The 144,179-nt window shown below is 41.8% G+C and overlaps 2 protein-coding genes and 1 pseudogene across 3 annotated transcripts in view; 2 read left to right on the forward strand and 1 right to left on the reverse strand.

Annotated features, from left to right (window-relative positions):
* The first annotated feature begins 11,908 nt into the window (after positions 1 to 11,908).
* On the forward strand, positions 11,909 to 79,280 carry sh3bp5lb (SH3-binding domain protein 5-like, b). The gene is made up of 7 exons (XM_078176143.1): positions 11,909 to 12,555; positions 12,868 to 12,933; positions 13,080 to 13,208; positions 58,848 to 59,009; positions 66,092 to 66,265; positions 67,677 to 69,625; positions 78,903 to 79,280. The coding sequence occupies exons 1-6, from the start codon at positions 12,304 to 12,306 to the stop codon at positions 68,283 to 68,285; spliced, it is 1,392 nt and encodes a 463-aa protein (XP_078032269.1). The 5' UTR covers positions 11,909 to 12,303; the 3' UTR covers positions 68,286 to 69,625; positions 78,903 to 79,280.
* Positions 79,281 to 98,778: 19,498 nt separating this feature from the next.
* The window catches only part of LOC117263494 (uncharacterized), a 68,395-nt gene continuing 22,994 nt past the window's right edge, over positions 98,779 to 144,179 (forward strand). The window contains exon 1 of one of the 2 annotated variants that reach the window (XM_078176144.1): positions 98,779 to 99,230. In XM_078176144.1, the coding sequence (XP_078032270.1) occupies positions 98,966 to 99,230 (265 nt within the window). In that variant the 5' untranslated portion in view covers positions 98,779 to 98,965. The remainder of the gene's footprint in view (positions 99,231 to 144,179) is intronic. The other variant, XM_033636897.2, reaches the window with a different exon arrangement.
* On the reverse strand, positions 112,411 to 114,491 carry LOC144467480 (uncharacterized; annotated as a pseudogene).

The raw sequence follows: 144,179 nt of genomic DNA on the forward strand, positions 1-144,179 counted from the left end.
TTTTTTTTCTGCAAACAAAGTGGCAAATATTATCTTGGAGGACATCATTGCACTTGGTTGAATATTTTTCTATGATGTATGATATATAAATATTGCATGTTTCTTTCAGATAAAACACATTTTTGACTTGTAAATGAGTCAGTGGAATTTCTTGCAATAATGAAAAAATACTGGCAATCATGTCCGCCTGGCACAAACCACATGTTTTGGACAGCTGTGAAGTGACAGAATGTCCCAGCATCATGGTTTTTATATTGCCAGATTCCAGAGAGTCTCTCCTCTTCATATATGGCAGAATATGTCTTCTTCCAACTTGCTGTGGTGAGATACATGTAAAAATGTAAGAATTTAGTCACATAGATTTGTTTTTTTCATTGATATAAAAAATTAATATAAAATACAGGCACATAGAAGGACATGGAATGGTGGCAAATCTGGATAGCCCAGATTGTCCTGAAAAAACAAAACAAGGTATAGCATGTGTATGTAGCCTTTATAATGACTGTGATATGAGCTTAAAAATAAAGGCAGTAAAAATACCCCCAAAAAGGCCTAGGGCCCATTGTGTGTGTGTGTGTGTGTGTGTTTGTGTGTGTGTGTGTGTGTACTGACAGACTCATCATGGATATAAGATTGTTTTTTTTGTTTTTTTTAAAAAAAGAGCCAGGTTCAGGTAAGAGTGTAAGATCAAATGGTCTATCTATCTAGAATGATGTTTTAAGTTGGATCAATGTATCAGTTTATATCTCTTATTAGATATAAAACGCATTGTTTGGTTATTTGCCTTTTTTGCCCCAGAAAGTGTTGTGCTTTTCTTTCACAAATGTGGGAATGAAATTGCGTTAAAATGTACAAAACAGTGAAATTGATCTTGCCTGGCCGGGCAGCTCTCTGGGTGCTCAGCACCCCTAAACCTTTGATCCTAGAATCACCCCTGCCCTCAGCCTAGAGCTCCAAAAGATCAGCTCCTGGCTGATCGACAACAGACTATCCCTTCACTTAGGAAAGACTGAAGCCATCTTATTTGGAGGGAGGACTTCTGAGCTCAACGTGATGATGGGAGACACAGAGATCGCAGCAAAGAGGGAAGTCACATACCTGGGCTGCATATTGGAAAGTACGTTATCTGGAGTGAGCATGGCACAAAATGTAGTCACTAAAATAAACCAGAGAATTAAATTCCTGGCCAGAGTCTCCACATTTTTAAACAGGTCAGCATTACAAATTTTAGCAGGGGCCCTAGTACAGTGCCACTTTGACTATGCGTGTTCCTCCTGGTACACTGGCACAACTTCGGATCTGAAAAATAGGTTACAGACAGCACAGAATAAATTAGTCAGACTAATTTTGCAGTTGCAGCCCAGAACTCACCTACTACAGTCTCATTTTAATTGCCTCGGTTGGCTCAGAGTGGAGGAAAGGGTAACACAAATTAAGTTAGGTATGGTCCACAAAATAGTAAGTAATGTGGTACCAAAGTGTCTTTTAAATTATTTTAAATTTTGGTCAGAGCAGTACATGGGCACTCCACTAGAGGGAGCTCAACAGACATAGTACCAGCTAAATGTAAAAGAGCCACACGTCGAAACTCATTCTTATATTCAGCAGCAGTGTTGTGGAACAGGTTACTGCTGCTCTCAAATCCATCAGCTCTTACAACTCCTTCAAATCCTCCGTAAAGAACTGGATCAGGAGAAGTAGAGAATGGGTGTAATAGTCCTCAGTTATTTTAGGATATTAAAGTGGGCATTTAACTTATTTTAAATGGGTCAGTTGTTCTTAAATTAGTTCTAAACTTAATTTTTAGACTATTGTATCCTTTGGGGGGGTTAATTGCGCTGTATTTTGTTTCTTAATTTATTTTAACTGTATTTCTTAACATGGGTTGCTTACGTTGTTTATTGTGTCGAACATGTATTGTATGTATGTCCTCGTGTTCTCCTGCCCCTGCGTGGAAGGCACACCCACACTTATTCCACAGTGTCCACAGGTGCAGCGTTGAAATGCACCCTTACCTTTACTCACTCACACGCATCCAAACATTTCACCCATCAGTACACTCAACACTCAATCACCCTAAGGACCACAATGGGAATAAGCTTCCAGCTTTATTGTGTTTTTTATCCTTTAATGGTAATGATAATGGTGGGCCTGTGTATGTACTGATATGTGGTCATTATCAATAAAGAATCAATCAATCAATCAATCAATGCTGAAAGGTACATACAGATTTTGGAGCAACATATGCTACCATCCAGACAATATATTTTTCAGGGACATCCCTGCTTATTCCAGCAAGACAATAGCCATGTTTCCATCAGCCTGTTTAAATGCGCATCTAGAAATATCGCATCGGAAAATTATGATGGAAATGCCAAAATTCAAATTAAAATCCCCTGATTCGCACAAACTAAAATATGCTCGCTTTAGCCGGGTTTTGTTTGATTGAAAATGTTGATTCGCAAAAAGGCGGGATGGGAACACTTATGTTCGAATTAAGTCTGACGTAGCGCACCTCTCTCCATGGTGATATCCACACTCCGGGTCGGGAAGGCAGTAATGCATTTACAAGCTGGTTGCCCACCGTCAGAAAACATAGAAGAAGAAGAATGCAAGACTTGTTTTGTTTCCGGTTCTGCAGAAAACTTGCGCGAGTTCGTAGTTTTCACCAAAGTTCGTACATTTAATGGAAACACACAGGATTCGTATTTCTTTTAATGCGCATTTCCCAATGATTCGAATCACTTTTGGATGGAAACATAGCTAATGAGACACATTCTGCACATTATACAGTGTGGCTTCATAGAAAAAGAGTTCAGGCACTACACTGACCTGTCTGCCGTCCAGACCTGTCTCCCATTGAATATTTTGTGCATTATAAAGCACTAAATGCAGTAATGGAGACCACGGACTGTTAAGCAACTGAAGTTGTATGTCAGATGTAGCCAGTGCACTGTTCCTTAGTGCAACACACACCGCCGCCATACACCGCGCGTCAAAACGCCCGCCTCCATTATGTTCTATGAACAAACCCACACTGGCGCCGGCCGACGCGCCGTGCCACTCTGCTTCAGCCCACTGCTCTATTTCCAGCGCGACCGGCGCTGCGAGAAAAGCCTTTTACGTACGTCTCGGCCGCCGTAGTGTCAACTCGGGTTGCTTGAAATTTTTAATAAGACGATTTTGATAAGAAACTCAGCCGTGAAATCGAAGTTGTTGTTGCCTCAAAGTTTTTCCTCTTCTTCTTGCGTTACTAGCAGTTGGCAACTAGTGTAGGTACAGCCACCTAGCGGGCTGGGGTGGGAAATACACTTTAGTGTCGACGGTGCCGCTGCGCGCCACTGCCAATGTGTGTTGGGGGGCGGCACTTGACGGCCACAGCGCCGCGCCGGCGACAGTGTGTGTTGCACTGCACCCCTCCCAGTGCAGAGCTCTGGCTTCTCTGGTGTTCCACTGATTGCTGGGCGGCGCCACGCACCTTTTATTTACTGGTCGGGCCACACCTGCCGTCTAGCCCTTCTCTTCCGGTTCCACTCGTCCCCCGTGGTGGCTGTGGCGTGGCGTAGCAGAGCCTGGGCAGGTGTGGTGGAGCCATTGTGGCCGTGAAGGCATCGGAGCGCTGTCTGGCGTGTTTTGCCATCGTGGCGCACATCTCCTCTTGCAGCATAACAGGTATGTGCACCGCTGTTCTTTCTCCCAGTTAGCGTGCCATATGCGCATTGGTGACACGGTCCTTTTCTTTACTGCAGTGTGGCAGACTACTATTGCCGTGGGGCCAAGTTGCCCGGCTGGAAGCCCTCCTGGGTGTGGTTGTGCCTCTGGCGTTGTCTGCTCTCTCTTTTCCTTCTCACCCGTTGCTCCACTCCCGGCTAATTGCTAATATTCTGTGCCACAGTTTGGATCAGGCAGAAGCCATGGAAGTAACTCCGCTGCCTGGCCTACTGTGACACTGCGCTGGTGAGGTCCATTTAAACATTAGACTCGTTCGAGATGAACTGCGCCTCGCCTGAAAAGTAGACGAGAGCAGGCGGCTGCAGCGGGGGGCGGTGACAAAAAGCTGCGGTGAAGTCGGACAGTTTCCCGACAGTTTCCAGCAGCCTTCAGTCTGTGCAGGAAGTCACAGACACACTAACATCCTGTCTGGAATGATGTCAATTCATTAAAAAAGTGATCAGACCCATATATCAGTTTGTTTTCACCATCAGTCACACAACATGTTTTCTGTTCACAGAATAAACCTTCAGATCAGACAAATACAATCTTAATCTCTAAAATTCAACAAAAATGAGTAGTTCATCTAAAACGTCATATTGTTGAGTCGACATCTGAACCAATCAGCTGTTAGATCAGGTGAGAGCCAGGCGGTGCAGTCGGTGGAGAGCAACTGCAGCGCCTGGCTGTAAAAACTGCGGCCGCCTCGCTCTCGCGGCTTTATCGCCGTCCACTTTTGTAATACGTCAGAGCAAGTCGGGATGAAGTTGGACACAAAACTAACCGGCATGCATTGTGCGCCGGTTGCCGGTGATCGAATCTGCGCAGGACTGGCTCATCTTGAACGAACCTATTAATTCATCGCCACGGCTCCTTGGACGACGCTGCTGTTTTGGCTTTATTGGTTTGGCTTTATTGTTTTGGCATTGTTGTTTTTTTTGGTTCTGCTATTTTATTGTTATTTAACATTTATTCTTTTGTTGTTTTGGTTTTTCTTGGTTAAAGGGATAGTTCAACATTTTGGCAAATTCGCCTATTTCCGTAATCCTTATAGTCATATGAGTAGGTACATTACCTTTAATTGTCAGTACGTGCTGTTCTGAGATCGGTGGGGCAGAGCTGCCCGCTGAAATGGGGGTGAACGGTACAGGTCCCTCTCTCCCTCACAGCTAATCAAATACACCATCAAATGACTCCAAAACGCTCTGTATCAGTTGAATAGAAGTTAAAAAGGGATTTGCACATCATTGCATTCTGTTTTTATTTACATTTTACACAGCGACCCAACTTTTTTGGAACTGGGGTTGTAGACTGGATGGGCAAACTCACTTGACCACACCAGCAGCCTTGCAAGGGTAAAGAGCTGGTCCACTGTTCCACGGCCAGGACAGAATCCGCATAGCTCCTCCTGAATCCAAGATTTGACAGTCGGTTGGAGCCTCCTTTCCAGCACCCTGGAGTAAACTTTACTTGGGAGGCTGAGCAGTGTGATACCCCAAAAGCTGGAGCACAGTCTTGAGACCAGGTCTGGCTCCAGAGGGGGGCCCCAGTGTCCCCATACCAGGCCAATGTACTCTTTCCCTGAATGTGCTGTGTCATCAAGGTCTGTTTGAACTGCTCTTAGTCTGGCCCCTCCCCTGGGACCACTTTGCTTTGGGAGACCCTACCAGGGGCTCTTAGCCCTGGACAACACAGCTCCCAGGATCCCGGGAACATGCAAACCCCTCCAATACGTTACGGTGGCAATTTTTGGAGGGGCTTTTTTTTTGTAGTTGTTGAACGTATTTTAGAGACTATTCATTACTTGTGAAGGGAAGAAGTAGTGGTGCCAAAAGGGGGAGGACCAAGGTACATCTTAACCATTTGTTTTCTGGGAATAACTGACACAATCAGAAACCAGAAACAAGTCGTATTTTCGGTTTTGCAAAAAAACAAAGAAACAGTTTGTGAGGTTTCTACCGTTTGTTTTTTTTTTTTTTAGGTTTCTACCATTTTTTTACCCCGTTAAAGGGTTTTTTGAGGGAGTTTTTCCTTATCCGCTGTGAGGGTCCTAAGGACAGAGGGATGTCGTATGCTGTAAAGCCCTGTGAGGCAAATTGTGATTTGTGATATTGGGCTTTATAAATAAAATTGATTGGTTGATTGATTTGTTTTTTCGTTTTTGGCAAAAAAATAAAAAAAAAGAAATTCAGCTCAATTTCTTGTTTTTTGATCCTATTGCAAAAAACATATTTACCAATCCATATTTCGTTTCATTGGTGGACGTCTCAGCGCTCCCTTGCTTCTGATTGGCTAACATGCTCTGTCACTTACATTTGGGCTGTGCCCTTCAAAATAAGGTTACCTCTTGGCCTTTACGCCAGCAGGATGTCTCTGCAGACCCGGAGGCTGCAGATTCGACCCACACAGACAGGCAATGAAGTAATGCAACAGCATTTTATTGTATTGCCTGTTAATATGCAGCTGATAGACCATGAAAATTAAAGCTCTATAGTAAGTTTTCTTCAGGATGTACCGTGAACAGTGAAGTCTGCTCTCAGTAAAACTATCAACATGACAGCAAGCATGCCAAAAGTAGTTATTAAAAATGACCAGCAGGTGTCGCACTGCATCAAAGTTGTCATCAAAAATACAAATATACATATATATATATAACATAATATGAATGAATAGGCCTATGTTGACAGCCAGGTGGGAAAAAAACAGATGTACATCTATGGAAAGGCAATTACTATAGGCTACTATCAATTACAGTTAAGCTGTCACTGGACTTTCCCCTCAGTTGTGGTCATATGGAGACACTTGATAATAATTGTGTAGACAGTTTAGAGATTCACACTACCTGCTATGGTGGAATAAAAAGAACCATCTAGTTTTCAGGTCTACTCTAGCAGACTGACGAGATCAGCGGGGTAGCTATTGCAGACAAACTCTGAGTAGCCTATGTTAACCCTAAATGAAACTCTGGGTTTTCAGCTCCAGAAAGAGAGGTAACTGAAGCCCGGTGTCAGTTACTATGGCAACTGAGTCTGTGAACCTAACCTGGTCGGGAGCAGATTTTCTTCGACAAACCCTGAGTTTTTCTCTGTCTCCTCCCTCTCACTGTTTCATTTCCTCATTCATTCAGTCCGTATCGAAGTGCATTAATTAGCGGAGCTTTTACTGTCTGCCACAATCTAAACCCTGGCTGGATATTAGTTTGTTACTCTGGACTATCTAAAGTTAGGCTACTGATTTTATGTGCATCATTTCTTTGAACATCGTATTTTGTCTTCACTTTCAAATATTACACAGAAGTAATTCACTATCAGCTCAGAATAAAAAATCTGTCATTTTTATTGCAAGTTTTTTTTTTTAATAAGTCTGTGCCTCTGTGCACATGGATAAGACAGCTGTCAGTCTGTCAGAGCAGCACCTGCACTTAAATGTTTATTGCAAATAATGTGTAATCTCAGTTAAAATGATGAAAATCTGTGTGAAGCTTTAGACACGTAGGATCAATAAATAATGATCTCTATCGATGTGATTGGTCACACTGATGGAACATAATTCATATAGGCTAGTCTAATATTGGAGATTATTAATATTTGTGAGTGAGCAGGATCGTGGTGCAGCTGCAGAATGTAGCTTGAAAGTGAGTTTCTTAAATAGTCTGAACGTGTTTTAACAGCGTTGGACAGTTTATCAGATTCCAAGAAACACTGTGTTGTATATAACATGCAGCGTTTTGTACATGTAGCATTGTGCTGTACTGTATACAGCATGTATCATAGACTACATACTATCCCCTATTCATTTGTGTCATACTTTCCCTTTTATTAATACTTTTCTCACATCATGTGTATATTTTTACTCAAATTGTTTTGATTTTATTCTTCTCTTATTAGGGTCCGGGCAGCTAAGCTACACTATTGTAATCCTAGTTCTTCTTCTTCTTCTTCTTCTTCTTCTTCCGAGGAAATCATACTTCCCATGGGTGAAAACTCACCAAACTTTGCACAAAGGTCCAGTCTCATGCCAGATATCCTCAGCTGTAAACTCAAGCCAATAGTCCTGATGGTGGCGCTACAGCAAGTGTTTAAATTTCAAAACTTTGAAAATTCATAACAAATCAACCATACGTGCTACAACTTCACAACTTTCATCAAACTGTAGCACCAATACTGAAGAAACTTTTGTACACTTAAACCTATTAAAAATTATTAAGTTCATCACTGTTTTTTTCAAAATCTGTAAAACTTCTTAAACCTATCTCCTCCCACAATTTTTGCTCAATTGACACCAAACTTGCTACAGAGTATCTTCAGACTATCCTACAAAAACTATGTTTCTCAGATTTTTGTAAACGGTACTGTAAACATATACATGCAAATTCTTGCTAAATAAATCTTCAATGTTCAAGAAAAAAAATGACAAAATTCTAGAGGCATGGTAGATGATGTGTGGCAAATTTCAGAATTTTATCTCAAACTGAGATAAACTAAACTGAACTGAACTGAATTTTTGACAGCATTTTGAATTTTTCTCTAATGTGAACAATTGGAGTCAATGTAAAAATGGCAATTTTAAACATCAGTTTTTCACTTATGGAGCAAATCAATCATTGTTACAAACAAATTACCAACATCTCCATGCTGTCTAGATGCAATATGTGTATTTTCAGATTTTTGTCTTAATAACTGAATTTTTTGCAGTGGTTTCAAATCTGCCTTTCCATGCACGGATGGCTGCTTTCCTACACAACAGTGAATGGCTTACTCAATTTGTGAAGCCACTGTTGAGCTGCTACTTACCAATTAGCTCAGAGCAGTAGATGACCAACTTAGGTTCCAGAGGTTGCGGATTCGAGCCTCAACTAGTGCAGAATCCACATTGTAATGTAAACATCTTCTTGTGCTCCAGCTTATTGCTTAAAATTGCCTGAGTGTGACTCATCACTGTGCAGCATCTTCAAGTCTTTTTTCTGCTAGAAAATCTGCCTTCTCATACTTGAAAATGAACCAAACTTTGCACAAAGATCCAGTGTCAATACTTCAGTGTGAAACCATCTGAAGCTTCTCACTTTGCACATAGCTCAACTAGTTTAACATCAGTTTTTCACTTATGAAGCAAATCAATCATTGTTAAAATAAATTCCATGCATGGATGGCTGCTAAACCTGCACATCTGGCTTAGTCAATTTGTGAAGCTACACATGAACTGTCACTGACTAATTAGCTCAGTGAGATAGAAATTGATTCATAGTCTCAGAGGTTGTGAGTTCAAGCCTCAGCTGATGCACAAAAGGCAGATTGTGTTGCAAAATTCCTAAATGTCTTCCAATTCTTCTGCTTGTTGCTCAGAATTGCCTAAAAATGCCTGGACCTGACCCACCCGACTATCTGTATCTTTGCCTGTGTTCAAATACATGTTCAAATGTACAACTGACACAAATATGCCAAGTAAACTTATGTTTTTAATGCAAAACATCGAGAAGTGAAACAAAACAGTTTCACAATTATGCAGGGGCTGCATCCGTACAGCAACACTGAATATCGGCCATTGAAGCCATAGAAATAGGCTACATATTATTACATAGCCTACGAATATGACAACTTTATGAATGACAACAACAACACAGCTTGCCACATTAAAACATCATAAAAACATAAAAGTGCATGAAAGTGTTACATCTGCTACCATAACCTTTGAACTAGCTTAGAGGAAAATCCAGGCCTGACCCTGCTTAGCTTAAAACATAAAAACAGTAAGGAAACTCCAGTCTTCTTCTATTCTCAGCTGCCTGCTCCGCTCCGCTCCTCTGCTGACGTCCGATCCTGGATTTCCCCCACCCTGCCTCGACCAAGCTTCGTCCTCTCTCCGGTCCTCCTTATAACTTGTACCTGCTACTTATCATCTCACTGCCCATGTGGTCCAACAATAGCATCACCGCCTTTTAAACAAAGGAACCGGGGTCGAATCCAGCGTCAGCCGTTCAAGTGTTTCTCACTTGATTGTGAATAAACTGTTTGAACTGAGCTCTGCTGTTGTCTTAATTTTTGAGCCAACCTGTCATTCTTAATTTAACAGACACACATCAGGTAGGGTATGGGTGAATAGCAGCTACAGACAAAACTGGGCTAAGTGGTAAGATTAAGATGTCCTTTATTGAACCCAGGCATTGACACACAGTGCAAATATAAAAATAATAGAAGAATAAAATCAAAACAATTTGAGTAAAAATATACACATGATGTGAGAAAAGTATTAATGAAAGGGAAAGTATGTACAAATGAATAGGGGATAGTATGTAGCCTATGATACGTGCTATATACAGTACACCACAATGCTACATGTACAAAACGCTGCATGTTATATACAACACAGTGTTTCTTGGAATCTGATAAACTGTCCAATGCTGTTAAAACACGTTCAGACTATTAAAGAAACTCACTTTCAAGCTACATTCTGCAGCTGCACCACGATCCTGCTCACTCACAAATATTAATAATCTCCAATATTAGACTATATGAATTATGTTCCACCAGTGCGACCAATCACATTGATAAAGATCATTATTTATTGATCCTACGTGTCTAAAGCTTCACACAGATTTTCATCATTTTAACTGTGATTACACATTATTTGCAATAAACATTTAAGTGCAGTTGCTGCTCCGACAGACTGACAGCTGTCTGATCCATGTGCACAGAGGCACAGACTTATTAAAAAAAAAAACCTTGTAATAAAAATGACAGATTTTTTATTCTGAGCTGATAGTGAATTACTTCTGTGTAATATTTGAAAGTGAAGACAAAATACGATGTTCAAAGAAATGATGCACATAAAATCAGTAGCCTAACTTTAGATAGTCCAAAGTAACAAACTAATATCCAGCCAGGGTTTAGATTGTGGCAGACAGTAAAAGCTCTGCTAGTTAGTGCACTTCGATATGGACTGAATGAATGAGGAAATGAAACAGTGAGAGGGAGGAGACAGAGAAAAACTCAGGGTTTGTCGAAGAAAATCTGCTCCCGACCAGGTTAGGTTCACAGACTCAGTTGCCATAGTAACTGACACCGGGCTTCAGTTACCTGTCTTTCTGGAGCTGAAAACCCAGAGTTTCATTTAGGGTTAACATAGGCTACTCTGAGTTTGTCTGCAATAGCTACCCCACTGATCTAGTCAGTCTGCTAGAGTAGACCTGAAAACTAGATGGTTCTTTTTACTTCACCATAGCAGGTAGTGTGAATCTCTAAACTGTCTGCACAATTATTATCAAGTGTCTCCATGTGACCACAACTGAGGGGAAAGTCCAGTGACAGCTTAACTGTAATTGATAGTAGCCTATGCCTTTCCATAGATATGCATCTGTTTTTTCCTGTCTGGCTGTCAACATAGGCCTATTCATTCATATTATATTATATATATATTTGTATCTTTGATGACAACTTTGATGCAGTGCGACACCTGCTGGTCATTTTTAATAACTACTTTTGGCGTGCTTGCTGTCATGTTGATGGTTTTACTGAGAGCAGACTTCACTGTTCACGGTACATCCTGAAGAAAACTTACTATAGAGCTTTAATTTTCATGGTTTATCAGCTGCATATTAACAGGCAATACAATAAAACGCTGTTGCATTACTTCATTGCCTGTCTGTGTGGGTCGAATCTGCAGCCTCCGGGTCTGCAGAGACATCCCGCTGGCGTAAAGGCCAAGAGGTAACCTTATTTTGAAGGGCACAGCCCAAATGTAAGTGACAGAGCACGTTAGCCAATCAGAAGCAAGGGAGCGCTGAGAGCCCGTCTACCAATGACACGAAATATGGAGTGGTAAATATGTTTTTTTGCAACAGGATCAGAAAACAAGAAACTGAGCTGAATTTCATTTTTTTCATTTTTTTTAGCCAAAAATGAAAAAAAAAACAAAAAAACAACTTTCTGGTTTCTGATTGTGTCAGTTATTCCCAGAAAACAAACGGTTAAAAGGTACCTTGGTTGGGGAGGCATGCCAAATAATTTTTCAGGTACTGGGTTTTTTAATTAATTGAAGGTCATGCATTTCCGCAAGTCACTCAGGGAGGCACAAGGAAAAGTATTTGTAGCTTTGGGGAGGGTCAAAATGAAAATAAATAAATAAATTTAAAAAAATAAAAAATAAGTCACACCCCAACCGCCCCCTTCTCTGACAAGTAAAGAACACTCCCTTATATTTACAAATTACACGGATTCTGATCTGTTCACACAAAAAATATTGAGACAACTCTATCTCTATACATATGCTGTTTAGGAAGTACGTTACAAAAACACCAGGACATAACAACACAAAACAAAATATCACAAAATCTGTAAGAGAATAACCACAGAACAAGAGGTAGGAATAGAATTACGGGGTGTCAGTGTGTCATGTGCAGCCTAGAAGACTGAAGCAGCCACGCTGCGTAGTGGCTATCATTAGCCAGACAATGGTGTTTGGATTGCAGGCACAGCGTGACATTCTAACACTTAAGTATTAAGACTTTTCCGGTAGCAATTCTCCAGTGTCGTAAACTGTTACACAGTGTTGTGCCTGGAGGTTGACAAAAACGGCAGCCGCAGCGACAGGCCGCAAATGGAGCCGGGGACGTCGCGTGAAATTCCGAGCGCCGCGGGGTTCCCTAAACCGACCGGTGTACGGGAGGAGACTCCGGGGGAAGAGGCGAAAGGCGGAGAACGGAGCATCGGGATTCTGAAAGGAGGAGCGAAAGAAGACACCGCGGTGGTGGTGGAAGCGCAATGCGAGGATGAACAAGAGAAGTACATCAAAACCGGAGAGGGAGAAGATGCCACCAGCAAACACGAGGAGGAATTGGACCCACGAATTCAGGAATGTTGCAAAATGATCTGTATTACCGACCTAGCCAAACAGATGTAGTAACTTACATGTTTTCCTCCTCACAAATCTGCCGTTTTTATATTAGTACATTTAGGCTACAAAGTGAAGCGTAATAAACATAAAAATATCCACGACACTTGTCTGCTCCTATTACATGCTGGTACCTAGGATGGGTAGCCTCAAGGCTGCATCTGCATATGTCCCCCCACTGAACACTTAAGCATTGCTTATTCCCAGCATCTTTTCAGCCTTTCTGTTCATATTCTGCATTGAATAGATATTATTTCTCTCCTGTGTTTCCAGGAGGAGCTGGAACAGCTCAACCAGGCCAGCGATGAGATCAACAAGCTGGAGCTGCAGCTGGATGTGAGAAAGTTGCTTGTGTACCAGTCAGGATGCTTGGACACTGTTACTTGTACTGCAGACATCACAGCGACAGCTTTTACCCAGTGTCATGACAGGGCTCACTGAACGTGATTTGCCATGTGTTTTCATCTGCATGCTCCCTTCAGGATGCCAGGTCCAGCTACAGGAGGATCCTCACTGATTCTGCCAGGAAGCTCAATGCTCAGGGCTCTCAGCTTGGTGCCTGCATCGAGAAAGCAAGGCCCTACTATGAAGCTCGCAGGCTCGCCAAAGAGGTGCGTTTTTCAGGTGCACACGACTCTGCAGTGTATGCACATGTAGTAATATGAGAGATACACTCAGTGAACACATCTTTAGTTCTGCAATAAACGCTACCTTCATGAAGTTTGTAAGGTTTATTTTTGTGTACAAACTCTGATAGAAAATTGTTTTAGTTTGTGCTGCTGTTGAATTGTGTAGTGTTATATTGTGAGATGTTCCTAAAATTTAGCCTTGTCAAACTGTATTAGAAACACTTCTCCCTGACCTGCATGGAGCAGCTCAGAGGCTGAGGTAGACTGTATAGCATAGGGGCACTAGATTGGCTTCAAGTTTTGAATTTTGTTAGAGGATTTTATTTTTCAAACTGAGTGTATTGGATGATACTATTGGGGAATGTCCACAGCAGTGTTCATATTAGGGCTGCAGCTATCAATTCTCTTAGTAAGTGAGTATTGTATCGATTATTCTGCCAATTATTTGAGTAATCGGATAAGAAAGACTGCGTTTTGTCATTAAATTACTTAAGCTTTATTTAAGGGCAATAGTAATATATAAAACAGAAACTAAGAAAACTCTTTAATTGCAAAACATATGTCTGCAGTGTTGTGACTATCTGTCTATATTAATAAAATGAGGTACATAGTTATCCAGGAGCATTGGTCATGCCGTCTGGTTTATTTTACCTTTCGCTCTGCACACACATACAGTCAAGCTTCTTCCTTCTCTAGCTCTATCCGGTTCCTGTCTAGGTGCATTTTAAAATAAAGATCCTGTCTGTAGCAGTAGTATTAAACATTACATGCATTATGCACTTTAACTGCTGTGACAGATCAAAGGATGCATCTGCTGTCTGTAAACTCAGCTGCTTGCTCAGTTGAACATGGTGGAACCCCCTGCACAAAACTAGCCAAAGTACGACTCTGTGACTCTCTGAAAAAGAGTATAATTAATTTTTTTTATTGGTATTTATTACTACGCCTTCGTAAATATCATACTTTAAGTTCCTATGACTGGCTAGTTTAGACTGATTCACTGTGGTCAAGGGGTGCCTTACACCTGCTGACCTCAAGGCAAATAATTTGCCTTGAGGCTTTTTAGTAATCAGATTATTCGAGTAACCGGAGGAATCGTTTCAGCCCTAGTCTATATAATGCAAAAATATTTGTTGAGTGCATTTTTGTAACGATGAAAATAAGTCTAAATTTAAATAAAAAGTAAACTTTGAAAATGAGAACTTTAAAGAAACATTTAGGCAAAAACTAAATGACACTGTGAAAGATTGATGAATGGACAAATGAACTAATTATTGTTTGATGCAAAGCCTTATTTAACCACCTGCATGCATCTGCGGAATCACACACTGCAGCCTAGCTTCTGAATACAGAGTCCTCTACCATCTAAAAATATCTCTAGGGTAACATATTAAGTGCTATGGTGTGACTGTAACGTTAATATTACTTTTAGTTTGCTGTCTTTCATGTCACTATCAGGAGTGAGTAAGTTACATATTAATGTTAACAGTCAACAATCTTCCTCTAGATGTTAGCAGATCTACCATTACATTATCCACAGTTTTAGTCCTCGTTTGCTAAACTCAGATAATGAACAAGTGAGTGAATCCAGCTTCTGAATGATTCATTGCTGTGCAGTGGAGAGGACAGGTAGCTGTGGTAATGCTAGGTAACGAGGAGCGACACTGAGAGAGGTTCAAACAGCCAGAGTTTGTGATGACTGGAGCAGAGTCAGTTTGTTGTATTACTGTAGAGTAGAGTCACATGAGTACTGTGTGGGAACAAATGCCTTTTTAACTTTCCACTGGTAGAAAAGAACACATCTCTAATAATGTTAACTGTACACAAGATAGCAACAGTTGGAGCCTCAAAATGCTTTGATGAGAGAAATAAAATATAAAAATAAAAATACAAAAAATATAGAAATACAAAGGAGTGTACAATGCCACTGACGAAAATTAGACTAAAATGGCCGCTGTTTTTGTTGAGTTAAACTAGAATTACACTAACTAGAACGAACCTAATTTAAACACTTTGAATAACTGGTAATACATTTTCTGTGTGTGGTGTGGAGGTAGCTAAAACTACATTTCACTGTGCAGTCCTGTATTGTAACAACAATACTATTACTACTGATAATAATAATAATAATAATAATAATGATAATAATAATAATAATAATAATAATAATAATAATAATAATTATAAAATCATTGAATCTATGAATGAGTAGCAGGTGGTGCTAATTATGCTACTGAAGAAGAAAAGGGTCACAACAACGTTATGTAATTAAAAGAGCGCCAGCCAGGAGAGAATAAGAAACACGATGGAAATACAGCATTCATGTTTGTTTCATATATTTTTTATTTTAGGAAGATCACAGTCTCCTCATTGCTGCACACAGATCTCAGTTGTACTCAAAGACAGTGTTATAACTGTATTATTATTGTAAGTGTTAAAATACCTCAGTAAAAGATATAGAGTATTTTTAATACTTTAATACGGCCTTAATATACACTTGGTAATTGGGCCATATGTGAACTGAAATGAAGATGTGAGCCTGGATTATTATAAAAGTTAGGCGTGGCTGTGTTTATATATCAGTAATGTTTGTTTGTGTATTGCATTGTCAATACCTGTGTGTTTATATCTGTACTCCCTGTACACATGTGCATGATGTGTTGTATTCCCAGCAGTATGTTACTCCAAACACATGTCACGAAGTTCTTTTGGGGAACCCACAAAAAGCGTAGCCACTGTAATCCTCCACTGAATATCACACACATCAATTCAACAGCAGTGCTTTGAGTATGGATCCTGAAGCTTAAAGCAGAAATATGACATCCTCAACTCAACTCAACTCAAATTTATGTATAAAGTACATTTAAACAATTCTATGGAGGTATTTTTGTGTCTTTTTGTTGCAATCATATAAACCTGTGTTGAGAGCATATTTCTTAAACTGCAATCAAAAATCAAGTTTGTAAGTAAAAACGTATGATCATTTCGCTTATAAATCAGTCCTCTTTGCTTGTGAGTTAAAGACTTTTGCTTGCAGATCAGTCCTCTTTTCTTGCAAGTTCAAATGCACTTAATGGGCGGGGCCTAAGCTGATGGATGAGAGAAGAGTTTCTGTTGGTGGATTTGACATGGGTCCATACAGAGTGGGCTACACCCACGATTCCCTCTTTCCCACTGGAAACGCTTGACACTCGGCATTACTGCTACAACCGTCGAATAGTTCTGCCCTGGCTAAACAAAAGCAATATACATGCACCAGTCCAAATAAAACATTCTTGCTATTATTAGACCTAGTCCACACGGACCCGTGTACTTCTGAAACCGTGTATTATGCTATGGATTTGGCTGTTTGGCCACACGCAACTGCACTTTTGGGCCCCCGAAACCACGTTTCTTTCCAGGGTGAAGTTTTTGGAAGACTCTGGTGCCAGCGGTTGCGTGTAGATAGGATAACCGCAGTATTTTATTACCTGTCTCCATTGTTTGACGTCAGAGCGACGGTAAATAGCTCTTTTCTAAAAGTTTACTAACTACTAAAATCCCACATCCTGTGTTAAATACAATGTATTTTAGCTATATTTACAATGAAGCTTGATTCTGCACTCTGCACTTAGCCCATATGTGAATGTTTACCGTTGCTATGGCAACAAGTGACAGCTGATGTTAGCGTTAGTTAGCTTAGCTTAATCATCCGACAAACAATAACCCATAAAATTATAATTCAACATATTTAAACAAAGTCAACAACAGCTACCAACAGGTACAGTCCTTAAAACCTTAGCTAATGTGTTGTCACTGGTTAGATTGTCAAAATTAAAGTAATAACAGTTTAAATCGCTGAGGAACTATGCTACCATTAGTGACGGTTGCATCCACTCGTATGCAATCACCAATTACCTTACATTGACGGGCCTGCCAATAGAGTTTCTGGATCTGGTCGGGTCGGACCTCCGTTGGCAGGCCCGTCGCTGCTTTCGTGGTCGTGTAGTTGGTCGTTCAGGCGCCTCTGCTGTTGAATTAGGTCACGCTATTTTTGTGGATTGGGTTATTTTTTATTTTCCGCACTTCCCTATTCCAGTATTGACTCTGACTTCTGATTGGTTAAAATGGCCTGTCCTTGATTATTATAAAAGTTAGGCGTGGCTGTGTTTATATATCAGCAATGGTCATGTGTGTTTATGTATTGCATTGTCAATACCTGTGTGTTTATATCTGTACTCCCTGTACACATGTGCATGATGTGTTGTATTCCCAGCAGTATGTTACTCCAAACATGTCACCAAGTTCTTTTGGGGAACCCACAAAAAGTGTAGCCACCGTAATCCTCCACTGAGTATAACACACGTCAATTCAACAGAAGTGCTTTGAGTATGGATCCTGAAGCTTAAAGCAGAAATATGACATCCTCAACTCAACTTAACTCAAATCAACTCAACTCAAATTTATGTATAAAGCACATTTAAAAACAACTCTATGGAGGTATTTTTGTGTCTTTTAGTTGACTATTCTGGTATTGACTCTGACTTCTGATTGGTTAAAATGGCCTTTCCGTTAGAAGTTACATTGCCACCTACTGCTTTGGCATGTGTATTACATCACTTGGTAGCGGGTTTTGCGGTTTCGTGTTTCATATTTTTTTATCACAGCACTCGTGTGGACAAAATTTTATGGAAACCGGAGCCCGAAAAACGTTGGTTTCAGAATTCGATTTTCGCCACAGCTCCCGCACTGAATTCCTCGTGAATTACAGAACTCCCATGTTGCTTTGCAAGTGTGCTAGGCTGATGAGTAGAATTTAATTAACAGGCTAAATGATGTCTCGTACAGTATGTGGCGGTATGCACCTTTAAATTGTTTGCAATCCACCAATAAACCGATAGAAGAAGAAAAAAAATGCTTAGCAATCTGTCATTCCGATTGAGACTGGCCAATAGAGACCTGTCTTACAGCTTTCAGTTTAGGCCCCGCCCACCAGGTTCAGCTTTTTACTCGGAAAAATTTTTGACTTGCAAACAGAAAAAAAATGACTCACAAACAAAACTTTAGGATTTGCAAACAAAACTTTAGGATTTGCATTTTTTAAGCAATCATTTTTTACTTGCAATAAAACATTTTTTGATTGCAATATTGATACTTTTGCTCTCAAATCTTTTTTTTGATTGCACTGTTTGATTGAATAATAAAGAAACAAATGTAGCTCCATACAACTCATGTTGACCAAAGTGCTGTACAAAAGGAATAGAATGCTAAAAAAAATGCATACATAGGGGTCCTGTCTGCAGGCCCCCCTAAGTTGATCTTTGATGATTATGATTCGTAAAACAACTGCTGTATTTGTTGTTGTTTAAGTGGTTTACTCACACGACATACATCGTGTGAAAGCTACGCCTCCATAGGCAATGAGGGCTTGAGCTAAAGAGATATGCATAACTGACATTTCAGGGATTTAAAGCCACTTAATTGGCCCACAAAGGCTGCAAAGGCATATTGATGTTGTAGTCAATGACACTCCAAAGAGCCACAGTAAAACGGAACTTCTTACAGGCCCCACAGATTGTTATAAATGTGCAGAAATGATAATCAAATGTATCCTGTATTGTCTTTCTTAAAGATTATTGCCTTTATTGTAGTACAGCTTGAGTGTGACCAGTGTTACCTTCCAATTGAGAGCATGCATGTACATGCAGTAAAGATGGAACTGGTATAGGTTTCAGTTTACTTAGGGTAAAAAAGTGCAGTCCTTCAGTCCAGAGACTCTTCAATGAAAACAGTTTTAGCAGATGAATTTTTAGAGCACCTTTGCCAGTTATAATAATTTTTAATGGATACATTATGATAGACGTTGCCCTCATCCACTGTTGAATATCCAGTATGCATTGTTGGATACTTTATCTGTGAAAGAAATGAGTTTCATTATTAGTGAGAAATGCGTGTTTCATGATACACATAATACACAAAAAACTTATGTATTTGTTAGTTGCAAATGTCTTACTACCAATGGACAAATACCCAACTTGAATAGATGTTAGTTCCACATATAAAGACAGAGTCAGTCAGCATGTCTGTGTCCAGTGATCAGAAAAGGGACACACCCTTTACATGCAAAAAAAAACAGCAATCAGTCAAGTTGCCAAAATCAAATACATATGATATGACACCTAACCATTGTATTCCATCTGAAACATATATGATTTTATATTGTCTGATCAGACACTGATGAGCTACTGCATGTTTGGAAGAAGACTCTCCACGATTCGACACAGCATGTAATTATGGACCGGAGGACTTGAAGGGACACAGTAACACTGAGATTTTTTTTTTTTCATGGAAGGCCTTTAATAGATATAATAACAGTCTCAAACTAAAATTATCTGACTTTTAAAAGAAGAAATAACAATCTTTCTCTCACAAATTAAAAGAGTTGAATTGATTGGCAATAAAATGCATCTCAACTCAGTAAACTTGGGGTTTGCTGATAAGTACAAACAAATGAATACCAAACAGTAAGATCTAATTACTACATAGGTGTTATTCTTGTAATTACATACCACTGAATATCTAGCATTGAAATATTTTATTGTTTTACAAACCATCTGTCTAAATTTATGTGATTTAAATCTTTCCCCTTGTAATTTCAAAGACTTGATTTTTGTATGCATGGGAGTAGGCAGGGGAGTAGCACCCAATTCTGGGCCCTATGCATATGCAGTCTCTGTGGGCCCTCCTCCATTCTGTCTTGATTCATGTCTCTCTCATGCACCTTCTGAGATTTTTTTTTTTTTATAGACGAATTCTGCGAGCGATTTGTGTATGCCGCCATTTTGCGGCAGCGCCATTGCTGCGGTGACATGTGTCAGTCATCAATTAATTATGCTGTCATTGTGGATTTACTCTCTACGGGAACTGCCCATTGGTCCGACAGCCCATTGGCTCGACATCCCATTGTTCCGACCATATTAAACTCATTGTTCCGAAATCATCATGATGCCCTGTGGTTAAGGCAGGGGCGATTCTAGGATCAACGGTTTAGGGGTGCTGAGCACCCAGAGAGCTGCCCGGCCAGGCAAGATCAATTTCACTGTTTTGTACATTTTTACGCAATTTCATTCCCACATTTGTGAAAGAAAAGCACAACACTTTTTGGGGCAAAAAAGGCAAATAACCAAACAATGCATTTTATATCTATTAAGAGATATAAACTGATACATTGATCAAACTTAAAACATCATTCTAGATAGATAGACCATTTGATCTTACACTCTTACCTGAACCTGGCTCTTTTTTAAATCAATCTTATATCCATGATGAGTCTGTCAGTACACACACACACACACAAACACAATGGGCCCTAGGCCTTTTTGGGGGTATTTTTACTGCCTTTACTTTTAAGCTCATATCACACTCATTATAAAGGCTACATACACATGCTATACCTTGTTTTGTTTTTTCAGGACAATCTGGGCTATCCAGATTTGCCACCATTCCATGTCCTTCTATGTGCCTGTATTTTATATTAATTTTTATATCAATGAAAAAAACAAATCTGTGTGACTAAATTCTTACATTTTTACATGTATCTCACCATAGCAAGTTGGAAGAAGACATATTCTGCCATATATGAAGAGGGGAGACTCTCTGGAATCTGGCAATATAAAAACCATGATGCTGGGAAATTCTGTCACTTCACAGCTGTCCAAAACATGTGGTTTGTGCCAGGCGGACATGATTGCCAGTATTTTTTCATTATTGCAAGAAATTCCACTGACTCATTCATAAGTCAAAAATGTGTTTTATCTAAAAGAAACATGCAATATTTATGTATAAGATCATAGAAAAATAGTCAACCAAGTGCAATGATGTCCTCCAAGATAATATTTGCCACTTTGTTTGCAGTAAAAAAAAATTTGGGCATGGTGACTACGGCCCTGTCAGCATGCATAATTAGGCTGCAGTTGTCCTTGTTTATAGTCCATCAGTATAGTTCATCAGTGTGCTCCTCTCCCTGGAATGCAAGTCAACTCTAGTCGAGTCCATAAGTTCAAACACACAGCTTCATGGAGTAATCTTGACCACGTTACACTGTCAGTCAGTAAAGTAAGTATAACTGTCCAATAGGGGTGTAACGGTACACAAAAATCACGGTTCGGTATGTACCTCGGTACACAAGTCATGGTTCGTTTTTTTTTTTTCGGTACAGTAATGAAAAAAATAGACAACTATTAAATATCTTGTACTTTATTGGTAACCTTATTAAAATGTACCACCACAGCAGTTTACTCTTTTTTACACAATTTTTGAATGAAACAAATATATATAAAATCCTGCTTTTTCACATTGTTTGAATGAAAATAGAAATATATAAAATTTAAAATCTTGCTTTTTATTTTACACATTTTTGAATGAAAAATAAAAATATAAAAGTGAAAAATAAAATCCTGTTTTTTTTAAACACATTTTTTGAATGAAAAATATAAATATAAATTTCTGCTTCAACAATTTTATTCAAATAAAATAGTATAGTATAGTATAGTATAGTGCAGCTGGTCAGCTTTAAAGCCTGCTCAGATTCAGTTTATGGCCTTGGTTATTTCTTTAGCATGATCAGAATGGTCAGAGAAACGCTCTTTCTTTTTAAACGACAACGATATTGTAGTTTGCACCAAATTGCTCTTTCTAGTCATACCGGTAACTTTCAAACTCGGGTGGTGTCGCTTTAGATGCGTTAGCATGTTAGACGTGTTTCCAAGTACATACCTGACTGCTGTTCTGCAGTGTCGGCACACTGCTTTTGTCTTGTCCATCTTCGTATTTTAGAGGGATGCACTGAAATGAAAATTTGTGGCCGAAGCCAAATAAAATTAAACGCTTGGCCGAATACCGAGTACCGAATGCCGTTGTTTAGTTTAATTTAGTTCATTAGTTTTTGCCGATGAACTCCCTCCAGATTAGTGTTGTCACGGTACCAAAATTGGGACCCACGGTACGATACCAGTGAAAGTATCACAGTTCTGAGTAGTATCACCAGTTCACCTCCTGGGCACTGCCGAGGTGCCCCTGAGCAAGGCACCGAACCCCCCAACCGCTCGGAGTGCCTGTCATGGGCAGCCCACTCTGACATCTCTCCACTTAGTGCATGTATAGGTCCAGTTTGTGCATGTGTGTGTTCGGACCATAGACTGTATAAAAATAATGGACGTAGTCACCGTGATGTCACCCATCCGTTCTGAAGAGTGGATTTGAAGCTCAAAATACTCCACTCTGGACGTCGCCATCTTGGCAGTGCCTGACTCCGCCCAACTCCCGGACAATCAAAAATGGGCAAAGAGGCAGGCCAAAGGAAGCCTGGTTGCCTAAACACGGCCACCTCGCTCGACACTGCTAAGTTAGCTAAGGCTAAGAAGCTAGGCTAAGAAGCTACGAAGCTAACAAGCTACGCTACTCTGGCAAGCCCTGTGGTGTCGGCTGCTCCCGCTTGGTGCCAGCTCCTTCATGAAACTTGAGGTAAGTTGAGTTTACCTGAAACTAACGTTATACAACAAACCTTGAAACAGTGATTCAGCTGTTATTCAGATTACACAATCTTAAAAAACCCTTCAACATTTCTAAATATAGAACGCTAACGTTAATTATGGTAACGTAACATTGATAAAAGTCGAAGGGGACTGAAATGTATCTGTAATGTTAACGTTACTGTTATCAACAGCGCATTGCGAGATTATCATCTAGAACATGATAAAGAAATGTAGAAATTGTGAAAGAAAGGCAGTGTTATACTTGTTACAAGATGTTAATTTCTTTCAGTACATCACCGGTGTTGAGGTCATGGCCACTTGTTAACGTTACGTCTCCACCATGCCTGCTACACACAGCAGAAACTCTAAGTAAGTTACCAGTTTTGGCTACTTGACTTTAGACAGCTAATATTACATTGTCTTCCAAGGACAAAAAGAAAGCATTTAAAAGACTGTCATCTACAGTACAGGCCAAAAGTTTGGACACACCTTCTCATTCAATGCGTTTTCTATATTTTCATGACTATTTACATTGTAGATTCTCACTGAAGGCATCAAAACTATGAATGAACACGTGGAGTTATGTACTTAACAAAAAAAGGTAAAATAACTGAAAACATGTTTTATATTCTAGTTTCTTCAAAATAGCCACCCTTTGCTCTGATTACTGCTTTGCACACTCTTGGCATTCTCTCGATGAGCTTCAAGAGGTAGTCACCTGAAATGGTTTTCCAACAGTCTTGAAGGAGTTCCCAGAGGTGTTTAGCACTTGTTGGCCCCTTTGCCTTCACTCTGTGGTCCAGCTCACCCCAAACCATCTGGATTGGGTTCAGGTCCGGTGACTGTGGAGGCCAGATCATCTGCCGCAGCACTCCATCACTCTCCTTCTTGGTCAAATAGCCCTTACACAGCCTGGAGGTGTGTTTGGGGTCATTGTCCTGTTGAAAAATAAATGATCGTCCAACTAAATGCAAACCGGATGGGATGGCATGTCGCTGCAGGATGCTGTGGTAGCCATGCTGGTTCAGTGTGCCTTCAATTTTGAATAAATCCCCAACAGTGTCACCAGCAAAACACCCCCACACCATCACACCTCCTCCTCCATGCTTCACAGTGGGAAGCAGGCATGTGGAATCCATCCGTTCACCTTTTCTGCGTCTCACAAAGACACGGCGGTTGGAACCAAAGATCTCAAATTTGGACTCATCAGACCAAAGCACAGATTTCCACTGGTCTAATGTCCATTCCTTGTGTTTCTTGGCCCAAACAAATCTCTTCTGCTTGTTGCCTCTCCTTAGCAGTGGTTTCCTAGCAGCTATTTGACCATGAAGGCCTGATTGGCGCAGTCTCCTCTTAACAGTTGTTCTAGAGATGGGTCTGCTGCTAGAACTCTGTGTGGCATTCATCTGGTCTCTGATCTGAGCTGCTGTTAACTTGCGATTTCTGAGGCTGGTGACTCGGATGAACTTATCCTCAGAAGCAGAGATGACTCTTGGTCTTCCTTTCCTGGGTCGGTCCTCATGTGTGCCAGTTTGGTTGTAGCGCTTGATGGTTTTTGCGACTCCACTTGGGGACACATTTAAAGTTTTTGCAATTTTCCGGACTGACTGACCTTCATTTCTTAAAGTAATGATGGCCACTCGTTTTTCTTTAGTTAGCTGATTGGTTCTTGCCATAATATGAATTTTAAGAGTTGTCCAATAGGGCTGTCGGCTGTGTATTAACCTGACTTCTGCACAACACAACTGATGGTCCCAACCCCATTGATAAAGCAAGAAATTCCACTAATTAACCCTGATAAGGCACACCTGTGAAGTGGAAACCATTTCAGGTGACTACCTCTTGAAGCTCATCGAGAGAATGCCAAGAGTGCAAAGCAGTAATCAGAGCAAAGGGTGGCTATTTTGAAGAAACTAGAATATAAAACACGTTTTCAGTTATTTCACCTTTTTTTGTTAAGTACATAACTCCACATGTGTTCATTCATAGTTTTGATGCCTTCAGTGAGAATCTACAATGTAATAGTCATGAAAATAAAGAAAACGCATTGAATGAGAAGGTGTGTCCAAACTTTTGGCCTGTACTGTACATTTTGAGGTGTTGCTCCCTGTTTTCTTTTATCCTACAGATGTGACATAATAGTATTGTCAACAAAAAGAAGTGATTCACCCTTTATAGTTAACTTTCTGTTTTTAATTACCTAAAGCATTTATTACACTCATTTTACTTTCATATGCACAGTGTGGATCATTGGTGACAGCCATGTCCAGCGTGGTGTCCAGAGAGCTGCAGAGACCTTGGGAAGCACCCTCAGCATGCCGGGCATCCGTGTCTGCTGGTTTGGCTTGGGTGGACTGCAGTGGAGAGGCCTTTTCTCCTTCTTTTCCCACTCCCTGCGAGGAAGAGCAGCACCAGATGTCCTCTTCATCCACTGTGGTGGCAATGACATGGGGAAGGTCAGCAGTGTCAAGCTGGTCAGCATGATGAAGGAGGACCTGCACCAGCTTCACCTCCAGCATCCTGGCATTAAGATAATATTTTCTTCATTGGCCCAAAGGTGCAGGTGGGAGGCTGGTGGCAATCCAGCAAAGATTGATAAGGCCAGGAAATGTGTTTACAGTGTTATGGCTACATTTGTTCATAGTTTAAATGGTGCCATAATTGAGCACCCTCACATCAGACACATTAATCTCACACCTAGGAGAATTTATTTGTTTTTAAGTAAATTAGTTAATTGTCTTAAAAACCACCTCCAAACGCAGTGAACTGCTTACTGTTGGCAATGTCACTGCTTTTGAATTTGGCCTTTAGGACACATTTTGTTAGGCCTGAACATAGCCCAGGCTGTCATGGCTAATGTTGAGTTTTTGATATTCATCTATAACTTGTTTAAAGTTTCAATAAATTCTATTTACATTTGCACTCATTTTGTCTTTGTTACTGACTGAATGTTGTATTTCACAATCAAATCTGACTGTCAATTGAAAGGGCAAACAAATCATACACTACAGATAAAACATAAAGCATTAATGTTTAACATTGTCACTGACAAAAAATTAAGCAGTCCATTTCTGTGTGGGCCTGATTATTTTAATTTTGTACTTGAAGATAACTAAGCACCTTACACCCAGCAGCAGAGCCTGAGAAGATTTTGGAGAATAACCTTTGTTTGCTGCTCTGTTAGAAGTCTAGTTTTAACACAGAAGAATGAGACTGGATAAAAGGGCTCAAAGTGAAAAACAAAGAATTAACTGGACACAATAGTTTTGAAGCCCCCAAGGAGGTATCACTTGTTGCTATGTTGCCAACTCTGAGAGGGTCTTCCTCAGGCAAAGGTATTGTGACGTTTTTATAGTGAGGCAAACAGAAAGATAATCAGCCAATTATGTTACCTTTTTTTAGCCTCACTATATAAGCCTCAATACCAACGTCACAAATAAATAATACCTATTACCTATACCTAAAACTATTCAGTGTGCAGATATTTCCTTGTTTTTCAGAAAAGGAGAAAAGTTTCTCAGTGAAATTTCTTCATTTGTCTTAAAGAAATGTTCAAACAAAACCAGCACATAACATCAGCTTTTCATTTTTTTTTACATTCTGCTAAGATAAATGCAAACTTGGGTAAATGTTAAGACATAAGTGGATACATTAAGATGCCATTAATAACTATTATATTTTGTTAATGGTTTAAATCATCACTATATTTCCAGTCATCACAGGAAACTGATGAATGACAGCTTTCAAAAAATTAGCTTTTACTCTAAAGTAAATTTTGTCTGATCCATTTTATATAGCGAAAGTTAGAACCATTACACAAACTGTTAAAAATTAAGTCAAAGCTTGCATTCATGAAAACATCCATATTAAAAGGTTACAAAAAGTACACATGAAATAAATGAAAAGATTTATAACAGTAATTATAAAACCTATGAATTAGGACCCAGTGTCATAATTTGCAAAATCTTAATTTCTTGTGAAACAACCTCTTTACTGTGGAGTAAACATCACATTGGCCTAGGCGTTGTAACTTTCCTCAAGTGTTCTACAGTCAGGTCCATAATTATTTGGACAATGATACAGTTGTCGTCATTTTGGCTCTGTACACCACCACAATGGGTTTTAAATGAAACAATGAATACCTGCTTAAAGTGCAGACTCTCAGCTTTTATTTAAGGCTTTTTTCAAAAATGTAGTATGAACCGTGTAGGAATTACAACCATTTCTTCACACAGTCCCCCAACTTTAAGGGCTCATAAATATTTGGACAAACTAACATAATCATCAATTAAACAGTCAGTTTTAATACTTGGCTGCAAATCCTTTACAGTCAATGACTGCCTGAAGTGTTGGACACATAGGCATCATCAGATGCTGGGTTTCTTCCCTGGTGATGCTCTGCCAGCCCTTTACTGCAGCCGTCTGCACTTCCTGCTTGTGTTTTGGGTGTTTTGCCCTCAGTTTTGGCTTCGGCAAGAGAAACGCATGCTCAATTGGATTCAGGTCAGATGATATGACTTGGCCATTGCAGAACATTCCACTTCTTTGCCTTAAAAATGTCTTTGGTTGCTTTTGCAATATGCTTCAGGTCAGTGTCCATCTGCACTGTGAAGCATCGTCCAATGAGTTTTGAAGCATTTGGGTGAATCTGAGCAGATAATGGTGCCCCAAACACTTCAGCTTTCATCCTGCTGCTCTTGTAAGCAAGACAAGACTTCACTAGAATAAATACAGAGGGTTTATCACAAGATGCAAACCATTGGTTAGCCTTAAAAATGGAAGGCCAGATTAGAGTTTGTCAAAAACCATCTAAAAAGCCTGTACAGTTGTGGAACAGCATACTATGGACAGATAAAATAAAGATCAACTACCAGAATGATGGGAAGACAAGAGAAGGAAGAAGGGAAGGAACTGCTCATCATCCAAAGCACACCACCTCATCAGTGAAGCATGGTGGAGGTACTGTTATGTCATGGCCATGTATGGCTGCCAGTGGAACTGGTTCTCTTGTATTTATTGATGATGTGACTGCTGAGAAGAGTAGCAGAATGAAAGCTGAAGTTTTTGGGGCTACATTATCTGCTCATTTTTGAAAAAAAGCCTTAAATGAAAACTGAGTTTAAGCAGGTATTCATTGTTTCATTTAAAACCCATTGTGGTGGTGTACAGAGCCAAAATGGTGACAACTGTATCATTGTCGAAATAATTATGGACCTGACTGTACATGAGAGAAAGATGACACAGATAAAAACACAGATAGAAACTCACATAGAAACACACACAGATCATTCTCCATACCCACACACAGTATGATAAAACCCCCACTTTGTCAATGTCACACCTAAACTTGGTTTCCTGGAATGTACATGGCATCCGCTCACAGGCGAAAAAAATTAAAGTGATGGACTTTGTCACAAGATTGAAAACAGATATTTTTCTCCTACAAGAAACCCACTTGCTAAAGTCAGAAGAAAAATCTCTTAAAGATCCAAATTTTAATCACATTTTTTCATCCTGCTATAACAACAGACAAAGAGGTTTCTCTATCATGGTCCACAAGAGATTACCATTTACTTTAAACAGCACGGTAACAGACCCAGAAGGCCGCTACATCATTGTTCAGGCAACAATCTTTAACAAATTATATACAATCGTTAATCTGTATGCCCCTAATAATGATGATCCAGCCTTCTTTCACACAATCTTCTCTTTACTGTCTAACCTATCAGACAGCTCGACAACTATAATTGGAGGAGACTTTAACACAGTCCTAAATGCTTCATTAGACTGATCTAGCAACTCAGTACACACAAAGCAATCACAATCGGCTAAGGTAATACAGGAATACATGGATGATTTTGGGCTTGGCGATGGCTGGAGACTCAAATACCCATCGAAGAGGGAATATACTTTCTTCTCTCCTGTGCATCGCTCATTTTCAAGAATTGACTTTTTTTCTCTTAAATAACTCCATCTCACAAAAAATTACCACAAAAATACACCCGATCATTATCAGCGACCATGCACCAATATCACTCAATCTGCAAATAGAAACCATCCATAAACGGCCCCCAACATGGCGCTTTAATATCTCTTTACTCAAAGACCCAGACTTTGACAAAATGGTGAGACGGGAGTGGGCAAACTTTCTTGAAGACAATGACTCTCCAACTTTATCTCCATCTTTAATATGGGAAACTGGGAAGGCAGTAATCAGAGGAAAAATTATATCATACTCCTCCTACAAGAAGAAAAAGGAATTGCAAGCAGAAAAAAACATTGAGGAAAAAATTAAACAACTAACACAGGAATATGCAAACAATCCAAGTGATCAAGTATGGACCCAATTACAGTGTACAAAATTGCAACTGGACAATATTCTATCAAAGAAAACTGAATTTATCATACAACAACTAAGATATAATAATTTTGAACACAGTAACAAATCAGGAAAATTTTTGGCTAATCAGCCCCAACGCAATAAAGAAAAATCTCTGATACCAACAATCCAGGGGCCGTCCGGAAATTATACACAATCTCCTCAGGAGATCAATCAGATTTTCTATTCTTTCTACCATAACTTACATTCAACAGTAAACAATCCAAACCCAGAAGATATTCAGGCTTTTCTCGATAACCTAAATTGACCTCAGTTATCCACGGAACACAGAAATATGTTAGACGCCCCCCTGACTATTAATGACCTGCAGAGCGCATTAGACAAAATGCCAACAGGTAAGGCTCCAGGTCCAGACGGCTTTCCTGCCGAATTTATAAAACATTTCTGGACAATATTAGCACCACTTTTCATCAGGACAGTGACAGAGATCAAAAAGAACGGAGGTATAAGACCTCACATGAATACAGCAGCAATGAAATTATTACTAAAGCCAGACAAAGACCCCACACTTCCTTCTAGCTACCGTCCTCTATCACTAATTAACAGTGATATCAAAATTATCTCAAAGGCACTTGCTTCTAGACTGGAGAAAATAATCGCATCAATAATTCATAATGATCAAACGGGCTTCATTAATGGCAGACACTCAAGCAATAATGTCAGAAGAGTTCTTAATCTGATAAGTAAAGCACAACGCGTTAATACAAAAGCAATTATTTTGTCACTTGATGCAGAAAAAGCCTTCGACAAGGTCAACTGGTCCTTCCTATTTGCCACCCTGAGTGGATTTGGCTTTGGAGAGTCATTTATCCAGTGGGTATCAGCCTTATACAATTCCCCTAAGGCCACAGTCACCACCAACGGGATCACATCTAAAAGCTTCATTTTGCAGAGAGGAACCAGACAAGGGTGCCCACTCTCGCCTCTACTGTTTGCAATATTCATCGAACCATTGGCTATGGCAGTCTGTCAGAACAGCAAGATCATAGGTATCCATTCCGCCAATTCAGAGCATAAAATTAATCTATATGCTGACGACATTTTACTTTATCTACAAGAACCGAAATCGTCTTTACATGAAGTATTTAATCTCATAACAAATTTTTCTAAACTTTCGGACTACTCCATCAACTGGTCCAAATCGACAATAATGCCAATTACGGAGAACTCTTGGAATCCTGCAGACCAAAAATTTTCTCTCCCTGTGGGCAACATAAGATATCTTGGCATAAATATTTCATCTAAACTATCAGACCTGGTCCACCTGAATTTTAGCCCGCTGCTAGATAAGATCTGTGGTGACCTGAAGCGCTGGAATAATCTTCCCATCTCCCTCCTGGGATGAATAGCCACAGTTAAGATGAAAATTCTACCCCAAATTAACTATTTTTTTTCCATGATTCCATTCACACCCACATCAAAATGGTTCCTGTCATTAGATTCTGCAATTATAAAATTCTACTCAAAGAACAAAACAGCAAAAATTAGCCTAAGCACCCTTCAGAAAAACAAATTGGAAGGGGGATTGGACGCTCCTAACTTTAAACATTACTATTTAGCTAACCAGCTACAGTACCTATTAAAATGGTTATATCCTAACGAAGACTACAACTCCTGGCTCGAACTAGAACAGGCGGACTGCAACAATATAAAACTCTCTGACCTCCCGTTTATCACCACTACACTCAGACGTCATAACTGTTTTAAGAACCCAATGATTGCTTCCACCTTATCAGCCTGGTGGAAAACACTAGAAATCACAAACTCTCCGATAGAACCTTGCTTGCTCTCTCCAATTTGGCACAACCCGGATTTTGAAATTAACAAAAGACCTCTCCATTTTAGCACATGGGAGATGAAGGGAGTAACTCATCTCCATCACCTTTTCCAAGACAATATACTTATGACATACACAAACTTATTTCAAACTTTTGAAATAAGAAATGGCAATTTTCTACAATATTTACAATTGATAAAAACAATCAAGAGGAGAATTCCAGCGCCTCAGGACACTTTGCAGCCACCAGAATTTGCCAAACATATTACAAAGCTTTCTCCGAGTAATAAGAAGAACCTTTCTAAGATTTATAAATTACTGTCAAAGACCAGTTCTATACATTTACCAACTTTAAAATGGGAAAAAGAACTGGGTGTATCACCGGACCCTGACTTCTGGACTCAGATACGCAAAAATACATTTAAGATGACAAGACACACTAATATACAACTTATCCAATTTAAAGTACTCCACAGAACACATATCACCCAACAAAAGATGAATAGAATAGGCTTTAGTCAATCTGACACATGCACTCAGTGTACTCAGAACACTGCAGACACCTACTTTCATGCACTCTGGTTATGTTCACCCGTCCAGCACTTCTGGTCTACAGTCACCCAAAAACTCTCCTCCATTTTGGACTGCAGGATCCCATTATCTCCCAACCTGTGCTTAATTGGTGACCTGATGACAATTGACCTCCCAAACAGCCACTGCAACTCTCTTCTTGTAGCTCTCGCCATCGCCAAGAAAACAATCCTAGTCAACTGGAAAGATAAACAGACCCTCAACATCAACCATTGGCTGAATCTCCTTGTAGAACATATTTCGCTGGAGAAAATATCTGCTGGCCACAGAAACCAATTAACATACTTTACAGAAAAATGGTCACCATTTATTCACTCACTAAACGTGTCTGTATAGTGCCACTCAGCCTGTGAGCATATGCTACCTGTACATATAAATATTACAACTCAAGAAACTGTCTGTTGTGACTGTTGTGTAATATGTAATGTGTTTCTGTAAATGATGTAATTCCTAATCCCTCTATCTCTCTCACCACAATATACCAAAGCGGTTCATCAGAACTCAAGGTCTTAAGCATGTGTTAGGTGCACCTTCTTCCCCTTGAATCCGGGCCTGCTCCCTGGCTCTGTGGGGGATTGCGGGGCCGGGCGGTTTCCCCTGGGGGCGGGTGCGTCTGGACTGCTTGCCCTGTGTGCCTGGGGGGGGGCGGGGTCTCCTCGTGCTCCCTGGGCCTGGGGCGGCGTGGCCGGTCCCCCCTGGGGGGCTGTTTCCGCCCCTGGTGGTGCGGGGTGGGTGGGCTCCTCCTCCCCCCCCCCCCCCCCTTCGCTCCGCTCCTGCCCTTCCCCCTCCCTCCTCCCTCCCCCCTCTCCCCGTCCCTCCCTGCTCCTCTCTCCTGGCCTCGGGTGGGCCCGGGGGGGGTGTTCTGGTGCTGCACAGTGTGGGCCTGCCCGTTGGTGTGCGGCCGCCGGTAGGGGGCGGGTCGGATGGGCTGGGGGTCCGGCTTTGGGACTGTGGCAGTCTGGGGGGTACTGGCGGGGTTGCGGGTTGGTCTGTGCTCCTGCGCGTCGGGGTTCGGGGGGGCTGGGTGGGGCCCGTCGTCCGTGCACCCTGATGGCGCGCCTTGTCCTTCTGCTGGGGGCCGATTTGCTGCGGGCGGTGTGGCCCAGGTCGAGACCACTGCGGGGGCCCGACGCTGCAGTTGCCAGGGGGGCGGGGTTAGGTGGGGGCCCGTTGGGTTTCCTTGGGGCCCGCCTGGCCCGCTGTCCATGGGTGCTGGGGGCCTCGTGGCGCCGGGGTCTGGTTGGCGCCACCTCCTAGCCCCTCCCATCCATCCCTCCAGCCCTCGGGCCGGGCCTACACTGGCCTGGCCTCCTAAACCACATTTAGTTCACTCACCACACATTGCACAGTTTTAATGCACCACATACACTCACTCTTCGAGGTGCAGACCACGGATGGATTGGGGGGCTTCATAATGGGGCAGGCTATGGGACAGTGGTGTCCGGTAGCCCTCCATGCTGCCCCCCATCCCATCCTTATCTGTTCTCCAATTTTAAAGCACCACATACACCTACATCTTGGGGGACAGACGGGAACAGGTTCCAGGTGCCTTATGGCTGCACGGGCTGCAGGACAGCAGTGTGCTGTAGCCATCAGCCTTGCCCCCACCTGTCTCCTATGTCCCTCAATTTTAATGCACCACATCACACTTGTGGGCACTCATATTCACATTCACGGTGTAGGGTTAATGTTTCTCCGTCAGGGATCGGAGAATCATAGTAAGAGGGGGGGTGGTGGGTTTACACACACTGTAGATACGCATGGCGTGGCTAGTGGGGCCCGGCCCTCCTGGGCTGAGGGTTGGAGCCAGGGAGCCCATTTACATCATGGTGGTTTGGCTGGGTTCCCGGTGTCTGGGGGGTCCCATGGCCCTGTGGAGGGTGGGCCGGGTGGCGCCCTGGGGGCTCTGTGGGTTCCTGCCGGGGTTCTGCCTCCTGACCGGCTGTGGTTTATGGGCCCTCTGCTATGGGGTCCCGATGGGGGATTGACTGCTCGTGGCGGTCCGCACTCTCCTGTGTGTTGGTGGGGGCCCGTCCTGGGGGGTTCGGGCGGGTGGCCCTTCGCGGTCCCCTGGTTCCCGATGCGCCGGGGACTTATGCCTTGCAGTATCACTGCCTCCTTGCCTCCCTCGTCCGCCCGGGCCTGGGTGGGCTCTCATTACTGTCTGGTCCGGCGTCTGCTGGTGGCCGGCGCCTGGTGCGGGCCCGTCCGGTGCGGTGCTGGTTCTCTCCCCGGGGGCGGTGCCGGGCCCCCGCGCCTGGCTCCTTGGGTCGGGGGCGGTCCCTGGGTGCGTCCGTGGGTGGGGGATGGGGGTGGGGCGGGTGGTGGTTGGGGGGGGGGTGGGGGCGGTCCGCGTCGGGCGGTGGGTGGGGGGGCCCTCCTGCCCCGCCTGTCTGGGGTGTGTCTCTGGCTCTCTGGGGGTGCCGGCCTGCGTGGTGTCCTGCAGCCTCTGCGGCTCCCTGGTCTTGGGGTCTGGGCGCTCCTGCGGTCTTGGGGTGCCATACCGCCCCCCTTCCCCCGCAGGGCTGGCCCTGGACCCTGGTGATGGTTTTCATAAACACATTGGGAGGGTTCAAATACACACATGCATGTTCGATACTTCAGCTCCGTGACGCATCGCAAAGAACCGATGGGATCACTCCAAAGGGGCCCACTTGCTTCTCAAACCTACCACACCGCGCTGGCAACTCTTCTCTGCAATTGGGCTTTCCCCCTCCACCAAGACTCTCACATTTTTGGTGTTCAGTATAGACTTCTCTTTTGTTTTTGTTTTTCAGTACAGTATAGTAGACATGTATATGTTTATTTTTGATAATCTGCATGGAGCACAACCACCTCAAGGCCACAATACAACAGCTACACTGCCTGTTTCTCCCGTTTTTTTTTTCGTTTGTTTGTTTATTTGTTTGTTTTTCCTCCTCTCTGACTCATATTAGGAAGTTTTTCCAATAAAGGCTGATAGGCTAGTCTCCAGGGAGGGTGGGTGACGGTCACAACCACGCATTATGGGTATAAAATACTTGACTGCAAGATTAACAGTGCATAAATCTTCACAAGAAGCTTACACCCTTTAGTGGCGCTAAGCTATGAAGACCAATGCAGACAAGTATAAAAAAAAAAAAAAAAAACACAGGTAGAAAACATTGACTACAGCCTGTCTTGGTTAAAAGCCCACTCACCACCAAAATGATCTTATTGCTGAGTAAGTGGCTGTCATTCATAAAATGAATTGTAGATATTTAAGCAATATCACACGAGAGGGAGTGATGTTGTACTGTGATATCATCACGGCTGTGATTCGGTCGTAGGCACGACATCACAAGCTCGAGTGTGATATTGCTTTTATACAACAGTTAAACAGTTAAATAAGCAAGGCTGATTAAGATATGTTGAAAAATGAGGACAAAATAGATAATTTAAGCATTTTATTTGTCTTCCGCCAACAAAAATAGTTCCCTCAAGACTCCGCTGTCACCGTTGCTATGTAACGCAGACATGGTGCGCCAGGCACTTACTCTTTATACACATTTATCTGCACGTTTCCATTAATTGTGCAGCCGGTGAAATAAGTCTCTGGTGACTGCATGGTGGACTGTCGCTTCACAGGCACAGCCGACTCTGCCTTCTGATCTGACAGTATGTTGCTTTTCTCCAAGTCATTGAGCTCTGCTGATGAAACACTGACAAACCTGGATGTGTGCTCAGATGGATTCAGCTTCTCCTCTCCCTCATCTTCCTCTGATGACCATTCATAGTTCAATTCGAAACTTATTTTAGGAAATAAATCCATATTTTTGGCTGTTTGACAGTGGATGAATTAATTAGCCTACAACACAACTACTGACCTAACTGACACTAACTATCAGTTTTGATTTGATTGTTGATTGCAGTCAGCTGTGAGGCGGAGTGATACATACACAGTGAAATAACCGTGATGTTGTACTCCAATATCATCACGGTTTTACTGTCTCTCGACCAATCAGATTTCAGGGCCGGAACTAACTGTTGTATAATTGACTTTATATTTGAATGTGATTTTAAATTTAACAGTGTACTACCAAGACAACTGGGGTATGAATGTACAGTATGCAGTTCATCCACATTAAAATAACTGTTGCTATCAAAAGGAAACTGAACTGTTATCAAAGCTCACTGCCACTGTGGAATCATGCTATGTTTGGCTGTCTCATTATGAGAATATTTTATTCCATTGGTTCTTCACAGACTGTGTGTGGGAAAAAGGTAGTAATTCTCACTTTGATAAAGGGTCTTTGCATAAAAGGCACTAAAATGTTAGTCGGTAAATACATGCCATGTTCCTTGAGTGATAAAATCTTCATTTGGCCTTTTGCATCAGGGGAACACTAAACTGCACTGGTGTGTCAGCAATTTCACCTTATCAGTAATAGTACAGAGCAAGCTGTGCCCTAATCGAGTACTTAGTAATGTATGACAATTAGTAATTTATGTAATGCATTTAAATGTATTATGGACAATAATTCATCATTTTAAACTAATAAGTTTCTTGACTCTTTGTGAGGTACTGTATAAAAAAAGGTGTCTTTATCCTGGAGTCAGTGCTGAAGTGATGACTCTCAGTGTTCACTGCACAGATGGGAAGTCTTGTTTGGAGTCCAGTTCTGTCTTCTCGTGTTGAGTGTCCACTGGTCCAGTCTGTATGGGTCACCTAGAGGAAAACTTTACGCAGACAAATAGATATTAAAAGTAATATATGTGTTAGGTTACCTACTTCACAGACACCTTTACATGCAAACAATACAACTTAAATTACTTCAATGTTCAACAGATCATAATCAGTTTATTTTAGCAAAACAAAAAGGTGGTGGCCATCACAGTCCTCATATTTTGTCTGTGCAGTATCTTTTGTTGTGTAACTACAGGCCTATATCATGCACTAATCTTCTTAATATTTTATATGTGAGAGTCAAATGTCACATTAGTTTTTTTTAATTACGTTACACACCTTATTGTAATTTCACACAGTTCGCCACTTTTTAATTTACATAACGTTACACAAGTATAGCCTTAATGTTACGTTAACGTTACACTGCTCATATGACAACGTTAACATTGCAACACGTTAGCTGACTAACATGGTGGAACTTTATTTTCAAACCTCACACAGCCTTTTGTTCAAAATATTCTCTCCCTAAATGCCTAAATCCTAACACTTCTCTGTCAGGCTCTGACTTCAAAGCATCCCCGGACTGGCATCTTGCTCGAAGGCTAACCGTTAGCTGGCTGGTTAGCTAGTTAACGAGCTAAGCTTGTGTTGTATCGTATTGTCTGTGGCTCTGTAACTTGATGTGGATGTTGCTGCTGTGATACAGGTCGCACTTGAAAATGAGACCTCCGGTATCAACGTGATTTTACATGTATTAAATAAAGGCTCAATAATATAATAATAAGCTGACAAGCTAGGTGGTGACCGCAGACACCGATACACGCTGCTGACAAGCTAGGTGGTGACTGTAGTGACCGCAGACACCGATACCCGCTAATTAGTGCTAACATATAAACATAAATAAAATAATACTAGAATTTCCAAATTTCACTTACCGAAAAACCTGGAGCACAGACTTCTTGGACGGTCTGTTGGTATAATTAATCTAACAGCAAGCCATATTACTCCAATATTTGCCTGAAAAATATCCAAAAGGCATAAACACGGCTGAGAGGACAGGTTCAATACCTTGAACACGGGCATGAATTGGCTGAGTTGACGCCGAGCAGACGGCCGAGTCTGAACTCAGCTCCGCCGAGCTCCGCACAGCAGAGCCAGCGGCTAGTTAGCCACCCGTGATGGTGCAACCTGTCAATCAAAGTGACCACGCCCTTAATTATGCGCAATTTCAAAACTTAATAACATTTAAACGGAAGAGTTTAACACAGTTGTCATGAAAGGGGAAATTAACTATAGGGACCAAAACCATTTTTTTTTTACCAGGCTGTAAACATTTTATTTCTGCTCTAAAGTTGGGCATTTTAACATGGGGGTCTATGGGAATTGACTCACTTCCGGAGCCAGCCTCAAGTGGACAGTCAGTGAACTGCAGTTTTTGGCACTTCCGCATTGGTCTCACTCCTCTCCCCCGGAGGTTGGGGCTTGGTTCGGACCCGTGTGTAATTGACAAACAGAGTGAAAAACTGAATGGGGGGGCGGCAGTAGCTCAGTCCATAGGGACTTGGGTTGGGAACCGGAGGGTCGCCTGTTCAAGTCCCTGCTGTCCGGACCAAAATATGGAGCGTGGACTGGTAGCTGGAGAGGTGCCAGTTCACCTCCTGGGCACTGCCGAGGTGCCCCTGAGCAAGGCATCGAACCCCCCAACCGCTCGGAGCGCCTGTCATGGGCAGCCCACTCTGACATCTCTCCACTTAGTGCATGTATAGGTCCAGTTTGTGCATGTGTGTGTTCGGGCCTGTGTGTAATTGACAAACAGTGAGTGAAAAATTGAATTTCCCCTTGGGGATTAATAAAGTATATAAAATTAAAATTAAATTAAAAAAAATCACGATACCACAGCGAAAATTAGGCAGATGTGCCTTTTGTCATTTATAAAAAGATGAATCACTTTTCTATAATACATCAATGATATTTCAATGGAATAAATTACTTATTGACTTATTCATACTTCAAAAACAGCATCAATAAGTGATTAACACAGCGGGGATAGAAATAAAATAAATAAATAAAAATCAACCAAAAATCAACCAGCCACCCTCCTCCCCTGACAAGTAAAGAACAGTCCCTTAAGTGCGGTGAGGTTTGTGGACCGTTACCTGCTACAAAGAGAGAAATGTGAACGGCTCGTTTCTCCTCTGTCGTTTCTCCTCTGACACGTCACATACCTCTGTGCCGCCACGGCTCGGCTGTTCAGGTACTTTTGGGCAGTTGTGACATCAAGAAGAGGAAATTATTGGACCTGGAGCTTCTCCGTCACTGGTAAGGCGTTATCTTGCACCGCGGAGCACATGGTCACCGTATTTGACAGGAATACATTCCTGTCTGTGTCTGTGACCCCCATTCAACCCACATCCGGCAGGATTCGCCTTTCATTTCTGCTGGTGGTTGAAATCTGTACTCGCGCAGCATGCTCCTGATTGATTGCTTTTGCTCGCACGAAACTATTTTTAGTCACAAATGCAAGTAAAATGCTCGCACCGTAGAGCTCTGTGGAAAACAAATCACGCTGTTTGATTGCGTCATCAAAACACGCCGCTATTATTCGGCCTTGCTTTTCACTTATTCCACCGAATACTGAATGTGTGTTTTTTTGCAATATTCGGTCGAATATATTCGGTTACCGAATATTCGGTGCATCCCTAGTATTTTACCCTGACCAAAGTGTTCCCAAATGGAGGACTTAAGGTTTGCGGGTGGGTCTTCAAGTTCATCAGGCTCACTTGCCATGTTGTCCAAATACGAGAATGCGCTGCACAAAGTATAGGCGGAGATTTACGGTCGGACTCGGTCCGTCACTCAATTATGCCAGTCAGGGAACTAGATATTTTAAATGGTTCAGCTCGCAAAAACTGAATAAAAATAAAACAAAATAAAATAAAATAATATCCTGTGCCCAGTAATTCGGTACAGGGTCATGCCGAACCGAAAGTCGCATACCAAAAGGTTCGACACAAATACACGTACCGTTACAGCCCTACTGTCCAAGCAAAACTCTCCTTGGAGAGTGACCCCTAGGGGTCAGACTTCCGCTTCCTGTAGAAGACAGACTTTGGTAATGGGCCTTTCCAAGGAGCTGGTCTTGGTCTTGATCAGCAACCGTCGCACGAATCCTCTTCTGTCTGGGAACATTTGGATGACTTTTCCCATAACCCATAAGTTCCTCGGTGCTGCCTCATCCACAATAAGTACGATGTCCCCTACCACAAAGTTGCGCTTGATGCCGGTCCACTTCTGACGTTCCTGCAACTGTGGTAAATATTCCTTGGTCCATCGCTTCCAGAATAAATTGGACATATACTGGACTTGCTTCCAGCGTCGATGAGCATAGATGCCATTTCTTTGAAATTCCCCTGGTGGCAGGGAAGGGAAGGTTTTCAACAGCAAGAGATGATTAGGTGTTAAAGCTTCAAGATCATTAGGGTCGGTTGAGACCTTGGTGATTGGACGACCATTAATAATGGCTTCTATCTCACAGAGGACAGTGTGCAGTCCCTCCTCATCGACATTTTGCACTTTAAGGATGGAATTCAAGACCTTCCGCACAGATCTGATCAACCTTTCCCAGGCGCCGCCATAGTGCGAACCAGCTGGAGGGTTGAAAACCCACTTTATTTCCTTCTGAAGAAGAACGTCATTTATCTGAGCTTGATTCCAACCTCTGATGGCCTCTCTCAGCTCACGTTCTCCTCCAATAAAGTGCCATGAATCGTTGTGGTGCATTGATAAAGGAAACTGTATCCAAAGAGGGAGCCACTTCGATATGGATAGCTCTTATTGCCAGACACGTGAATATGACTCCATGTCTTTTTACTACGCTCCTTCGGCTCAGGTCCAAAGTAATCCACACCGACTCTGGTGAATGGAGCTTCGTCTGGACAGACCCTGTCAATAGGAAGATCTGCCATCAGCTGGCACCCTGGAGCAGCTTGCAGCCTACGGCGGACAACACACTTTGACAAAATTCTCCTTATGGCTGTGCCGACCCCTGGAATCCAGTACTTTTGACACAATTTGGACAACATGTAGTTGCGTCCTTCATGACCAACTTGTTGATGTATGTGCCTTAGGAGAATGTCGGGAGGGTGAGGAGACCGGATGGCAGCGTGAGACCGCGAGACCACTGTGAGATTTTGAGATTCAACATGGCGGCACCTAGCTGCTAGATTAGATATCAACAAACTAGCCAAACAAATATAATTACCTAACGGGTGACAACTCCAGCCTGCACCATCAGCCAGAGTGGAGGACCTAGAAGAGTTTATCGATCACTACTACTACGAGTGCGTCATGGAGGGTCCTGCCGACAACCCCAATAAGAGGAAGAAGACCGACTCAGCCACCGATACACAAGACTTATTATCCTCCGAATTTAGCGTCTTGGAATCCATCAACAAGAAGCTAGAAGTGCTCGGTATGCTTCACCAGGAGATAAAAGACCTGAAGGTAAGCTTGGAGTTCACTTACCAGCAGATTAGTGACCTGCAGCAAAACAACGCTGAAATCTCCTCAAAAAGGAAAATAAACTCCTGAAGGAAACTGTCCTCGACGTGCAGTCCAGAAGTATGAGAGACAGTTCAACCATTTCTGGCATCCCGGAGAGCACACCAGACAACCCAGAAGTCCAGGTTAAAAAGTTTATGGTGACGGCCCTCAAGATCCCGACGGAGCCTGTCAACAACATCACCTTTCACCGCGTCCACAGGCTCGGACCCCGAAGAGGCCAGCGTCCTCGTCCTGTCATCGCCAAATTCGAACATTATCAGCAGAAAATGCTCGTTAAGAGTAAAGGACGAGAGCTAAAAGGCACTTCGTTCTGTATGAACGATCAGTTCCCCAGGGAAATCAACGAGAGGCGGAAAGTGTTATATCCCATTTTAAAAGAGCACAGGCAGAAGGAAAATAGGACCTCTCTTGTGGTTGACAAATTATACATAGATGGGCAGCTGTTCCGCCACTCTACCATCACCCCATGGCTCTTCTAAGTGAGATAAGTGCCCCTAAAACCACAAAACAAAGTAGAACCATAGCTTAATTGTATTATAAAAGGAATTAAAAAAAAAAAAAAAAAAAAAAAAGACCAAAAGATGTGTGTATACATGTATATATATAATGGGGCTGCACTATTCTTGAAATAAATAAATAAATATATGTATGTATATTTCATTCAAAATGGTACTCTGACACATTTCTCCTGCAACAGATAATTAAGCATTCCTGCGATTGCAATGCAATTAATCATGCGGCCCTGGTATATATGTATGTATGTATGTATGTATGTATGTATATATGCAGATGTACAGTACAGGCCAAAAGTTTGGACACACCTTCTCATTCAATGCGTTTTCTGTATTTTCATGACTATTTACATTGTAGATTCTCACTGAAGGCATCAAAACTATGAATGAACACATGTGGAGTTATGTACTTAACAAAAAAAGGTGAAATAACTGAAAACATGTTTTATATTCTAGTTTCTTCAAAATAGCCACCCTTTGCTCTGATTACTGCTTTGCACACTCTTGGCATTCTCTCGATGAGCTTCAAGAGGTAGTCACCTGAAATGGTTTCCACTTCACAGGTGTGCCTTATCAGGGTTAATTAGTGGAATTTCTTGCTTTATCAATGGGGTTGGGACCATCAGTTGTGTTGTGCAGAAGTCAGGTTAATACACAGCCGACAGCCCTATTGGACAACTGTTAAAATTCATATTATGGCAAGAACCAATCAGCTAACTAAAGAAAAACGAGTGGCCATCATTACTTTAAGAAATGAAGGTCAGTCAGTCCGGAAAATTGCAAAAACTTTAAATGTGTCCCCAAGTGGAGTCGCAAAAACCATCAAGCGCTACAATGAAACTGGCACACATGAGGACCGACCCAGGAAAGGAAGACCAAGAGTCACCTCTGCTTCTGAGGATAAGTTCATCTGAGTCACCAGCCTCAGAAATTGCAAGTTAACAGCAGCTCAGATCAGAGACCAGATGAATGCCACACAGAGTTCTAGCAGCAGACCCATCTTTAGAACAACTGTTAAGAGGAGACTGCGCCAATCAGGCCTTCATGGTCAAATAGCTGCTAGGAAACCACTGCTAAGGAGAGGCAACAAGCAGAAGAGATTTGTTTGGGCCAAGAAACACAAGGAATGGACATTAGACCAGTGGAAATCTGTGCTTTGGTCTGATGAGTCCAAATTTGAGATCTTTGGTTCCAACCGCCGTGTCTTTGTGAGACGCAGAAAAGGTGAACGGATGGATTCCACATGCCTGCTTCCCACTGTGAAGCATGGAGGAGGAGGTGTGATGGTGTGGGGGTGTTTTGCTGGTGACACTGTTGGGGATTTATTCAAAATTGAAGGCACACTGAACCAGCATGGCTACCACAGCATCCTGCAGCGACATGCCATCCCATCCGGTTTGCGTTTAGTTGGACGATCATTTATTTTTCAACAGGACAATGACTCCAAACACACCTCCAGGCTGTGTAAGGGCTATTTGACCAAGAAGGAGAGTGATGGAGTGCTGCGGCAGATGACCTGGCCTCCACAGTCACCGGACCTGAACCCAATCGAGATGGTTTGGGGTGAGCTGGACCGCAGAGTGAAGGCAAAGGGGCCAACAAGTGCTAAACACCTCTGGGAACTCCTTCAAGACTGTTGGAAAACCATTTCAGGTGACTACCTCTTGAAGCTCATCGAGAGAATGCCAAGAGTGTGCAAAGCAGTAATCAGAGCAAAGGGTGGCTATTTTGAAGAAACTAGAATATAAAACATGTTTTCAGTTATTTCACCTTTTTTTGTTAAGTACATAACTCCACATGTGTTCATTCATAGTTTTGATGCCTTCAGTGAGAATCTACAATGTAAATAGTCATGAAAATAAAGAAAACGCATTGAATGAGAAGGTGTGTCCAAACTTTTGGCCTGTACTGTATATGTATGTACATGTGGATATATGGATATATATGTATACATAATGAACACAACACTGACTTATTGAAAAGGAAAAAAAGGAAAAAAAAAAAAAAATCTCACAGGGTGTGAATGTACACTTCACATACTCCATCCAGCATTCTCCCTTTCCTTCTCTATTTTTTTCCCTCCTTCATGTGATGGACTTTGTCACAAAATTGAAAACAGATATTTTCTCCTACAAGAAACCCACTTGCTAAAGTCAGAAGAAAAATCTCTTAAAGATCCAAATTTTAATCACATTTTACATCCTGCTATAACAACAGACAAAGAGGTGTCTCTATCATGGTCCACAAGAGACTACCATTTACTTTAAACAGCACAGTAACAGACCCAGAAGGCCACTACGTCATTATTCAGGCAACAATCTTTAACAAATTATATACAATCGTTAATCTGTATGCCCCTAATAATGATGATCCAGCCTTCTTTCACACAATCTTCTCTCTACTATCTAACCTATCAGACAGCTCAACAACTATAATTGGAGGAGACTTTAACACAGTCTTAAATGCTTCATTAGACCAATCTAGTAACTCAGTACACACAAAGCAATCACAATCGGCTAAGGTAATACAGGAATATACGGATGATTTTGGGCTTGGCGATGGCTGGAGACTCACATACCCATCGAAGAGGGAATATACTTTCTTCTCTCCTGTGCATCGCTCATTTTCAAGAATTGACTTTTTTCTCTTAAATAACTCCATCTCACAAAAAATTACCACAAAAATACACCCGATCATTATCAGCGACCATGCACCAATATCACTCAATCTGCAAATAGAAACCATCCATAAACGGCCCCCAACATGTCGCTTTAATATCTCTTTACTCAAAGACCCAGACTTTGACAAAATGGTGAGACGGGAGTGGGCAAACTTTCTTGAAGACAATGACTCTCCAACTTTATCTCCATCTTTAATATGGGAAACTGGGAAGGCAGTAATCAGAGGAAAAATTATATCATACTCCTCCTACAAGAAGAAAAAGGAATTGCAAGCAGAAAAAAACATTGAGGAAAAAATTAAACAACTAACACAGGAATATGCAAACAATCCAAGTGATCAAGTATGGACCCAATTACAGTGTACAAAATCGCAACTGGACAATATTCTATCAAAGAAAACTGAATTTATCATACAGCAACTAAGATATAATAATTTTGAACACAGTAACAAATCAGGAAATTTTTTGGCTAATCAGCTCCAATGCAATAAAGAAAAATCTCTGATACCAACAATCCAGGGGCTGTCCGGAAATTACACACGATCTCCTCAGGAGATCAATCAGATTTTCTATTCTTTCTACCATAACTTATATTCAACAGTAAACAATCCAAACCCAGAAGATATTCAGGCTTTTCTCGATAACCTAAATTGACCTCGGAACACAGAAATATGTTAGACGCCCCTCTGACTATTAATGACCTGCAGAGCGCATTAGACAAAATGCCAACAGGTAAGGCTCCAGGTCCAGATGGCTTTCCTGCCGAATTTATAAAACATTTCTGGACAATATTAGCACCACTTTTCATCAGGACAGTGACAGAGATCAAAAAGAACGGAGGTATAAGACCTCACATGAATACAGCAGCAATCAAATTATTACTAAAGCCAGACAAAGACCCCACACTTCCTTCTAGCTACCGTCCTCTATCACTAATCAACAGTGATATCAAAATTATCTCAAAGGCACTTGCTTCTAGACTGGAGAATATAATCGCATCAATAATTCATAATAATAATTCATTAATGGCAGACACTCAAGTAATAATGTCAGAAGAGTTCTTAATCTGATAAGTAAAGTACAGCGCGTTAATACAAAAGCAATTATTCTGTCACTTGATGCAGAAAAAGCCTTCGACAAGGTCAACTGGTCCTTCCTATTTGCCACCCTGAGTGGATTTGGCTTTGGAGAGTCATTTATCCAGTGGGTATCAGCCTTATATAATTCCCCTAAGGCCACAGTCACCACCAACGGGATCACATCTAAAAGCTTCATTTTGCAGAGAGGAACCAGACAAGGGTGCCCACTCTCGCCTCTACTGTTTGCACTATTCATCGAACCATTGGCTATGGCAGTCTGTCAGAACAGCAAGATCATAGGTATCCATTCCGCCAATTCAGAGCATAAAATTAATCTATATGCCGACGACATTTTACTTTATCTACAAGAACCGAAATCGTCTTTACATGAAGTATTTAATCTCATAACAAATTTTTCTAAACTTTCGGACTACTCCATCAACTGGTCCAAATCGACAATACTGCCAATAACGGAGAACTCTTGGAATCCTGCAGACCAAAAATTTTCTCTCCCTGTGGGCAACATAAGATATCTTGGCATAAATATTTCACCCAAACTATCAGACCTGGTCCACCTGAATTTTAGCCCGCTGCTAGATAAGATCTGTGGTGACCTGAAGCGCTGGAATAATCTTCCCATCTCCCTCCTGGGACGAATAGCCACAGTTAAGATGAAAATTTTACCCCAAATTAACTATTTTTTTTCCATGATTCCATTCACACCTACATCGAAATGGTAGCACATGGGAGATGAAGGGAGTAACTCATCTCCATCACCTTTTCCAAGACAATATACTTATGACATACACAAACTTATTTCAAACTTTTGAAATAAGAAATGGCAATTTTCTACAATATTTACAATTGATAAAAACAATCAAGAGGAGAATTCCAGCGCCTCAGGACACTTTGCAGCCACCAGAATTTGCCAAACATATTACAAAGCTTTCTCCAAGTAATAAGAAGAACCTTTCTAAGATTTAGAAATTACTGTCAAAGACCAGTTCTATACATTTACCAAATTTAAAATGGGAAAAAGAGCTGAGTGTATCACCGGACCCTGACTTCTGGACTCAGATATGCAAAAATACATTTAAGATGACAAGACACACTAATATACAACTTATCCAATTTAAAGTACTCCACAGAACACACATCACCCAACAAAAGATGAATAGAATGGGCTTTAGTCAATCTGACACATGCACTCAGTGTACTCAGAACACTGCAGACACCTACTTTCATGCACTCTGGTTATGTTCACCCGTCCAGCACTTCTGGTCAACAGTCACTCAAAAACTCTCCTCCATTTTGGACTGCAGGATCCCATTATCTCCCAACCTGTGCTTAATTGGTAACCTGATGACAATTGACCTCCCAAACAGCCACTGCAACTCTCTTCTTGTAGCTCTTGCCATCGCCAAGAAAACAATCCTAGTCAATTGGAAAGATAAACAGACCCTCAACATCAACCATTGGCTGAATCTCCTTGTAGAACATATTTCGCTGGAGAAAATATCTGCTGGCCACAGAAACCAATTAACATACTTTACAGAAAAATGGTCACCTTTTATTCACTCACTAAACGTGTCTGTATAGTGCCACTCAGCCTGTGAGCATATGCTACCTGTACATATAAATATTACAACTCAAGAAAGACTGTTGTGTAATATGTAATGTGTTTCTGTTAATGATGTAACTTCTAATCCCTCTATCTCTCTCACCACAATATACCACAGCGGTTCATCAGAACTCAAGGTCTTAAGCATGTGTTAGATGCACCTTCTTCCACTTGAATCCGGGCCTGCTCCCTGGCTCTGTGGGGGATCGCGGGGCCGGGCGGTTTCCCCTGGGGGCAGGTGTGTCTGGACTGCTCGCCCTGTGTGCCTGGGGGGGCGGGGTCTCCTCGTGCTCCCTGGGCCTGGGGAGGCGTGGCTGGTCCCCCCTGGGGGGCTGTTTCCGCCCCTGGTGGTGCGGGGTGGGTGGGCTACCCCCCCCGCGCCGCTCCCGCCCTTCCCCCTCCTTCCTCCCTCCCCCCTCTCCCCGTCCCTCCCTGCTCCTCTCTCCCGGCCTCGGGTGGGCCCGGGGTCCTCCCCCGGGTTGGGGGGCCTGGTGTGGGGGCTGGGTGCTGCCCGCGGGGGGTGTTCTGGTGCTGCGCAGTGTGGGCCTGCCCGTTGGTGTGCGGCCGGCGGTAGGGGGCGGGTCGGATGGGCTCGGGGTCCGGTTTTGGGTCTGGGGGTACTGGTGGGGTTGCGGGTTGGTCTGTGCTCCTGCACGTCGGGGTTCGGGGGGGGCTGGGTGGGGCCCGTCGTCCGTGCAACCTGGTGGTGCGCCTCGTCCTTCTGCTGGGGGTCGATTTGCTGCGGGCGGTGTGGCCCAGGTCGGGACCATTGCGGGGGCCTGACGCTGCAGTTGCTTGGGGGGCGGGGTTGGGTGGGGGCCCGTTGGGTTTCCTTGGGGCCCGCCTGGCCCGCTGTCCATGGGCGCTGGGGGCCTCGCAGTGCCGGGGTCTGGTTGGCGCCACCTTCTAGCCCCTCCCATCCATCCCTCCAGCCCTCGGGCCGGGCCTACACTGGCCTGGCCTCCTAAACCACATTTAGTTCATTTAGGTCCGCGTCGGGCGGTGGGTGGGTGGGGCCTCCTGCCCCGCCTGTCTGGGGTGTTTCTCTGGCTCTCTGGGGGTGCCGGCCATTGCCGCCCCGGGTCCTTGGGCCTGCGTGGTGTCCTGCGGCCTCTGCGGCTCCCTGGTCTTGGGGTCTGGGCGCTCCTGTGGTCTTGGGGTGCCATACCGCCCCCCCCTTCCCCCGCAGGGCTGGCCCTGGACCCTGGTGATGGTTTTCATAAACACATTGGGAGGGTTCATATACACGCATGCATGTTCGATACTTCAGCTCCGTGACGCATCGCAAAGAACCGATGGGATCACTCCAAAGGGGCCCACTTGCTTCTCAAACCTACCACACCGCGCTGGCAACTCTTCTCTACAATCGGGCTTTCCCCCCCACCAAGACTCTCACATTTTTGGTGTTCAGTATAGACTTCTCTTTTGTTTTTGTTTTTCAGTACAGTATAGTAGACATGTATATGTTTATTTTTGATAATCTGCATGGAGCACAACCACCTCAAGGCCACAATACATCAGCTACACTGCCTGTTTCTCCCCTGTTTTTTTTTTGTTTGTTTGTTTTTCCTCCTTCTTCTCCGCATGCACTGTCACTATATAACTCAGGACTTAAGCACCTGCCCCCTCCCCCTTGCTTGTTTCCTTACTTTCCCCTTGACACACTTTGGTGTATCACAGCCCTCTCTGGCTCATATTAGGAAGTTTTTCCAATAAAGGCTGTTAGGCTAGTCTCCAGGGAGGGTGGGTGACGGTCACAACCACGCATTATGGGTATAAAATACTTGACTGCAAGATTAACAGTGTATCAATCTTCACAAGAAGCTTACACCCTTTTGTGGCGCTAAGCTATGAAGACCAATGCAGACAAGTAGAAGAAAAACAAAGAAAAAAAAAAAGGAGAATGTCTGAGATGTGGAGTTCTTTGGCCAGTATAGCAGGGTGTTTCGCATCTTCAGGTAGAGCCGCCGTACTTAATCTTCCACCAACCCTCAGGATACCATCCTCCAGCACAGGAGAGAGCTTGAAGATGTGACTATTCCTTTTCACATTTCTGCCACTCTGTAGACTGGAGAGTTCATCAGGAAACCTCTTCCTCTGGCAAAATCTGATGATTTCTTTTTCAGCATCCAGCAACTCATCTACTGTGAGCAGACCTCTCAATGCCAGATCTTTGACCACTCCATTTTCAGATTCAGATTCAGATTCAGAATACTTTATTAATCCCCGGGGGGAAATTGTTTTTGTTCCAATGCTCCGTGCAAAGTAGAAATAGAAATACAGCATGAATGGAAACAAGAGATAAAGATGAAGATATAAATAAAATACTAAAATAGACAATGAAATAAATAAAGTAAAATATTAAAGTAGACATTAAAATAAAATAAAATATTAAAGTAGACATTAAAATAAAATAAAATGAGATAAAATATTAAAGTAGACAATAAAATAAAAATAAATAATAAAATAGTAAAGTAGACAATCTGAAATATATACAATATATAATGAAATGGTTGTAGCGTTATAAATGAAATGAGAATGAGTAGTTATATTGTTTGTTTTGTTTTATAAATAGCCAAATGAGTCCGATCATCAGAGGGAGGAGTTGTACAGTTTAATGGCCACAGGTAAGAATGACTTCCTATGGCGCTCAGTGGTGCATTTAGGAGTGATCAGTCTCTGGCTGAAGGTGCTCCTCTGTTCGACCAGAGCATTGTGGAGAGGGTGAGAGCCATGCTGAAGTATCGCCCACACCTTCGACAGCATCCTCCTGTCCGACACTGCTGTCAAAGAGTCCAGCTCCACCCCCACAACGTCACTGGCAGCCCCAGCACACCACAGCAAACAGAATAGCTTTTCCTGCTCTGAGGAAGGTCTTTGTTGTCTCCTTGAGTCAGACTGGGTGGACGCTGTGTCAGACCATTTACTTCTCTGGCTGAGACACCGCAGCAAGTTCTTTAGCCTGATAATCCAAGCCACAGTCCTTCTCAAACGGGTCCAAGAGGAAAAATGACGGATTAGCTGAGTGGTTGCGTCCACATCCTCTTAAGTCTGCACTGCATTCACTGCAACACTGACCTTGACTTCTGGATCGCTTGGCAGAAGTTCGCCCAAACAATCTGGACTTCCAGGCCAGTCCTGTTCAGGATGCGAAAGATATGCAGGTCCTGACAACCAGGTCTCACTCCTCAGAAACACGTCAGCCTTCAGTCCTCTGGAGGCCACATCTGCAGGATTGCTTAGGGTGTTTACATACCTCCATTGAGATGGCTGTGATACTTTGTGTATTTCTGAGACCCTGTTTGCAACAAAGGTACGGAACCTTGAAGACTCGTTCTTGATGTATTTTAGTACAGAGGTGCTGTCTGTCCAAAATATTGATTCTTTTAATGACGTGCAACTCCTTTCTCCAGAAGGTGTCCAAGCGGCTTGCCATGGTAGCAGCTGTAAGCTCCATGCGAGGTATTGAGACTGACTTCAAAGGAGACACCCTGGATTTTCCCATGACAAAGCTGCTATGCACCTGTGAGTGTGCATTCTGCAGGAGTAGGTAGGTCACTGCATTATAACCATTTTCACTTGTGTCTGTAAAGTAGTGTAATTGCGCTGCAGTGACTTCTCCAAAATCTGGGGGCTTTAAGCACAGAGCAACCTGGAAGTGCTCTAACTGATGGAGCTCCTTTAACCAGTTTGTCCATTCCTGTGCAGCTGATGGTTGAATGGGGTCATCCCAGCCGAGTTGCTGCCTGCACAGCTCCTGCAAGATGGTCTTCGCAGAGAGGACGATGGGACTCAGGATTCCTAGGGGGTCGTAAATCGAACTGATGACAGAGAGTATCCCCCTCCTTGTCAAAGGCCTGTCCTGCACCACGATCTTAAACTTGAAGGCATCAGACTGAATGCACCATTGCACCCTAAGCACTCTCTCCATAGGTAGTAGGTTGTGGTCCAAATCCAAATCCTTTATGCCCTTTGCTCTTTGGTCTTCTGGAATTGCCGCCATCACTGCACACCTGTTGCTCATCCATTTTGTCAGCTTAAAGCCTTCTTTGGAACATATGGAGACCAGGTCATGATAAAGCACCACCGCCTCTTCCTCACTGGCTGTCGATACCAGACAATTGTCCACATAGAAGCAGTGCAGAAGCTTCTCAGTGGTCTCTCAACAGAACTGTTCTTCATTGTCCTCAGCACATTTCCTCAGTGCAAAGTTAGCACAACTTGGTGAGGAAGTCGCACCAAAAAGATGTACCAACATTCTGAAGTCCACCAAGTCTTGGGTGACATCACCATTGGGCCACCAGAGAAACCTCAGTAGGTCAGCATCTTCCCTTGGTACCCTTACTTGGTGAAACATAGACTCTGTGTCTGCCATGATCACCACCGGTTCCTTTCTGAATCTGGCCAGGACGCCAATCAGTGAGCTAGTGAGATCTGGTCCTTGTAGCAGTTGAGTATTGAGAGATGTTGACTGGAAAGTGGCTGCACAGTCAAAAACCACATGGATTTTTCCTTTCTGAGGGTGGTAAACACCATGTTGCAGGATATACCACAGTCTCCCATCACTACGTGCCAGCTCACCTGAAGGTACTTGCTCTGCTTATCCCTTGGTGACTATGTCAGATTTTATTCATAAAATCTGTGTACTGTTGTTGAAATAATGAGTCTCTTTTGAACCTCCTGTTTAGGTTTAGGACACGCTGCTCTGCAACCTTCTGTTTGGCATGTTCACACAACTTTTCCTCAGAGGCAATGCAACCTGGTAATGGCCATCTACAAGCCTGGCTGAATCCTGGACCAGCTTCATGAACCTTTGGTCTTCTCTCGACTGACCAGGTTGTTCATCATAACTGCTTTCTGGGAAATCTGTTATGAACTGCTGCTGCCAAAGCTCCTCCAAGTTCAGGACTGAGATTCTGTTAACGGTCACAACATCCATTCCATCACCACTGTCTCTTCCCAGTGGTCCATTAACAGTCCAGCCCAGAATAGTCTTAATGGCATAGGGTCCATCATCCACACTACGGATGACTTGTAGTGGTTCCAGCACCTTTGGTATGTTTGTTCCAATCAGCAACTCGACTTCGGAGTCAATCTCAGGTGAGTGAACATCTCCCAAGTGAGGCCACCTCTGAAGATCCCTTTGACATGGAATATTGCCCTTATGCACTGGCATGCACTCCTGGGTGTATGTATTGGGCAAATCACAGTATGTCTCCCCATCTAAGCCAGCCACCTCCAGTCCTGTGACCACATAGCTATTGACAACCTTCTCTTGACCCATTGTCCGTAAAAGGATTCGTGTCCTTTTTCCTGAGAGGTTGAGCTCGTTCATGAGGTTGACTGTGCAGAAAACAGTCGTGCTACCCTGATCCAGGAAAGCATAAGTAACCACTGTGTGATTACTTTTCTTAGATTTAATCTGTACTGGAACTATAGGAAGCTTGCAATCATGACCACCAGCCCCAGTAAACCCACTGAATACCAGAGCACAGCCCACTGCAGCGCCTGGTTCTCCTTCTGTCACTGGCTCCTTTTCCTTTGAGTGGATGTGAAGCATTGTGGGGTGTTTGAAACTGCACACTTTGCATGAGAGACGCTTTCGACAATCCTTGCTGACATGTCATGTACACAAACAGCCAAAGCACACTCCCTTTTCCCTTAAAAAGGTGATCTTTTCAGTGTGAGCCCTTTTCTCCAGTTGAGGGCAAAACTCCAAAGTGTGTCCACCCTCACAAAACAGACAGACTTTCTTGACTGATGAGATCGTGTTTGGTCTCCTTCCTTTTGTTGTAGTGTTATTGTTCTCTGCAGTATAGTCACAGTTGTAGCAAAACCACTTCCTTTTGGCGTAGATCTGGGTTTTAAGCTGGTTCGATTCATGCCTCTGCTTAATACTGGTGTTGCATCTTGAATGTCCCCGAACACTGGGTCTGTTAGAATCCTTGCTTGCCTTTCAATGAAATGAACAATATCATTGAATGTAGCCCTTTGGTTATGCCTCCCTTGTATTTCCCAAGCAATTGTCCTCCATCGATCCCTTAGCTTGTAAGGCAGCTTTTTTTTTTTTTACTATTGTCAGCATATTAGCAGGCATATCCATTTCAAACATGTACTGCACTTCGTTCATTGCATTTGAACAGCCTCTGAGAAATAAGCTGTAGTCCTGGAGCGCCTTAACATTAACAATGCCTTATCCATATAAGCAGCTGCAATCCTTTGTTCATCTCCAAAATATTCCTGTAGTAGGACTTTAGTCTGAGCATAGCCCCTCTCTGGGTCCATATGCTGGCCGCTTCTTACAAGATCCCTTGGGTGACCTCTAGTGAATTGCTCGAGGAAGTACAGGCAATCACTATAACTGTCAGACTTGCTTTCAACACCATTTTCAAATGCTGTCATGAATGTATGATACTGCAATGGGTCACCATCAAAGACGTGAATATGTCTTTTGGGCAAGGATGACCGTTGCTGCTGTTGTATCAGTAGTGTTATTTCATTTTGCCTTTTCATGATGTTAAGAACATTGCTTTGCTCCCCATTGCCTGATGAACCTTAAGTGTTGAGAATGGTTCCATGTTGCGTCTGATCATTATGAGCACTGGACTGAGGATTGGGCTCAGATAGGTGGCACTTTAAAGTAGGAAGCTGAAAGTGAACAGTGTGGGTCAGCCTATCTGCTTTAGGCCTTGTCACCTGATTGCTGACCATGATTTTCGATTGCTGTTTAAGTGTTTCCAGCCTCTGAGGAATGAAAGGAGCGGCGTTGATATTGAACTTTGCTGTTTCTCCATGTTCATTTTTAAGGTATGAATTCATTGCATTGGACCGGTCTGTTACAGTGCTTTTAGAACCAGATGTGCTAGCAGCCCTTAGCACACTCACTTTAGCCAAGCGTGCATCAATTTCTTCATCCAGCTTGAGCCTTTCTTTACGTTTCCGTATTTGCTGCTCTTCCTCCTCCAGTGCATGTTTGTCCTGTACAAGTTTTTGTCGTGCCATCAATGCAGCTAAATCAGCTTCTGCCTTAATGCGAGCAGAGGAGGTGCTTGATACAGAGGACATTTTTCCACTTCCAGAGCTTTTTCCACTTGCAGCACTTTGTGCAGATTGTCTGCTTTGCACATTTGATATGCTATCCCTTGGTTTCATATCATCCTGTGAGCCTTCATGAAGTGTGATGGGGCCTGTGTCCTGTGCTGCTGCCTGTGAGGCATCATCCGTTTGAAAGTGACACACATCTTTTGTTGCTGCAACCAAATCATTTTCAACAGGATTGGGAACATGTGCCTTTTCATCCAACCACTGAATCACATCATCCTTGAATGTACTGCTGTAATTTTCAATACTTGAGAACCATTCATTTTGTGTAACTTACCTCAGGTAACAGTGGAATTATTGTTTGATGCAGGTTAAAGGATAACTTTGGTATTTTTCAACATGGGCTCTATTTCCCCATGTGTATGTGTGCGTATGATTCATAGGTACAACTCGTTTTAAAATTGGTTCAGTATTAAGGGAGGCGGATGCAGCCGGCAGCCGCGAGGTAGATATGGGGGCAAATGCGTCCCGTATAAGTTTGCGCATTAAAAGTGCTTTTTTTCCACCACTGACCAGTTCAGATCGTCAGTGCTATCTCTGTAAATAGCATACTAAGCGTTTTCCTGACCTTTCACCTCCTCCCGGCTGTGACGTCATCTCGCAAGAGCTTTGCTTGTTGCCGGAAGAAAACAGAGGAGCCATGCTGAGCGCCGCTCAGAGTGGTGCTGGTTGTCCCGGAGTACAGTTGAGAGTTTTATCGGTATCATGGCTGCATATTTACCCGATTTCGAGAATGAGGATGAGCCCTTTTATTTCGATGGCCGCCCGTACTTATTTGAGCCCGAGTATACGGACGAGGAGCTCCTACAAATTCAAGAGCAGACGAGGGTGAAGCAGCGGCTGCACGAACGCAAATCTCTGAGGACTGGTGGTGCTCCTTGCTGTGACTCCATGCCTACAGAGGAGCAATGTCTGTGTTGCAACGAGTGGGACCTGCTGCCCAATATTCATGGTCTCGATGTGTCCTGGGATGATACAGAAACTACCAACCGCTGTGTAATTGCGTTATAGGATTTCCCCTCTCTGATCAACAGGGCAGTGCTGGACACCTTTTTTCATGTGCCCAAAATAAATTGGAGGAGGCGGCCAAAACCACAGGGACCAAATGGTCAACTATCCATCGAGTAAGTATAACTAATATGTCTTTATGCATGTAATACTGATACCTAGAATTGTCTCCGAGATGCACATTTACTGTTGCATACTTTGCCCTCGTATATATTGTACCCTGTTTTCTTCCGGCAACAAGCAAAGCTCTCGCGAGATGACGTCACAGCCGGGAGGAGGTGAAGGGTTAGGGAAACGCTTAGTATGCTATTTACAGAGATAGCACTGGCGATCTGAACCGGTCAGTGGCGAAAAAAAAAGCACTTTTAATGCGCAAACTTATACGGGACGCATTTGCCCCCATATCTACCTCGCGGCTGCCGGCTGCATCCGCCTCCCTTAATACTGAACCAATTTTAAAACGAGTTGTACCTATGAATCATACGCACACATACACATGGGGAAATAGAGCCCATGTTGAAAAATACCAAAGTTATCCTTTAACCTGCATCAAACAATAATTCCACTGTTACCTGAGGATGAAAAAGTTACACAAAATGAATGGTTCTCAAGTATTGAAAATTACAGCAGTACATTCAAGGATGATGTGATTCAGTGGTTGGATGAAAAGGCACATGTTCCCAATCCTGTTGAAAATGATTTGGTTGCAGCAACAAAGGATGTGTGTCACTTTCAAACGGATGATGCCTCACAGGCAGCAGCACAGGACACAGGCCCCATCACACTTCATGAAGGCTCACAGGATGATATGAAACCAAGGGATAGCATATCAAATGTGCAAAGCAGACGATCTGCACAAAGTGCTGCAAGTGGAAAAAGCTCTGGAAGTGGAAAAAGGTCCTCTGTATCAAGCACCTCCTCTGCTCGCATTAAGGCAGAAGCTGATTTAGCTGCATTGATGGCATGACAAGAACTTTTACAGGACAAACATGCACTGGAGGAGGAAGAGCAGCAAATACGGAAACGTAAAGAAAGGCTCAAGCTGGATGAAGAAATTGATGCACACTTGGCTAAAGTGAGTGTGCTAAGGGCTGCTAGCACATCTGGTTCTAAAAGCACTGTAACAGGCCGGTCCAATGCAATGAATTCATACCTTAAAAATGAACATGGAGAAACAGCAGAGTTCAATATCAACGCCGCTCCTTTCATTCCTCAGAGGCTGGAAACACTTAAACAGCAATCGAAAATCATGGTCAGCGATCAGGTGACAAGGCCTAAAGCAGATAGGCTGACCCACACTGCTCACTTTCAGCTTCCTACTTTAAAGCGCCACCTATCTGAGCCCAATCCTCAGTCCAGTGCTCATAATGATCAGATGCAACATGGAACCATTCTCAACACTGAAGGTTCATCAGGCAGTGGGGAGCAAAGCAATGTTCTTGACATCATGAAAAGGCAAAATGAAATAACACTACTGATACAACAGCAGCAACGGTCATCCTTGCCCAAAAGAGATATTCACGTCTTTGATGGTGACCCATTGCAGTATCATACATTCATGACAGCATTTGAAAATGGTGTTGAAAGCAAGGTGTTCAAGCAAGTTGAAAGTGGCGAAAAAAAAGCACTTTTAATGCGCAAACTTATACGGGACCCCCCATTACCGTTTTAGCTCGTTTCGCGGCTGTCGGCGGCATCCGCCTCCCTCAATACTGAACCAATTTTAAAACGAGTTGTACCTATGAATCATACGCACACATACACATGGGGAAATAGGGCCCAGGTTGAAAAATACCGAAGTTATCCTTTAACAGCAGTGTCAAGGAGCTGAGTGAGAGTTTGCAACTGGGATTTCAACTCTTGTGCATTTTCATTTCGTTTCATGAGCTCTTTCATTGCAGGTATTAAGCCTTTTATTTTATTCACGTGTTTTATGTTCCTTTTGCAGACTTTCAATTTTATTTGCCAAGGCTTTTGCAGTAAGTTTGACATTTCGTTTAGTATCCACTACTTCAGACCCATTGTTTTCCACTCGTTCATTTATTTCACTCATATTGCCTTTTGAAGCTCAGCAACTCAGTGATTTGCGCAGTGAATCAACAATACACCCAGCATAGTTTTAATTTTTCCCACAGATCGTTTGTTTCACATCCATAAGTATTGGAAAACACCACAGATAATCACTCTCAACGAGCAGGACAGCGGGTCTCAGCGGACTTTCATATACAGGCAGCGCTACCCAATAAACGCGCTTTCAATCCAACATACACAGCATGAATGAATGCGAGTGATACAGGCCTACCGGTCTGAAGTCTGCGTTGCGATCAGTCTCTGGCGTTGCAGTTATGCACCGTGTGGTGTGATCCATGTGTCCACATATGCCGTTTGGGTGTAGTTTTTTGTTGACAAAGACATAGTGACTCCAAACAAAAGACGAAGTCACTGAGAGGCTAAGTGAGGGAGCATTGCACTGCTGACTCGCCACACAAATGACAAAGCCATTTCTGTGTTTTCCAACTGTGTCTGTATTTATTTTCAACAGCGAACAAACAGGCAAAGCAAGGCACGGCAAGATGTTCAAATACCCAGTTTTCAGTTAGGTTAAGCGGTCAACAAAAAATATGCTCTCCCTACTCACCCCCTCTCCGTGCAGCCGTCGCGGTGAACAGGTAAATATATGCCCATTCATTCAATCACCCAATCACTGCTCCCTGACCCACACCCACGTGACGTGTGAAAGGTGTCAACTGACAGCTGATGTCAACACAGACATAAACATCAATATCTTAGCATATAGCACCAACAGCGACCATTCGCAAGCGCTACGCAAACATTTCACTTGCGGTGTAAAGCCTCTTTCACACAGAGCGCGATTTTCACGGCGCCCACTGCGGGGTAGGGCGCAGAGCAAGCAGAGAGCAAGGCGCGCAAGACAGGATCTGGGAGAGTACAGGCTCGTTCAGGAGCTACAGCTCTATGGTGACCGCTTCCGGGTCTACTTCAGGCTCTTCTCTGCTATTGGACGCGCCGAGGTGTCGTCACAGCGCGTTGCGGTGAAATTAAAAAATGTTCAATTCGAGTGCAGGCTGGCGGCGCGCAGACGCCGCGGCATGCGCCCTCTCGCGCGCTGCTCAGCTCGCTGGCAGAGCAGTGCGCTCTTGTGCCGCAGTAGCACATACACAATGAATGGGTTCATCGGCGGAGGTCTGCGCTTTGCGCGCTCTGTGTGAAAAGGGCTTAAATGAGGCCTAAGGGGTAAAAGGGGCCTCAGAGAGCTTCCACTATTTTTTAAAAATAAAAAGTTCAGTCTTTATACTGATTTATTCTCCCAATTTTAATTTACTTATGGCACTAATTACTTAAAAATATAAAAACTGCAAACAAAACCAAACCTTTCATGACAAAAAACATTCAAAAAAGAGAGCTAGAGAGAGAGGTTAAAACCCTAATGATTATTCCAGTGTCTGTTGCACTGGACAAGCTTTTGAGCTGAGAAGTAGCATTTTACAGAAATGCCTTGTTTTTTTAGGGGATCCACAAAGCACATATGTGAGCTTTTCTCATGTGAGACACTGCCTTACTTTCCTTAATGTCAGAGTGTGAGTAAGGGGATGTAGGCTTCAATACATTAATGAGCTTGTCATGCTACAAAGGTCATATCCCTATATCTGGCTCAGGTTTTGTGGCTCTTCTTGCCTGAAATACAAACTTATAGGATCTGGTTGTACTGGCTGTCCACAAATATCTTTGAGTTTTGAAAGTAAAGTTGCAAAAATATGAGCAGCAAAGGCAGAAAGCATTCTGCACGCGTGACACATGCAGTTTTTATTGTGATACATTTTATTGGGACCTATCTACAGTAGTTAATGGTACATTCAAATTATGTTTTTAACATTTTGGTATAGAATGGTATTTTTCTACATTTTTGATTTACATTTTGACGTCTTGACAAGATTCTTTGAAGTCAACAAAATGTAAAATTTTGATAGCAGCTCAGGGTGACAGCCTGATGCTGAAAGAAGCAGCTCCACTCTATTTGTAGCCTTTAAACAAGTGCACCCTTTTTAATGTTGCAGTAGATGTTGTGAGCAGTTAAAATGTTTGTTTTAGCTGCTGCTGTCTCTTCCCCCAGGCTCAACAGGAGACCCAGAAGGCAGCTCTGAGATATGAGAGGGCTGTGTCCATGCACACTGCTGCCAGAGAGATGGTCTATGTGGCAGAGCAGGGCCTCTTGGCTGACAGGAACACCATGGACCCAACCTGGCAGGAGATGCTTAACCACGCCACTGCTAAGGTGCACACTCCGTAACCCAGGAGTTTTGACTTATTCAATACAGCCTCTGACAACTTTATCTACAGGTTTACCTAAAGAGAGGAGAATGTATTTTCAACTTCAATCCATCAGTTTCACTCAATTTATCGAGACAGGAATAGTACATATTGTGAAATTGTGCAGTATCATTGTTTGTTTGCTATTTGTGTGTTTTAGTAGCTTCAGTGTACACCTTTTTCCAAAAACCAAAGGCCTTTGTTGGTTATCATCTCTAGCTCAACAACAGATGCAAGTCAAGTGATCACGGCATGTCTTATCAGCAGCACTACAGAGAGTGTTCAACAGTGTAGATAGTTTTTAGACAGCTGATACAATATGCAGTGCCATATTTGAAAACTTCCTATGGTCATGAAATTCTTGGAAAAGTTATGAAATTAGAAAAAGTGCTATCCAGGCCTGGAAAAATTTTGAAATTAACACAATGTTTTTGAAACATTATGAATATACATTGTTTTGACTACAGTTTAAAATATATTCATATATACATATATACAGTACAGGCCAAAAGTTTGGACACACCTTCTCATTCAATGCGTTTTCTGTATTTTCATGACTATTTACATTGTAGATTCTCACTGAAGGCATCAAAACTATGAATGAACACATGTGGAGTTATGTACTTAACAAAAAAAGGTGAAATAACTGAAAACATGTTTTATATTCTAGTTTCTTCAAAATAGCCACCCTTTGCTCTGATTACTGCTTTGCACACTCTTGGCATTCTCTCGATGAGCTTCAAGAGGTAGTCACCTGAAATGGTTTCCACTTCACAGGTGTGCCTTATCAGGGTTAATTTGCGAAGGAGAGGCAACAAGCAGAAGAGATTTGTTTGGCCAAGAAACACAAGGAATGGACATTAGACCAGTGGAAATCTGTGCTTTGGTCTGATGAGTCCAAATTTGAGATCTTTGGTTCCAACCACCGTGTCTTTGTGAGACGCAGAAAAGGTGAACGGATGGATTCCACATGCCTGGTTCCCACTGTGAAGCATGGAGGAGGAGGTGGTGTGATGGTGTGGGGGTGTTTTGCTGGTGACACTGTTGGGGATTTATTCAAAATTGAAGGCACACTGAACCAGCATGGCTACCACAGCATCCTGCAGCGACATGCCATCCCATCCGGTTTGCGTTTAGTTGGACGATTATTTATTTTTCAACAGGACAATGACCCCAAACACACCTCCAGGCTGTGTAAGGGCTATTTGACCAAGAAGGAGAGTGATGGAGTGCTGCGGCAGATGACCTGGCCTCCACAGTCACCGGACCTGAACCCAATCGAGATGGTTTGGGGTGAGCTGGACCGCAGAGTGAAGGCAAAGGGGCCAACAAGTGCTAAACATCTCTGGGAACTCCTTCAAGACTGTTGGAAAACCATTTCAGGTGACTACCTCTTGAAGCTCATCGAGAGAATGCCAAGAGTGTGCAAAGCAGTAATCAGAGCAAAGGGTGGCTATTTTGAAGAAACTAGAATATAAAACATGTTTTCAGTTATTTCACCTTTTTTTGTTAAGTACATAACTCCACGTGTTCATTCATAGTTTTGATGCCTTCAGTGAGAATCTATAATGTAAATAGTCATGAAAATAAAGAAAACGCATTGAATGAGAAGGTGTGTCCAAACTTTTGGCCTGTACTGTGTATATATATATATATATATATATATATATATATATATATATATATATATATACTAAAATATCCAAAGTTACTCAAAATATGTTCATGTATTACTTGTATAAAGTCTAGCGCTATGTAATCATTAAAACATCACAAGTATCACATAACACACATTGGCATATTCAGCTGGTTGGCAGCGCAATTGTCTAATGAGCGAGTATGGTTAGTAAGTGCTAGCAGTTTGCAAATGCCTGGTAGGTGCCTGTTTAATGATATATAGCTTTTGAACGACAAATATAATAGATGGCTCAATATAGAGGCAAATCCTAGCTGCGCTGGATGTAGGCTCAATTTAAATTAAGTCATGGAAATGGCAAAAAACATAATGGAAAAGTTATGGAAACGTTTTGTAAATTAATTGGTAAAAATGTGTGGGAACCCTGATGGGAGCTGTAGTTCACTGAATGCTAACAAACTAATCATTGTTTAACTTTGTTACATTAGTATGTACTGTTGTTACATTTGGGCCTTGTGTCCACACTACATCCACATTTTTCACATCTCTCCAGAGTGGATACATCTAAAAACACTGCACACTTTATTGTGGATGGAGAAAACGAGAAAAAACAATGATGTTAGCCTAGTAAGGGGGTGTGTAGCAGTTAAGTTAATAAGCCAACTCTGCCCCCTCTTACCCTCATTGTGATGCAATATATCTGAATACACAGTACATCTGCTGTCAATTTATACTCATGTTTCTGGTGTCATACAACATAACCATCAGAAGGCAGTCATTTCACTAACATGTCAGTACAGCAGTGCTAGAATTATTTATCACCTGGTTAACAGGTAGCATATATGAAATGCCAATAAATTGCTATTTCATACTCATTCTTCTTCCTGACAACACAAATTGAAAAATCTGTAAATGTGAATATCCATAACTGATTCTTCTGATATATCTAACTAACTAAAGTTTTGTGATAGCCAGTTTTTAATATATGGAAGGCAGGATTCTAGTTTGCTCAGTTCCATTGTGTTTTTGGAATCAAAAAAACTGGGGAATCATCTGCATACTGATATCGTGCTTATTGAAAGTTTTGACCCTAGAGGTAGCATATAAATGGAGAATAACAGACCGAGGACTGAACCCTGAGGCACACTTTGAGTGAACTGGCTGGTGGAGAATTTATAGTTGCCTATGGCCACAAAGAAAGTCCTTTCAGACATGCGCACAGATGGCACTGGGGACGGGGGGACATGTCCCCCCCCCCAAATTTATAGTGACCCCGCTCCGTCCCCCCACTGTCCCCCCCACACATAGGTAAAAAAAGAGGATCAATGTTCCGTTAGTTAGGCTAACTTATATTGCAGCACAAAGTTGAAATGGCAGCTGCAGTAGCCTTGTCAGTGATCAATCCACATTACACCGATTCAAGAAGGGGAAAGGCTGGAGCAGATCCTTGCTGAGTTGGGAAAGCAAGGTGTTCAATTTTCCACTAACACTGCACAGCTGATCCATTGATAGCCCGGTGTTTGTGCTACGACTAATGGTGCGTTCAGTTGTACTCGTAAGTCGGAGTTTTGAAGTCGGAAAAGCATTGAAATCTAGCATCTACAAGCATAAACGTAGGGGTTTTCGTTTCATTTCATTAACTGTCCATTTTTTTCGAATTCCATGTTCCATTTCCCAGTGTTTAAACTGGGAAGTGCTCAGTTCAGAGGTTACGTTGTTTGGAGCTCCGAGTTCAGACTTCCAGTGTAAATGTAACGCACCATAAGGAACGGGGGTCCTAAGAGGAGCTGGTAGCTGTGCCTGTGCCTGTAGCGGTAACCATAGTGATCATATACAACTGTATAATGACTGAGCTGGTGATTTTTCTGCCACATGAAACCAGAGAAGAAAGAAAAATAATCACAGCGTTTTTTTCAAGAACCAAAGGATGTAAATATCTTATGCCTGTTGACTTTCCCAGATGTGGCAAATATTTGTTTTGTAATGTTGAGTAGCTCGTCTGACAATAATAAGAAGGCATTTGGAGTTATCTGAAGTAGGCTAAATGTGAAATAACAGCATTCTAGGCTGTAGGTGAATATCTTTAATGTTGTTATTTTTATGTATAATGTTATTTTAGTAAGCAGCAACTGTTAACTGAAATTTTAAGATTTATAATGTTAACATTGTCCTCCTGGCCTACAGGCCAGGCAATCCCTGGTGGAGTCGTAAGAGGAGCTAGCTGATTTTATGCCTGTAGCAGTAATGAAGAAACAAAAAACGATCACAGCGTGTTTTTTTTTGTTTTTTTTTTTCAAAAGCCAAACAATGAAAGTATCATATGCCCGTTGCCTGTTGACTTCCCCAGATGTGGCAGATATTCATTTTGTAATGTTGAGTAGCTAGTCTGACAATAATAAGAAGGCATTTGCTCTTACCTGAAGTAGGTTAAATTTAAAATAACAAGCTTTTTAGACTGTTATTAATATTATTATTAATGTTATTTTAGTAAGCAACTTTTAACTCATATTACAAGATTTAAAATGTTAACATTGTCCTCCTGGCCTGGCCTATATATATATATATATATATATATATATATATATATATATATATATAATAAATCTAAATAAAAATCCACTCCTCCCAGTCATACTACAGGGGCGCAGATGGGATTTTTGAACTGGGGGGACAAAGCTGTCAGCAAATGATTCCAACTCAATTAGTTATTTTGTGTAAATACGTGTAAATACATACATTTTTTATATATATATATATGTACATGTATGTATGTATGTAGTTATTTTGTGTAATGTATTTACACAAAATAACTAATTGAGTTGGAATCATTTGCTGACAGCTTGGTCCCCCCAGTTCAAAAATCCCATCTGCGCCCCTGTAGCATGACTGGGAGGAGTGGATTTTTATTTAGATTTATTTTAATTATTTTTTTTAGTTTTATATACCTTATTAATCCCCAAGGGGGAAATTCAGTCTTTTCACTCCAGGCCCGAATACACACAAATGCACAAACAGGACCTTTACATGCATTAAATGGAGAGATGTCAGAGTGAGGGGGCTGTCCTTGGACAGGGTAAATTAATAAATTCTCTAACACTGCTTTAGATGAATTAATTCATTAATTCATTAGATGAATTAATTCATTAGATGAATTAATTCTCCTGTTTTGTCTTTCTGTCACAGAAGAGGTTTTAATTTTTATTAGGTTTTTATGTACAACTCCTCTTTTTTTGACTTTAGAGTTAAATAATTTAGGTGGTCGGGGGACAGACACTGTTTATATAACACTATGGGTGGGCAACTACACTAGAAGCTCAAAGAAGCGTTTAAGACTACGACTCTGATTCCAGGTCTCAACTCTGGGTTGTCAGGGTTTAGAATTACTAATAAACTTAGTAACACTTATATGCCTTTTGCTAATGAGTGATGGCGTAAAAAGTATTCATAAAACACTTCACTTTCATCTTATATGGCTAATTATTAGGTTATTTTATCCAGCCTTTTAAGATGAACTACAAAAATAACTCTAGTGCTCCACTGTGCCCTCACAGTTGAGTTCTGCCCTTTTTGCTCCGATTATTTTTAGTCTTTTTGTCTTTATTACACAGGATAGACATAAGCATGAGAGGGGGGAAGAGGGGATAATATGCATCAAACGGCCACAAGCTGGAATTGAATCCACGGCCACTACTGCTAGGACAATGCCTTTGTACATGGGCCGGCTGTTCTAACTACTGAGCTACTGGGCGCCCCTGGAGATAAGAATCATGACACATAAGATTTACGACATCTAATTTCCTAACAATTAGACATACCTGGCGTGGAAGCAGGCGGGTTGACCTTAATTCTTGAGCTTTCTTCACTGTCGACATACCTGCTCTTGTCACTTTATCTGTGAACAACGGAGTACAACACCACAAATACCTTTGGGGACCAACTTTTGGAAACTGTGCGTGCACCATTGTCCCCATTTGTATTGCACCTTTCCCCTCTCCATGATGTTTGGCTTTGCATCCCACCTGAAGCATGGCTATTTCACAAGAGCAGACGTGGTTGGACATGTCATATGTACTAGTTTGCTGAAAATATAGTCTGACCTTTACTCTTGATTGGAACAAAACATCAGTTTCAAGCCCAAATCTGTCTTATTGTGCACTTGTGACTCTGACCCTGTGTGCTCTGAAATATTGCTGTGTAGTTTTATCCATAATGCATTCTTATAATGCTAGGAACAGAGTTTTCCAAAAGTGCATACAATGTCCAGTTGGGTGAAAGCTATATGTTGGATGAGGGTTGAAACTGTGAAGCCAACACATTCCTCCTTTCCATTCCATTCCATTTTCCACCACTGGGTTGTGGGGGCAGCAGGCTGAACCAAGTGTTCCGGTTGCCGTTCTTCGCCGGAACACTTTCCAGCTCCTCCTGGGGGATCCTGAGGCTTTCACAGGCCAGATGAGGTATATAATCCCCTCAGTGTGTTCTGGAACTGTCCCCAGTTGGACATGCCTGGAACACCTCTGGCGACCAGGAACCATCCTGATGAGATGCCCAACCACCTCAACCGCCCCCTTTCGACACACTTTAATTGACAGTCTAATAAGGGGTGTTTTCTTTCCTTGAAATTTCATATTTCAGATAAGTCTGTAACTATAGACTGCACAGTGTATGGATAATTCTGTGTGCACTCCCAAAAGGTTTGCAGTGATTTTCCCTGCTTAGTTTGTGCTACTGAATCATAAGCATTCATGGTTAGAGTGCCTGTTTTGTCAGTTAAAATGTGGATACACACCACTTCCCTCTAGTGGTAGATATCCATGTAAATTGGTTTGTTATTTTCTTGGATAAACTGACCCTTTAAAATAGATTATTTACGGTTTGCTGTCTCTGGTGAGCTATGGTTGTTCACTTTTATTTTTGTTATCAAAGCATAAAAATGTTTGTCTTTGACACACTGAGCAGCATGAGCAGAGGAGATAAATAAACTCAGTGAAATTGACCCTGAAATGCCAGTTAGTCTTAAGTTAAGTTTGCTAACTTGTATCTTGTTTTAAAAATGAACGTTTATTTATATTTTGTTTTACGAAGCAATTTGGAATACAGTTTGTACAGAAGTAATGTGGACATGTCTCAGTAGGAAAAGCATAGGCGTAAATAATCTACTGAATGATGGCTGAATTCCATTTATCTGCTTCAGTTTCAAGGTCCTGGTATTGGGCATGCTGGCTTGCTGGGACACTTGAATAGAACAGAGCTATCAATAATGCTGTGAGGGATTCAAAATGTCTGTTGTTAAAAAAAATGTCTGCTGAATGTGTGTCCACTTACTTGTGAGGGCAGAGGCAGAAGGTAATGTATGATTTGTGGGATCAAGCAGTGTACCTGCTCTCACTCGTATTTTCTGTGCTGGTCAGGTGAACGAGGCGGAGGAGGAGCGCCTCCGCAGTGAGCGGGAACACCAGCGCGTCACTCAGCTCTGCCAGGAAGCTGAGGCTCAAGTCCAGACCCTCCAGAAAGCCCTGAAGAAGGTCATCCTCAAATCCAAACCTTACTTTGAACTGAAGGCTCAATTCAATTACATTCTCGAGGTGTGTACCAGCAGTGAGCTTTCACAATATAACAAATACTATTCAAAACTGCCACAAGCTGACGGTTTTACTTTTCTGACCATGAGTGAGCAGGGACAGGCTCTGCATGACACTCCACATGGTTTAGCAGCTTTTGTTGTTGATGTACGTTACCTGTGGCTAGTTTTAGCTATGCTGTTAATGCAGAGTCTGCCAAATGTGTGTGTTGTAATGTATGTGATTTACCTTACATGCAGACATTTTTAGCTCTGGGCATCGCACACTGCTTGTCAAAACATTTAACCTTCAGTGACTTATTATTTAAATTTTGAAAATCTCCAACTTGGCCTGTGGCTTTGCAGCTGCTTTGAATTGCTTTATGTTTCAAAAAAAAATTTGTGAGGGCCAAGTTGAGAGATTTGAACCAGGTTTCAGTCGCTGAAGGGAAAACAGCTGATTATAGGTAGATCTTTGAATGTTGTTGTGTGCTGATGTACTGTGTATATGGTGTTGATATGTGTAGTTCTATCTTATCAGCTGTGTTGGCCAATGACATCATCAGCCTAATTGATGCAATCTGCTGACAGCTGGTTTTCATTAGCTGTTGTTTGCTCCTCATGATGGTTTTTAAGTAAAGCTGAAAGCTTGAGAATTTAATGCAGATTTAAAAATCACTTATAGATATAGATATAATTATTGACTTTAAAAAGGGATGACTAATTGTAAATTCAGTTGCACATAAACCGTAATAGGGATGTCAACAGATAACTGTTCATTGGTGACTGTTTACGCATGTCTGTCTAGGCTAATTTTGCTACTCTTCAGTTTACTGCACTGTGCACCGCCCAGGTCTGGTGGGAGCTAAAGTTAGTGGTCGCCGTGTTTCCACAGCAATGATGTCCTGCCACTGGGATGGAGTTACCAGTGGCAATGACCTGGATGGTGCACAGAGCAGAGCAGACAAGGCTAACATTAGCTAACCAGTGGGACTTAAAGGTTGTGTTGTGTGCTCTATATTTCTGTATGTCAATGCAGCAGCTAAGCAAAGCCAGCAAAAAATAAAATAACTGGCAAAACATTTACATCACAAAACATTAAAATTTCACCTCCTCTAAATGGATAGCACTTTGAACTTTGGTGCTGAAGCTCACTGACTCAATGGAGTGGCAGACGTAAAAAAAGTCCTCTTGAATTTCACGGAATTTTGTGTTTTTTCTTGAAAATTAATCAGTTCCTGGTGTAATTTGTCAGAAATGGTCAGTAATTGGTGTTAGGCTATTAAAAGCAGAACTGACCAAAACTGACATCCCTAAACAGAAAGATGATAAAGTCAGTGACTGATGGTAATGCTTTGACTTTACTGTTTTTCTGAAGTCATGTTTATTTAGGTTGTCACTGTGAGCCTGGCTAAATTGCTCTTAACTTTTTTCAGGAACATAAGGCTAGAGTAGTACACCTGGAGGAACGGGTGGCAAAAGTAAAAACACGATACTCTGTAGCCTTGCGGAACCTGGAGCAGATCAGCGAGCAGATCCATGCACAGAGAAGGCGAATCAGGGCCAGCAGGGAGCGTCCTGCAGTCTGCGGGGGGCGAAGCTCCCCTGTAGGTGCTGAGGCTGAGGTCCAAGCTGCCTTAGCGATCTGCATCGGGAGTAGTTGTGTGGGAATAGAGAGCAACTGGATGGACAATGACAAAACCAGGCTGTGGGTGGAGAGGCACAGAGAGAGTGGCTGGGGCCAGAGGGAGCGGCTGGAGGAAGAGCAGGCCGGCTCGGACTGCATGTCTGTCATCAGCCTGCAGACCATCGCCTCTGACCTGGAAAAGTGGGACTCGGTGGAGCACCTGGGTGACCTGAGCGAGGCTGGGAGCATGCTGGGTGAGGAGTGGGACCGCAATAGGAAGCCTAATGAGAGGCCAATCAGCAGGGAGGTCGTGGCAGAGGGGCCCCAGCAGGAGAGGGTCCATCAGGAGAAGGAAGCGGCCAGTAAAGAGAAGCAGGAGAGCTTCATCAAGCAGCACCATAGAAGTATTAGTATATGATAGTCAGCAGGAGAAGGGAGCTGATGAGTGATGAGTAATAAGGAACATGACAAGCTCATGATGAGGGATCAGAGAGGAATTTGGCGGGGGGAGAGAAAAGCACCCTGACTGAGAGGTGGCAGAGGAGCTGGAACAGTTCTGCCTGGACACTGCAGTTAGGAATGGCAGGAAGGGTTGGTACATCGGTCACACACTAATGAATCTACATGACAGCAGAGAGCTGTTCTGCAGAGAGCACTGACTTCCCCTCCCCTCACACTAGTGCTTTGCATTTTCTGATCCAGTCTGTTGCCTCACACATTGAAACTTCAACAAAAGTGCATGAAACAAACAGCAGGCTTAGGAAAACAAATCACTGTGGCATACAAACAGGTAGTTTTGAAACAATGCAAAGACATGTTAGTGGTAAATTTGTGTGTCTGGTTTTTAATATCCCTGTGGAACATTTAAAAACGTTGTTGACATGACATCAACTTGTGTTTTTGCTTGAGGGATGTATAAATGTACCCTTTTGTTTAAAGGGTAATTCCACTTTGGCCAACATTTTTATCAGTAACATTGGACTTATTAACTGTTGAGATCTGGGAACAAGAACAACACAAGAGGTCAGATGGGTTGTAAACAAGCTAACAGTTTACTCAAATTACCTAAATTACCTTAATTGGCAGTCAAAAGTAAATTTACCTGAAATGTCCCTAATAATCCTTCATTACACAGTTAAACTGTGTGCACACAACTATGGTATGTATGGTTAAACCAACAAGACACTCTGGGGTGTTTCGCTTTGTCTGATTGTCTGACTGCCTGTGTTTCTTGATCGGTTGGACTCCCTTTTAGTGGTGTTCCCAAATCTCAGCAATCAATCTCATAAATAATGATGGTCAAGAATAAGATAGTAGTAGTAGTAGTAGTAGTAGTAGTTATAGTCATGTAATAGTACAAAAACATAAGATACTTTTTAACATAATTTTGATAAAACCTACCAATGGAAAAAAAGGTACAGGCCTTATCTTCTATCACTAGTATGGGTGTAAATGATTTTTTTTTTATCACAATACAATATTATATCAATTCTTTGGACAACGATACGATATTTGCTGATATCACAAAGTCTGCCACGATACGATTTTGATTTGAGCTAGTATTATGTGCCCATCTAACATAATCAGTTACAGATGAACCCTTTTTGCATTGTCACTCTTGGCCGTGCTGAGTAAAGCCATGCCTCACCAATTTGTGTTTTTACAGTCAGTTTAGATGTGCCAAGCTACACCAAGCCACGTCGGAGATCAACCTTCTCAGGAGTAGGTCCAAAATCCGGGCCACCCTCCCTCAAGCAGGTAGTGGTGATGTCATTCACATACAGTGAATACAACTTTGTATTAAAATTCCCCACTGATATTAATGATAGCGTGATATAGAACAATTAAACAGCCTATAAACCAAAAGTCTTGGACACTGGGAGGGGCAGGCAGGGGATCAAAGTCTGATCAATTATGAGATAGGGATCAATATTTTTGGTCTATCATATGAGACACAACAGACAAATGCTCAGATTAGCACAACAAATGAAATGGCATGCGGGGTCAGTCACTATGACAAGTGCATATTAATTTATCAGAGCTGGAAGACCTTAGACTCTATTTTTTCTCCTAAAAGTTAATTTGTATTTAATCTTGTGATAGCATGACTTAATTCTCATAGATTCACGACTTTATTGTCGAAATCTTAGATTTTTTTTCCTTAAAGGGCCAGTGTGTAAAATGGGTTGAAAACAGTGACATCAGTGGTCAAATTCTAGATTGCAGGGCTCACTCGCTCACCCCTCCTGTCGGGTAAATGACGGCGGACTCGTAGGGTCAAAAAGCCTTGCGCACGACTTTTTCAGGAGTAGGTCTATCTAGCGACGAGGTGAATGTTTATTTAGAAATCTAAACCATGTTACGATAGTGTAATGAATCCCTCATGAGCAGGAGACCAGAGGGGCTTTCGGGAAAAAGGCCCGTTTATTTGAGCACTCCAGAAACTCCAGTAACACTCCACTCCGTTCCAAACTCTGACTCTTCTAGTGTAACAGACATACTTCATAACTTTACACACATACTCGTTTATCATACTGAGTGGGGACCCCCCTCCACTCTCTGCTCCGCCAATCTCCAGCCAGCACACTGACTGACAGCATAGCCGGTAAACAGAGCTCAGCTGTTTATTTAGCCTAGCAATATCTCCGGACTATAGTAGCTGCAATGGACGACTTTGAATGCGATTTTGAAGAGTTTCTTGTAGCGGACACAGACCCAGAGCCATACCTGTTTGAGCCGGAGCACACAGATGAGGAACTCAATGTGTTTGATGCTGAGCGGGTGAGAAGAGAGGCTGAATGCACAGAATGGGATTCGGTGCTAATGTTGCCATTGTTGGGGAGATATATCATCAGGAGGAAAAGCGCCGCAGAGAGTGCATCACAAGGAGTGAAACTACGTCTTCTTTTCCTCGCAGATGACGGTTCGGGTTCATTCTCTCCTGTTGCGTGGTAAGTGTGGTCCATTCGCAAACTTTATAACTAAAAAAACTTTTCACTACTCTATCGAAGAACTACTAACACTCTGCTGTTTCTTCCTCCCTCTTCCTTCCTTCCGCTGTCTTCGTTGGTTCATTTATACACGCGAAACACGTTCTCTGGCTGGCTGGATTGTCCACTCGGTCTGCCGTACGTACATGGCGGCGCAAGATGGCGACCTCTCTAAAGCAAGGCCCTTGCTATATATATATATATATATATATATATAAAAGCATAATTATAAGGCTACGAAAACCAAACGAATTTTATTTTATAGTGATCATACACTTGTATAAACATATTAATGGGTAGAATATTCAGATTCAGATTCAGATTGACAATAAACCATGCCAAATATTACACACTGGCCCTTTAACGTGGCCCTAATACATGTGCTGTTTGATGATGTATAATACTGTCACCATAAATGTGTAATCTGTAACCTTCCACAAATACAAAAAAAGATTTGTAAACTCACAAAAATATTTTACAAGTATAAAACGGATCTGCAAATACACAAACACATTCCACAAATAAAAAAAATATCTGTGAATACATTAAATTAATTTGCAAATAAATGAAAAACATTTGTGAATATCTTCCTAACATTTACAACTTTCAAACAGGCATTTATGAACTCAGTTGTTATATGTGAATCGAAAAAACATTTGTTGATCTCACTTCTACGCGTGTGGATTTGCTTTTTACACACACAGAGTTTTGAAACAATCTTTCCGCTGGTCCGAACGAAAATGCACTCGTATCACTTGGCCATTTTCAGATAGCATGTGATCACCCAGCTGATGACGTCATTTCCGCATGTCAAAGTAAGAGCATGCAGTCTTTCTATGAGCTTTTTTTTTTTTTTTTTTTTTTTTTAATAATCAGCGATAAGTAACGTGCATTTATTGTTTTATGTTAATGTCATACAGTGAGTATTAGTGTGTATTTATTTGTTCCATGTATATTATCTGGCACACACTTTTGTATACATTTCTGTTTGAGTATGAAAGGCACGACAATGCTTGTGGGCAAGTTCAGTTCTCTGAAGCGTTGGCTTGATTGCTTCTTCAGTTGGCAGTTATCAGCCAACTCATCCTTTATATTTTTAATTTATTCTTTCAAGTAGGATTAAAGTCACAAAGCACTACACATCTTATTATTAGTGTACTCTTACTAATGTATCAATCAATCAATCAATCAATTTTATTTATAAAGCCCAATATCACAAATCACAATTTGCCTCACAGGGCTTTACAGCATACGACATCCCTCTGTCCTTAAGACCCTCACAGCGGATAAGGAAAAACTCCCCAAAAAAACCCCTTTAACGGGGAAAAAAAACGGTAGAAACCTCAGGAAGAGCAACTGAGGAGGGATCCCTCTTCCAGGACGGACAGACGTGCAATAAATGTCGTACAGAACAGATCAGCATAATAAATTAACAGTAATCCATGTGACACAATGAGAGAGAGAGAGAGAGAGAGAGAGAGAGAGAGAGAGAGAGAGAGAGATGCAGGTAATGACAGTAGCTTACAACAACATTAATGAAAGTAATAATATTATAGTTATAGTTCTGGCTACTGTGGTACAATATGTTGAAAGTATGTATTAATATCTGACAGTATACTTGTGTGACAATAGTCATATGTGTATAATAACAGTAGAAGTATGACTAATGACTAATGATGGCAGCAGCAGCAGGAAGCATCTGGCAGGACCACGGCAGCAGCACAACCACACACGTCACGCTGTCCAGGCACCGCTGCGATATGAGTTAATCTGAGAGACAGTGGAGCACAAAGGCTCCGGAGAAGAAGCCGAGTTAGTGACATCCAGAATGGCCGAGTTAGCAAGATGCAGTAATAGGATGAGAGAGAGAGAGAGAGAGGGAGAGAGAGGGAGCCCGGTGTATTATAGGGGGTCCTCCGGCAGACTAGGCCTAAGTCAGCCTAACTAGGGGCTGGTACAGGGCAAGCCTGAGCCAGCCCTAACTATAAGCTTTATCAAAGAAGAAAGTCTTAAGTCTAGTCTTAAATGTGGAGACGGTGTCTGCCTCCCGGACCGTAACAGGAAGATGATTCCACAGGAGAGCAGCCTGATAGCTGAAGGCTCTGGCTCCTGATCTGCTTTTGGAGACTTTAGGGACCACGAGTAACCCTGCGTTCTCAGAGCGCAGTGTTCTGGTGGGATAATATGGCACTATGAGCTCTCTAAGATATGACGGAGCTTGACCATTTAGAGCTTTATAAGTTAACAGTAGGATTTTAAATTCAATTCTGGATTTTACAGGGAGCCAGTGCAAAGAAGCTAAAACAGGAGAAATATGATCTCGTTTCTTAGTTCCTGTTAGTACACGTGCTGCTGCATTCTGAATTAGCTGGAGAGTTTTTAAGGACTTACTAGAGCTACCTGATAATAGAGAGTTACAGTAATCCAGCCTTGAGGTAACAAAAGCGTGGACCAATTTTTCGGCATCTTTTTGGGTCAGGATAGGCCTAATTTTCGCAATATTACGCAGATGAAAAAATGCAGTCCGTGAGGTTTGCTTTAAATGAGAATTAAAAGACAAATCTTGATCAAATATTACTCCGAGGTTTCTTACGGTAGTGGTAGAGGCCAGAGCAATGCCATCTACAGAAACTATGTCATCAGATAAAGAGTCTCTGAGTTGTTTGGGGCCAAGAACAATAACTTCAGTTTTGTCTGAATTTAACATCAGGAAATTGGTGCTCATCCAATTTTTTATGTCTTTAAGGCAGTTATGGAGTTTAGTTAATTGATTACTTTCTTCTGGCTTCATCGATAAATACAACTGTGTATCATCCGCATAACAATGGAAATTTATAGAGTGATTTCTAATGATGTTACCTAAAGGAAGCATATATAGAGTAAATAGGATTGGTCCGAGCACAGAACCTTGCGGAACTCCAAAACAAACTTTGGTACGTAAGGATGATTCATTATGAACGTCAACAAATTGAAAACGATCAGATAAATAAGATTTAAACCAGCTTAGTGCTGAACCTTTTAGGCCAATTAAGTGATCCAGTCTCTGCAGTAGAATTTGATGGTCAATTGTGTCAAACGCCGCACTAAGATCTAATAAAACAAGAACAGAGACGAGTCCTTTGTCTGAAGCAATCAGAAGGTCATTTGTAATTTTAACTAGAGCTGTCTCAGTGCTATGATGCACTCTAAATCCTGACTGAAATTCCTCAAATAAATTATCATCCTGGAGAAAATCACACAGCTGGTCTGCGACTACTTTCTCAAGGATCTTTGACATAAAGGGAAGATTAGATATTGGTCTATAGTTGGCTAACACCTCTGGATCCACGGTGGGCTTTTTTAGGAGAGGTTTATTTACAGCTACCTTAAAAGACTGTGGTACATAGCCTGTTAATAAGGATATATTGATCATATCTAATATATGAGTGTTAACTAAAGGAAAGACCTCCTTAAGTAGCCTAGTTGGGATGGGGTCTAAGAGACACGTTGATGATTTAGATGAAGAAATCACTGCGGTCAATTCTTGAAGAGAAATTGGGGAGAAGCAATCTAAATATATATTAGGTTCTACAGCTGTGTTTGAGGTTAGATAGGTAGGCCTACCATCTGAGGGCAGGAGGTCATGCCTCTAATAGTTAGAATTTTGTCATTAAAAAAGCTCATAAAATCATTACTGCTAAAGACTAAAGGAATACAAGGCTCAATAGAGCTTTGACTCTCAGTCAGCCTGGCTACAGTGCTGAAAAGAAACCTGGGGTTGTTCTTGTTTTCTTCTATTAATGCTGAGTAATAGTTTGCTCTGGCATTGCGGAGGCCCCTCTTATAAGTTTTGAGACTGTCTGTCCAGATTAAACGAGATTCTTCCAGTTTGGTTAATCGCCAATTCCTTTCAAATTTTCGCGATATTTGTTTTAACCTACGGGTTTGAGAGTTATACCAAGGAGCAAACTTTCTTTGCTTTGTTAACTTCTTTTTAAGAGGAGCTACAGAGTCGAGCGTTGTTCGCAGCGAGCCTACGGCGCTATCAACAAAATGATCAATTTGGGAGAGGTTAAAGTCGGCACGGGAAACCTCTGTTACTGAAGGTATTGGTATTGAATTTAACGACGGAGTAATCTTTTCCTTAAATTTTGCGACAGCACTATCTGATAAACATCTAGTATAGTAACTGTTGTTGAGTGGCGTGTAATCGAGTAAAAAGAAATCAAAAGTAATCAGATAATGATCTGATAGCAAGGGATTCTGTGGAAAGACTTTTAGGTTATCAATTTCAATTCCATACGTCAGAACCAGATCGAGGGTATGGTTAAAACAGTGAGTGGGTTCATGTACACCCTGACTGAAGCCAATGGAGTCTATTAATGAGATAAACGCGGTAGCCAGGGAGTCATTATCAACGTCGACATGAATGTTAAAATCGCCTACAATAATAACTTTATCTGATTTAAGAACTAAACTGGATAAAAACTCTGAGAATTCAGATACAAATTCAGAATATGGGCCAGGAGCACGGTACATTATAACAAATAAAAGTGGCTGCGAGGTTTTCCAGGTCGGATGTAAAAGACTAAGAACGAGGCTTTCAAATGAATTATAATCTAGTTTAAGTTTAGGGCTGATTAACAGACTAGAGTTAAAAAGGGCTGCAACTCCCCCTCCTCGGCCGCTGCCTCGAGGAATGTGGGTATTATTATGACTGGGAGGAGTGGACTCATTAAGACTAACATATTCATCTTGACACAGCCAGGTTTCTGTGAGACTGAGTAAATCAATATGATTATCTGATATTAATTCGTTTACTAACACTGCTTTAGACGATAGAGACCTGATATTTAACAGTCCGCATTTAATTCTCCTGTTTTGTCTTTCTGTCACAGAAGAGGTTTTAATTTTTATGAGGTTGTTATGCACAACTCCTCTTTGTTTAATTTTAGATTTAAATAATTTAGGTGGTCGGGGGACAGACACCGTTTGTATAAAACTATGAAAACTAATGTAGTTGTAATGTCTGTGCTGAACCGCACAGTATTTAGTTAGGTTACATCGTTTCAGTGAGGTTACGTTAACTGTTGTAAGACATGGCAAGTGGCAACACCCTGGTTAAGGTCTTTGATAGAACAGCTGTTGGTGTTGGTGACTGTTTTTGTTTAGAAATGTCGTATTGTAGTTTTATTGTTCATTGTTGATATGAAGATTTCCGCTAAGCTAACGTTAGCTATTGAAACGGCATCTGTTGCCATGGCAACAGTAAACATTCATGTTGTGGGCTGGGGGGACGAAAGCAGGGTGCAGCATTTTATACAGTGTAAATAGACCAGAAGTCAGTACCATCCAACCTGTAAACAGGGCCACGATAGAAGATACTGGTGACTGACATCCAGACATCTCTCCACAACCTTTCAATGCTAGTGTAATCAGTAGAAAATTAAGGGGTTTAAGATTTAGACATTTTTAGCACAACATTTAAAAGACCATTTTATCGTTAAACAATAATAGAAAATAAACACAGCTATTCATAAAATATATTTGTATTCATAAGAATGAATAAAAATGCAAAATATAAGTGTACCTACATCTGATTTTACCCATGCAGTCTATGTTCTAACTGCTGAGTTTTCTAGTTTCAATAGAGCAATAAGTCATGATGACACAAAAACACTATGACCAGTAGATCGCGGTAGCAGGTTGGCTGGCCAAAGACAACTGCCAACTGATTATACACATAGAAAATACCAATTATGCTAAAAACAACTAATGGGTTGAATGATTACAATAAATGCAATGGTAAGTGAAACATGACACAAGTTATCTTTTACAGGTTGGATGGTACTGACTTCTGGTCTATTTACAGTGTATAAAATGCTGCACCCTGCTTTCGTCCACCCAGCCTGCAACATGAATGTTTACTATTGCCATGGTAACAGATGCTGTTTCAGTAGCTAACATTAGCGCAATCTACATATTAACAATGAACAATAAAACTACAATACGACATTTCTAAACAAAAACAGCTACCAACGCCAACAGCTGTTCTATCAAAGACCTTAACCAGGGTGTTGCCACTTGTCATATCTTACAACAGTTAATGTAACCTCACTGAAACGATGTAACCTCACTAAACACGGTGCGGTTCAGTACAGCCATTACAACTACATTTTTAAGAGTACGCTAATAATAAGATGTGAAGTGCTTTGTGACTTTAACCTCTCTACCTCCGCGAGGATGCCAACGTCCTCGCTCTCCTCCTCCTCTGTTAAGTGGTATCTCCCAGGCGCACTACGTCATCAAACCATGTGATGTTTGGTATTGCTGGATTCAGGAAGCTCTTGACTTTTCAAAAATAACATCGTTTTTCTTTTATTTATTATGTATTTCGCACCAGAGCAGCCTAAACACACAAAGTCCAAAATCGCGATGAGTGGTGACAAGTCATGTCATGCCGTTTGTCGACGGGAAAAGTTAAAGGATTACTCGCGATCTTATGCGGAGCCACTAGTGGGGACTTAGCTCTTTTATAAAAGCTAAGAGTCTCAGTCCTACCACTATTTTTGGCTGAGATATACCATCTAGAAAGTGGGATCATAACTTTCACGTTTCATATGGCTTTATTTGGTGATATTTTATGTGTCAAAAACAACATCAGCTATCATAATCATACCTGATTTCAATAAGGTTCAATGTTAGAAGCTGGCTGAGTGTTGTTTGATCACTGATAGTACTGTTTTAAAGTGGAGTGACCGACCTGTCTTTTGGAGCTCCGCCTGGATCTTTTCATGGAAAAAAAACTGTAGATGCCCTCGTATATATCGTACCCTGTTTTCTTCCGGCAACAAGCAAAGCTCTTGCAAGATGACGTCACAGCCGGGAGGAGGTGAAGGGTCAGGGAAACGCTTAGTATGCTATTTACAGAGATAGCACTGGCAATCTGAACTGGTCAGTGGCGAAAAAAAGCACTTTTAATGCGCAAACTTATATGGGACGCATTTGCCCCCATATCTACTTCGCGGCTGCCGGCTGCATCCGCCTCCCTCAATACTGAACCAATTTTAAAACGAGTTGTACCTATGAATCATACGCACACATACACATGGGGAAATAGGGCCCAGGTTGAAAAATACCGAAGTTATCCTTTAACATAAAGCAGTGAATGCACGTTACTTATCGCTGATTATTTAAATTTAAAAAAAAAAAAAAAAAAAAAAAAAAAAAAAAAGCTCATAAAAAGACTGCGTGCTCTTACTTTGACATGCGGAAATGACGTCATCAGCTGGGTGATCACGTGCTATCTGAAAATGGCCGAGTGATACGAGTGCATTTTCGTTCAGACCGGTGGAAAGTTTGTTTTAAAGCTCTGTGCGTGTGTAAAAAGCAAATCCACACGCATAGAACTGAGATCCACAAATGTTTTTTCGATTCACAAATAACAACTAAGTTCACAAATGCCTGTTCGAAAGTTGTAAATGTTAGGAAGATATTCACAAATGTTTTTCATTTATTTGCAAATTAATTTAATGTATTTACAAATCTTTTTTTGTATTTGTGGAAGGTGTTTTATATTTTCAGATTACACATTTACACACAGATTGTCGATCTGTTCACACACATCTCCATACCATCAACACTGTTTGTACATTTGCTAATTATACCATGTGACTTGATTTTCCAGTCTTAATCTATAACTTTTTTCTCCTAAAATTACGAGTTCAATCTCGTAATATTTCGACTTTGTAGATTTATGACTTTATTCTCGTAATATTATGACTTTATTCTAATAGATTTACAACTTTATCGTTGAAATCTACTTGTTTTTTTTTCCCTTTTAACATGACGCTAATCCTCCTTCGTTGTCTGGTTTGAAGCCCAGAAGGCAAACTTTTCCCAACAGCCATAAAAGAGTTGTTTCATAGACAAGTCAGTTGTTTTTTTGGTAGTCACCATTATTAGCTGAAGCATGTTTATATCGCATAAATTATCCTAGTGGCTAGCAGAGTTTTCCTCTACTCATAGCTTATTAAATGACATGTATTATTTCTGCTTTTTTTCAGTCACTGTTGGTTTAAGTCTCTGCATCTCCGGACAGAACAGCTCAGTTGAATTTCAGCCTACATGCACATGTTTTTTAGCTGACCATTGCTGAAACAGAGCAGCTAATGTTGCTGTAGAGAGAGATTAGTGGAGTGTGATGCCCTTCCATGCAGGTACGCTGTTTCCTGAGTATTTTATCTCATAATGGCGTTGTTTACATACGGCATGTGCTTTGTCTGTTGACCTGTATTTTCTCCAAAATCCCAAATATTTCCCCACTGCTGATTTATTACCACGTAAATAAAATTATACTTGTAGTCTTTCTCTCGGTTTCTTGCCATCTGCCTGCTACTGTTTGATGATAACACGTAATTTCAAAATAAAGGCCTACATGATGATTGGATTGATGTTTTCACTTTGCAGTGATGATAGTGGATCCTTGATCATTGAATTGATATATCAATCCAGACTGATGGATTGTTACACCCTTAATCACTAGACAAGTATTTTAATTGAAAATAAAATGGCCAAATATGACAGCACTTTGTATTAAGATACTTGTTTAATTTCTACATTGTGAATTTTCACTAGAGACAGCTGAAAGTCAGGAGAAAAGCTAAAAGCAATTTCCTCTGTCTTGTTAGTATTGATAATAAGAGCATTTTCATTGCACTTTTACAATCAGGGATCATCACTGTCAGTTGGCAGAGATATCTGGGTTTCAATTATAAATATCAACACACACTCATCTTTAAGCATTTATGCACAACAATAAACAAAAATACCCTTGGTGAATGGCGGAAAAACATTAGAGGAAAAACAGTCAATTTAATATCAACCACAACAAATAAAACTGAGAATTAATCCTTACAATGATTGCTTGTCAACACAAACTTGTAACGGAATAGGCAGGCTAACTTATTGCACAATGATGGGGCTTTCTAATGGGGTGAGTGCTATGGCCCTAAAATAATATTAAGATATTCCTGGGTATTTTTACGATAACAATATTCTTGATGATAAAAAAAGTCAGTAAATTTTTTAAATTAAATTTTAAATTAATTTAAGACCATAGAATTGCAACAAAATAAGTCATATAGTTTTACATGTCAACTTAACAGTTTGCCTTTACATATTCAGTAAAAACTGAACAAAAATAATCTCTCATTTCTTTAGTTTGTGAACAACAGTAACAACAGATTCTGGCTGTTATGCTACCGTAACTATTGCACATTCACATGTACGTATTTTTTTAGTGAGCTGCGAGCATCACATAGGTTTACATCACCAAAGGTTTATGACAAAGTCACTTGAAAACACCGACTCCCGTGCGCACGGAGAGAGAGGAGAGGGAGAGACGCTGTGCTGCTGCCAGAGGAGCCACTGAGTGAGTTCCCTCTGAGCGGTACGTCGCTAAAAGAGTCTGAGAAGTCCGAGGCTGTTCATAAAACATTCAGGATGCCACAATTTATTCCACACTACTGAAGCTGCAGAATTGCATAGTGAAAGCGAGGCTTATAGGGAACAAATCTAAATGTTGATGGTGTCATTACTCTACAGCTATTACATTTGCAGTTAACATTTACTTCATAATGATATATTATATATATCATGTAAAAAAAACAAGAATGCCTATGTCCATTTAACATTAACAATTAACACAGGGTTGCGTTGCTGCTTCGCATCACCTCTGGCACAATGAAGTATTTAATTTATTAACTTTTAAAAAGATTGTGCTTATTTTCACACAGTTCTATGTAGTTTTTATTTGTTGGATGGTTGTGAAGCCACGCATAGCGAAAAAAAAAAAAAAAATAGACCAGCTGTGTAAAAATAGAGATGAGCAGCCAGCGTGCTACACTACTGTGGTCAGTGTAGCAGCTTCAGTTGATAATAAAGAACATGCTCTACTGCAGGGATACTAAGGCAGATGTGTCATGTCTCATGTATTCCAGCCATTATGAAAGACTACATACAGTATGAGTGTTCACTGTCCTTAGGTTAGTCTCATGTTATCATGGGAAATTCCAAGAGTTCAGTGTTTTTACCTGAAGATTGATATCAATTTCATGTCTAAGTTGTTTCATCATTGAAGGTCCCCTAAAACCACTAGTTGTTTTTAAATGTCTTGTTTGTGTAGGGATTTAAAAAATCTACTTGTGTTAATTTTCTGAACTTTGTACAGAGCCAGGCTCGCTGTTTCCAGTGTTTATGCTAAGCAAGGCTTAGATACATAAAGCTTAGCTGTAGACTGACTCCAGCTCTTTACTCAACATAGACATGAGATAGATATCCATCGCAACTATTAAAAAGTTAAGGGTCAGTGTATTTCCCATAATGATAAACTGTTTATTTCGCACAAATGTAATGTCACTGCAGGTACTGAACTCTCTGTCAGTACCGAGGTGGAACTGACTGGCCAAAATCTGACTTTGATAAAAGTCCAACATAACCTGAAATGTTGTGCAACTGATATATCAGTATAATCCTAGTTTAATTTAATGTGTACTGTAAAATTTCATTTTCAAATAAGATAATTTGTTGTCAAATTATATGTGCACCATATTTGTTGTAACCCAACAGGAAGCAAATGGATTTTTTTTTTTATACTCTTATGTGTTTCTGTCAATTGACTTAAAATTAATTACTACAGTCCATGCAGAGGCAGTGAAAGCTGAAACAGAAGGACTTTATGATCCAAACATTTTATTTTAAAAAGTGGGTTTGTACAACTGCTGCATGTTTGGACTGGATTTATATATATTTACACACACACACACACACACATACATATATCTATATATATATATATATATATACAGTACAGGCCAAAAGTTTGGACACACCTTCTCATTCAATGCGTTTTCTTTATTTTCATGACTATTTACATTGTAGATTCTCACTGAAGGCATCAAAACTATGAATGAACACATGTGAAGTTATGTACTTAACAAAAAAAGGTGAAATAACTGAAAACATGTTTTATATTCTAGTTTCTTCAAAATAGCCACCCTTTGCTCTGATTACTGCTTTGCACACTCTTGGCATTCTCTCGATGAGCTTCAAGAGGTAGTCACCTGAAATGGTTTTCCAACAGTCTTGAAGGAGTTCCCAGAGGTGTTTAGCACTTGTTGGCCCCTTTGCCTTTACTCTGCGGTCCAGCTCACCCCAAACCATTTCGATTGGGTTCAGGTCCGGTGACTGTGGAGGCCAGGTCATCTGCCGCAGCACTCCATCACTCTCCTTGTTGGTCAAATAGCCCTTACACAGCCTGGAGTTGTGTTTGGGGTCATTGTCCTTTCGAAAAATAAATGATCGTCCAACTAAAGGCAAACCGGATGGGATGGCATGTCGCTGCAGGATGCTGTGGTAGCCATGCTGGTTCAGTGTGCCTTCAATTTTGAATAAATCCCCAACAGTGTCACCAGCAAAACACCCCCACACCATCACACCTCCTCCTCCATGCTTCACAGTGGGAACCAGGCACGTGGAATCCATCCGTTCACCTTTTCTGCGTCTCACAAAGACACGGCGGTTGGAACCAAAGATCTCAAATTTGAACTCATCAGACCAAAGCACAGATTTCCACTGGTCTAATGTCCATTCCTTGTGTTTCTTGGCCCAAACAAAACTCTTCTGCTTGTTGCCTCCCCTTAGCAGTGGTTTCCTAGCAGCTATTTGATCATGAAAGCCTGATTCGCGCAGTCTCCTCTTAACAGTTGTTCTAGAGATGGGTCTGCTGCTAGAACTCTGTGTGGCATTCATCTGGTCTCTGATCTGAGCTGCTGTTAACTTGCGATTTCTGAGGCTGGTGACTCGGATGAACTTATCCTCAGAAGCAGAGGTGACTCTTGGTCTTCCTTTCCTGGGTCGGTCCTCATGTGTGCCAGTTTCATTGTAGCGCTTGATGGTTTTTGCGACTCCACTTGGGGACACATTTAAAGTTTTTGCAATTTTCCGGACTGACTGACCTTCATTTCTTAAAGTAATGATGGCCACTCGTTTTTCTTTAGTTAGCTGATTGGTTCTTGCCATAATATGAATTTTAACAGTTGTCCAATAGGGCTGTTGGCTGTGTATTAACCTGTCTTCTGCACAACACAACTGATGGTCCCAACCCCATTGATAAAGCAAGAAATTCCACTAATTAACCCTGATAAGGCACACCTGTGAAGTGGAAACCATTTCAGGTGACTACCTCTTGAAGCTCATGGAGAGAATGCCAAGAGTGTGCAAAGCAGTAATCAGAGCAAAGGGTGGCTATTTTGAAGAAACTAGAATATAAAACATGTTTTCAGTTATTTCACCTTTTTTTGTTAAGTACATAACTCCACATGTGTTCATTCATAGTTTTGATGCCTTCAGTGAGAATCTACAATGTAAATAGTCATGAAAATAAAGAAAACGCATTGAATGAGAAGGTGTGTCCAAACTTTTGGCCTGTACTGTATATATATATATGTATATGTATATATATATATATAATATGTATATGTATGTATGTATATATATAAATATGTGTGTGTATATATATATATATATATATATATATATATATATATATATATGTGTGTGTGTGTGTATATATATATATATATATATATATATATACGTGTGTGTGTGTGTATGTGTGTATACATATATATATATATATATACATATATATAATGACTTCATTCTAAAGCCTGGTTGTTTTCTAAAACTTTGTTTTAGAAAACATTGTTAGCCATTTGTTCAGAGTGAATGTACAGTTTCAAGAATAACAGATGTATAATATTGCTGAGCATTAGACATGAACCTCATTTTACATGCAAACATTATTTTATGGAACTTTATTATTAAAGGGTAACAGTATTTAATTTGCCTTATTGTATTTTAAAAGGGGGAATATTGACTCTTTTATAGTATGCCTACATCACTGTCACTACTGAGCATGTAAGTTTATTTTTGAAATTGGAAATGATAGTTTGACAAAGAAAAAAAAAGAAAAAAAAATCTTTTTTTCTGGTACTTTGTACTGCGTTTCCCTGGTCTTCTTCGGTGGTAGCAAAGCCCCAATTGCTGACAACAGAAAAAGTGTGGGTTTAGTTGTACCGAGTAACTTAGAAATTAATTAAATTCTGGATTAATGTTTGACATTGAAAAAAAATCTTCATTTGCTGCTGTCGTTTACCATTATTCTACAATGTAAGGTGAATGGCTGATGTAATAGTTTTAAATTGGCATTTTAACTGTGCCTGGCTTGAGAGGCTGCTATGTGCTATAGCCCCATGCTCACAATTTCATGTACTCCAAGTGAGGGAAGACAATAACTATGCCTAAAGCCTTTGTCAATGAAACCAGATGGCGCAAAGGGGGGATAGCAAGTCAATAGCATTTACCACATAGAAGTGGTACACATCATATGCAAGCTGAACCTGAAGATTATTTGGTAACACTTTACTTGAAGGTATCTACATAAGGGTGACATGACACTGTCATAACTATGACATGACACTGTCATGAACTTGTCATAAACATGCACATGTCATAAACGTTTATGACTGCTGTCATTAAAGGCATGCTAAGCACCGTTGGGCATCACTTCTGTTTATGTTCAACAATGTTATCAAACACAACAGAGCTAGCTCGTCCCTCCCCCTTTCCCCCCTCATCCTCCGTGACTCTCACCTGTTAAAGCAGGGTATCCGTGGGGTCTTAAAAAGTCTAAAAAAAGTCTCAAATCCAATAATTTGAATTTAAGGCCTTAAAATGTCTAAAATTCTCATAAAATCTCATAAAAGGTCTTAAATACGATTTTGAAAGGTCTTAAAAATCTATTGACGTTACTTTTATTTAAAACATGCATAAACTTCAGTCTCGCTTTTAAATGTTTCGATTTTTGAGGACGCTATAACGTAACTACAAAGCGGAACTGAAGTAGGCTACCTGTGCTGCCCAGTCAGAATTTATCGAATTTATCAGTGTGAAATGGGTCTTAAATTGTATTCATTATGGTCTTAAAAAAGTCTTAAAAAGTCTTAAATTTGACTTGTTGAAACCTGCAGAGACCCTGTAAAGGGATAGTGGACCCAACATGAAAATTCACCCATTACCTACTCACCCTCATGCCAATGGAGGATCAGGTGAAGTTTTAGAATCCTCACAACACTTGCGGAGATCCAAGGGGAGAGGAGGTAGCAACAAAACTCCACTTAATGGAGGCTTATGGCGCCCCAGATTCAAACGTCCAAAAACACATAATTGAAACCACAAAATATCTCCATACTGCTCGTCCGTAGTGATCTAAGTGTCCTGAAGCCCCGACATAAAAAGTCGTTTGGAAAAACGTCATTTGAACTCTGTTTTTAGCCTCATTGTAGCCTCTAGCTCTAACTGCCTCTCTGGGCACAGCGTTCATGTGTGCACGCTTGTGTGAGACCGTGAGACATGGGCACCACGTTCATGTGTGTGTGCTTGCTTTCACTGGTCTCGCACTGGCTGGTTGGTACAGCCTGGACCCAATTGTTTTTGTTGCCATTTGCGGAGCCTGGGCTGCCTACAGAGACTGGACTTTTTCACAGCATATTCAGAGGACATGTAGCTAGCGGACTGTGAGGAGATGTTTGCTGTATGTGACATATGACTTGACTTGTGACTTGCTTGATCTGAGCAATGACTCAACTTGACTTGCTTGACTTATAGCAGGGACTTGACTTGCTTGATTCTCACCACAACTAACTTGGGACTTGCTTGAGACTTGAAGGTAAAGACTCGAGACTTGCTTGTGACTTGCACATGTGTGATTTTCCCCCATGTCCGTTACAACGTAAAGTTACAAAGTAACGTGTTACTGTAATCAGATTACATTTGTCTGTAACACAGTAATGTAACACATTACTGTTGATAACTTCAGTAATTACATTTCAGTTACTAATCAAAAAATGATCTCGTTTCTTGCATTACTTTAAATTATTCAACTATCTGCGTAACAGGAGGACAGAAAAACAAACCAAACGTCCCCTTTCATGCGTGCTGACGCAACACTCATCTGACCTCACTCATGTGACCTGACTGTGACTCTGGCTGGCAATAATGGAAAGCTGCAGTACCGGAGGTTGCAGTTTCAGGACCGCAGTTTCAGGACCGCAGTTTTAGGACCCTTCAACTTTCGTCATAGCGCCACCTACCGAGCGGAGGCTGCAATAACGGAGGCTGCAGTTTCAGGACCGCAGTTTTAGGACCGTTTAATTTACTGAGCGGAGGCTGCAATTACCTTAAGTTTATTTTTATTTTTTGTTGTACCCAAATACTACTTTTTTATTAAATAGTTATAATCAGTGTTGAACAGTAACTCGTTATGTAGTAACGCATTACTGTAATTTGATTATCCAAAATAGGAGAAATGAATTAGTAATAGTAAATAGATTATAGTTACAAGCCCAGGTTACGTTATCATTGCCGGTAACGCAGTGTTGGCCCGCCCCGCCTGACCTCCGTGGTCCTCTCTGCTCCTCTCACCCACACTTAAACATCCGTCCTGGGCTACACAGTGTCGGGACGCTCCGCTGTCCTGCTAGAGTTTGTTCTGTGTTGTTTATTATTATTTATTTTTTTGAGGGAATGGAGTAACAAGTGTGAAATAAAGTAAACAGATCAGAAGCGTGATTACTTTTAAAAGGAGTAAAAAGTCATTTAATTACTCTTAACTAGTAACTTGCCCAACACTGGTTATAATTTAATATAATGGTATAATAATAATTAAAGCCTCAGTGTGTAAAAATGGTGAGTAACAGTGACATCAGTGGTCAAATTCTAGATTGCAGCGCTCACTCGCTCACCCCTCCCGTCGGGTAAGTGACGGTGGCCTCATAGGACAAAAAGCCTTGCGCAGACAGCAGAGATGGCATCATCCACAAGTTTTTCGAGTTTTTCAGGAGTATCTAGCGACGAGGTGAATATTTATTTAGGAATCTAAACCATGTTACGATATGTTATAGCTTACCAGTGAGATATAGGTTATCTGTGAGATATATGTTAGGAGTGTTTTATTTCTAATTGTTTTGGTAACACGAGCAAACATTAGCACAGTAATGCTAAAATAACACGTTTTATGTGATAGTCACGGCACAGTGCGGCAAATATAGGTTGGTACAATTATAATATATGCGTTTCCAGAGTGTTCTTCCACAGGACACAGGGAGAGGAGGAAGAGAGAGAGGAGGAAGACCAGGGAGAGGAAGGAGGCGAGGAGGTAGTGTCACGGCTACCCAGAGGGAAGAGGAGGAGGAGAGGGTGGTAGCCTTCGCAGCAGCGCGAGAGGAATCAACAGATTAGGCTGTAGGCTAGGCTAACCATTTAACTGTAGCTCTGGGATAACATAACAACAAGGCTAGAATAACGTTAGCACGTAAAGGTAGCCTACTTAAGTAGTGCACTACACTAATACAACTCGGAAAATTCATTTGAAACACTGACAGCATTACATGAAGTATGTGCACGTGAACAACAATGGGAAATGATTATACTGAGCCTTTGTAAGTCTGTGCCAATGTAGCCCCAGATCGAGACAGGGCTATTGCCAATGTAGCTAACAAAACTAGCCGTCTCCACTGTTTTAGATTCACAGTAACTTACACAGCAAGTAACATCACTCGAACTTAGACGAGAGGGAAAAGTAGTTGCAAACATGAAGCCAAAATTATTTTAAAATATGAGATTGAATTACCTGTCTAGCAGAAAGCAGGCAACCTCTGCATCCCTTGTGAAATCCTTCTCCTTCAGCAGTTCTTTCCACCTGGAACAAGCAACGGCGATATTCACTCGCGTTTTATCCTGTCCTCGCTTATCTGATCTTTTTCTTTTATTTGGTGGTGTGGTTTCTCTCTTACAGGGCAAAACATATGTGTGGTCCTCCATTTAAAGTGCGACAGAATCATAAAAGTACAAAGCAGGTTCACGCAGAAGCGCCCCGGATTGATCTTCACCTTAACCGTCTCCAGTGATGGCAAGTTCTAGGTAAACGCGAAAAGCAAAGCGCATATATCCCTTTCGGCCACTGTATTCACATATGGCGGCGCAAGAGGGCAGCCTCCAGCAGACTGCGCCCTGCCTGTGTATATATAGAGAAATCATTCTAAGCCTATGAGAAAGCTTCCATTTGTATGTGAATTGCATTACTTGGAAAACGGTGGCGCGCACTGGCGCAGCGGCTTTTGGCTCTCTAGTTTGGTGTTACTTTTCTCGATCATCCTACAGGAACACGAAGTGAGGCGTGTGCTGAAGTCTGTCAACCCCAGGAAGGCTGCTGGCCCTGACGGCATACCCAGCAAAGTGCTTCAGGCCTATGCCGACCAGCTCACAGAGGTCCTCACCAAGATCTTCAGCACCTCCCTGTCACAAGCCACCATTCCACCCTGCTTAAAATCAGCAACAATCATTCCCATCCCCCAAAAAACAGTCTCAGAGGATCTCAACAACTTCAGACCTGTAGCACTCACACCAGTGATCATGAAGTGCTTTGAGAGACTCATTCTTCGTCACATCAGAGACAGCCTACCTCCCACTTTCGATCCACACCAGTTTGCCTACCGTGCTAACCGGTCCACTGAAGATGCCATCGCCATAGCAACGCACACCACACTGAGCCACCTGGAACACAGTGGAAGCCATGTGAGAATGCTCTTCATAGACTATAGCTTGGCATTTAATACAATCATACCGGACACTCTCCCAAGCAAACTACTCGCCTTAGGGGTCTCCTCCCCCATCTGCACCTGGATCAAAGACTTCCTCACCAACCATTCACAGACTGTTAAACTCCGCCCACACCTCTCCTCCACCACCATGCTCAGCACTGGGGCACCACAAGGCTGTGTGCTGAGTCCACTACTCAAGTTTCTGGGGATCCTAATCTCAGACGACCTCTCATGGTCTGCCAACGCAAGGGCATCAGTTAAAAAGGCACAGCAGAGACTCCACTTCCTGAGGGTACTCAGGAGGAACAACCTAGAGAAGAAGCTGCAGGTGGCCTTTTACCGGGCAGCCCTCGAGAGCGTTCTGACCTACAACATCACGGTCTGTTATGCTGGCTGCTCGGCTGCGGACAAGAAAGCTCTGCAGAGGGTAGTGAGGACAGCTCAAAAGATCATTGGCTGCTCACTGCCCGCCCTGGAGGACATCACCACCTCGCGCTACCTCAGTAGAGCAACAAAAATCATCAGGGACCCTTCACATCCTGGTCACCACCTGTTCCAACTGCTGCCCTCCGGCAGGTGCTACAGGACTGCCAAGGTACACACCTCCAGACTCAGACAATTTTTTCCCCATGGCCATCAGTACACTGAGCTCTAATAAGCCCTGACCAATCCCAACCAACTTCCTCACATCATTCTACACCATTACATGTCATATCAGTCTCACTCTTTCATACTTGTGCAATATGTTTATATATTTATACATTTTTTTTAAATAGAATATTTTTATACAGCATCCATATTTTAAATATTTATTCTGAAGAACACTTCTTTCTGCACTTGTTAACAGTGTTATCTGTTGTGTTGTCTTGTGTTGTCTTGTGTTTTAATTTACTATGCACCAAGTGGAGTTGCATCTCCAATTTTCTTGTTTGCTCTGCCACAATGACAATAAAGACTTCTATTCTATTCTTACACTTTAGTAAATATATATTTATGAAATCAATAGTTGATATTTGCTAGTAAACAACCACGTAAATTACACATTGTAACTTTAAGTACACCCAGAAATAATAACAATTGCATGTACAATTCAGATCTCCATCAAAAGTGCCCTAAAAGATTAACAGACCTCTGTTATTGTATGATTGATAAATAAAGCTGAGTTGACTGACTCCTCACCAGATATTAAAGATTACAAAAATATAAAACACAAGGATTACTGTGGGGACAGATTAAAAATATTAAAGGGAAATTTCGGTTTATTTCAACCTGGCTCCTATCGTCCTAAATTTGTTTCAAGTGACTAGTGACATAAAAATAATAGTTAGCATGTTAGCCGTTAGCCTAGATACAGCCGGGGCGCATAGTAGCGTCAGACCTGTTAAAACTTAAGTGAACGGGCAACTTTCAAGTGCAAAGTTAGTCCACTAAACAAGCTTTTTTTCCACAAAGACCGCCTCATATCATTAGGATAAATGTCAGAGAACATATAGAAAACGACATGTAAACGTGTTGTCTTACCTTACCGGTGTGGTGCCATGTTTGTTTACCATTTAGCTCTGCTAAACCGTGGCTGAAATCGTGCCTGAAATCTCGCGAGCTCTAGAAAAAGCCCAGCTGGATACTACTCCAGGTGGAGGTGTTTCGTCCTCGGCCACATCCAGACCTTGAAAATAAGGCTGCAACCGGTCCCATTCTTTGCAACAGAGGCATTCCTCTTCTGTGGGCACTGGGGCACAGCATTCACAGGTACACCACCAATCTCCAGAGCTACACAGCCTTGCAGCAGCCATTCCTCCTCTCTCGTCCTCTACCTGTTGCGCCTCTCTGTCTCTCCTCCTCTGTTCTTCAATTTCAAGAAGCTCTTCATCAGTGTCTTCTGGCTCAAATAAATAAGGGCGGCCATCAAACTCTGCAAAATCAAATTCCTCCTCCACAAAGTCGAAGTCTGGCAAAAAGTCAGCCATTATTCTATAAATCTTTCATAAAATAAATGAATGAACTTTTCAGGCTACTGTCCGGTTCTGCCATCCAGCTGTTGCTGCTTGTTGTTGCGAGATTTCAGGCACGGTATGAGATCGCTGCTTGTTCTCGCGATATTTCGGCCGCACTTTGGAAAGCAGAGCTAAATGGTAAACAAACATGGCACCACACCGGTAAGGTAAGACAACACATTTACATGTCGTTTTCTATATGTTCTCTGACATTTATCCTAACGATATGAGGCAGTCTTTGTGGAAAAAAAGCTTGTTTAGTGGACTAACTTTGCACTTGAAGGCTGCCCGTTCACTTACATTTTAACAGGTCTGACGACATTACTATGCTAGGCTGACCAAACGTCCTCTTTTGCCCGGACATGTCTACTTTTCACGTCCTATCCGGGGCGTCCGGGGGGGTTTTATAAACTGATGATAATGTCCGGTTTTCTGTGTGTTTGTGTGTGTGTGTTAGAGTGCGGCACGGGCAGCAAATTTCTGTCCGAACCCGAACCGAGCCCGACATTATTTAATGACCACAGCACTGAGTTTGTGTCACACAGTGGTTACAGGCTATTTAACAGGCCGGGCGTGCACCATGGGTGCTCAGCTGCGGAGAGGGAGACCTTCTGTGTTTGAGACGGGAGAGGGAGGCGGGAGAGGGAGGCGGGAGGTCTGACGCTTCTAGCGAGAGGAGAGGGAGAAATAAAACAAAATAAGATAAAATAGGAAAAACCTGTCTCCCTCTTTTATTTTATTTTCAGAGTTTAATCAAGGCGGAGGCGGGCGGCTGGAGGTCCGAGACTTCCAGAGAGGGGAGAGGTAGAAACAAACAGCCAATGTGTGTGTGTGTGTTGTGTTCAGGTGTTGTCACGTAAATAACAGTGCCCAAGCAATAAACAGGACAGACAATAGGATTTTATTTATTTTTACACTACATTTTCACTGAAAGCTGACCGAATCCGACCCGAGCCTGAATACAATTTATAGCTACATTTTTGACCAAACCCGCCCGACCTGTCGGGTACCATCGGGCTCAGATCACCACACTCTAGTGTGTGTATATGTCCCCTATTGGGGCCTATCTGAATTTCTGTCTTTGAGAGATATTATTTTGTAATATAACTGAATTTTCTATCCATACATATACACATTAAATATATTAAAATTATAAGGCATCTTTGAGTAAACTGCGAGTATCATTTAAGAAGGCTATGTCGTGGCCGGGCCGAGTGTCCTCTTTTTTGGAAATCAAAATATGGTCACCCTATACTATGCGCCCCGGCTGTATCTAGGCTAACGGCTAACATGCTGACTATTATTTTTATGTCACTAGTCACTTGAAACAAATTTAGGATGATAGGAGACAGGTTGAAATAAACCGAAATTTCCCTTTAATGATAATGGGGAAGTGAACCTAAATATATTATGGGACACCTGTCACATTCTCATGTTTCTTGTCTTGTGTTTCCTGTTTTATTTTGAAACTCATGTCTTGTCGTGTTTCAGGTCCCTTCACTTCCTGTTCCCGTGTTTCCTGCCTGTTTGATTATCTGCACCTGTCCTAATGTGTCACACCTGTGTCTCGTTGTCTCCCCTATTTAGTCTCTGTGTTTCCCTTTGTCTGTGCCAGTTCGTCTTGTACCTTTATCATCCAGCCATTTCTTTGAGAGTTTGTTTGCCTTCTGATATTGACCCTTTTCTTGGATTTCTGGATTTTGTCTTTGCCTGCCATTTTTGGATACCTTTGCTTGAGTGACTGACTTCTGTGTACTGAACCCAGCTTGTAATTAAAGGACCTTGTTTTTTAACTGTTTTCCTGAGTCCGCATTTGAGTCTCTCGTGGTTCAGTGTGATAACACTTTTATTTTAGACATATAATAATTTGGGGATCCTGGTTCTCGCTGTGTTGTCTTTCCAATTCTTTTAAGCTGTTTTTGAGCTGTTTTAGTTGATTTTCTTTCGCTTTCGTGATTGCCGTGCTGAGGGATATCAACTTACCCCTGACAACTGCAAGTTGATATCCCTCAGCACGGCAATCACGAAAGCGAAAGAAAATCAACTAAAACAGCTCAAAAACAGCTTAAAAGAATTGGAAAGACAACACAGCGAGAACCAGGATCCCCAAATTATTATATGTCTAAAATTAAGGAAATGAGAAATCGGATATTGGACATCTATAAAGAGGAACTCAAGAAAAAACACAAGTTTCTAAAACAATCATTATGAAATAGGCCCTAAGGCTACAAAATTATTAGCAAGAAAAATAGGTAAAAAACTAATTTCACAATCAATATATTAAATGTTGGACCCTAAAACAGGGCAAATATACCATAATTTAGAGGAAATTGATGCTGCATTTCAATCATATTATAAGAACCACTATTCACAACCAATTCAAGAAAGTAAAATATAAGAACTTTTTTAGATTCCCTAGATCTGCCTACAATTGGAGATCATCAAAACAAATGCTTAACATCACAGATTACAGAAAAAGAATTGGAGACTGCATTGAATAAACTAAAAAATAATAAATTACCAGGAAGTGATGGACTACCAGCTGAATGGTACAAGATCTTTAAAGAAGAGCTGAATCCGATACTTCTAAATTCTTTTAATTGGACACTGGAAAACATGTCATCTCCACCCTCATGGAGTGAGGCGGTCATTTCTGTTATTCCAGAAGAGGGAAAGAATAAAATATTATGTAGCTCATATAAGCCGATTTCAATTTTAAATCAGGACTACAAACTATATGTGTCTATCATGTCCAGAAGACTAGACTCATTTGTTCCAGAATTAATTGACAGTGACCAAACTGGTTTTATCCAGGGACGTCAAACACATGATAATATCATACGCTCTCTTCACATAATACAGAACACTAAAAAAAAACAAAAACAAGTGCTGTGTTGGCAAGCTTAGACGCTGAAAAAGCCTTTGATTGTGTTAGTTGGGAATATTTCTTTTTAGTCTTGGAGCGATTTGGTTTCAATGAAAAAGCAATTAATTTTAAAACATTATACTCTGCCCCTACAGCAAGAATCAAGATAAATGGACGCCTCACTGATCGCATAAAACTAGAAAGATCCACACGTCAGGGATGCCCTTTATCACCAACCCTCTTCGCACTGTACTTGGAACCTTTGGCACAAGCAATAAGAGAAGACTGTAACAAACAGGGAATTTTGATTGATAATATGGAACATAAAATAGCGATGTATGCTGATGACATGATCAATATATCTTTATTAACAGGCTATGTACCACAGTCTTTTAAAGTGATAGTTCAGGTTTTTGGACATGAAGTTGTGTGAAACGCTGCCCATCTGTAGCTCTGATGTGACGGTGTCACTACTGTCAACAAGCCTCCTGCTCTGAGAAATCGTAACCCAAAGTTGCCTACGGGTTACATCTGTAACAGGAAACCGATGGAATTGGGAGCTGGTGATGTTTTTATTCCCATAGCTGGGGAAATGACAAGTTCGCACCATTTTGGTATTCCTCTGTTTACCTACAGCAGCTGACGAGGGTGTGTTGTGAGCCTGAGGCTCGTTGACAGTAGTGACACCGTCACATCAGAGCTACAGATGGTCAGCGTTTTACACAATGTCATGTCCAAAAACCTGAACTATCACTTTAAGGTAGCTGTAATTAAACCTCTCCTAAAAGAGCCCATCTTGGATCCAGAGGTGTTAGCCAACTATAGACCAGTATCTAATCTTTCCTTTCAATTTTCAATCAATTAATTTTATTTATGAAGCGCAATATCACAAATCACAATTTGCCTCACAGGGCTTTACAGCATACGACATCCCTCTGTCCTTAGGACCCTTGCAGCGGATAAGGAAACTCCCCCCAAAAAAAACCTTTAATGGGGGAAAGAACGGTAGAAACCTCAGGAAGAGCAACTGAGGAGGGATCCCTCTTCCAGGACGGACAGACGTGCAATAGATGTCGTACAGAACAGATCAACATAATAAATTAACAGTAATCCGTATGACACAATGAGACAGAAAGAGAAAGAGAGAGAGAGAGAGAGGGAGAGAGAGACAGACAGACGGACAGAGAGAGACAGAGACAGAGAGAGATGCAGGACATACGGTAATGACAGTAACCTACAACAACATTATTATACTCATTTTTGGGCCTTTGTATTTGATTTCTGGACTCCTACAGAGCAGCTACACACGATTACCTGCACACAAAGCTTTGTGCGATCTGAGAATGCAGGATTACTCGTGGTCCCTAAAGTCTCCAAAAGTAGATCAGGAGCCACAGCCTTCAGCTATCAGGCTCCTCTTCTGTGGAATCATCTTCCTATTGCGGTCCGGGAGGCAGACACCCTCTCCACACCTAAGACTAAACTTAAGACTTTCCTCTTTGATAAAGCTTATAGTTAGGGCCGGCTCAGGCTTGCCTTGCACCAGCCCCTAGTTAGGCTGACTTAGGCCTCATCTGCCGGGAGATCTCCTATAATACACCGGGCACCTTCTCTCCCTGTCTCCTTCTCTCTCTCTCTCTCTCTGTCTCTCTCTTTCTCTCTCTCTCTCTCTCTCTCTCTCTCTCTCTCTCTCTCTCATGTCCTGTTACTGCATCTTGCTAACTCGGCCGTACTGCATGTCACTAACTCTGCTTCTTCTCTGGAGCCTTTGTGCTCCACTGTCTCGCAGGTTAACTTATATCGCAGCGATGCCTGGATAGTGTGACGTGTGTGGTTGTGCTGCTGCCGTGGTCCTGCCTGATGCCTCCTGCTGCTGCTGTTATCATTATACTTTTACTGTTATTATACGCATATGATTATTATTGTCACATATGTATACTATCAGATATTAATATATACTTTCAACATATTGTACAACAATAGCCGTTATTAGAATCAGAATATTATTACTTTAATTAATATTGTAAGCTACTGTCATGACCGTTTTATTTGGAAAGGGAAAAAAACAAGGATTAGATACAACACATTAACCATTAATAAAGAAAGAGGTGGTATGTCTCTCCCTAATCTCAGAGATTATTATCATTCTGCCCAGTTAAAAACTGTGATCCTCAATTGTAAATATGAGGCAAAATGGAAGGACATGGAAAAGGAGTGCAGGGGCATCCCCATACAAGCAATGATTGGGGATTATAAATTAATGACAGCCTATCAAGAACATCTGAGCCCCCTCATCTCATTTACATTACATGGGGAGTTTTTCCTTATCCGCTGCAAGGGTCCTATGGACAGAGGGATGTCCAATGCTGTAAAGCCCTGTGAGGCAAACTGTGATTTGTGATATTGGGCTTTATAAATAAAATTGATGATAAAAATTGACACCTGGTTTGATGTTCTGAAGCAATTCAATTTGTGGAACAAATTGAAAAAAGTTAGATGGATTGAACATGATACAGATTTCAAAACGAATGATATGGATGAATGGTATAGGTTTAACTACTCGACAAATAAAGGTATTACTGCTTATTGTAATATAATGGAAAATAATGTGCTACAAAGCTTTCAAGCACTGAGAGAAAAATACAACTTAGAAAATCATGATTTTGTTTTAGATATTTACAAGTACGACAATATTTTATGAAATAAATCTGGAAAAATGAAACTGCAGAACCTAACAAAATAATACAACTAATAATATGGGCATATAGTGGTACTTCTAAATCTGTAATTTCAAAACTTAGCCAGGGTATTGCAAAGGGCAGAGATAATACCACAACATGTATCAAAGAGAGATGGGAGAAAGAACTAAATGACAAAATAACCTGTCAACAATGGGATAAGATGTGTGATACTGTTTTTTCTACTTCTTGTTCTATGTATTGGCATGAATTCTGTTGGAAAAACCTTGTTTGTTTTTTACAACACCTAAAATGAAAACATATCTAATATCAACAATTCACACATGCTGGAGAAATTGTGGGGATGATGAGGCAAACCACTATCACATTTTTTGGAGCTGCTCAAGGTTATAGCCATTTTGGGAATAAATAAAAACTAAGGGGGCAGGGCACCATTTAGGCTAGAACTGCCACTGCCCGTCCGCCATAATAAAGGTTCTTCCAATCCCTTTAATGCACCTGGAAAAGACAAGGACAGAAGAGAGAGGAGGCTTCTGGAGGAGCTCAGACCAAGAAAAAACAGTGAGTGGCTGTAACAAATTGTGAATAGTTTGTTCAGAGTTGATATAGTTCATTGTTTTCAGTCATTATTGTTAATATCAGTGTGCTATTCCAAGAACATTACTTACTTAGAGAGAGGATGTTACTGGGGCAAATTTACATTCAAACACTTTCAGGTTGTCTTATTGAGTATGTTTACATGGACAGTTTAATTCCCTTTTCATTTGGAATGAAAGTTCATTCCTAATAAAAGTGATCTTGTAAACACATAATTTGGAATGAAAATGGCCAATGCGATTGAAAATTCATTCTGATGTAAGGAGCTGGAATATTACGTTTCTAATTCCAAATGAAAGAATTTCTCGCACTTGTATAAGCTCATTCCTCTTTAAGTTCATTCCGGTCTTTCTGCGCATGCTTGTTTCCTTGCCCTACTGGCGCGATGACGTATATAGCGTGCATAGCAACGGGCTGAGATAGAGCAGTCGGACTGGTTGCACTAACCAGTTTCAATTCGCCACAGCATGGTCTTCTGTCTCCCTTCTTTGACCTTCTACCTCCCTTCTCCTCCTCAACAGACGAAGCATTAGCAGAATAAGGTTGTTGTCGTACTGCTGCTTCACGAATATAAGCAAAACAAGCCTGAAAAACGCACTAAGAACGGCGTCGTCAAGCATCTTGTTATCCGGAGTGAGGACTACAGTGTTTTCTTCCAGTAAACATAAACATGTAACATCCGTCCCGCCCCCCTATCCAATCAGAAACCTTTCTTGCCCCAAACCTTGCACGGACCCGAATAAAGGCGATTAAACTGATTTCCCGTGTAAATCCTCATTCGGAATGAATATTTCCCATGTAAACTACCTGGAAAAACTTTAATTCCAAATGATTTCATTCAGATTTATTTAATTCCGAATGAGAAGCCATCATGTAACCACACCCATTGTCTCTTTCATAGTGACCAAAGTAAACTGAGACGTTGTTAACATGAAGAGACTTCAGCTTCAGCTTCTTCCCCCAAACTGTGAGCCTGCTACATATAAACTGTCTCACACACAAGGACTTATAATGAATAATGGCTCCTGTATATTTTACACCTTACAGTACCTCCATTATGTAGGGACTGCTACAACAGCTTTTTCACTGACTGTTGCACTATCCTCCCTTTAATTGTAAAGGCAGCTTTTATTTCTTCACCAATACCAGGATTTAGACTTTACTGAATGAGGAGAGTGCTGCACCAGGCGCTATAAGGTATACATTAAGTATTACTTTTATGTTGTGGTTTCTCATGTCAACCATTTCTACTGTAATTTAAACTTCTTTCTTGTGTAGTTGATGGATAATAACATTGCTGACATTAAAGCAGCTTTTAATTTTAAATAAAGGTATTATTGAAGATCATGCCCTAAGTATGTTGATGGTTTTTATGGTGCATATCTGGTCTAAATTTAAACAATAGCCAATGGGTATATTATGGTAATAATGCAGAGACATTTTGACAGCTTTGCTAGAATTATTAAATTAAGTACAGGCTATTCCTATGTTAGCTTTAATCAACAACATAAATGATAGAACAAATGCTGCTGTCTTTGAACATTTGACAATAAAGGATGAAACAACAGTCATTACAGTCTGTGCTTTCCTAAAAGATTCATTACAGGGAATATGGTAAATCTAAAATAAACTAGACACGAGTGTTCTGTAGTTAATAAAAAATTTACTCAGGACTGTTAAATCATGGTGGGTTTATTTGAGATCAAATGAAATAGAAAACTATTTACAAAGGCCTTAAATATTTTTTTTCAATTATAATAACTGTGGTTATAAATAAAACTAATGTAGCCTACATAAAAAAATTCATTCCCTGTACTGTTGTCATGAATGATGTAATAAGCCCTAGAGACCAAACCCGTTTTTTGGCTGTAAACATGTTTATTTTAGCTTTAAAGCATTTAAACATGGGAGTCTAAGTGTTTACGGTTTTACTTAGAGTATTTTTATAGAGTGATATTACCGTTTCAACATAGAGTAAAACGTGAATATTTCTTCCACCTCTTATCATGTTTAAAAATAATTGCTGTTCTCCCGGAACTATTGATGGCAGACATTGTTTCTCTGCGACTTTTTTCTGAACCGGAGCTTAGTCGCTTTGTTTACTTCCTTTAAACAGATAACATTTAAACTGGAGCCTGTCTTCGTTTCAGTTTTGGGACTCCGATTGTAAAAACGTGTAGCTCATGGACGTGGTGTCTTAACGACATTAACTGATAACATTTAGTATTCCGGAGGATAAAACGCTCCAACATGTCAGCAGAGCGGCATATGTCCCCTTCCTTTACGGTCCCTCCTGAGGCGGTGGAGGGTTTCGGGGGTATGGAGTCGGATTGCAGCCCGATGTCGGAGATGGAAACCCTGCGGGTGTTCGTTAACGAGCGGTTGACGGCGGCGGTGGAAGACATCCTGGGAGTATTTGGGGAAACGGTGGCCCGGTACTGGGAACAGATAGACCGACAGCAGAGACAGCTGGACAGCCTGAAGTCTGAGGAGGGGAAGTGGAGACAGACAGCGGGTCAGTTTGTGTCCCTTTATGCTTCGTTAGCTGGGTAAAATGACAAACAAACCAAACAAAAATAAAAACACTGTGTAAAAATATTCCAGTAGGCCAACAACTTAAAGTCCCGCATTCAGAATAGCTTATTATTAATTGTTTATCTGGATCCACTGGTGTCAGTTGAAACGATATCAACGTTTTGGTCTGTCTTTGCTTGTTGGTGTTCACAACCGTTTTCCTTTAACTGCGGTTAAGTGAGCCCTCATTTGCCGAAGTCCAGTCAAGCCAGACGCGACACGGATTTTGATGCTTGTCTGTTCTTGGTATTACGGTACGAATGGCTGGAACAGCCAAAAATGACAAAGACACAACCGTTTTTCAGCAATGCCTTCTCCCCCGTTTCTCCCATTTGATATACCAAATAAACGGTGCATTGCATTGCACAATATATGAAGAATTTCATTACAAAATATTAGAGGTTTTCTACTGAACTTTCTTTTTTAAAGGAGCTCGAACTTGAAAATATCAACATAAAATTATCTTTTACCTGCCACTAAAAAAATGCTTGTTCAGGATGACCCAGACCATATCCATGTCAGTTTATAGGTAATTTTACTATACAGTTTATGAGAAATTTAAAGGGAAAATCTGCTCAAATTGCAACAAAAAATCATATTAAATATTAATTAAAAAAAAAAAAAACCTTGATAAGTTACAAAAATCTTTCAATGGATTATTATTCGAGGTGACCCCCAGTATGTCCATGTCAATTTTCATGTAACCTTACTCTATAGTTTATGAGGAATTAAAAGGTAAGGTCTGCTCAAATCACAACACAATATTAAATAATTTATTTTATCAATTTATTAATTTATTTTATCATTTTTGTTAACATTTCCTTACTCAGCATTGCTGTTTAAGCTGTTGTTGAACTGTTGTATAAAAGCAATATCACGCTCGAGGTCGTGACGTTGTACTTTATATCGTCACGGCTATAACTGTCTCCGGCACTTGGCCTGCGGCCTCGTGCCTACGACCGAATCACAGCCGTGACGATATAAAGTACAACGTCACGACCTCGAGTGTGATATTGCTTTTATACAACAGTTCAACAACAGCTTAAACAGCAATGCTGAGTAAGGAAATGTTAACAAAAATGATAAAATAAATTATTTAAGTATGTTGTGTAGCTCCGCAAGAAAAAAAAAACAGTTCCCCCAGTCTGTTGCCAGGCAATGCAGCACACACACCAGGAACTCACAAGCTAGCCTACTTTGTATTTACATTGATCTGCAGCTGTGTAACTTCGTCCAGTTCGGCTGATGAAACGTTGGCAAACCTGGATGTTGGCACGGCTGGATTCAGCTTCCACTCTTCCTCATCAGTACCTCATCAGATGATCATTGATAATTCCTGACCCTGTTCGCTTAATTTTTGCTCCTCTCCAGTTTGTCAAGGTCAGCTGATGTTACACAAACACACCTGGATGTCTGCACAGAAGAGTCCTGGCTTTCCTTTTCCCCGTCCTCTCCTGACAACCACTCATAATTTAATTCAAATGTAATTTGGGGGAAAATATCCATCTTCTTGGTGTAACACTATAGTGCCCGTTTGCATCAATGTAGCGAGTGTGACAGTTGATTAATTAACGGTTGTATTTATATTTATAACACCTGTGAGCGGAGTGATTTTACTGTTACAAGTCCCAGTGATGTTATACTCTATATCAGCACTCATGGAATGCCTCTCGTCCAAACAAATTACTCGGTCGGAACTAACTGTTGTATAAGATATTAGTGCTGCACGATTAATCTAATCGCAATCGCAATTGCAATCGCAATCGTGATGTCAGGCTGTGCGATTACATAACCGCATAAAAGGCTGCGATTTGTAGTGTGTGGAGTTTGTTGACATCACGGCCACAAGCTATCCTGGTGCGTGCAGCCGGCGTGCAGCAGTGACCAACACAGACGCTGAACAAGAGCATGAGCTCGACCATGAACAGCCTGAGTTGGTGCCGAAAAAAACGCAATGTATATTATTACATGGCGATACTTTGGATTCAGGTACAGCGACGTTGAACAGAAAGACATGCTGTGTAAGTGTAAAAGTTAAAGTCGCCACGTCCCGCGGCAACATGACCAATCTATATCAGCACTTGAGACGGGACGTGGCGACTTTAACTTTTAAACTTTTACACAGCACGTCTTTCTGTCCAACGTCGCCGTACCTGAAAGATGTGCTGTGTAAAAGTTTAAAAGTTAAAGTTGCCATGTCCCGCGGCAACACGACCAATCTATCAACACTTGAGACAGCACAGGGAAAAGTAGGAAGAGCGCATGCGAGAGAAAGCCAAGCCGTGTAACGTTAAAGACAATGAGACAACTGAAAGCCGCCAGAGCCTCATAAAACAACATCCAAGCACAGTTAAGCAAACATTTGTAAGTGTCACAGGGAAATCATGGACTCCATAACAAATGAAAAATTGAGCAATTTTGCTCGGGTTTGGCCCACTTGACATGCTGCTGTGTTGTACTATGGCACTGGAATTTGTCATTTACGTGACAACACCTGAACGCAACATATGCTCGCTCCGCTGTGTGTACAGTTCCGTGTTGCGTTGCTGTGTGTTTGACTGTGCTCAGTCTGTTGATGGTCATTGACACACTGTCTGTCCATAACAATAACTATGTCAGGTCAGTGCCCCCCTAATATAATGTAGGGGAAACACTGAATCAAGCAAAAAGACTCATGATACCATTTATTTATTACATTTTATTGCAATTATATTGTAATCCAAATCGCAAATCGTGATATTGTCCACCATAATCGCAATCGCACATTTTTACCAAATCGTGCAGCACTAATATATATATGTACTTTATTAATCCCCCTGAGTTGAAATTCAAAATTTTCACTCTTTTTTTCGTTAACACACAGGTCCAAAAGACACACACATGCACAAAGTGGAAAGATGTCAGAGTGAGGGGTTGCCTTGGTCAGGCCCCAGAGCGGTTGGGGGGTTCAGTGCCTTGCTCAAGGGCACCTCTGCAGTGCCCAGGAGGTGAACTGGCATCTCTGCAGCCACCAGTCCACTCTCCACATTTGGTCCGGAAAGGGACTCGAACAGGCGACCCTCCGGCCCCTCCGGCCCCTCCCTATGGACTGAGCTATTGCCGCCCTCCTCATATTGAATATAAATTAAAAAAAATCATTGATAGTTTACATAAATATTTCAATGGATTCTTGTACTAGGTGACTCCCACTATGTCCATCTTCATTTTCATGTAATTTTACTACTACTACTACTACTACTACTACTAATGCATTTTATTTGTAACGCACTTTACATTAAAACAAATCTCAAAGTGCTACAGAAGGCAGTGTAGATATGCTACGCTAAGAGTTAAAAACAGACAACATGATAAAATACATTAAAAGGCTTTAGTAAAAAGGTAAGTCTTTAAGTTGCGTTTAAAAGCGTCCACAGTCTGCGGTGCTCTCAGGTGGTCAGGGAGAGCATTCCACAGTCTGGGAGCGGCCGAGCAGAAAGCCCGGTCTCCCATGGTGCAGAGTCTGGTCCTGGGGGGGTTGGCAGTGTTGCGGGTGCGCAAAATCCTTGATAGGTTACCTAAATCTCTCAATGGATTCTTGTTCTAGGTGACCCCCACTATGTCCATGTCAGTTTTCATGTAATTTTTATGATATAGTTTATGAGGAATTTAAAGGTAAAGTCCGTTAAAATGACAACATAATATAATCAATATTTCCACTTATTAAATATAAATTTAAAAAAATCCATGATGGGTTACATAAATCTTTCAATGGATTCTTGTTGGTGACCCCCACTATGTGCATATCAATTTTCATGTAATTTTACAGTGTAGTTTATGAGAAATTTAAGGGTAAAAACTGCTCAAATTACCCTATAGTATAATCATAATTTCCTCGTACTTGACATTAATTTAAAAAAAATCCTTCATAGGTTATATAAATCTTTCAGTGCATTCTTTTCCTAGGTAACCCTCACTATGTCCATGTCAATTGTCATGTAATTTTACTGTATAGTTTATTAGAAATTTAAAGGTAAAATCTGCTTACATTTCCCTAAGTGTAACCACAATTTCCTCAAATTGAAAATTTATTTAAAAAGAATCCTTCATAGGTTACATAAATCTTTCAATGAATTATTGTTCTATCTGACCCCAACTATGTTCATGTCAGTTTCATGTAATTTTACAGTATGGTTTATGAGAAATTTAAAGGTAAAGTCTGCTCAAATCACTAGTCCATACCCATTGAGTACAGCATACCATACCATGACTTTGTCATACCAAACATTAGAAAAAAAACAACAACATTCAGCCACAGGGGGAGCCACAGCGATCGGTCGCATTTTAGCCATTTTTAAGCATTTTTCTGTTGTTATAGCGCCACCCAGTTGCCAATTAGAGTTCAATTTCTCCAGTCACCTTGAGGCATCCTGTTCTACATATCTACCAAGTTTAGTAAAAATCAATTTGGCGGTTAGGCCTAGATAAGAAATTAGCTCTCTAGTGCCCTCATTTTGTTTGATCAGGTCAATAATGGAGGGGTTCCCTCTGATTATGTGTGGTCATATGCCTACAAAGTTGTGTGGTGATCAGTGAAACCCTTGAGATGTTATACACCTTTATGTGATGAGCCACGCCCTCCGCAATATTCATTGCCTTATAGAGGCTCGGTTTTAGAAAGTTTTCCAACTTTTGCCAAGAGGGAACTTTAGATATTGGTCCCTAGATTATGTTCACCGAGTTTCATGCAGATCGGTCAAACTTCGTAGGAAGAGATTGATTTTAAGTGTTTTTCAAAAAATTCAAGATGGCAGAAAATCTCTGTAACTGGAAGTTATGGGTCTTTGAGGCAAATTTGTTCCTCGTGAGGAGAGGCATCTCTGTGCAAAGTTTCATGTCTCTACGACATACGGGGCATGAGATATGCCCATTCAAAGTTTGCAATTTCAGTCAGTTGTTATAGCGTCCCCCTTTGGCCGATTGATGTAATATTGCTTCATTCGCATCCTCCTATGACCCTTTACCACTGTGCCAAATTTCACATAGATTGACCAAGTCAGTGAGGAGAAAATCGTGGAACAGACACACACACAGACACACCCACAGACAGAGTTTTTGTCATTATATAGTAAGATACAGTAAGATATTTCCTCATATTAAATATATATATATATATATATATATATATATATATATATATATATATATAAAAAGTCCTTCATAGGTTACATAAATCTTTCAATGCATTCTTTTCCTAGGTGACCCCACTATGTTCATGTCAGTTTTGATGTAATTTTTCAGTATAGTTTATGGGAAATTTAAAGGTAAAGTCTGCTCAAATCACAACAAAATATAATCAGTATTTCCTCATATTGGATATTAATTTAAAAGAAATCCTTCATAGGTTCATCCATCTTTCAATGGATTCTTGTTCTAGGTGAACTCCACAATGTCCATGTCAAATTTCATGCATTTTACTCTGTAGTTTGTGATAAATGTAAAGGTAAAGTCTGCTCAAATTACCCTATAGTATAATCATAATTTCCTCATATGAAACATTCATTTCAATAAAAATCCCTCATAGGTTACATAAATCTTTGATAAGATTCTTGTTCAAAATGACCCTGACCATATCCATGTCAATTTTCATGTAATTTTACTGTAGAGTTTATGAGAAATTTAAAAGGTGAAATCTGCTCAAATTACCCCATGGTATTATCATAATTTCCTCATATTAGATATTAATTAAACAAAATCCTTGATAGGTTACATAAATCTTTCAATGGATTCTTGTTCTAAGTGACCCCCAATATGTTCATGTCAATTTGATGTAATTTTACCATATAGTTTATGATAAATTTAAAGCTAAAGTTTGCTCAAATTAGTATAATCATTATTTGCTAACATTAAATATTGATTTAAAAAAAGTCTTTCATAGGTTACATAAATCTTTGAATAGATTCTTGTTCAGGATGACCCTGACCATATACATGTCAATTTTCATGTAATTTTTGGTACCTGGCAATTTGTGCATTCAGTATGCCTTACACCTTGATGTGCCCCTTTAAAAGAAGTATACTTATGTTATTAATAAAGTTGAAAATGTATGATTTTAAATATAAGTAGCATTTTTGTACAATCTTTCAGCACACTAGAAATATGCACGTGTATTACATTATATATATATATGTTATATACATATATATTAGGGCTGTAGTCAACCAAAGAAAATCTGGATCGACTAAAGTCGCACATAATCTTCAACTAATCGATAAGTCGTGGGAAAAAAAAAAAATCTGCATGTTATTTTTACTTCTGCGGTGGTGTGTCTGTGTCACTCTACAGTTACACTTCCAAAACACTAGTCTGCGGTGGAGGACTGTGTTAAGTGCTGTAAAGTTTAGTTCAAATCAAACTTTATTTATATAGTTGATTCAAAACGCACATTAAATATGGCTTAATAGAGACAATTCCAATCACAAGTATGCAAATCAGCTTCACTATAAATCGCAGAACTGACAGACAAACACTTGTCTTTATCTGGACACATTTTCCCCACCAATACAACATGCTAACATTATTAGCACAAGTCTATTGCATTTTACATTGTACAAATTAGCCTAGCAGCTAGCAATCTTTTCCTCTTCTCATATAAAACCAGGGACAACAGTAACATATAACAAAGGTAACGGTACATCATTTGGCTCCATTACAACCCACAACATTCACCGACAAAACAACTGTCTTATACTAAACACGTTCCCCAAGCAAATACAACATGCTAACGTTATTAGCGCCAGCCTATGGCATTTTACATTATACATTAGCCTAGCAACGAGCGGAGATTTCCTCTGCTCATATGAAGCCAGGATAAATCCCTAAGTATAAATCCGTGAAGGATAAATCACACACAACACACTTAAAATGTTATTTTAGTGGAGGCTTTACTGTCTGTTTCCACTGAGGGAAATGGTGTCAGCTTACAGAAACAGACAGGAGTTCTGCGTCACCGTGACGCTGAGCGTGATGGTGGGCGAGTTCAACTTTCTGTCAACGGGGTGTTTTGAAAACACCCCCATTTTCACAGGTAACTTAGCCTGTCCCCCCACTGCAGGAAATAATGGATTAATCCCGGAGAAGCTGTTGATGTAGCACTTTTCTCCTTATGAAAGTAACACGGCGATTATTCGACCAATGAGAATTTGGTCGGATGAGAGCATAGCGATCAAATAATCGACTAGTCGACCAGGAGACTACAGCCCTAACATATATGTATTAGGACCGTAACGGTACATGTATTTGCGTCGAACCATTCGGTATGCGACATTCGGTTCGGCACGACCCTGTACCGAATTATTGGGCGCAGGATATTACTTTATTATATTTTGTTAAATTTTAATTCCGTTTTTGCGAGCCGAACCATTTAAAATATCTAGTTCACGATGGACATAATTGAGTGACGGACAGAGTCCGACCGTAAATCTCCGCTTTCACTTTGTGCAGCGCATTCTCGCATTTTGACAACATGGCAAGTGAGCCTTAAGAACCTGAAGACCCACCCGCAAACCTTAAGTCCTCCGTTTGGGAACACTTTGGTTTCAGGGTAAAATACGAAGATGGAAATAAACAAGTTGACAAGACAAAACCAGTGTGCCAACACTGCAGAACAGTGGTCGGGTATGTACTTGGAAACACGTCTAACATGCTAATACATCTAAAGCGACACCACCCGAGTTTGAACGTTAACCGGCACGACTAGAAAAAGCAATCTGGTGCAAACTACGATATCATCGTTGTTTAAAAAGAAAGAGCGTTTCCCTGACCATCGCGCTAAAGAAATAACCAACGCCATTGGAGCTGAGTAAAATTGTTTAAGCTGCACTTTAGATATAAGCATGTTTTGTTTACTGCACTTTAACAAAGTGGGAAAGCTAAGTAAGTTCCTAGTAAAACTGAATCTGAGCAGGCTTTAAAGCTGACCAGCTGCACTATACTTTTTATTTTAATTGAGTAAAACTGTTTAAGCAGAAATTTATATTCATATTTTTCATTCAAAAAATGTTAAAAAAACAGCAGGATTTTATTTTTCACTTTTATAGTCCTATTTTCATTCAAACAATGTGAAAAAGCAGGATTTTATATATATTGGTTTTATTCAAAAATTGTGTAAAAAGAGTTAACTGCTGTGGTGGTATGTTAATAAGGTTACCAATAAGTAAAAGATATTTAATAGTTGTCTATTTTTTTCCATTACTGTACAGAAAAAAACCGAACCGTGACTTGTGTACCGAGGTACGTACTGAACCGTGATTTTTGTGTACTGTTACACCCCTAATATGTATATATGTATATATATATATATATATATATATATATATATATATATATATATATATGTTTGTGTAAATACATATATATATCTTATATTAAATTATATTATATGTAGTGCGCCGACCATGCATGCGCCAATGTGTGTCCAGCCTGTTGCAGTCGCTTCTGCTTGTTTTCTTAGTTTTCCAAATTTTTGCTTTATTACATAACAACTACTTGTATTTTGTATTTTTATGACTGACATTTGAAGCTGCGCCCTTCCTAAACATGCTGATTGAGAGAGTTCTGGTATGTTTCTTCACTCTTAATTTACTACTTTCATTCGGACCTGGCACCATTGCGCAACTTCATGGCCGCAATGTTTACTCCAGAGATTAGCTGATCGCGCTGAGGCCGGCCAGGGGGAGGATTTAAACAGCGGAGGAAGAGAGCAGGGCTGTCCCAAACGATTATTTTTCTAGCAATTAATCTAGTGATTATTTTCTCGTTTAATCGACTAATCTCACGATTAATTTTTTGATTACTTTAACGATTATTTTTTCTATTATAGATTATTTTTTCCATTATTTGATTAATGAGGCAGTTTAAACAATATGAATACCAAAACATTTCTTATTAACATTTATTGAAACATTAGTGTTTCCCCTACCATTATATTAGGGGGGCGCCCCGCCCCCCCAACGCCAGCCCCTGCCCCCCTCGAAGGTCAAGTTAATTTTATTTTATTTTTACTTTCTATATAGCGCCAGATCACAACATAAGTCATTTAAGGTTACCATTCCAATAGAACATATCTATATCTTGTCCTTTTATTAAACAAACTAAATAGCCTCATGTTAATTATCTTATGTTATTTCTGTCTCTATGGTCGCATGTTTACAATTCTCCCCTGCCCTCTGTAATGTGCAAGGCAGAGTTCAGCCCCGATGCGCACACAACACACACAAACGTGCATGCACACACACACAGACACAGGTGAGCACACTAGAGCGTGGTCGGGCTGCATTTTCCTGACCGAAAACGACCCGAGTGAGACAATTATAACCAAGCCTGGCCCGAACCCGGAGCACGGCACTGTGCACACAGTCAATGGAGCGGAGCCTGTGTTGCGTTCAGGCGTTGTCAAGTAAATAACAAATTCCAGCACTTAAATAGGCCATAGCACAATAGCACAGCACTGCTGCTGCACGCCGCCATTTTTTTGTTTGAACCGATGCGTCGACGCACATAATTGTCGCCCCAGCCCGAGAGACAACGGAGGCTTATGAAGAAGAGGAGATATAAGCCATGTCTCACATCTCTCATCATGGGCAACATGAGGTCGCTGGCTTATAAGATGGATGAGCTAACAGCAGTCGCCAGGAGTCAGAGGGAGTACCGGGAGTGTAGTCCTAGTGTAATCCTAGTGAGGTGCTTTACTACTGAGACATAGCTGCACCAGGACATACTAAACGACAACGTCTCCATCAGCGGCTTTCTGTTCAGGCCAGGCGGGATTGCACTGAGAGCGGTAAGCGCAAAGGAGGGGGGCTTGCTGTTCTAGTCAACAACCGATGGTGTAGTCCTGCCCACATTACTATCAAGGAACGAATCTGTTGCCCGGACATTGAACTGTTTGCTGTTGGACTTAGGCCCTATTATTTGCCCAGGGAGTTCCCTCCCCGCCAACCTGACGTCGGCATGTGATGTCATTCACTCCACCATTGCCCGTCTGCAGACTCTTCACCCGATTGCTGTCATAGCTATCTCGAGTGACTTCAACCACGTCACCATGGCAACAACATTGTCCAACTTTACTCAGTATGTGAGCTGTCCTACTAGAGAAGGGAGAACCCTGGACCTCTTGTATGCAAACGCCAAGGATGCATACACCTGCTCCCCCCTCCGCCCTCTGGGTAGGTCAATCAATTCAATCAATCAGACGGTGTCTGCCTCCCGCACCAAAACTGGAAGATGATTCCACAGAAGAGGAGCCTGATAGCTGAAGGCTGTGGCTCCTGATCTACTTTGGAGACTTTAGAGACCACAAGTAACCCTGCATTTTCAGAGCGCAGTGTTCTGGTGGGATAATATGGCACTATGAGCTCTCTAAGATATGACGGAGCCTGACCATTTAAAGCTTTGTAAGTTAGGAGTAGGATTTTAAATTCAATTCTGGATTTTATAGGGAGCCAGTGCAGAGAAGCTAAAACAAGAGAAATGTGATCTCGTATCTTAGTTCCTGTCAGCACACGTGCCGCTGCGTTCTGGATTAGCTTGAGAATTTTCAAAGATTTATTAGAGCTACCTGATAATAGGGAATTACACTGAACAAAAATATAAACGCAACACTTTTGTTTTTGCTCCCATTTTTCATGAGCTGAACACAAAGATCTAAAACATTTTCTATACACACAAAAGACCATTTCCCCTCAAATATTGTTCACAAATCTGTCTAAATCTGTGTTAGTGAGCACTTCTCCTTTGCCGAGATAATCCATCCCACCTCACAGGTGTGGCATATAAAGATACTGATTAGACAGCATGATTATTGCACAGGTGTGCCTTAGGCTGGCCACAATAAAAGGCCACTCTAAAATGTTCAGTTTTATCACACAGCACAATGCCACAGATGTCGCAAGTTTTGAGGGATTGTGCAATTGGCATGCTGACTGCAGGAATGTCCACCAGAGCTGTTGCCCGTGAATTGAATGTTCATTTCTCTAAAATAAGCCGTCTCCAAAGGCGTTTCAGACAATTTGGCAGTACATCCAACCGGCCTCACAACCGCAGACCACGTGTAACCAGGTGTAGCCCAGGACCTCCACATCCAGCATGTTCACCTCCAAGATCGTCTGAGACCAGCCACCTGGACAGCTGCTGCAACAATCGGTTTGCATAACCAAAGAATTTCTGCACAAACTGTCAGAAACCGTCTCAGGGAAGCTCATCTGCATGCTCGTCGTCCTCATTAGGGTCTTGGCCTGACTGCAGTTCGTCGTCGTAACTGACTTGAGTGGGCAAATGCTCACATTTGATGGCGTCTGGCACATTGAAGAGGTGTTCTCTTCACGGGTGAATCCCAGTTTTCACTGTTCAGGGCAGATGGCAGACAGCGTGTGTAGCGTCGTATGGGTGAGCGGTTTGTTGTACGGTACGTTGTGGCCCATGGTGGCAGTGGGGTTATGGTATGGGCAGGCGTATGTTATGGACAAAGAACACAGGTGCATTTTATTGATGGCATTTTGAATGCACAGAGATACCGTGACGAGATCCTGAGGCCCATTGTTGTGCCATTCATCCACGACCATCACCTCATGTTGCAGCATGATAATGCACGGCCCCATGTTGCAAGGATCTGTACACAATTCCTGGAAGCTGAAAACATCCCAGTTCTTGCATGGCCAGCATACTCACCGGACATGTCACCCATTGAGCATGTTTGGGATGCTCTGGATCGGCGTATACGACAGCGTGTTCCAGTTCCTGCCAATATCCAGCAACTTCGCACAGCCATTTAAGAGGAGTGGACCAACATTCCACAGGCCACAATCAACAACCTGATCAACTCTATGCAAAGGAGATGTGTTGCACTGTGTGAGGCAAATGGTGGTCACACCAGATACTGACTGGTTTTCTGACCCCCCCCCCCCCAGATCCCCCCAATAAAGCAAAACTGCACATTTCAGAGTGGCCTTTTATTGTGGCCAGCCTAAAGCACACCTGTGCAATATTCATGCTGTCTAATCAGCATCTTGATATGCCACACCTGTGAGGTGGGATGGATTATGTTTCATCATTAATATGAACGAACTGAAAACGATACGATAAATAAGATTTAAACCAGCTTAGTTTAGAACCTTTTAGGCCAATTAAATGTTCAAGTCTCTGTAGCAGAATTTGATGATCAGTTGTGTCAAATGCCGCACTAAGATCTAATAAAACAAATACAGAGACGAGTCCTTTGTTTGAAGTTATCAGAAGATCATTTCTAATTTTAACTAGTGCTGTCTCAGTGCTATGATGCACTCTAAATCCTGACTGAAATTCCTCAAATAGATTATTATTGTGGAGAGAGTCATACAGCTGGTTTGTGACCACTTTCTCAAGGATCTTTGAAAGAAGGGAAGATTAGAAATCGGTCTATAGTTGGCTAACACCTCTGGATCCAGGGTTGGCTTTTTTAGAAGAGGTTTAATTACAGCCACCTTAAAAGACTGTGGTACATAGCCTGTTAATAAAGATATATTGATCATGTCTAATATGTGAGTGTTAACTAAAGGTGAGACTTCCTTAAGTAGCCTAGTTGGGATGGGGTCTAAAGGCCCTGACACACCAAGCCGGGCCGTCGGTGAGCGTCTGTTACCCAAGTTTATGCGGTGTGTCCCGCATCGTAGGCACTTTGGCGTCGGCGGCTTTTCGGCCGTTTGAGCATGTTGAATTGGCGGCGGAGCTTGTCGGTGAGAGAGAGCACTCTGATTGGCTGTTCAGGTTTTATTTCCTCACCCCTAGTTCTTTGATGTCGGTTTGGTGTGTCCGCACCGTAAGAGACACGTTGATGATTTAGATGAAGAAATCGTTGACGTCAACTGTTGAAGTGAAGTCAGGGAGAAGCTATCTAGATTAGGTCTTGCAACTGTTTTCGAGGGTAGATTGGTTCCTTTTGAGGGCAGGAGGAAATGAATTTTCCCTCTAATAGTTAGAATTTTGTCATTAAAAAAGCTCATAAAATCATCATTGCTAAGGGTTAAAGGAATACAAGGCTCAATAGAGCTGTGACTCTCAGTCAGTCTGGCTACAGTGCTGAAAAGAAACCTGGGGTTGTTCTTATTTTCTTCTATAAATGCTGAGTAATAGTTTGCTCTGGCATTGCTGGAGGGCCCTGCTATACGTCTTCCCAGACTAAACGAGATTCTTCCAGTTTGGTTAATTGCCAGTTCCTTTCAAATTTTCGCGATTATTTGTTTTAATTTTCAGGTTTGAGAGTTGTACCATGGAGCAAACTTTCTTTGCTTTCTTAACTTCTTTTTAAGAGGCGCTACAGAGATGAGTGTTGTTTGCAGCGAGCCTGCAGCACTATCGACAAGATGATCAATTCCTGAGAGTTTAAAGTCCGTATGGGAAACCTCTGTAACAGAAGGACATGGTATTAAATTTAACGTCGATGGAATCATTTCCTTAAATTTTGCAACAGTACTATCTGATAAACACCTAGTATAGTAACTGTTGCTGAGTGGCCTGTAATCAAGTAGAAAGAAATCAAAAGTCATGAAATAATTATCTGATAGAGAGGGATTCTGTAGAAAGACTATTAGGTTATCAATTTCAATTCCATACGTCAGAACTAGAAGTGTGTAAGACTGCGATTCTGATTACTGGTCTAAACTCTGGGTTTTCAGTGTTTTGAATTACTAATAAACTTGGCCAGGTTTATAGATATGAGAGCAGCTCCATCCAAAGTGGGATGAATGCCGTCTCTCCTAATCAGACCAGGTTTTCCGCAGAAAGATTGCCAATTATCTATGAAGCCCACATTGTTTGCTGGACACCACCTGGACAGCCAGCGATTGAATGATGACATGCGGCTAAACATCTCATCAGTGGTCAGATTTGGAAGGGGTCCAAAGAAAACTACGAAGTCCAACATAGTTTTAGCATATTCACACACCGAGGCAGCATTCATTTTTGTGACCTCCGATTGGCATAACCAGGTGTCACTACCGCCGACGTGAATAACAATCATACTAAATCTATGTTTAGCCTTAGCCAGCAGTTTTAAATTAGACTAAGTGTCGCCTGCTCTGGCCCCAGGGATACATTTGACTATGACTGCTGGTGTTGCTAACTTCATGTTTCTCAAAATAGAGCTGCCAATGACCAGAGTTTTGTCCTCAGCGGGTGTGCCACTGAGTGGAGAAAAAGGGTTGGAAACGTGAAGAGGCTGGTGGTGAATCGTGGGTTTCGGCTTGGTACTATGCTTCTCTTGGACAGTTACCCAACCTCCCGGCTGCACAGGGGTTGTTGGGGGACCGCTAACAGAGGCTACGCTATGCACCGGCTACGGGGGCTGGCTAATTACTGCAGCTACCGAGAGATATTCCATGATGCGGAGCTGCACTTCAAATTCACTAAGCCTTGCCTCCAATGCAGCAAATAAACTACACTTGTTACATTTACCACTGTCGCTAAAGGAGGCAGAGGAATGACTAAACATCTGGCACACTGAGCAAGAGAGAGCAGGAGAAGGAGAAGCCATCACTAACTGTTAAGCTAATGTAGCTAACAAGGCTCATAACGTGCAAACAACAGCTAAGATTAGCAAGAAAGTCGTTAAAAAGAGGAGAGCTGCTTAAACAGAACTAGTGTGGGTTAAAGGAAATCACCACTTTAGAATGAAAATACAGACAGTACTTACTCACCCTTATGCCAACAAGAAGTCCAGTGTAGTTTTTAATTTTATTTTATTAATTTATTTATTTTTTAATATATTTTTTAGGGCATCTTTTGCCTTTACTTGATAGGATAGTGAAGTATAAAAGGGGGAGAGAGAGAGGGAGAGACATGCAGCAAAGGGCCACAGGCTGGAGTCGAACCCGGGCTTCTGTGGCAACAGCCTTGTACATGGGGCGCCTGTTTTACCACTAAGACACCGACGCCCCCATTGTGGTTTTTTAATCCACAAAACTCGTTCAGTGTATCGGCTCGCCAGATTTTTCCATACACTTAAAGTGCATGGAATCCACGTCCAAAATCATTTTGAAAAATGTAATAAAACTCCGCTAATGCATTTCAAAAATGTCCAATCCAAGTGCCCTGAAGTCGAGGCATGCAAAATTGACTTGAAAAGACATCATTTACTAACCTTGAAATCCAGATGCCCCGCCCCTAGCAAATTCGAATTTGCTCTGCACAAGGATCTGGCCCCAACGAGCAGAGCCCAGTGAATCGCCATCGGACCAATCAGATCAGTCTATCTGACAGAGGCAGGCTCTGGGCGGGCGTAACATGATGCTGTAGGAGTCGAAAAGTAAACAGCCAAGATGGCAGCTGCCAAAGGACCGCGTCCATTCAGTTTAGCTTTGGAAGAAACGCTAAGCCAACTACACTTATCTTTTTCCTTGAGAGAGGAACAGAAGACTGCCCTAGAGGCCTTCGTATCCAGGATAGACGTTTTTGCTGTTTTGCCGACGGGATATGGCAAAAGCATAATATATCAGTTAGCCCCACAAGTCGGCAAACCAATGGGGCTTACTGCAATGAATACGTCACCTTGTTTTTTGCTCTGATTGGCTATCGTGCTATCCAATTGCGTGCGGTGGCATTTGATATGCCTCAGTTAGTGCCGCCCCTTGGGTAGGAAGGGTGTATCGGTGAGGGCCAGATTCAAAATCTTTCTAGATTTGAGTCTGGATTTCCAGGCTAATAATTTACTCCACTTTTATAGCATAATTTCTCACCGTGGTCAGTTAGCCTGCTGGCGTGCTGTGTTTACATGGCAACTTGCGTGAGACTGAAGAACGTTCAGAGACGTTCTTGTTCTCGAGTCTTGTGAGTTGCAGGCTAACTGACCACGGTGAGAAGTGATGCTATAAAAGTGGAGTAAATTATGTCTTTTCAAGTAAATTTTGCATGCTGCGGCTTCAGGGCACTTGGATTACGACGGACGAGCTGTTCTGGCGTTTTTTAAATGCATTAGCGGAGTTTTATTACATTTTCAAAATGATTTTGTGTAGGAAAAGTGTATGGAAAAATCCGGCTAGCTGTTATCCTCTGATACCCGAACGAGTTTTGTGGATTAAAAAACTACACTGGACTTCTTGTCGGCATGAGGGTGAGTAAGTGCTGTCTGTATTGTCATTCTAAAGTGGCAATTTCCTTTATGATGTTAAGTAGATGTTAAGCAGCTGAAGTGAGGAAAAACAGAGAATAGCGTCTCTGTGCTACTCTAGCAAACTCCTACCAGGAGTTCGCTAGAGTAGCACAGAGACGCTATCACAGAAACACCAAAAATGACACAACACGCTTACCGCAGTAAGTCAGCGCAGATGACAGAGGAACTGAAGGTAAAGATAAGGTCAGACCACAACCTGGTGCACCTCAACCCCTGCTACGTAACTCTAGTTAGGAGCCAGCCTGCGACCATGAGGACAGCGAGGAGATGGTCGGAGGAGGCTTTTGAGACACTGCAGGGCTGTTTTGAGGTGACAGACTGGCAGGCACTCTGTGAGCCGCATGGGGAGGACATTGATGGGCTCACAGAGTGCATCACGGACTATATCAGTTTCTGTGTGGACTCCACTGTCCCAGCCAGGACTGTCCATTGTTATCCAAATAAACCGTGGGTAACATGGGACATCAAAGCTATCCTCAAAGTGAAGAAGAGGGCCTTCAGAGCTGGTAATGGGGAGGAGATGAGAACAATACAGGGGGAACTGAAGGTGATGATCAAGGAGGCTAAGGAGAGGTACAGGAGGAAGCTGGAGTGGAAACTCCAGCAGAACAACATGAGAGAGGTCTGGAGTGGAATGAGGACCATCACTGGCTTCAGGACCAACAACAACAGAGGAGTTGAAGGCACTGTGGAAAGGGCCAATGAACTGAATCTGTTTTTTAACAGATTTGGCACTGCTGGCCTTCTCTCTCTTCTCTGCTGCCTGTCTTGAACCCTTTTTAGATCGGAATTGTGCAAATTTGCAGGAAAGCCCAATCAGTCTTTTTCAGCATTGGCAGTATAAAAACAAAACCGAGGAATGCGGCAAAATGCTGCCTACCTACTTTTGTTTACACAAAATGCGCCTTTTTCGGGGCAGTGGGGGGCGTGAGCAAGTAACAAAACGTGTAGCTCAGTGTGTGACGTAACCAGGGACGTGGGAGGGAAGCCGCGGCTGGTCAGTCCTTCTGCGATTCTCTCATAAGTCGGCCCATTCCTCACCGTTCCTGTCATCTGACGTTAATGGCCTCTTCATTTGCGAGAGCAAGGAGGGCACGCAAATCCTTGTCTCCTCAGTTGCTCATCTTTACAGTGTCTGTCAGCTTTGCGTTTCCCTCTTGCTACTAGCTGCTTGCTAATTCCTGCTATCAGCTGTTTCCTGTTTATCCACCGCCAGTGGCTCGCACATAGGTGTCATCAACAGCTCCTCCCACAAGTCTTCAACAGCCCCTCCCCTTGCAGAAGGCCGCCTTGGTCTGTTTAAACTAAACTCCTCAAAAAAAGTTTGGAAACATTATTTCAGTCAATTATTTCTCCCCTTTAATAATACTAATTGGTGTAGTATTACATATCGTTGGAAAGCCTGATTAGTCACCTTTACAACGAGGTATAACTTGTAATGATCATGCTTTCGTGGAATGAGCAACACAGCAAAATGTGTGGGTAGTGCCCCAAAAAAATGTGCCAAAATCCCCTGCAATATTCTTCTGTTGGTATTCACTCATTTTGAGCTTCAAGTGCTGGCAGGTGTGTGACTGGCACCTGATTAGCACCTAATTGACAGCACTTGTGTACATGGGTCCTGCAACTTTGTTGAGTTTGTGTGTGCGCCAAGCATCAACATGCCACGTTTGTCCCTTCAGGATAAGGCCCATGCAGTAGGGCAACTGGAAGCTGGTGTTCCGGTACGCAGAGTGGCAGCATTATTTGGTGTCAGCCTTGGTACCATGTCCAAACTTAGGACCAAGTTCCTTGAGACTGGTGAAGTCAAAGACAGACCGAGAAGTGGGCGTCCCAGGAAGACAACACCCCAAGAAGACCGGTTCCTCACCCTTGCTTCACTGAGGAACCGTAGGCTTTCTTCCAGAGATTTACAGGCAAGATTTGCACAACGGTACCACAGACAGATCTCTGATCAGACGGTGAGGAACAGACTGCACATGGCCAGTCTTCGTCAGGAAGCCTGCAATGACTGGCCTTCACCGTCAGGCCCGTTTGCGTTGGTGTCGACAGCACCGACAGTGGAACCTAAGAACGTGGGGCAACATCATGTTCACTGATGAATCAAGGTTCTGTCTGCGGAAGCTGGATGGCAGGATCAAAGTATGGAGACGGCGTGGAGAACGCTATGCAGATTGCTGCACAGATCGCGTGACATCTCTCAATGGGGGCAGTGTGATGGTGTGGGGCGGTATCTCCCTCACAGGCAAAACAGAGCATGTCATCATTGAAGGCAATCTCAGTGCAGTGAGATATCGGAATGAGATTCTGGAGCCAGTGGCAATCCCATATCTCCAGAATCTGGGACCTAACTCCATCCTCCAGGCTCGCCCCCACAGAGCCAGGATCATCACAGACTACCTCCAGAATTTGGGCATGGAGAGGATGGAATGGCCTGCCGGGAGTCCAGACCTCAACCCAGTTGAACCCTTGTGGGATCAGCTTGGGCGTGCTGTACGTGCCAGAGTGACCGACACAACCATGCTGGTTCAACTTCAACAACTCCTGGTTGAAGAATGGGATGCCATCCCACAGCAAAATGTGGCTAGGTTGGTGACCAGCATGAGGAGGAGGTGCCAAGCTCTTGTGGCTGTGTATGGATCTTCCACATGCTACTGAGGTCCCTGACAGTGTAAAATGAATTAAGTGAAAAAATGACCAATATGTGTTGTTTTTTTCCCTTATTGCTGTGGGAGAGTGCAATCATCTAATCCACCAAGCAACTCTTAACAAGACTGAATACCAACAGGAGAATATTGCAGGGGATTTTGGCACATTTTTTGGGGCGCTACCCACATGTTTAGCTGTGTTGCTCATTCCACGAAAGCATGATCCTTACAAGTGATACTTTGTTGTAAAGGTGACTAATCAGGCTTTCCAATGATATATGATACAAAACCAATTAGTATTATTAAAGGAGAGAAACAATTGACCAAAATAATGTTTCCAAACTTTTTTTGAGGAGTTTAAAAGTGTTTCACCAATATGACTACCCTACGAGGTGGAAAATTGGGCACCTTGGATCAACTCGCCAATCTGGCTCTGTGTGTCTAAATGCTCACAACTTGCCGGCAAAACGGCCCAACGTTTGCAGAAAATCTGGCAGTGTAAAAGGGGCTTTGGACAACCATCACTCACTCCACCCTCCCCCACTCCTCCTTACATCTCCCCACCCTCCAGTGTGAACCCTCCACACACCTCCTCCCCCAGTGGCCAGACTGACTGTACTCTACATTGTGAGGACTAGACCCCTCCTCCACCTCCACATTGTGCTTCACTGCTGACCATGTGATAAGACAGCTGATGAGACTCCACTCAAGCAAGGCTGCAGGCCCTGATGGTGTCAGCCCCAGGGTGCTCAAAGCCTGTGCCCCCCCAGCTATGTGGAGTACTTCAGCATGTCTTCAACATGAGCCTGAGTCTCCAGAGGGTCCACATACTGTGGAAGACATCCCGCCTCATTCCTGTGCCAAAGACGTCGCATCTTAGTGGCTCCAAGGACTACAGACTCATGGCATTGACCTCCCACATCATGAAGACCCTGGAGAGACTCATCCTGGAGCCACTCCGGCCCATGGTCAAGCCACTCTTGGACTTCCTCCAATTCACCTATCACTCCCGCTTGGAGTGGAGGATGCCATCATCTACCTTTTCAACCGCGTCTAAGCCCACCTGGACAAGCAGGCGAGCACTTTGAGGGCCATGTTTTTTATACTTCTCCAGTGCGTTCAACATCATCCATCCAGCTCTACTGGGCGACAAGCTGTCACCAATGCAGGTGGATGTCCCCCTGGTGTCCTGGATTGTAGACTACTTGACTGGTAGACCACAGTACATGCGCTTGCAACACTGTGTGTCAGACAGAGTGGTCAGCAATACTGGGGCCCGACAGGGGACTGCCCTCTCTCCCTTCCTCTTCACCTTCTACACCTTCGGACTTCAGCTATTGCACCGAGACCTGCCATCTTCAGAAGTTTTCTGATGACTCTGCCATAGTTGGATGTATCAGCAAGGTTGATGATGATGAATACAGGGCTGCTGTGGATAACTTTGTCTTATGGTGTGAGCAGAACCATCTGCAGCTCAATGTGTCAAAGACAAAGGAACTGGTTGTGGACCTGAGGAGGACCAAGACACTGTTGACCCCTGTTTCCATCCAGGGGGTCAGTGTGGACATTGTAGAGGACTTTAAGTATCTGGGGGTACACGTTGACAATAAACTGGACTGGCCTTAGAACACTGACGCCGTCTCTATTTTCTGAGGCAACTGAGGTCCTTCAACATCTGCTGGACTATGCTCAGGATTTTCTATGATTCTGTGGTGGCCAGTGCTATCCTCTATGCTGTTATGTGCTGGGGCAGCAGGCTGAGGGTAGCGGATGCCAACAGACTCAACAAACTGATCCGCGAGGCCAGTGACGTTGTGGGAATGGAGTGTGACTCTCTGATGATGGTGTCAGAGAGGAGGATGCTGTCTAAGCTACGAAATATCTTGGACAGTGTCTCTCACCCATTCCACCATGTGCTGGTCAGGCACAAGAGTACATTCAGTGGGAGACTCATACCACCAAAATGTACCACTGAACGCCACAGGGTATCATTCCTGCCTGTGGCCATCAAACTGTACGTCTCCTCCCTCTGAGTGGCCCCACAGTTCACTGCTGACTTAATATATGTGCAATAACTAACATTTTATTACTCTGTGCAACTCTGTGTATTCTGTTTATTATCTATTTTTGCCACTGTATCATTTGATAGGATACTATACTATACACTATACAATATATCTTTCTACTCTTGTAAGGAGCAACTGTAATGGTAAGAACTGATACTTTCAATAAAAATAATATTCCTGTGTAATACATAAGGTTAATGTCATATGTCATAATTTTTCATTATTCTATTCAGGATGAATCTGTTTGCCTAAATATAGATATAGATTTTAAAAGGGCGCATCAAGGTGCAAGGCATTATGAATACAAAAATTTCCAGGTGCTGGAGCATCAAGGATGTTGAGCAGTCTGATGTTACTGGGTACAATACAATTACTGAAGTGCTGTCCTCTTGTAGACAAAGGTAGGATGTGTCTGGAAAAAAGAAAGAAACCCACAAAATTATAATGTAAAGGAGGCGTAAGAGAACAAATGCAACAGACAATGCAAAATACTTAAAGGGACATTGTGTAACATTTAAAGTTGTTTATTGGCAAAAATCGATGTCTGCATTCATAAATATGTCATCATTGGTGTATTATTTCCTTCACCAATAATCCGACTTATTCTCATAAAAGGAGAATTTCGGATTTGTTTGTACATTGTGTGGGTAAGACGTCTGGGGGGTTCCACGACGTTTCGCCATCTTGAGAATACATCTGCCAGCAAGGGACATACAGCCCCGCCTTAGGCGTTTTCATTGAGAGCTGGGCCCGCACTGCATGACTGAGAAGCCGAAGGAAATGAGCAAGAGGTGCTTCACTACTACCCCAGCACTACTGCAGCACAACAAAGTCCCACTCTTTTGAGCATAATGTATGCAAATGCAGCATCATGGGACATGGAATCCTCGTCACCAAGAAAGCGCAAAAGGGAATCAAAAAGGCAACGTGACTGGCGAATTCATAAAATGAGGGTCAACATTGGGGTAGCCTTTCCCAGGTGGAGAGAGCTGCTGAAGCAGAAAGATAATACAATCACAGCTAACAGCACCAACAGCTAACAGCGGCGCTGGCCAGCAGCACTGTTAGCTGCTGTTGCCGGCGCTGTTAGTGGCGCAGTGATGCAAGGAGAGGGATGAGGTATGTGAGGTTGAGCCACTTGTTAGTTGTCAAAAGACAAGACATGATTGGTTTGTTTCAATTTACACCCGCCCCAACAGTCCTACATTGTAAACACAGCCAGCATGGTGAGGAGGGGATTTGTCAACTCGCGTCGCATGTGTCAGTGTAGGAGCCTGAATGAATACTCCATTAAGTATCAGATGACATGGTTTCATCAATGTTATCATAGCTTTTTGATTACTGTTGTTGCTACTGTTTTTGCAATACACATTTGAAACAGTGAGGTTCTAGGGTGCGCTATCCGTTTGAATGCAATATATGATTTCAACATTAGATGGAAGAAATTCCTACACACTGTGGCTTTAAGCAGGACACTGTAAAATATGAAGTTCACATAGGCTGAAAGACTTTGACGTTATTGTAGTTGTATTTGTTGTATGGAGTTTGGGAGAGAGAGAAGGAGAGAAGGTGCTCAGTGTATTATAGGAGGTGTGTCATCAGACTGGCCAAGCAGTCGAGGCGTTCCACCAAATGAGCACGTTGGAGATATTTGAGCACGTTGGAGATATTGTGTGCTTTCAATTTTGTGTTCTTGGACGATAGTCTGGGGCGCTGTCAGCCATTATGTGTGCTAGCCGCTCCCCCTGCTGATCTCCGCAAGGGATGTGAGGACTCTAAAACTTCACCAGAGCCTCCTTCGGCATATGGGTGAGTAGATAATGGCTGAATTTTAATTTTTGGGTGCACTATCCCTGAGGAAGCCTGACCATTTAAAGCTTTGTAAGTTAGGAATTCCATTCTGGATTTTACAGGGAGCCAGTGCAGAGAAGCTAAAACAGGAGAAATATGATCTTGTAGCTTAGTCTCTGTTAGTACACGTACCCCTGCATTCTGAATTAGCTGGAGAGTTTTTAAAGATTTATTAGAGCTACCTGATAATAGGGAGTTACAGAAATCCAGCCTAGAGGAAACAAAAGCGTGGACCAATTTTCTGCATCTTTTCAGGTCAGGATAAGCCTAATTTTTGCAATATTACGCAGATGAAAAAACACTGTCTGTGAGGCTTGTTTTAAATGGGAATTAAAAGACAAATCCTGGTCAGATATTACTCCGAGGTTCCTTACAGTAGTGCTAGAGGCCAGAGCAATGCCATCCAGAGAAACTATATCATCAGATAGAGAGTTTCTGAGTTGTTTGGGACCAAGAACAGTAACTTCAGTTTTGTCTGAATTTAACATCAGGAAACTGGTGCTCTTCCAGGTTTTATGTCTATAAGGCAATTTTGAAGTTTAGTTAATTGATCAGTTTCTTCTGGCTTTATCGATAAATACAATTGTGTATCATCCGCATAACAATGGAAATTTACAGAGTGATTTCTAATGATGTTACCTAAGGGAAGCATATATAAAGTGAATAGAATTGGTCTGAGCACAGAACCTTGTGGAACTCCAAAACAAACTTTAGTACGTAGAGATGATTCATCATTAACATGAACAAACTGAAAATGATCAGATAAATAAGATTTAAACCAGCTCAGTGCAGAACCTTTTAGGCCAATTAAATGTTCCAATCTCTGTAGCAGAATTTGATGGTCAATTGTGTCAAACGCCACACTAAGATCTAATAAAATCAAGTACAGAGATCTAATAAAATCAAGTACAGAGATGAGTACTTTGTCTGAAGCAATCAGAAGGTCATTTGTAATTTTAACTAGTGCTGTCTCAGTGCTATGATGCACTAAATCCTGACTGAAATTCCTCAAATAAATTATTATCATGGAGAAAATCACACAGCTGGTCTGCGACTACTTTCTCAAGGATCTCTGACATAAAGGGAAGATTAGATATTGGTCTATAGTTGACTAACACCTCTGGATCCAGGGTGGGCTTTTTTAGAATAGGTTTAATTACAGCTACCTTAAAAGACTGTGGTACATAGCCTGTTAATAAAGATATATTGATCATGTCTAATATGTGAGTGTTAACTAAAGGTGAGACTTCCTTAAGTAGCCTAGTTGGGATGGGGTCTAAGAGACACGTTGATGATGTAGATGAAGAAATCATTGTGGTCAATTGTTGAAGAGAAATCGGGGAGAAGCTATCTAAATATATATTAGACCTTACAGCTGTGTTTGAGGGCAGATTGGTTACATTTGAGGGCAGGAGGTCATGAATTTTGCCTCTGTTAGAATTTTGTCATTAAAAAAGCTCATAAAATCATTACAGCTAAGGGCTAACGGAATACAAGGCTCAATAGAGCTGTGACTGCTGAAAAGAAACCTGGGATTGTTCTTATTTTCTTCTATTAAAGCTGAGTAATAGTTTGCTCTGGCATTGCGGAGGCCCCTCTTATAAGTTTTGAGACTTTAAGGCATGACATGAACTACCTTCAGCACGACTCATGGCACGTCACTGCACAGGTAGGTAGCACTACAGGAGGATTTTTGGGAGACTCAAAACCTTCTACCTGAGAAATTGGGGTGTCCACCATTACAGGCGCATCAGGCCACACTCTATCACTAGCCAGGTCATTCTCTAAGATGACCTGTACTCCTCCCATAGGAGAAGGGCGCACTCCCATGGTCACATCACCTTGCACCAGATCTGAAAACAGTGTCAGTTTATGCTGAGGAGCTGAAAAGACAGTCAAACCCATTCCCTGGACATCCCCACTGGACCCAGTGTCAGCCTCTGGAGAAAAAGGCAACACAGAGTTCACAATAAATGAATCCAGTGCCCCTGAGTCTCTAAGTAGCTTTACAGGTACTTTCCTGTCGCTCCCAATCAGTGAAACATAACCATCCGACACAAATGCCACATAACCATAATCAATCTTATCATTAACTGAAAAATGTACCTGTTTTTGCTCCACCACAGGAACCTTGAACAGCAACTCTGAGAAAGAGGGTTTTGTGTGTGCCTGCACAGCAGCAATGGCACGGCCCCTTTCTTCTGCACGCAAAGACGGCGCAGCCCCAGAGAGTTTTGGGAACATAACCAGACTTTGACCTTCTCTTCAACACTGGACATTCAATTCGCCAGTGTCCCTTACCAAAACAATAGTTACAGATGCTGTTCGGGTTTTCCCCGTAAACTGCAATTTGTTTTAGTTGAAAACTTATCTGTCCCTTCTGCCAAGACTTACTGGGGAAAGCCACCACAAAGGTCTCCCTGCAGCCAGAGTCGCCACGACCACGGCTCTCACCAAAAAAACTTTTATGGGTCAAGACAAACTCATTGGCCAGTTTAGCAGCATCTGAAACCTTGCTGACCTTCTGTTCATTTAAGTAAGTAACAACATGATCAGGAAGAGTATTTTTAAATTGCTCAAGCAAAATCAGTCCTGCAAATCCTCCAAGGTTTCTACCTTAGAAGTACAGCAGCTTTAACCAACTGATAGCTACCACTATCTGTAGCATTCAAGGTTGAGAAAGCCTCCTGGACATTGCCAGTGAGCACACATTGAAGCAGCAGAGTACGCTCAGCATCAGACCAATTAATCAATCAATCAGTCAATCAATTTTATTTATAAAGCCCAATATCACAAATCACAATTTGCCTCACAGGGCTTTACAGCATACGACATCCCTCTGTCCTTATGACCCTCACAGCGGATAAGGAAAAACTCCCCAAAAAAACCCTTTAACGGGGAAAAAAACCGGTAGAAACCTCAGGAAGAGCAACTGAGGAGGGATCCCTCTTCCAGGATGGACAGACGTGCAATAGATGTCGTACAGAACAGATCAGCATAATAAATTAACAGTAATCCATATGACACAATGAGAAAGAGAGAGAGAGAGAGAGAGAGAGGTAAGGACAGTAGCTTACAACAACATTATTGAAAGTAATAATATTATAGTTATAGTTCTGGCTACTGTGGTACAATATGTTGAAAGTATGTATTAATATCTGGCAGTATACATGTGTGACAATAGTCATATGTGTATAATAACACTAGAAGTATGACTAATGATGGCAGCAGCAGCAGGAGGCATCTGGCAGGACCACGGCAGCAGCACAACCACACGCTGTCCAGGCACCGCTGCGATATGAGTTAATCTGAGAGACAGTGGAGCACAAAGGCTCCGGAGAAGAAGCCGAGTTAGTGACATCCAGATTGGCCGAGTTGGCAAGATGCAGTAATAGAATACGAAAGAGAGAGAGAGAGAGAGAGAGAAGGAGAGAAGGTGCCCGGTGTATTATTGGGGGGTCCTCCGGCAGACTAGGCCTAAGTCAGCCTAACTAGGGGCTGGTAGAGCCCTGAGCTAGCCCTAACTATAAGCTTTATCAAAGAGGAAAGTCTTAAATCTAGTCTTAAATGTGGAGACGGTGTCTGCCTCCCGGACCGTAACAGGAAGATGATTCCACAGGAGAGTAGGGTTAGGTACCGAAACTTTTTGTACTTGGTACCGATTCACGTCGGTACTACCGAGTACTGATTCACTTAAAATAAAACGGTGCCAAATTTCGGTATCTGAGGTGGAGGCGGAGCGAAAGCGCATGACTCACACCTCAGACTCAGCAACAATGGCGACAAAAACAATGTGCAGACAAAAGTTAACGTGCAGCACTGTTCCTAAATGTTCTCAATAAAATGTTGAAACTGGGAAGTTTAGACTATGGGCTCGAACGATGCATAGTGCGTCCAAATTCACACCGTTCTTCTCTGTGGATTTTCTCCCCGACCATGCGTCATAGCGAGAAGCCACGCATATCAGCGGAAACAGCAGAACTGTAGCTTTCCGACAAGGCCAAGCACTTGTCGGTAATCCAATGTTTTCACAGTGAAAAATTACAATAAAATGATGTATAACAGAGCTTTCATACAGCTTTGCACACACATTACTCTTGGATGGATTACTTGCGAACGCAGGCTCGCACAGAAATGCCACGCATATCACATGAAAGCGCAGGACCACACACATCATTGTGCTGTCATCCCATCACGCTATAAATACAGATCAATTGTCTACAAAATAAAAACTTGATGAATTTTTTACAACCCATTATACAGATCTTGTTATCAGTCACTTCATATAGTGAGGAGTATCTTACCACGTCTTAGGCTTGCGTGTGTTTCTCCCTGTCTATCCACATTTGTAGTCCGGCTTTCAAGATGCAAATATCTCCATATTGTCCAGTTGACACTCCATCAAACTTTGTATGACAAGACCAGCGCACTTCACCTTTGCGCACCCAGACAACTGCAGCCTAATGCATGCTGACAGGGCCGTAGTCACCATATACATTGAGGGGGACACATGCCCCCCCACCAATGCCCAAAATGTCTCCCCAATATATAACTGAAACTGAAAAACAAATATTATCTTGGAGGACATCATTGCACTTGGTTGACTATTTTTCTATGATCTTAGATGTAAATATTGCATGTTTCTTTCAGATAAAACACATTTTTGACTTGTAAATGAGTCAATGGAATTTCTTGCAATAATGAAAAAATACTGGCAATCATGTCCGCCTGGCACAAACCACATGTTTTGGACAACTGTGAAGTGACAGAATGTCCCAGCATCATGGTTCTTATATTGCCAGATTCGAGAGTGTCTCCCCTCTTCATATATGGTAGAATATGTCTTTTTCCAACTTGCTATGCTGAGATACATGTAAAAATGTAAGAATTTAGGCACACAGATTTGTTTTTTTCATTGATATAAATTAATTAAATTAATTAAATTAAATTAAATTAATATATATAAAATACAGGCACATAGAAGAACATGAAATGATGGCAAATCCGGTTAGCCCAGATTGTCCTGAAAAAAAATAAGATATAGCATGTGTATGTAGCCTTTATAATGACTGTGATATGAGCTTAAAAGTAAAGGCAGTAAAAATACCCCAAAAAGGCCTAGGGCCCATAGGGTTAAAAAGTACTGAAATAAGGTACCGTTTGGTACCGGTACCGAATTCCAGATACCAGTACCAGTACCGTGTCTGTTCAATTATGAACGGTACCCAACCCTACAGGAGAGGAGCCTGATAGCTGAAGGCTCTGGCTCCTGATCTACTTTTGGAGACTTTAGGGACCACGAGTAACCCTGCGTTCTCAGAGCGCATTGTTCTGGTGGGATAATATGGCACTATGAGCTCTCTAAGATATGATGGAGCTTGACCATTTAGAGCTTTATAAATTAACAGCAGGATTTTAAATTCAATTCTGGATTTTACAGGGAGCCAGTGCAGCAAAGCTAAAACAGGAGAAATATGATCTTGTTTCTTAGTTCCTGTTAGTACACGTGCTGCTGTATTCTGAATTAGTAGAGTTTTTAAGGACTTACTAGAGCTACCTGATAATAGAGTTACAGTAATCCAGCCTAGAGGTAACAAAAGCGTGGACCAATTTTTCTGCATCTTTTCGGGTCAGGATAGGCCTAATTTTCACAATATTACGCAGATGAAAAAATGCAGTCCGTGAGGTTTGTTTTAAATGAGAATTAAAAGACAAATCTTGATCAAATATTACTCTGAGGTTTCTTACGGTAGTGCTAGAGGCCAGAGCAATGCCATCTAGAGAAATTATGTCATCAGATAAAGAGCCTCTGAGTTGTTTGGGGCCAAGAACAATAACTCCAGTTTTGTCTGAATTTAACATCAGGAAATTGGTGCTCATCCAAGTTTTTATGTCTTTAAGGCAGTTATGGAGTTTAGTTAATTGATTACTTTCTTCTGGCTTCATCGATAAATACAACTGAGTATCATCCGCATAACAATGGAAATTTATAGAGTGATTTCTAATGGTGTTACCTAAAGGAAGCATATATAGAGTAAATAGGATTGGTCCGAGCACAGAACCTTGCGGAACTCCAAAACAAACTTTGGTACGTAAGGATGATTCATTATGAACGTCAACAAACTGAAAACGATCAGATAAATAAAATTTAAACCAGCTTAGTGCTGAACCTTTTAGGCCAATTAAGTGATCCAGTCTCTGCAGTAGAATTTGATGGTCAATTGTGTCAAACACCGCACTAAGATCTAATAAAACAAGTACAGAGACAAGTCCTTTGTCTGAAGCAATCAGAAGGTCATTTGTAATTTTAACTAGTGCTGTCTCAGTGCTATGATGCACTCTAAATCCTGACTGAAATTCCTCAAATAAATTATTATCATGGAGAAAAGAAAAGAAAAACACAGCTGGTCTGCGACTACTTTCTCAAGGATCTTTGACATAAAGGGAAGATTAGATATTGGTCTATAGTTGACTAACACCTCTGGATCCAGGGTGGGCTTTTTTAGTAGAGGTTTAATTACAGCTACCTTAAAAGACTGTGGTACATAGCCTGTTAATAAGGATATATTGATCATATCTAATATATGAGTGTTAACTAAAGAAAAGTTAAGTGCTTTGGCCAAATGCTCAAACAACACGAATAAAATATCAGAGTCCCATTCATTAAACTTTGGAACTACCCGTAATTTGACAGCAACATCAGATGATGGAGTGGGAGGAACCCGTGAAATTGACTCTTCAATCTTTGGCTCAGTCTGAAGCTTGCCTTCACTTATAAGAGCCAACTTATAATGCTCCAACTGTAGCTTTTGTGTTGCCTGGGCATGGGCTAGTTCAGTTTCCCGAAGTCGGGCCTCCTGTCTTACCTTCTCTACCTCCAGAGCACTCTTTTGTTCCTGCTGGAGTTGTAGCAGAAGGAGCTCTTTCTGCTGCTCAAATGTCAAGCCAGTCCCAAGCCCAGTCAAAACAGGAGCCAACACTTTACCTGGGCCACTGATCCTAGCCGAAGCTACATCAAACAACCTAGTCACTTTTACAGGAGTACTTGTACCTTCCACCGAAGAAGACAAAATATTCAACTCCACCAAGTGGGCCTTTAATGTGGCCAACAACTCCCTTTTTGAAACCTCAACACTGTAATAGTCAGCTACTTGGAATAGCTGATCTCTTTTGTAAGAGTTGAGCAAATCCTCACATGGAGCCTGAACAAAATCTTCAATTTCCATTTCACAGTTTTACCACCTAGGGCACTTTTTTACAGCACTGAAACTATTTCAACACACCACAGATAAGCCAAAACTAGAAGAAAAGACAAAGTTCTCCACCACCGCACAACAGGATTAACGGCTGCTTTGAATATGGAACCCCATCCTTCTGGCTAACTGCCTAACCAATATTAGCTGACTCACTCAACCCTAGACTTCATGCAGGGTTGTGGCAGGATGAATTAAGCACAACGCCCAGCGACCCAGTCAAATTTCAACACGCTGAAAATCCCCTGGACAGTCGTGGAAGTGCCCCTGAGCAATACTCTAACCACTTGCTGCACAAAAATAATAAACTAAAACAAAAAAGGATCAACGGAGACAGCCAATGCCCCACATTGCTTATGCCTATCAGGAATAAGGGTTCCAAATAATCTTCCAGCCCTCAAATCCTACTGGCAGTTCACTGGCAATACGTTTACTGGAATACCAGTAGTCAAACAACAGAGTCCCTAGAAATACCAGAGTAACCCAAAATCTGTGTGAAACATTCGCTTAACAACTGTACATTTACCGGATTCCCAGCACCAAAATCCCGGACGAGCCCCCATTTGTTACCAACTGGCTCAAGGCCGGCAACAAAAGGGAGGCCACACACAGATATAGCAATCAAAAGTTAATTTATTTAACTCAAACAAATAAGCACAGTAAATAACTGATGGCATGTGCAAGTAGGAAGGGTATCGGTAATGTTAGGCGTGGGTGGATGAGTGAAACATGGAGTAACGTGTTGTAAGGTGCAGTATACCAAACAAAGGAAACAGGCTGAAGCTAGCCTGAGTGTCAGACTGAAGCTCCCAGAACCTTCAGTCTGACATTGCCTCCATTGAAGGCGATTTACAAGGGGGAGGGAATTTGATTTTTCCCTAACCAATCAGTAGAGATCAACGACTCACCCAGAATCTGACGTCATTAGTATCCATGCCTCGGGGGTGCCGAAAACAAGCGAGCATTGCCCGTTTAAAATGTCTCCGTCGTCGTGCATGCCCAGCTGCATCCCCGTTAAATCCAGTTTAGCAGCTTCCTTAATTTGGTCCTCCATTAACGTGAGTAGTGGCGAAATACCTCGATAGCATCATTAAAATGTGGTCTGTAGGATCTGTAGCGGTCGCCATTGTTGCTATCCTCACCAGTTACCCAACGGCGTACAGCTTGACATCAGCGTGGCGCTGATTGGCTAATCGCTAGACCCGCCCCCACCCCCAGCGTTCATTGGTCCGTCCATCGTTTGGACAAGATAAATCGCAAATTCATTGCAGTATGCCAGACCAGAGATGCAAGCCTACTCAGTTGAGTGGGCGGGGTCTATGGTCTGGAACCAGGCTAGGCTGAAGCGGCTGCAGCAGGCCCAACTGGGAGAGAGTAGGTGTTTCTCAATGTCAAGGAAGGATCCTCTAATGGCCGAATTTGAAGGACGTCATAGACTCCCGCTGAAGGACTGTTCCAATGTCAAGGATCCTTCTGAGTTTCACGAAGGACTGAGTACTTCTTTTAGAGAAATGTGAAGGATGCATGTGTGGATCCTCGCGGGTATAAAAAATAGCGTCCCGCTATTTGCCCAGGCTGGAGTTGTAAGGCAAAACAGACACAGGCTGCTGCGCTTCAGGTGTGTGGTTGTTCTCCTGTGGTGGTGGTGGTCTCCTCTCGCTGTCCGGCTCTTTCACTGTGGTCCTCTGCCTTCTTTCTCTCCCTCGGTCCCGGGAGTTGGCGCCCTGCAGCCTGCCCCGGCAGGGTGAGCCCTGGGGGTCATCTCGATGCGCTGACTTGTTGGAGGGTGACCGCAGGCGTCTGGATGACATGCCGCATCAGTTGCTTCCCATGCTGCTGCTTAAAAAGGAATTTGTCACCTGCGCTCGCCACCACCTGTGGCTCATTGCGCTGCTGCTGGGGGCGAGTCCGTGTGCAGTTCATGTCAGTTCGGAAACGAAAACTCTGCATGCAGTTCAACATAAACTCCAACTGAAATAATCAAAATACTGCAAACAAGGTAACACAACATGCAAATAAACAAAGTAACACAACATGCAATATTTCATAAACGTAGCTAAAACACAGCAAAATAATAAAGTAACAAAACATGCAACATCCTATGAACTGACCCTGTCACATGTACACTTTTTTTCCTTTTCCACTGCGAAAAGTTGTGGATGGTACCAATGGAACCGTTCTGCACCGTTACCAATTTTGGTACCCCTTCTGTTGGGGTACCTTGCACACAGATCTGGTATGAAGAGGTGGAGCTGTGAACAATGCAGTCCGTTGATTGGTCAGTAGCGGATGGTCACTCTACTCAGGGCTGGGTTGTGGCTGGTTTTGAGGCTTATGTAACCACTGTTCATACCGTGGAGCGTTTTATTAGTAAATTGTAACTTTGAATGAAATGAAAGGATGTTTTGTTGCCTCTTGCAGCAGCTGGAGTTGGAGGAAAAAAATAACATACTCAATGCATGAGATCACGACTTGAATCAATCAACACACTTTAAAGAGGCATCAGATAGCATCTTTTCCTAAGTATATCATTATGAAAATAATGTGGGTTGCACACGGTAGTGGCCACAGTAAAATCAGACTATCAACTTTTACATAGCTTACTTAGTGGCTTTGCAATAAGCTTCTGCCACCGGTGCCGAAATTTTGCGGAAAAAAAATCTGTTTTACGGCAGGAAAGACGTTATGTATTGTGAAATTGGTCGGTCAGCCAATCAGGGACTGGTGCTGGTCCTTATGAGGAGTTGGGCATGAGATAGTTGAGTCACAAGCACAATGGCAGACGGACAAAGTTTTGAGACAAGTGAAAAACGGCCTAGCAAAAAAATACGAGCTCCTCTGTCTGAAGAGGCAAAGAAGAGCAAAAAGGAGAGTGATAAAAGAAGAGGAAAAACGAGTAAACCTCAGTCAGGCGTTCAAGAGATGGAGGGAGCTCCGTGACCAAAGAGGCTTCAAAACTGATGTCCAGCTAGCTTTCTTTTTAATGGATCAGTAAGTAACATGGCTAAATGTTAGCTAGGCGGGAGAGGGCTGTACTGTACTGGCTGCTAGATAATTCCTAGCTGGCCAGCATCGCAAATCGCTGCGGGTAGCGAGTGTTGGTCGACTGACATCCTGGTTGCCATTCTACGGCAGCCCTTGGACAGTGATACCACGCTCCTTTCTTTCTGTTCTCTTCTCACGGAGGCAGCTATCGACAGACATCGGCCAGCTAAGTTACGCCCAGCTAAGTGAACACTGGACTTTTTTTCCCATTCAATTTGAGCTCCAACCGGCCGCATCGTTTCTATACCGTGTATTCTAGAATCGGGACTGTGCAAGACGTGCATATTGGTATAATTCCACTGTGTCTACTGTTGTTTGTACTGATACTGTACACGTTGGTATAATTTGCTGTGAGTTGTTTGTACTGGTACTGTGCATTCTGGTATAATTATTTGCATTACTATTTTACCGCGAGACCACTGTGAGATTTTGAGATTCAACATGGCGGCGCCTAGCTGCTAGATTAGATATCAACAAACTAGCCAAACAAATATAACTATCTAACGGGTGACAACTCCAGCCTGCACCATCAGCCAGAGTGGAGGACCTAGAAGAGTTTATCGATCACTACTACTACGAGTGCGTCATGGAGGGTCCTGCCGACAACCCCAATAAGAGGAAGAAGACGGACTCTGCTACCGATACACAAGACTTATTATCCTCCGAATTTAGCGTCTTGGAATCCATCAACAGGAAGCTAGAAGTGCTCGGTGTGCTCCACCAGGAGATGAAAGACCTGAAGGTAAGCCTGGAGTTCACTTACCAGCAGATTAGCGACCTGCAGAAAAACAACGCTGAGCTCCGCTCCACCTTATCGACGGTCACTTCAGATGTAGATCTCCTCAAAAAGGAAAATAAACTCCTAAAGGAAATTGTCCTCAACATGCAGTCCAGAAGCATGAGAGACAATTTAATCATTTCTGGCATCCCGGAGAGCACACCAGACAACCCAGAAGTCCAGGTAAAAAAGTTCATGGTGACGGCCCTCAAGATCCCGATGGAGACTGTCAGCAACATCACCTTTCACTGTGTCCACAGGCTCGGACCCCGAGGAGGTCAGCGTCCTTGTCCGATCATCGCCAAATTAGAACATTATCAGCAGAAAATGCTCGTTAAGAGTAAAGGACGAGAGCTGAAAATGGCACCTCGTTCGGTATGAACGATCAGTTCCCCAGGGAAATCAGCAAGAGGCGGAAAGTGTTATATCCCATTCTAAAAGAGCACAGGCAGAGGGGAAATAGGACCTCTCTTGTGGTCGATAAATTATACATAGATGGGCAGCTGTTCCGGCACCCTACCACCACCCCATGGCTCTTTTAAATGAGATAAGTGCCCCTAAAACCACAAATCAAAGTAGAATCATGGCTTAATTGTATTATAAAAGGAAAAAGAAAAAAAAAAGATGTGTGTATGCATGTATATATATTGGGGCGGCACTATTTTGAAAAAAAAAACAAAAAACATCCATACATCATTATTTTCATTATCTCTGAAAAACATATCAAAATGACTAAGGTGCGACTATTGCAGGGATCTGTACAAAACAGAGACGTCTTCTTAAGTCTGCAGAATATAATATATAACAACACAACACATAACAACACATCTCTGCAGCCTGAAAATATTTAAAGGGCCAGTGTGTAAAATGGGTTGAAAACAGTGACATCAGTGGTCAAATTCTAGATTGCAGGGCTCACTCGCTCACCCCTCCCGTCGGGTAAATGACGGTGGCCTTGTAGGGCAAAAAGCCTTGCGCACGACTTTTTCAGGAGTAGGTCTATCTAGCAACGAGGTGAATGTTTATTTAGAAATCTAAACCATGTTACGATATTGTAATGAATCCCTCACGAGCAGGAGACCAGAGGAGCGTTCGGGAAAAAGGCCCGTTTATTTGAGCACTCCAGAAACTCTGGTAACACTCCACTCCGTTCCAAACTCTGACTCTTCTAGCGTAACAGACACACTTCATAACTTTACACACATACTCGTTTATCATACTGAGTGGGGACCCCCCTCCCCTCTCTGCTCCGCCAATCTCCAGCCTGCACACTGACTGACAGCGTAGCCGGTAAACAGAGCTCAGCTGTTTATTTAGCCTAGCAATATCTCCGGACTATAGTAGCTGCAATGGACGACTTTGAACGCGATTTTGAAGAGTTTCTTGTAGCGGACACAGACCCAGAGCCATACCTGTTTGAGCCAGAGCACACAGATGAGGAACTCCATGTGTTTGATGCTGAGCGGGTGAGAAGAGAGGCTGAATGCACAGAATGGGATTCGGTGCTACTGTTGCCATTGCTGGGGAGATATATCATCAGGAGGAAAAGCGCCGCAGAGAGTGCATCACAGTTAAACTTGGTATCCTGGAATGTACACGGCATTCGCTCACAGGCGAAAAAAATTAAAGTGATGGACTTTGTCAACAAAATTGAAAACAGATATTTTTCTCCTACAAGAAACCCACTTACTAAAGTCAGAAGAAAAATCTCTTAAAGATCTAAATTTTAATCAAATTTTTTCATCCTGCTATAACAGCAGACAAAGAGGTGTCTCTATCATGGTCCACAAGAGACTACCATTTACTTTAAACAGCACGGTAACAGACCCAGAAGGCTGCTACATCATTATTCAGGCAACAATCTTTAACAAATTATATACAATCGTTAATCTGTATGCCCCTAATAATTATGATGATCCAGCCTTTCACACAGTCTTCTCTCTACTATCTAACCTATCAGACAGCTCGACAACTATAATCGGAGGAGACTTTAACACAGTCCTAAATTCATCATTAGACCGATCTAGTAACTCAGTACACACAAAGCAATCACAATCGGCTAAGGTAATACAGGAATATATGGATGATTTTGGGCTTGGCGATGGCTGGAGACTCAAATACCCATCGAAGAGGGAATATACTTTCTTCTCTCCGGTGCATCGCTCATTTTCAAGAATTGACTTTTTTCTCTTAAATAACTCCATCTCACAAAAAATTACCACAAAAATACACCCGATCATTATCAGCGACCATGCACCAATATCACTCAATCTGCAAATAGAAACCATCCATAAACGGTCCCCAACATGGCATTTTAATATCTCATTACTTAAAGACCCAGACTTTGACAAAATGGTGAGACTGGAGTGGGCAAACTTTCTTGAAGATAATGACTCTCCAAATTTATCTCCATCTTTAATATGGGAAGCTGGGAAGGCAGTAATCAGAGGAAAAATTATATCGTTCTCCTCCTACAAGAAGAAACAGGAATTGCAAGCAGAAAAAAACATTGAGGAAAAAATCAAACAACACAGGAATATGCAAACAATCCAAGTGACCAAGTATGGAGCCAATTACAGTGTACAAAATCGCAACTGGACAATATTCTATCAAAGAAAACTGAATTTATCATACAGCAGCTAAGATATAATAACTTTGAACACAGTAACAAATCAGGAACATTTTTGACTAATCAGCTCCAACGCAATAAAGAAAAATCTTTTGATACCAACAATCCAGGGGCCGTCCGGCAATTACACACAATCTCCTCAGGAGATTAATCAGATTTTCTATACTTTTTACCATAACTTATATTCAACAGTAAATAATCCAAACCCAGAAGATATTCAGGCTTTTCTCGACAACCTAAATTGACCTCAATTATCCACTGAACACAGAAACATCTTAGACGCTCCCCTGACTATTAATGACCTAGAGATCGCATTAGACAAAATGCCAACAGGTAAGGCTCCAGGACCACACGGCTTTCCTGCCGAATTTATAAAACATTTCTGGACAATATTAGCACCACTTTTCTTCAGGACAGTGACAGAGATCAAAAAGAACGGAGGTATAAGACCTCACATGAATACAGCAGCAATCAAATTATTACTAAAGCCAGACAAAGACCCCACACTTCCTTCTAGCTATCGTCCTCTATCACTAATCAGTAGTGATATCAAAATTATCTCAAGGGCACTCACTTCTAGGCTGGAGAAAATAATCGCATCAATAATACATAATGATCAAACGGGATTCATTAATGGCAGACACTCAAGTAATAACGTCAGAATAGTTCTTAATCTGATGAGTAAAGTACAACGCGGCAACACAAAAGCAATTATTTTGTCACTTGATGCAGAAAAAGCCTTCGACAAGGTCAACTGGTCCTTCCTGTTTGCCACCCTGAGCGGATTTGGCTTTGGAGAGTCATTTATCCAGTGGGTATCAGCCTTATACACTGACTGGCCAAAAAAAAAAGTCGCCACCAGGATTTAACTAAGCAAATAGGTACGAGCCTCCTATTGGATAATTACTGCATGGGCGATTATCTTTCAGTTAGTTAAGTTATTTAACCCCAACTGGTGCAATGAGTTGCTTCTCATTTCCTAAACAACCATGTCGAAAGACACATCCCGTGTTCGTGGAAAAGATGTTAGTCTGTTTGAGAATGGTCAAATCATTGGCATGCATCAAGCAGAGAAAACATCTAAGGAGATTGCAGAAACTACTAAAATTGGGTTAAGAACTGTCCAACGCATTATTAAAAACTGGAAGGATAGTGGGGACCCATCGTCTTCGAGGAAGAAATGTGGCCGGAAAAAAATCCTCAATGATCGTGATCGGCGATCACTTAAACGTTTGGTGAGATCAAATCGAAGAAAAACAACAGTAGAACTCAGGGCTATGTTTAATAGTGAAAGTAAGAGCATTTCCACACGCACAATGCGAAGGGAACTCAAGGGATTGGGACTGAACAGCTATGAAGCCTTAAGAAAACCACTAATCAGTAGAGATGTACCGATACCACTTTTTCCTTCACGATACCAATTCCGATTCCTGAACCTTAGGTATCTGCCGATACCGAGTACCGATCCGATACCAGTGCGTAAAATAAAAATGGATGGGATATGAATTGTTGTGTCTCAACTCCTAAAACTCTATGTAAAATATTAAGAAATTAATACATAATAGTAGAATGAATGCCATAAAACTTTTTTTTTATTATTATTATCCAGTGTTGACACAGATCAAGACACAGGTCAAAGAGCAGCCACACAATTTGGTAAAAAAGACATTTTAAAGGCTACAGTAGAATGCTTTTTAAACTCTGCTCCATTTCTGTTTCGTTTGCCTGTAGCGTGCGTACGTGTAATGACGTGAGGCATTATGTGGTATCGGATTGGTCATAGGCTGTACTCGCCGATACCCGATATCGCATATTAGGCAGTATCGGAGGCATTTCCGATACGGGTATCGGTATCGGTACAACTCTACTAATCAGTGAGGCTAACCAGAAAAAAAGGCTTCAGTTTGCTAGGGAGCATAAAGATTGGACTCCGGAGCAATGGAAGAAGGTCATGTGGTCTGATGAGTCCAGATTTACCCTGTTCCAGAGTGATGGGCGCATCAGGGTAAGAAGAGAGGCAGATGAAGTGATGCACCCATCATGCCTAGTGCCTACTGTACAAGCCTGTGGGGGCAGTGTTATGATCTGGGGTTGCTGCAGTTGGTCAGGTCTAGGTTCAGCAACAGTATGTGCTCAAAGAATGAGGTCAGCTGACTACCTGAATATACTGAATGACCAGGTTATTCCATCAATGCATTTTTTCTTCCCTGATGGCACGGGCATATTCCAAGATGACAATGCCAGGATTCATCGGGCTCAAATTGTGAAAGACTGGTTCAGGGAGCATGAGACATCATTTTCACACATGGATTGGCCACCACAGAGTCCAGACCTTAACCCCATTGAGAATCTTTGGGATGTGCTGGAGAAGGCTTTGCGCAGCGGTCAGACTCTACCATCATCAATGCAAGATCTTGGTGAAAAATTAATGCAACACTGGATGGAAATAAATCTTGTGACATTGCAGAAGCTTATCGAAACAATGCCACAGCGAATGCGTGCCGTAATCAAAGCTAAAAGCGGTCCAACGAAATATTAGAGTGTATGACCTTTTTTTTTGGTGGTGACTTTTTTTTTGGCCAGGCAGTGTATAATTCCCCTAAGGCCACAGTCACCACCAACAGGATCACATCTCAAAGTTTCACTTTGCAGAGAGGAACAAGACAAGGGTGCCCACTCTCACCTCTACTGTTTGCAGTATTTATTGAACCATTGGCTATGGCAGTCCGTCAGAACAGCAAGATCATAGGTATCCATTCCGCCAATTCAGAGCACAAAATTAATCTATATGCCGACGACATTTTACTTTATCTGCAAGAACCAAAGTCATCTTTACATGAAGTATTTAATCTCATAACAAATTTTTCTAAACTTTCCGACTACTCCATCAACTGGTCCAAATCGACAATACTGCCAATAACGGAGAACTCTTGGAATCCTGCAGACCAAAAATTTTCTTTCCCTGTGGGCAACATAAGATATCATGGCATAAATATTTCCCCCAAACTATCAGACCTGGTCCACCTGAACTTTAGCCTGCTGCTAGATAAGAAAAAATAAATAAATAAAAAAAATAAAAAAGAAAAAAAAATGGGAAAAGGAGCTGGGTGTATCACCGGACCCTGACTTCTGGACTCAGATATGCAAAAATACATTTAAGATGACAAGAAACATTATACAACTTATCCAATTTAAAGTACTCCACAGAACACACATCACCCAATAAAAGATGAATAGAATGGGCTTCAGTCAGTCTGACATACGCACTCAGTGTACTCAGAACACTGCAGACACCTACTTTCATGCCCTCTGGTTATGTTCACCCATCCAGCACTTCTGGTCAACAGTCACTCAAAAACTCTCCTCCATTTTGGACTGCAGGATCCCATTATCTCCCAACCTGTGCTTAATTGGTGACCTGATGACAATTGACCTCCCAAACAGCCAATGCAATTCTCTTCTAGTAGCTCTCGCCATCGCCAAGAAAACAATCCTAGTCAATTGGAAAGATAAACAGACCCTCAACATCAACCATTGGCTGAATCTACTTGCAGAACATATTTCGCTGGAGAAAATATCTGCTGGCCACAGAAACCAATTAACATACTTTACAGAAAAATGGTCACCATTTATCCACTCACTAAACGTGTCTGTATAGTGCCACTCAGCCTGTGAGCATATGCCACCTATACATACATGTATAAATATTACAACTCAAGAAAAACTGTTGTGTAATATGTAACGTGTTTCTGTTAATGATGTAACCCCTAATCCCTCTATCTCTCTCACCACAATATACCACAGCGGTTCATCAGAACTCAAGGCCTTAGGCATGTGTTAAGTGCACCCTCTCTCCCTTGAATCCGGGCCTGCTCCCTGGCTCTGTGGGGGATCGCGGGGCCGGGCGGTTTTCCCCTGGGGGGCGGGTGCGTCTGGACTCCTCACCCTGTGTGCCTGGGGGTGGCGGGGTCTCCTTGTGTTCCCTGGGCCTGGGGCTGCGTGGCCGGTCCGCCCTGGGGGGCTGTTAACGCCCCTGGTGGTGCGGGATGGGTGGGCTCCTCTTCCCCCCGCCCCTTGCTCCTCTCCCGCCCTTCCCCCTCCCTCCTCCCCCCCCCCTCTCCCCGTCCCTCCCTCCTCCTGGCTGGGAGGGATGGGCCGCCCCGGAGAATCATTAACCCTACGCCCGATGGGAACCGATGGGATCACTCAAAAGGGGCTCAGTTGCTTCTCAAACCTACCACACTGCGCTGGCAACTCTTCTCCACAATCGGGCTTTCCTCCACCACCAGGACTCTCACATTTCTGGTGTTCAGTATAGACTTCTCTTTTGTTTTGGTTTTTTTTTCCTCTTTATTATACATTTATTTGTTTATTTTTGGTAATCTGTACGGAGCACAACAACCTCAAGGCCACAATACATCAACTACACTGCTTGTTTCTCCTCTGTTTTTTTGTTTTTGTTTTGTTTTGTTTGTATGTTTGTTTGTTTGCTTGTTTGTTTGTTTTCTCCTTCTTCTCCGCATGCACTGTTGCTATATAACTCAGGACTTAAGCACCTGTCCCTCAGTCCCCCCTGTCTGTCCCTTACTTTCCCCTTGACACACTACAGTGTATCACAGCCCTCTATGGCTCGTATTAGGAAGTTTTTCCAATAAAGGCTGATAGGCTAATCTCCAGGGAGGGTGGGTGCCTGACTGCAAGATTAACAGTGCATCAATCTTCATAAAAAGCTTACACCCTTTTGTGGCGCTAAGCTACGAAGACTAATGCAGACAGGTTTGAAAAAAAAAAAAAAAATGCTAAAAAAAAAACCCCGAATCCTATCTGTTGCCTCTTTAAATATTCCATATGACAACTTTGACCATTACTTTAGTAATGAGTGAATCTTAAAGCGTTTATATGTATTAATTTTGGCTGGGTTATGTGAACTGCATAAATTTCAATCCTCACTTGCAGGAAAGAACAGGGTCGCATAGCGTTGGGCTACGGCAACACTAAACCCCTGTGCTTGCCTTAGAAAGACTAAATGCACAAACCCACAATTTTTAAATATCCAATGGAGAGAGACTCACTGCAGCCTGTTGTAATTTGTTCAGAAAATGTCGGCGTGCAGCCTCGTTCTTGAAGTGCAGACTTCCCTCTGTATCACTGATAATGAGAAAATACAGTATGTGCTGGACGGAGCAGTGAGTGATAACAACCCTGCCCACATTTAAGGGTACAGTTTGCAGTGGAAATGCTAGGGTCTACGTACCATGTCTGAAGGGTCCTTTTGGTTCTTAAGTTACCATACCAAAAGTGTTAGGTGGAAACGGGGCTTATGGGTCCCTCCACCCCAGGGGCTCTAGTGTCGGCACTGTCTGTATTAATGCCCCTGCTTCAGGGACTCCTTTTTTTAAGTTTTAAGTTTAAGTTAAGTTAAGTTTAAGTTTATTTACTTTATTAATCCCCCTGAGGGGAAATTCAATGTTTTCACTCTTGCTTGTCAATTACACACAGGTCCGAACACACACATGCACCAACAGGACCTATACATGCACAAAGTGGAGAGATGTCAGAGTGAGGGGGCTGCCCTTGGTGAGGCGCCCTGAGCGGTTGGGGGGTTCGGTGCCTTGCTCAAGAGCAGCCCCCTCACTGCCCAGGAGGCGAACTGGCACCTCTCCAGCCACCAGTCCATGCTCCATATTTGGTCCGGACGGGGACTCGAACAGGCGACCCTCCGGTTCCCAACCCAAGTCCCTATGGACTGAGCTACTGCCACATTTTCTCATAATGTCTGATAACCTCTGACTCAGTGACATATTTTATATAGATATTTCATATTATATTTAATACTTAAAAGTAACAGAACAGAACAACTGATAAATTAAACAATTAACCCAAATAATGAATGCAATGACTGCAGAAAGTTTCTGTAAAATAGAAAAAGAGATTCAAGTAAATCTTGAGCAGATTATTTCCTGTGAATATTACATCACAGATGAGTTTTCCTCTTACTTTAGAAGCCTTTTATACAACTATCTGTGTTATATATTTTTTGTATTCATTAATAACAATCATACAAATGGCTTCTTTTTTTGGACAATTTCAGTGTTTTCTTCTCACTGACAATTGTCCATTAATTTTCTAGCTGTTTGTTTTTTTATAATTGCATACTTTTTAAAAGCAGGGCGAGGCCATGAGTGACAGCTCTGTGGATATAACTTCTTTTCATTGGGCCACTGTGAGATTTCTTTAAGTTTATATCTTGAATAATAATCTAAACTTTAAAAATAACATTTTCATTTAGTTTTCTTCACAGAAATAAGTGAAATGCTGAGATATAGACCTACTGCATATGAATATATATATATATATATATATATATATATATATATATGTGTGTATATATATGTATATATATTTCAATTTTTCAATTCAATTTTATTTATAAAGCCCAATATCACAAATCACAATTTGCCTCACAGGGCTTTACAGCATACGACATCCCTCTGTCCTTATGACCCTCGCAGCGGATAAGGAAAAACTCCCCAAAAAAAACCCTTTAATGGGGAAAAAAAACGGTAGAAACCTCAGGAAGAGCAACTGAGGAGGGATTCCTCTTCCAGGACAGACAGACGTGCAATAGATGTCGTACAGAACAGATCAGCATAATAAATTAACAGTAATCCGTATGACACAATGAGACAGAGAGAGAGAGAGAAAGAGAAAGAGAGAGAGAGAGAGAGAGAGATGCAGGTAATGACAGTAGCTTACAACATTATTGAAAGTAATAATATTATAGTTATAGTTCTGGCTACTGTGGTACAATATGTTGAAAGTATGTATTAATATCTGGCAGTATACATGTGTGACAATAGTCATTTGTGTATAATAACACTAGAAGTATGACTAATGACTAATGATGGCAGCAGCAGCAGGAGGCATCTGGCAGGACCACGGCAGCAGCACAACCACACACGTCACGCTGTCCAGGCACCGCTGCGATATGAGTTAATATGAGAGACAGTGGAGCACAAAGGCTCCGGAGAAGAAGCCGAGTTAGTGACATCCAGAATGGCTGAGTTAGCAAGATGCAGTAATAGAATACGAGAGAGAGAAAGAGAGAGAGAGAGAGGGAGAGAAGGTGCCCGGTGTATTATAGGGGGGTCCTCCGGCAGACTAGGCCTAAGTCAGCCTAACTAGGGGCTGGTACAGGGCAAGCCTGAGCCAGCCCTAACTATAAGCTTTATCAAAGAGGAAAGTCTTAAGTCTAGTCTTAAATGTGGAGATAGTGTCTGCCTCCCGGACCGTAACAGGAAGATGATTCCACAGGAGAGGAGCCTGATAGCTGAAGGCTCTGGCTCCTGATCTACTTTTGGAGACTTTAGGGACCACGAGTAACCCTGCGTTCTCAGAGCGCATTGTTCTGGTGGGATAATATGGCACTATGAGCTCTCTAAGATATGACGGAGCTTGACCATTTAGAGTTTTATAAGGATTTAGGATTTTAAATTCAATTCTGGTTTTTACAGGGAGCCAGTGCAGCGAAGCTAAAACAGGAGAAATATGATCTTGTTTCTTAGTTCCTGTTAGTACACGTGCTGCTGCATTCTGAATTAGCTGGAGAGTTTTTAAGGACTTACTAGAGCTACCTGATAATAGAGAGTTACAGTAATCCAGCCTAGAGGTAACAAAAGCGTGGACCAATTTTTCTGCATCTTTTCGGGTCAGGATAGGCCTAATTTTCGCAATATTACGCAGATGAAAAAATGCAGTTCATGAGGTTTGTTTTAAATGAGAATTAAAAGACAAATCTTGATCAAATATTACTCCGAGGTTTCTTAAGGTAGTGCTAGAGGCCAGAGCAATGCCATCTACAGAAACTATGTCATCAGATAAAGAGTCTCTGAGTTGTTTGGGGCCAAGAACAATAACTTCAGTTTTGTCTGAATTTAACATCAGGAAATTGGTGCTCATCCAAGTTTTTATGTCTTTAAGGCAGTTATGGAGTTTAGTTAATTGATTACTTTCTTCTGGCTTCATCGATAAATACAACTGAGTATCATCCGCATAACAATGGAAATTTACAGAGTGATTTCTGATGATGTTACCTAAAGGAAGCATATATAGAGTAAATAGGATTGGTCCGAGCACAGAACCTTGCGGAACTCCAAAACAAACTTTGGTACGTAAGGATGATTCATTATGAACGTCAACAAACTGAAAACGATCAGATAAATAAGATTTAAACCAGCTCAGTGCAGAACCTTATAGGCCAATTAAGTGATCCAGTCTCTGCAGTAGAATTTGATGGTCAATTGTGTCAAACGCCGCACTAAGATCTAATAAAACAAGTACAGAGACAAGTCCTTTGTCTGAAGCAATCAGAAGGTCATTTGTAATTTTAACTCCAGGGTGGGCTTTTTTAGTAGAGGTTTAATTACAGCTACCTTAAAAGACT

Source organism: Epinephelus lanceolatus, chromosome 16 (genome assembly GCF_041903045.1).
Source record: "Epinephelus lanceolatus isolate andai-2023 chromosome 16, ASM4190304v1, whole genome shotgun sequence".
Lineage (NCBI taxonomy): Eukaryota > Metazoa > Chordata > Actinopteri > Perciformes > Serranidae > Epinephelus > Epinephelus lanceolatus.

Coding starts and splice junctions, on each gene's coding strand:
- sh3bp5lb (XM_078176143.1), top strand. CDS start 12,304: ATGGAGCCGGGGACGTCGCGTGAAATTCCGAGCGCCGCGGGGTTCCCT. Junction 12,556..12,867: donor AGGAATTGGACCCACGAATT/CAGGAATGTTGC, acceptor CTCCTGTGTTTC/CAGGAGGAGCTGGAACAGCT. Junction 66,266..67,676: donor AATTCAATTACATTCTCGAG/GTGTGTACCAGC, acceptor AACTTTTTTCAG/GAACATAAGGCTAGAGTAGT.